The 144,179-nt window shown below is 36.8% G+C and overlaps 2 protein-coding genes and 1 pseudogene across 9 annotated transcripts in view; 2 read left to right on the top strand and 1 right to left on the bottom strand.

The window, feature by feature from the left end:
* Nucleotides 1-13,586, top strand: part of TTC3 (tetratricopeptide repeat domain 3) — a 145,168-nt gene extending 131,582 nt beyond the window's left edge. For 4 of the 7 annotated variants that reach the window (XM_027875434.1, XM_027875435.1, XM_027875436.1 and 1 more), the window contains 7 exons: nt 432-522; nt 970-1,071; nt 3,364-3,776; nt 10,215-10,341; nt 10,526-10,717; nt 11,024-11,116; nt 12,963-13,586. In XM_027875434.1, coding sequence (XP_027731235.1) covers nt 432-522; nt 970-1,071; nt 3,364-3,776; nt 10,215-10,341; nt 10,526-10,717; nt 11,024-11,116; nt 12,963-13,070 — 1,126 coding nt within the window. In that variant the 3' untranslated portion in view covers nt 13,071-13,586. Of the gene's footprint in view, nt 1-431; nt 523-969; nt 1,072-3,363; nt 3,777-10,214; nt 10,342-10,525; nt 10,718-11,023; nt 11,117-12,962 lie in introns of those variants that run through there. The other 3 variants (XM_027875438.1, XM_027875437.1, XM_027875439.1) reach the window with 3 other exon arrangements.
* A 34,002-nt stretch (nt 13,587-47,588) lies between these two features.
* Nucleotides 47,589-100,275, bottom strand: VPS26C (VPS26 endosomal protein sorting factor C). 2 transcript variants are annotated; one of them, XM_027875452.1, is made up of 9 exons: nt 100,105-100,256; nt 95,866-95,905; nt 88,170-88,313; nt 81,766-81,915; nt 77,539-77,619; nt 66,597-66,671; nt 60,253-60,403; nt 51,056-51,208; nt 47,589-48,672 (listed from the first exon to the last, which is right to left on the bottom strand). In XM_027875452.1, the coding sequence occupies exons 3-9, from the start codon at nt 88,242-88,244 to the stop codon at nt 48,590-48,592; spliced, it is 768 nt and encodes a 255-aa protein (XP_027731253.1). In that variant the 5' UTR covers nt 88,245-88,313; nt 95,866-95,905; nt 100,105-100,256; the 3' UTR covers nt 47,589-48,589. The 2 variants fall into 2 exon arrangements, with proteins under 2 accessions (XP_027731253.1, XP_027731252.1); XM_027875451.1 differs by lacking the exon at nt 95,866-95,905 and having other exon boundaries at nt 100,105-100,275.
* A 15,134-nt stretch (nt 100,276-115,409) lies between these two features.
* On the top strand, nt 115,410-131,256 carry LOC114052769 (annotated as a pseudogene).
* The last annotated feature ends 12,923 nt before the right edge of the window (nt 131,257-144,179 follow it).

Below are 144,179 nucleotides of genomic sequence, written 5' to 3'. Positions count from 1 at the left end.
TACCTTCTTAACTTCTCTAGGACACACCTCCTTTTCTCCTTCAACACCGCCACCACCCTACTGCATCACCTCATGCTTGAACTATTACAGTAGCCTTCTAGTTGGTCTCCCTGCCATAAATCTCTCCCCACTGTAGTCTATACTCCAGTCATCTATATAAAGTAAAGGTCTGACCATGACACTGCATTTCCTGGGAAATAAATACAGTAGAACATTTTTCAAGGATACATGGCAACTCTTCTTTTAGAGAGCATTAACAAATTATTTTTTAAGTCTCTAGTGATTGAGGTCTTTAAATTTTGTTAAAATTAGTGTTCCTTTTGGACCAGATTGATCCAACTTATCAATTGAAATTAGTTGCTATGTACGCATATATGTTGTTTCTGAATTTCTAAAATGAATATTAATTCTAAATTTTGAACCTATTTCAGTGGTTCTGTGTCATATCATAATTTGGAATCTGAGATTAATCAGTGGGAGTCATTTATTTCAAAAATAAAACACGAAATTGAAAAAGCAGAGGTAAGCCTTATATAATGTTTTACACGTTTGTAAATTTTTAAAACTTTCTAAAATTTCTCAAGTTGATATTGACAAATTGTGCACATTTAATATTTATTATTAAGACATTTTCTTTGCTTCAAAGATTTTTGTGTTTCATTGAAAGTATTGAAAAAAGGCATAAATTTGTTCATTGTAGTCTTCTAATACCCAGCAACGGAGTCTTACACACAGCGTGTGCAAAAGAAATGTCTCTTGTCTTTAATTGGATTCATGTTATTATTTCATAGCAACGTAAGCGTTTTTTAGTGAAGAGCATACAAGAAATATTGTTTTCCTCTAAGGGTATATGATTTATTATATTCGTTTTTATTGGGATTCCAAGGTATTTTTGTACACAGTAAGGAAAGGAAAAAGAATAACTGACATTTGAAGTCTAAACTGACTCAATTTTTTTGCCACTTGTAGTTTGAGTTTGAAGACCGAATTCAGAAAGTTAAAGCTGGTTCTCAACTTGATAAACTTTCTAAAGTAACAGTTCCTGAATTTCCATTGCCTGAAAATAATTTGGTAAGTATATCCAGAGTGTAATATGGTGGGGTGATGAAGGGGGAGATACAGAAAATGAAGTCTCCAGTTCTGGTTGACAGAGTTCCCAGATGAGAATTTCCTTCATTCTTAAACAAGTTGGTTTAATTCTGCTCCTGTTGAGCTCTTAAAACTGTTTGGGTGACATATATGAAAACTTACTTATGAGGGCAGCATTTTTTTTTCACCACACCCTGAAATGTTCTCCTTTCCTACGAACGTACTATTTTTAACTCCTTCTGATAATTCTTCAGTAGCTGTTGCTACAATCTTTGATCAGCCCTTTCGGGTAATTCCCCATGTTCTGGGATTTAAATATTTGGGTGCAGAGACCAAAGTCAAGAAATCAGAACCTGGGGGGCAGCTAGGTGGCGCAGTGGATAGAGCACCGGCCCTGAAGTCAGGAGGACCTGAGTTAAATCCGACCTCAGACCAAACGCTTGACACGTACTAGCTATGTGACGTTGGGCAAGTCACTTAACCCTAATTGCCTCACCAAAAAAAAAAAAGAAAAAAGAAATCAGAACCTGTTTCCTTATCTGACTGAATAAAAATTAACATATAGGATGCTAGTTTTATTGTTCTAGAATGTAGGATGTTCTTGCCCTCAATTTGAAATATTTCATTTTGCCTGACAAAATGGATTTTTCGTTTTGCCTGACAAAGTGGATTTTGTAATTTGTAATTTCTGGAAAGGGTTAGACCTGAAACGAGCTAAGAAAATACTCCCCCTCCCTTCTTTGGAGAAGTGGGAGCAATATTATTGAGTGTAAATACTCTTAGACAGAGCTGATATGTAGGTTAGTTTTGTTGGACTTTTACACCCACCCCACCCCCTTTTTTTGTTATAAGAAATAGTTTTGTTAAAAGGGAGAGAGAGAGGTATACAAAGGGAAATGTAAGTGATGTAAAAACAAAAGATATCAATATAGATTACTTAAAAGAAAATGCACCTATCTTTTTTGCAGAAGTGGGGGACTGTGGGTGTGGAATATTGTATATACTCTCACACATGGAGATGTGTTGGTTGGTTTTACTGAACCAAAATTACCAAAAATATATTTTTATTTAATCTTTGTTATAAGGGGTGGCTTATGTAGGATAGGTAGATGAGGAGAAGAAGTATATTTTAGCAGTTAAAGTGAAGTAAAAACAAAAGAGAACAATAAAAATAAAGTTGAAAAAAGACAACAAAAGCTTATTAGGTATTTTAAGCCTTTTCTCTGTTTTAAAACTTGTAGAACAGTTGCAGAATAGCATCTAGTGGATTCTGTCAGATATTCATACAATGCCAACTTTTGTTCTGTTACAGACATGTTACATGGACTTAAGCATATAATAGGCACAGACTAAATATTTGTTGAATTCATTGAAAAATAAAAATAAATTAGACCATAGAAGTGTGAAACAAGATATTCTTCAAACGGGGGTTAGAAATTGCTGAAGTAATATTATCCAACCTAGCCAAATGTAGACTTAGTAATTGTTCTTCAGATAGTTCACATACATCGCTACTATATTTGCAGTGCTTTGATTCTCGTAGAGAACTCAATAAATGTTATATTGAAAAAGGAAACTTGTTCCATGAGACATTATTTCCAGGAAACAAACTAGAATATTTTATCTAAAGAAGTTCCATATAGTAGTTGGCACTTGGAAAAATATATGAAAGTTTATAGTTGCCTTAAACTGAGTAAAAAAAATTGGAGTATCATTTATAACTAAATGAAGAGTCACCCTGACAAGGATTGTACATGCGAAAAGGGAACCAATGTAAGTGTTGAATATGATTTTCTTTTTTAAATTTATACTTCTAGCATACTTTATATATTTAATACTACTAGAGACTTCAAAAACAATGAGTAATCCGAAGTCCTAGGAAATTTTATGAATTACTTTAGTCAGCATGATACTGTTTAGATTGCCATTAAAACTAATTCATTGTCCAAAAGAAGGCTAATGCTTCATTGTTATATCTCATATTCCTAAAATTGGTAAAAGAAGAATTATAAAAACTTATAGAATAAATAAAGTGTAGAATTTTAACTGAAATCAGAATCCTAGCCTGGGCTGTATTATAGCCAATAGTTATTTAAAAGAAAATAAAATTTTTGAATGTTTCAGGTGGAAATGTTTAGTTAATTACAATTTGATATGTAAGCTTTCCTTTGTAGTTCTTCATTTTGCTTAAAATACCTATTAGTAGACAGGCTTTTATGTGTTAGAAAAATTAATTTGTCAGTTGATCTGTCTCCTTATAATTTTGTTTCCTAGTTAATTCAAGGCAAGCCTACTCATACTAATGATTCAGCCTTTATGACATGTTCTACACAAGTTCATCCTAAATTATTTTCTGAATTTTCATGTGCTGATGACCAAAGTCCAGTGATTACCCCAACTAACTTATTAACTGGAAACCAACCCCTTGCACTTCAGAACACAAGTCTGCATTCTGTCAGTGACTGCTCAATGGAGATTCCTTCTGTACTTTTACAAGCATCTTATACTGATCCATGTCAGGTCACCCAGCAATCACTGATGGTTAAGAATTCTGAAATGGATATTCAATTGAATCAAAGCTCCAGAGGTGTTGCACAGACATATGCCAGCACTCCAAACCAGCCACAGAAGATGCCTTTCAACAGCGTGATGGAGCATCTGGCAACCATATTCCCAAATTACAGCAGGTATTCATATTAAAAAGGATTTAATTGAATAATTTTCCAGGCATGCCTTAGTTTCCTGATGAGGGTCTACTTCCCTAAAGGGAACTGTTGGTATTCCATTATTCCTTTGCTAAAAAGTTTTACTAAATAAATTGCACCCCGCTTTTTTTATAAAGTATGAAATGAATTTACAGAAAATTTCACATTATTCTAACACAAAACAAACCTATTAAAATACAATATTTAGATGCTAATTGATTTATATTTCGTACTGCCTTAGCTGATTTGCTGAGATTTTGAAAACTCATGGAAGTTGGTGTGATAAAAAGTTTTGTGGTTGAATTAGAATGTTTTTGTGAATATACATCTTAATTAGTGAATGAAGTGCATGCTATTAAAGTTCCCCTGATTTGCTTCTTAGTTAAGGAATACTATATCATAAATAATGTGGCAGTCAGTGGCTACTTACAGCTTGTGAGCTTATGCCTACCTTAAGAGGCATGACTGGTTTTTGCAGAGATGTGTAGTTGGAAAGTTCATCCCTAATTGGACTGCCTTCCAGAGAGATAGATAAATATGGAATAAGCTGGTCTAGAGTGATACTTGAATTAACAAATCTGGAGGGAAAAGAGCATCTTTTTTTTTTTTAACAAAGTCATCCTTATGTTAGGGTAAATAAAACTAATCTCCACAAAAATTGGGTCATTGGGAGTGGTAGCTGATAATGAACTAATGGCATTGTCTTGGGGCAGAGCTCCTGAGGTAGTACTGAGATCAGCCCTGGTCAGAGCCATAATTAGGCCAGGGCAGTAGGACCTTTGTCCAAAGCAGGAAAACCTGGAGGATGGAATAGGATCAGGCTTTTGCTTAGGCAGTAGTGATAACTACCAAGATTCTTCAGGCCTTCCAGAGTCTGTTGCTAAAACAGCCCAACTTCTGATATGACCTGGGATAGAAAAGGAAATTAACCAACCCAAGACTGTGGTCTCTTCCCTCCCCCCAGAGCTGACAGCAGAAGTAGGGCCACCATCATGTGATACATATGGCAGTCTGGGGAGATAGGATAGTGCAGGGACCAGCAGTGACTGGAAAGGTTTCTTCTTTCCCCTACTCACTCTAAACCATTGATAAAAGAGCCCTTCAGGTCACAAGTATGGTAAAGGGAGATTGTGCCTCCATCCCCCTTGAAGAACTGTACCTTCCTAGGGATACCTTTGCATCCCTTATTATGTAGACTTAGTTTTTCTTTCCTTCATAGCTTTGCTTTCCCTGGTGTTTCAATTTTCCTGAGTTATGAAGTTAGACATAAGGTGAAAAGTGGTGGGAACCCTGTGGAGGCTGAGGTCACTTTAACAATCCCAGGTCCTACAGAGATAAAAGGTTGAGCCACCTGAAAGAGGAGGAAATAGCCTCTAAATCTAAGAGTTTTCTACCTCTCAGCCTGGTTTCTTCTGGAAAGGGATGTAGGACACTCAGGGAGGAGCAAGGCAGGAGAGAAAGTTAGTCCCTGATTACCCTACCTTGGGATTTTTTTTTAGTCCTTTAGTTGTTCTCCCAAGCTTCTTACACCTTCCCAGAGAGTTGAGGAGGGAGGCCATTGAGCTTAGTACCTGGAAGTTACTGGGGGGAGGGGGAATTCTCTAGAAGAATCAGTGTCCTACACCCCTAAGGTTGGCAAACCAGATTCAGCAATCTGGCTCAAAGCCTTAGCTGTGGCTGTACACCAACTTTGGGATCTCTTTCTCCTTTGTAAAATGAGGGAGCTGGAAAAGGTGGTCATAAGGTCTCTTCTAGCTTTTAACTGTCTGTGAAATTTGGGGCTCTGTTTGACTGCATCATCCCCCCACCTCAGTCCTCTGGGGCGAGTGAATAGTCTCCCCAGAAGTAGTTTCTGGATACCTTGTCACCTCCATTTTCCTCCAGGGCCAGTATCTGCCCCACCTCTTAACTTAAGGTGCTTTAGTTTGTGCCTTACAAGTTTGAGGTGCCTGCCTAAATGCCCTAAAATTTCCATTGTTCCATTTCCTTATAATTTTGTTTTTCTAGTTAATTCAAGGCTGACTTTCTTGTATTAATGATCCAGTCATTTTTTTTCTAGGGGAGGCTTTACCTCATGGCAGTGGTTCTATGTTTACTGCGTAGGATTCAATTCACCACTCTGGGCCTCTGTTTTGTTTTCTTTTTCTTAACTGTAAAATGAAGGAATGGGATTAGAGGAATCTCCAAGGTCTATGCTAACTCCAAATTCTGTAAGATGATAATTCCCTGAAAAATAGACACCATCTTCCTAAAAGTCTAAATAAGACAAGGGGGCACTACCCATCCTACTTGGAGCTGAGGCTTAGGCAATATAGTACCTCTATTGGGAAGAATGGCGTGGGGAGTAGCAAGGAAATTAGAGACGTTGAACATTCCCCTGTGTCACCTAGGTCTTTTCTGCTTCCGACCACAAAATTTCTAGCAATTATGTGTGTCATTGGAACACATCTTCCTTTTTAAATAGCAGCATTAACATGCAAGAGTCAGTTATGAAGTAATGGATACAGAGCTGACCTCAGGGCAAAGACTCTAACACACACTGTCTGTGTGACTGGGGAAGTCGCTTAACTTCACGTGCCCCCTGCAGCTCTTTAGGAGTACACGCTGCAAAGCAGATAGGCTAATTCTCATTGATTAAAGTTTAAATTAAAGATTTAGAGATAACAGTTTCTTCACTGGAAGGGTCCTTACACAGAAGAAATCTCAGATGCAGTCCAAAAAGTTAACATGCAGCATAACCATGAAAGTACTTAGTAAAAATACCTTCCATTCCACTAAAACATGTTCACATGGTATCTCATTTTCTAAAATGTTTTTTAATAAAGTCTTAATTGTTTCCTATTGAGGAAGTGGCTATCAGGCATCTTAATTGATGTTGATAGTAATATCATCTTTGTTTCATTTTGTCATGGCACCTTTAAATTCCAGTCTTTTATTTCCATATTTTTTAAAAAACTGTTGTTGATTAAGGAACACTTCAATGTCCCTGATAACCTGAAGAATCGCCAAAAATTCCACAAGTCTTTTTACCTTCTTTTCTAGGTGGAAGGAACAGTCTAATTTGAAAATAGATAGCACTTGGCTGTGGCAAGAGTACAAACTTTGGGGGCAGCTAGGTGGCGCAGTGGATAGAAGTCAGGAGGACCTGAGTTCAAATGAGGCCTCAGACCAACGCTTGACAGTTAATAGCTGTGTGACCCTGCGCAAGTCACTTAACCCCAATTGCCTAAAAAAAAAAAAAAAAAAAAAAAAAAAGAGTACAAACTTTGTATACTCTGTGTAATTTGCTGCAAAATTTTTCTCCATGTTTGCTGAAAATGAGATCCTTAATCCTTTGCCATTCTTCCTTGTAGTCCTCTGGGAGAATTATTGTGATAAATTGTTTGGTGGTTTTCAACTCTGGAGTTGTTGCAACTTCTTCTCCCCTTGTAAGAAAGAGTCTTGACAACCACACACAACTTCCTTTCTCTTTTCTTACTAACCTCTGGTATCATCTTACCGACTAGTCTTATTTATCTTGCCTTAACCGTGTGTTCTCCTCTGGACATCTTCAAGTCCTTCCCTCTCAGTTCAAATCTTCCTCTTTCTTTCCTCCCTCCCCTCCCTCTGCCTCTTCTCCCTTCTCTCTCTCTCTCTCTCTCTCTCTCTCTCTTTCACACACACACAGACACACACACACACACACACACACACACACACACACACACGCCACTCTTTACCACTAGCCACTCTCTCCCCTTTTCCTTATCTTGATCTTTCAGTTGAAACCAGTTCAACTTTACCTTGTCCTCATCTCTTGAGTCCCTCGCCCCCTTATCATTTCACTGATTGTGCCCTGTCAAGCCTGGGCCTTGGATCATCGCCAGACCACCTTAACTCCTACACATGTGCAGCTGAACAAAGAGGGAAGGGGGAAAAATCAGACAACGGTTCTGCCTGGGTCCATTGCAGATTTATGTTACACACCCTCAGCTAGGTCCTCCCTGCCTCCCACTTTCCACAGAGGCTCTTCAGACCTTTTCATCCCTCCTCAGACCTCCCCTTCCCCCACCCTCGCAGCTGAGAACTTTGCCTCATACTTAACAGAAAGAATTGAGGCCTTACACCTCGAGCTCCCTCTTCCTCATCTCATATCACTCATATGCCTTCTACCACTATCTCCTCCTTCATCCCTGTGTCACATGAAGAAGTGACCTTACTCTTTACCAAGGCATACCCCTCTCTTTACCCACATGATTCCGTTACATCTCACCTTCTCTAACAGATTGCCCCCTTCATCATCTCTGCTCTTAACTTATTTCCAATCCCTCCCTCTCTTGCGCCTCCTCCTCTACTGCCTATAAGTATGCCCATTTCTCCCCCGTCCTCAAAAAACCTTTTTTGATCCTTCCATCCGCACTAACTCTTGTCTTACATTTCTTCTGCCCTTTCCAGTTAACCTTTTTTAAAACGCCGTCTACAGGAGGAGACTCCCTTTCTCTCCTCTCACTCTCTTCTTACATTCCAGCTTCTGCCTATGAGACCATTCCTTTTCAGTGTCCTCACCTGGATCCGGGCTTCATAAACTTTTTCCACTCTCAACCCCTTCAGTGGATGGGGTCACAACCTCCTTGGGGTTTAAAAGGGGCTCAAGTGGAAGAAGTTTAAGAAGCTTGGATCTAGATCATGGCCTCTGACTATGGGAGTCCCCCAGGGCTCTGTCCTAGACCCTCTGCTCTTCTCCCTCCACATCTTTTGGTTTGATCTCATCAGTTCCCATGGATTTAATTGTCTTCTTCTCTATGCCAGTGATGATGATTCTCAAATCTGCATAGTCTGCACTAACTTCCAGTCTCACATCTGCAGCTACCTTTTAGACACCTTGAACTGAAGGTTACATAGATATCTTAAACTCAACTCATCCAGAAAGGTTGAATTTCCACCTAAGCCCTCCTCTCCTCTCCTTACCTTCCTTATTACCAATGAGGGCAATGCCATCCCTAGTCCCTCCTTTACAACTTAGATGTCATCCTCACCTTCTCACTATCTGTCACCCCCATATCCAGTCTATTGCCAAAACCTATCAATTTCATGTATGGATCGTCTTTCAAATATGCCTCCTTCTTACTCTGATACTACCACCACTCTGGTACTGACCCTTATTATCTCAAGCTTGAACTAACTACTGCAGTGACATGCAGATAGGTCTGTCTTCCTCAAGTCTCCCTCCAACCCGCGACCAATCCTCCATCCAGCCACCAAAGTGATTTTCCTAAAGCACAGATCCAACCATATTACACACTCCTACTTAATAAACTCTAGTGGCTTTCTATTACCTTCAGAATAAAATGCAGAATCCTCTGTTTGGAGTTCAAAGCTCTTCATAACCTAGCGCCTCCCCCACCCCACCCCCACCTTTCTCCTTAACATTTACTCTTTGGTCCAGTGTCACTGGCCTCCTTACTGTCCCAGGAACCAGGCACTCCATCTCTTAGTCCTGGGCATTTTCTCTGGCTGTCCCCCATACCTGGAATGCTTTCCCTCCTAATCTCTGCCTCTTCGCTTCCCTGGCTTCCTTTAAGTCTCAACTAAAATCCACAAGAAACTTTTCCCAAATCCTCTTAATTCTAGTGCCTTCTTTACTTTATTTTTTTAATTTTTCTCTAGCTTATTTTCCAAAGTAATTTGCATGCTGTCTCTCTCATTAGATTGTCAAATCCTTGAGGGCAGAAACTGTCTTGCCTCTTTTTGTATTGAGTGCTTAGCACATAGTAGAAGAACAACTATTTATTGACTGAGTATATACTCTGAAATCTAGACAAACTGGCTTTCTTATTCCTTGTACAAATTACTTCATCTCCTACCTGCATACCTTTGCTATAGTTGACTGCCCCATATCTGAGAATCTATTCCCTCCTGATTTCTGTCTCTCAGAATCCCTACCTTTTCCTCCAGGCCCAGATCAACTGCCACCTACTGACTGTAGTAAGTAGTAGTATTATAGTAAGCTGCATGTATGAGGCTTTTCCTTAATCATCTTGTGTTTATTAAGCATATATTATGTGTCAGACACTATGCTAGGCATTGGGGGAAAGGATATAAACAATGAAACAATCCTTACTCTCAAGAAGTTTGCATTCTAACATGGGAGCCATGTATGTATGTAAGTATGTGCAGAATGAACATGAAGAGGACAAATACACTTGAATAAAAAGTAAATATAAGGTAAAGAGGAAACCACCTGTTGGGAGAATCAAGAAAGGCCTCACCTAGAAGATGGTGCTTAAGCTGCATCGTGAAGGAAGAAAGGGACTCCATGAAGCAGAGGTGAAGAGAAAGTGCAGAATACGTAGCTTTCAAATGTTTGTTGAATGACTATTACCCTTACTGATTCAGAACACTGACAGCTATTCCTCTGTCACCACTTTTTTTCCCTTTCAGTGTTGAGCTTTTGAATTTTATCCAAAAAGTACAAGATGAGGACAGGACCATACATGCAAGTTCTGAGTCTGATGAAATTGTCAGAAGTGTGACAGAACTTATTCTGGATGAGCAGAATAAAAAAACGGTTAGTATTTCAAACAGATACAGTAAGTGGTTCTTATTTTATTTGCATGTATTTTTGTAATATAACTAACACTGCTCCGGTTTAAAATATAAGACGTCATAAACTCTGTGTCGGAAAAAATTTTTTGTAACATTGATGCTTTGTATGGTTTTCTTTTTTTTTTTTTTCCTAATTTTTTTTTTAGGCAGTTCAAGAAAATGATGTGAAGACTGTATCAAGTGCTGCTGCTGAATCTTCTGGTCTTAGACATTCAGCAGAAAATGTATCAGTATCTAGTCCCTCCACAGGCCCAACTTCCCCAACAGCTGCCAGCAAACCCTGGCTAGTTGTTGGAGGACCCTCCAAGTCAAAGTGGCAAAAATCAAATGATTCCCCTGTGAGTCTCACTTTTATTTCCTTGCACGAAACGATATGGTTTTCTAATAAGCAAAAATAGTTCCCTTTGTTTGTTGTTGCTGTTTTTTTGTTGGGGGGTTTTTGTTGGTTTTTAAACAGAATGGCTTCAGCCTAACTATAAACTTTCACTTCTAAGCTTGGTCTATTCAGCCCTTAGAACTGTTATTGAAAAATTAATGTTATTTGTATTAAAACATTTTATTTCATTGAAAACTTGAAAGAAGTTCCTGACAAGAAATGTATGTTATAGTTATTTTTCAATGTTTGAATGTCTTTGTTTCCATAGGCCTCCAGTGATGATCCCTGTATAATATGCTATGAAGATCTAAGCGAGGAACATGTATGTGAGATGGATTGTGGGCACCAGTTTCATAAATGGGTATGATCTCTATTTAATTGAAGAACAACTGTTAGCATTCTAGGTCTCATTTCCTTTAATGGGGGTGATTTTGGGGAGGTGTACATTCATGCATGCATCTCTGCATCTGAGTGTTCTAAATTTTTTAAAAACTAATTTTCATGTTATTTGCACTTGTGTCTTTCAAAAATAGTATTCTTATAAAAAAAGGGTTATAAAGAGGTTTATAAAAACCTCCCAGATAGCAAAATGCTCTGCCTGTGTTCAGGACATTAGGATCTACAGCAGGGATGGCTGATCTGGAACATGGGATTCTAATTAGCCATGTGATCTTCAGGCAAGTCGTGTCAGCTTTCTCAGCCTATTTCCTCAGCTCTAAAGCAAGAGACATGGACCAGAAGCTATTCTGAATTCCTCTTTAGTTCCAAAATTCTATGATTGATAAATTTCACATAGGCCTTGTTAATAAGCTTAGTACTATTACAGGCTTTTTTTAATTAATTTTTCTTCAATCAGCAAAAGTCTGCCTTCTCCCCCTTACCAATGAGAAAGCAAGAAAAATAAAACCCTTTTTATAAACATGCGTAGTCAAACAAAACAAATGCCCACCTTGCCATTATAAATTTTATCAACTTTATAATTAAAAATTAGAGTTAGAAATTAAAATCTATTTGTAAATAGATTTTATATACAAAAAAATGAAAGCATACATTTGTTCTAGTTTATGTAGTAAATTAGATATTGGGCAAAGGGATTAGACTTAGAAAGAATCTTAAAGATTATTTAAGTCCAGCCCCCTCCTTTTATAAATGAAGAAACTGAGACTTAAAAAGGTTAAGTTGCTTGCCCAAGCCACGTATGTAATGAGGGACAAGGCTAGAATTTTAACCCACTCCCTCCAGCATTTGCTGCCTTGTGCCCTTTGTTGTGGAAATTGATGGATCTTGGTTCTTACACTTGATCAGATTGACTGCCCTACATCCAGAGACTTTGTGAACAATAGCACCATCAAGGTTTATGTCATATGTTGTAGTTGATGATTATTAATTAGCATTAATCTAACACCTGTCCTACTAGATTGAAATAGATGGGGTCCCCACTCAATTCTTTTACTTACTTTTTAGAAAAGAAAATACAGTCTTCTTTTTGTCTTCCTTTATACATGGAAATGTTGATATTCATAAGTTTATAATAAAAAACACAAGTAAATACTAGTTAATACTATTATACAGAGACCTGAATAGCAATGAGATAGAAATATGAGAATAGGTTAGAATTCTGAGAGTCCAGAATCTGAAAGGGGCCAGGGTACACCCCAGGCATGAAATGGTTAATCTGCAAGTATCTAAGTGCCCATCTTGTGCTAAGATTAGGGATACAAGTAGGAAGAATGAAACCATTCTTCAGGCAAATCAATTAAGAGTTTGTGGAATCAGGGCCACAGGCCCAGGTGTTTACTTACTGGAAGTTCTGAAACAGGTGCCTCCTTACAAATGGGTTAGATCAGAGAATCATACCCACGTGATAGGGAAAAACTCAGGGGTCAGGCCCTACAAGGAGAATGTGTAGTCAAAGTGAGGCCATGAGTCAGAGATCCAAGAAGCCTTAAAAGTAACTCAGAGTGTCAGCACCTGATAAAGTAACCTAATTCTGAGGCAGAAACTATTCTGGGAACTTCTTGTGTGCTTCCTGCCTGGAGAGTATGGGGAGCATTGGGCCCCTAGGTGACGTGTGAGCTCAGAAGTGACATCAGCTGGTTGGGCTGTGAGGACGCTGTGCCTAAATGTGAATAGAAATGCCCACTCCAACAGAGTTGAGAGAACAATGTTATGGGTGGGTATTTATGGATTTTTCCCCTTATTTTCAGTGTATTGAGCAGTGGCTTAAAGAACAAAGTACATGCCCAACATGCCGTGAATATGTCCTGTTAGCAGAAGAATTTCCTGCACTTTGTGGATCAGGCCGGACTGCTTAAAATTTAACAATGCCTTACTGCTATTCCATTTAGCCAAAAGTTCCCTAAAAATTAATGTTGAACATAAATAACTTTATCGCAAACACAAAATACACATGAGTATGTGAAGCAAGTACATGTATTTGAAGAAAAACTATCATCGTATTACACAATAGTACACAATCACAAAAGGATTACTGCTTAACATATGAATAGTATATAAGATTTTTTTTTTTTTACTGCCAATTTGGACAAGGAATCGATGTCTGCAAATGAAATGTTTGCACATCTGTAAAATGTACTCATGGTCTCTAAGGATTTTTCACTTCTAACATTCTGTGACTCTCTGATCATATCTTTATATGTAGCAAAGTGACTAAATTTAGTGTCAGGGTTTTTATTGGAGAGAGGGAGACACTTCAGGGATTGAAAGGTTCCATTAAGAAATGTATTTTTGATGGGCAGCTACGTGGTGCAGTGGATAGAGCTCTGGCTCTGGAATCAGGAGGATCTGAGTTCAAATCTGGCCCCAGACACTTGACACGTATTAGCTGTGTGACCCTGGGCAAGTCACTTAACCCCAATTGCCCCACCAAAAAGAAAAAAAAAAATGTATTTTGAGTTACAACTTCTAACTTGGCCTGTTAAAGCATCTCATTTTCCCCTTAATAGTTCGGAAAATGTGGTTGTTTGAAAATATGATTATCTGCTTTGTTCCTTTACCATAATCTACATTAAAAGTAAACTTGAGGAAGCCGTGGTTTTATAATCTATACTAAATATTTAAGCATTAGCCTTGATTTTGGATAAAGAATTCCAGTCTTAGCCTCTTTCAGCTATTCCAGGCTTAGCTTTGCTTTTCATTTCATGAGTCTCTTCTAAAATGGTTTTATGCATAAGTTTATAATCTCCCTAATATTCCTTCCCCCTGTATTTTTATTGGAAGTGTATTTTATTCAATATTAGTAAAAATACTTAGTTCTCTAAATTGCATAGACTATATATGTTAATATACAGGCTACCAGAACCCTGAACTTGGAATTCGCTCTTTAATAATAGGAGTAGAATTTCTTCACACACACGTGATTATTTATTAAGTTTATTTTCTATGCTCACCACATTGTGAGGAGAACAAAGGTTGAATAACATCACCTTCATTCTCTTTCCAAATTTGTTCCTAAATATAGACTACATCCCTAAAATAAAATGTCTCTGAAAGGAAATGATTATGGTTGCCCTCATGTTTCACTCAGCTAAGGTATTGGGTGAAGGGAAAAGTTCAGCTTATATTAATATGACATATTAATCCACTTGAAGATTTTACTCCTAAACAACTTTCAAAAATTGGTAAGAAATAAATCTTGAATAGGCAGAAAGTTTAACTACGCTGTCAGTTAATCCTGAATAAATTCCATTTCTCTGAAACTTGAATGGGTTGAAAAAAACATTTTAAATGTGGTCTGCATTGTTTTTGAAATTGGTGGGTTTCTGGGGCAGCTAGGTGGCACAGTGGATAGAGCTCCAGCCTTGGTGTGAGGAGCACTTGAGTTCAAATCTGGTCTCAGATACACAATACACAACACTTACTAGGTGTGTGACCCTGACAAGTCAAAATTACAAGAAAAAAAAAAGAAAGAAAGAAATTGGCATGTTTCTCTTCTAAATATATTTCATAAATTTTCATATTAATGTTTCAACCACTAGGACTCACTTCTTACCTAACTGCTTCTTAGAAAATTGAAAAATTAATGAATTTGCTCAATAAATGCTTATTGAGCACCTATTTTAAAGCTTCTTAGTCCAATGAAATCTTGTAATGTGTTGATTGTTGACCCAATAATCTTTAAAATAAATACCACCTTAACATTTTTGTATTTACTAGTTAATGTTTTACTTCCCTTCTCTGATATTGTAAATCATCTTATCTTCTTGATAACATAATAATGACCCAATCTTAAAATCCTAGGATTCTAGGAGATTGGGCCATTTGTGATACATTAAAGAAGCTTTACAAAAGTAGATTTGTTTTCAGAGGAAGATCTGCACTTCATGTAGGAGGCATTCCGTGACTTGGATTACGTGGATTTAAGAACTACAGTACACCAAAATTTTCCTTCTAAATTCAAGTTTAGTTACATTGTAGGATTTTGAAATTGTTTTTAATGTTCATTTTTATAAAGGACAATAGAAAAAGTACAGCTTTTCTAAGCTAATTTTGCATGGCTTATAGATGTTAAAATAACAATCTTACTGCATCATTCAGTACTCACTTTTTTAAAAAAGCAAAATTTTAGCTATTTTTCATAATCAAACAATCAGGCATCTCCATTCATTAAATATTGAATTTTTATCTACTGAGGTGAAAGTTCTCATGTTTATAGAGAACTTCAGGGTTTGGAAATCAATTTTACATTGTAAAACAACCCTCTGTGGTAGGTGCTCTTATTCTCATTTTACAGAAAAGAAAACTGAGGCTCAGTGAGGACTTGCTGAAATTCACACAATAAGAATATGAGTCAGGATTTGAACTCAGGCCTGCCTGATTCTAAGATTAGCACTGTCTCCACAATACACAACATCTTAAGAATGTCCTTATTCTAACATAGTTCATAATATCTTCAAAGACTAGGCATAATTTTTTTGATCAAATTATTTAAGCTGCAGTATGAGTAACCTGATATGAAGTAGAAATTGGGTCCCAAGGAATGCCTATTGTTGCCATATTCATCAAATAGCTCAAAAATCAATACATACAACTTAAAATTTCTGCAACCAATATTTTATTAAAATATTAAGGCATTGTAACTAGCATCTCAAGCCCTTCTCTAGCATCTTTTGGCCAGTTTCTCCAGATCAGACTAATTCAGTTTTTACTTCAGCTTCTACTCCCTGGTGGGTCTTTCTTCTCTGCCATTTAAATATTATCCCTGCTAGGAGCTTCCCCCTCCACTCAGCTCTGTTCCTGTGAAATTCATCCTATGATATCATCTTTTATAATTCTCAGCTTTTATGTAATTAATTTACAGTATTCCTGAGCTTTTTTTTTTTTAAACACAAAGTGAGTTACTCTACATAAAGAAGTTTATAAAGTGGTTTTTTTTAAAATTCAAACTATTTAAATACAGTATATTAACAGGAAAGAAGACAGGTTATGACTCCTGGCTCCCTTCCTCCTTTGTCAATGGCCCATTGTATCTGGACCAGCTCTAGCCCTGTTCCACTTTCCTCCCCAGCCTTCTCACCAGCTGCCTTACAATACCCTATCCCGGCTTTCTAGTTCTGCAGCTATAATGAAATCAATACTGACCTTGCTGCTAGAAAGTTTATGTTCCGATATTTCTCTATGGCTCCACTGTAACTTTCCCCCTATTAGAATACAAGCTTCTTGTGATATGCCCTAATCAAGTCAATGAGTAAACAGCAAAGGGAAGATACCTTGTAGAGCCCCAGAGCAGGAAGGGATTGAAACTGGGAAAGTGCAAGATCTTGACACAACATTCACCCAAGACATAGGATGGCACAGGGGCTAGAGCACTGGGCCTGTAATCAGGAAGACCTCAGTTCAAATCAGACTTCATTCATTTCTTTGCTTTGTGATCCTGGACAAGTCACTTAACCTCTGTCTGCATCAGTTTCTTCAACTGTAAGAATAATAACAGCACCTACCTCCCATTGTTGCTATGAAGATCCAATGAAATAATATTTGCAAAGCACTTAGCACAGTGCATAGTGCATAGTGCATAGTAGGCACTTAATAAATGCTTGTTTCCTTCCTTCCAAAGTGAGGAAGAGGTTCTACTGAAGAGCATCCCCATGGGAGGAGAGGTGTAATCTGTGTGGGGTTAGTGTCGACCTTAAAAGCACTTGGTGCACGGGAGGACTGCTTCCTCTTGTAGGTCTGTACCTCCCTGGAAAGCATCTTTTCTTAGGAAAAGGGACATCAGAGCTCCCTTGGGGCAGCCAGCAGCCAGAAGGGTGGTAGAACATGGGCCCAGGGAAGAAAGGTTGTGGCAAATGAGAAAAAAAATGACCATGGTGAGGCAGGGGACGGAACTGACCTGCATAATATGACACACAGAGAAATTCATGTCATTGAGCAGTGTTTATATCCTCTTTGCTTTCCTCATGAATTGATGCTGAGTGAGGCAAAAACACACAAAAAAAGGTAAAAGGACAAGATCTACAAAGTCAGTAACAGAAATTGTTTAAAAGAGGAAAACTCAAACTGATGTGGAACACAAAGAAGCTAAAGAAGGAGTAAATAAGTATGCAGACCATGAATAAAAGTGTAAGAGTTCAGAATACAGAGAAAGAGATCAACAAAAAAATTAACTGAATTGCTCAAAGACAAAAATAGCAATACAATAATAGCAATGTTCCTCTCTCAGAGCTGGCCCAATACAATAAGCGAATATAACATCCAATACAACATAAGCAAAAGGGAAATTATAGAATTGAAAAAATTGCTGGAGAAATTAGAGTTGAAGGACTTAATGGTACCTTCTGAATAAGACAACTAAGGAATTTTTTAACATATTTCTTATGATCTAATGGCACTTTTACAAAAATTGACCATATGCTGGGACAGAAATTACAAATAAATATAAAAATGCAGGAATATTAACTTATTCTTTATATACCATAACAGTGAACATCATATTAAGAAAGTACACACACACACACACAGACACGAAAGATCTAAGTGGAGACAACAATATAATCCTAAATAGAGGATCAAGGAATGAGTCAAAGAAGTAATTAATGATTATATGAAAGACAAAGATAATGAGACAACATACCACATTTCTGAGATGCACGTAAAGCATTTCTGGGATGGGGGCTTGGTATAGAGATAAGATACACATATACATATATATATAAATATACACATTATAATGCACAATTTTAAAAAGAGGATTAATGAATTGAATATATATGTCAAAAAATTAGAAACAAACCCAAACAAAGCAAAAGGAAATCTTAAAAATCAGGAGAAATAGATAAATGGGTAAACTGGAAACAGCTACTGCAGAACTGATAAAACTAAAAGCTAGGTTCTTTTAAAAGACTAATAAAGTTGATAAATCTGGCCAACCTGATTAAAAAGAAGAGATTAGAAAATCAAATCAGCAAAATGAATATGGTGAAATCACAACAAAACCTGAAGAAATAAAAAAATTCTGCAAAACCTATTCTGCAGTAGCCAACAAAACTCAGAACACAAAATCAAGAAGTGCCTTCAAAGGTATTAAATAAATGAGTCTCAGAAAAGAAGATAGAAATGGCCATAGAAGAACTTCCAAAGGAAAAAACTCATGGTACTGATGAATTTGCAGAAGAATTCTATCAAATTTTTCAAGAATAATAAATACTACACAATTTTTCTCAGAAACTGAGAAAGAAGACATTCTGCCAGACTCCTTTTATGAGACAAATGTGGTCCCAGTGCCTAAACCAGGGAAAGCTAAAGCAAAGGAAAACCATAGACCAATATCATTGAATGAGTATGATTCAAAAATTATTTTAAAATGTCCTGTTAGACTACCACAATTCATCCAATAAATCATTATGACCAAGTTAGATTAATTTCAAGGAGTCAGGGATGGTTAAATATTAGGAAAACAATCAACATAATCATAATTTTAAAAAAAATCCACAACCACATGATTTTCTCATTAGATGCAGAAAAAAACCTTTAATAAAATACAAGTTATTCATTCTTTAAAAATAATCTAAGTCGCAAAGTATAGCCATAGAGGGACATTTTTTAGCATCATGAAAAATATTTCTCTAAAACCAAAAATGTATCATATGCAATGGTGGTGCACTAGAAACTTTCCCAGTAGATACGCAACAAAGCAAGGATGCTTTCTATCCTCGAATGCTATCAGTAAGATAAAGAAATTCAAGGAATAAAGGTAGGTATGGTTAAGGAAAATAACCAAATAGTTCTGTAAAGAAGAATTGCAGACTATTAACATGAAAGAATACTCCAAATCACTAATAATGAGAGAAATGTAAACCAAAACAACCTTGAGGTTTCAGCTCACACCCTGCAAATTGGAAAGGATGACAAAAGATGCCCCCCCCCAAAAAAAGAGGGGTTGTAGAAAGGCAGGATCAGCAAAATTCATTATTGGTGGAGTTATAAGTTGTACAATCATTCTGGAAAGAAATTTGGAATTATGCAAATAAAGTAGCTAAAATGATCATACTCTCTGACCTAGGGATTCCGTTATTAGACATACAGCTGAAGAAAATTGTTGACAAAAAGAAAGGTTCCATATATATGTATATATACACCAAAATATTTGTAGCTGCACTGTCTGTGGTAGAAAAGAGCTGCAAAGTAAATGTCCATTGCTTAGGGGAAATGACTAAAGAAAGTTGTGGTGCATGAATGTAATAGCATAATACCGTGCTTATGAAAAAAGAATGATAAATACAGAGAAGCATGAAAAAGTTTAAATGAACTGATATAAAATGAGGCAAGCAGAGCAAAGGAAACAATATACACTACAACAGTCAATTCTGCAAAATTGCAAAGAACAGGCTTGATCCCAAAAAAAGAGCTAGAGACATTTGCAGCACAGTAGGGAAAGATCCCCAGGCATGAAATACTGTATATATTTTGTCATTGTATTAATCAGTGTTGCTGATTTTTTTCTCTTCCTCTTTTTCTTTAAAAATTCTTTATTGTGAAGAATGTCATTGAGAGATACAGGCAAAAATCTTGGCAATGTGAAAACAAAAGATATCTCCAAAAAATCTAGTGTTTACCATATAATAAGCACTTTTCCATTCATTTCAAAAGATTGACCTAGAAAATGAGCTAATGCGCTGTTTTTCTCAAATTGAAGATCAGTGTATCCTCATCTCTAGTACTTTCTTTAAAAGAGTGATTAAAATTTCCTCACAGTTGGGAATTAAATTTAGAAATTGTTAAATAGCTTCAAAACAGTCTCTGTTAAAGGAAATACATTGTTAAGTGAACCAGTGGTCTGTTCTGTCCAGTGCTTAATACATAGTAGTTGCTTAATAAATTGATTGAATTTCTTCTCACCTTTCCCTCCTGTTACTTTTAGTGTCAAAGCAAGAACTTAAAATAGTTCTTCTGACTCTCAAGTCCATTTTACTTTTCTCAGTTGTCATTTAGGAATGTCTGTGATTGGCAAAGTTTTACCTCTAAGATTAACATAAGATCTAGTTGAGGATGGCTATGTAAGAGGGGGGTGGGTGTGTGTGTGTGTGTGTGTGTGTGTGTGTGTGTGTGTGTGTGTGTGTCCCATATAGGCACCGTTTTTGCCAAAAGGTGGCTCTTCCCAGAGAGTCATGAATGGATATTTATGGAATCTCATCCACCCCTCTTCAAAGGAGACTTTGATTCTTACTAGGAGGGTACTCTTTCTGTTCTCTCCTCAGAGTGTGGATACCAGACTAGAATTAGATCTATCTACCTCCTCTATTGCTAATCTAGAGGAATGAGTTTTGGGGTTCATACTGCCTTTCTTGTTTGAAGTTCCTTAACAGGTAAGGAGTGTTTCAAAGCTTGTCTCCCACCAAAATGCTAGTTACTCAAAGACCATAATAATGGAGCCCATTTATCCAAACTAATGGTAAACAGAAATCAGAGAAATTATACAGATTAGAATACACCAAACAACACGGAGTAGATGAACTCTTCTATATCTCAGCTGTACCTAAAGAGCTTTCCTGAAGTTTCTAGTGTGGCAAACTGGGCATAAGGACAAGCTCAGTATTCCAGCTTCTCTGTATGTCAGATTCCCAAAATCTTTCTCTCCCTTCGAGAACCTATCCCTGAAGAAAGCCTAGAACCAAATGTGTGCTCTCTCAAAGCCAGAATAACTCTTCTCCAAATTCTCACCACACCTCAGTAGGAGAGTTTTATATAGAGGCCTAGACTTAAAACTCCAGGTTACAACTATAGATAGTCTTCCTTCCTTCAGACTTTACAAACCTGAAAAATAAATGAATGAATGGACATTTATTAAGTATTTATTATGTTCCAAGCATTGTGCGAAACACTAGAATCTGGAACAAATACAAGAAGACAGTTCCTTCTCTGAAGCAAGTTATATTCTAATAGAGGAAGACAACATATATGGGGAAGTGGTAGCCAGGGTGGAGTTTTGTGTTTTGAGAAGTCTATGGGGGGCAGCTAGGTGGCGCAGTGGATAGAGCTCCTGCCTTGGAGTCAGGAGGACCTGAGTTCAAATCCAGTCTCAGACACATAACACTTACTAGCTGTGTGACCCTGGGTAAGTCACTTAGCCCCGGAAGTGTATGGGGTGTTAGGTGGAAGCCTAGGGCAACTGATTAATATATGTTTTCCAAGAGTGATTACTTGATTAATACTCTGTGCAGGAAGTGGAAAGAGAGAAGGAGTTGTCCATAATGGGTACAGCAAGGTGACATGGCAGGAAGATGGCTAGGACATGTTAAGTTTGGGGTCAGGTACTTCTACAAATGACTACTCCTGGCTATTCTACAAATGACACTCCGTCTCTCCACTTCAGGCATTTTCTCTGGCTTACGCCATGCCTGGAATGTTCTGCTCTGACAGCTGACCTCCCTGGCTTCCTTTAAGTCCCAATTAGAATCCCACCCTTTATGGGAAGCCTTCCTTAACCCTCTTAATTCTAGTAAATGGCTCTGTTAATTATTTCCTGTTTAACTTATATGTTGATTTCTTTGTATGTATGTTGGCATGTTGTCTCCCCCGTTAGATTGTAAGCTCCTTGAGGGCCAGGACTATTATCTCTTTTTGTATCAGTGCCCTTACTGGTACCTGGTACATAGTGTGCACTTAATAAATGTTGATTGATTGATTAATTGACTAGATAAAACAACAATAGCTATAATGTATATAGCGTTTTAGTTGTTACTATCCCCATTTTACAAATGAAGGAACAGGCTGTGAGAGGTTAAGGGACTTACCTAAGGTCACACAGCTAATATGTTTCTGAAATAAGATTTGAACTTGGGTCTTTGTAATTCCAAGTCCAGCACACTATCCTACACATCACCCAGGAGCCCAAGGCTCCACCGTGCAAGTTGGAGTGCCAGGTCTGAGGTAGAAAAGAGAGTACAAGAAGATGGATAGAGGGTGAGGATTTTAGGGCTCAATCAATCAACAAGTATTTATTAAGCACATAGCATGTGCCAGCTACTATGCTAAAAGTGCTGGAGACAAAAATGAAATCTGTTCTTACCAAAGTCCATAAAATCAGCAGAAAGTTCTTAGGGTTAATGGTGAATCTAGGGCTTTAAGAAACCTTTATGAAATGATTTACAGACTGTGAGTGTCTTCATGGATTTTAGTGATTTCCTTCAGCACCTCTTGCTTTCTCCTGGGCATTGGTTTCAGTATATCTCCTCCTAGACTCTCCTGGAGAAAGTTCGAAATCCAGCAGACGAATTGACTGATGCCCTGCCAGAGGCCCTAGTGTCCTACTGATTTCACTGCTGAACCACAGCAGCAACTGCATAAACCTTACCTATTATCAGGCTGCCTTTGGTATGCACAAAATGGAAGAAAATGCTTTTTCTGACTCCACTTAGTAGGAAACATAATTCAGAAACAAGTATATTTCAGGAGAAGTGAGTGAGTGACAGGAGTAACTCCAACCTAAATGTTTGTTAATTCTCACTCTCTTTGGGGGGAAAAAAAAGCTTGAAATGAGACTAGCTCTTTATTCTTGTCAACAGATCCTTCAAAATAGGTGGTTGGTTTTTATCAGCATTTCTGCTTCCGAGTTCCTCATAAGAAAACAAAACTATCTCTCCTTCAACATGCACTTTTGTGGAAAAACAAGTATAATTGTTTCCAATAAATAACTTAGAACAAATAACTTAGAAGTTCTGTTTTCTCCTTTCACCCCTTCCTTCCTTCTTACCTTCCTTTTTTCCTTTCTTCCTTCCCTTTTCTCTTTCTCCCTGTCCTGCTTAGGCAGCAACTACTCACCACTCGCTCCCACTGATGATCAACACAGAAGATTTGACCTACTCTATTTCTGACTCGGGCCAGTTTGCCCCTCCTTAGGCAGCATGATGCCAACCTCCCCTAGGGGTTTCGCCTGACTTAATGAAGACCTACCTAATCAACACCCAAGCTCAAGTAATGCAACATGCTCAAGTGATCATGAACCATCACACCTGGCACAAATTCTGTTTTCTAAATTTTTTTATATCTATTTAAAAAGACTTATATGATCATTTTGACTAATTATTACACCCTTCTTCCCATTCCTCTGACCATTCTCTGTTTATTTGATGTGATATAATGGTCTTAATTTACACTGGCCTGCCACTGATTCTAAGAAATCTGTGCCCAAATACAAGCAGTTTCCTGAAGTGCCGCAGCATTCTAACAGCACTAATAGCTAGAGAAATAGAGCGGGTGAATAGTCCATGTTGTTATTGCAGACACTGGCTGTTTCCCCAGCATTAGTATGGCTACAGCTTTGAATGGCACTTTATTGGCCACCTGACCCCTTTTACCTTTTTCCATTTCCAGTTTTCAAACCATCAGTCACACTAAGATGGTGACTCCTCATTGTAAAGCAGAAAAATACATCTTCCTTGTGTGGTACCAGCTAGCATACGAAACTATATGTGACACTGGACTCATCCATCATTCTCTCTCTCATCTTCAATCTCTCCCCTCTGTGTTATCATCTTCCTTCCCTCAAACGTGTTCTATTTCCCTTATCTTTAAAACTCTACAACTGACCTTCTCTGGTTATCATCACACATACCTACGTAGGCCTGTTTGCTGCCATACTCATCTTAAAAGATATCCATTTTCTCACCACCCAGTTGTTTCTCAGCTCCATAAAATATAATTTCCATCCCCTCTACAACCAAAACTCTTCAAAGTTGTTTTGTTTTTTAACAAAAATCAATATTCACTTGGGGCAGCTAGGTGGCATAGTGGAAGGAGCTCTGGCCTTGGTGTCAGGAGGGCCTGAGTTCAAATCCGGCCAGATACCTGACATTAGCTGTGTGACCCTGGGCAAGTCACTTAACCCCCAGTTGCCTCACCAAAAAAAAAATCTATATTCTCCCACCTCCCCACCATTGGGAAAAAAAAAACCTAAACATTTTGTTTTGTAACAAATATGCATGGTCAAGCAAAACAAATTCCCAAATTGAGCATGTCTAAAAAATGTTATTTTATACCCTGAGTATATCACTTCTCTCTAAACAGGTACATAAGCATGCTTAATGTTTTTTAAACTGCTTCTCTTTATCTTGCCCATGCTGGAGATGCAGTGGGCACTCATAGCCCTAATCAGCACAAAAGCTCTGCACTGCTACTTTTCTGACCTGGGCCAATTTGCCCCTCCTGAGTCAGCGTGGTGACCCCCTACTCCTAGAGCCATCACTATATTGGTACCAGACTTAGAGCAAACACTTGATCACCTTTAACCTACTGCAGCTCCGAACTCTGAGATATACAAGCCTCAAGTTCCCTGGTAGCAAGAATTACAGGCATGCACTACCACACCTGCATTGGTAGCATGCTTCATGATCAAACGTCTGAAACCATAAGAGTTGGTTATTACATTGAGTTATCAAGTCTTTGTCTTTACTATATTATTTATTTATTATATAAATTATTCTCCTGATTATTTCCTGTGCAACTATTTATATGTCTTTTATTGCACCATTTATATATTTCATTCATATATATTCGTATGTATTTCATTCACATGTGTGAATGAAATACATAAATGGTACTATATTTTATATAGAACATATGTGTGTTTGTGTGTGTGTGTGTGTATGTTATGGGACAATTGTATTCTGCTCCATTCATAGACCACAGTTTGTTCAATCATTCCCCAATTAATAGTCACCTTCATTTCCAGTTCTTTACTACCACAAAAAGAGTTAAAATAAATATTTTGATACATACAGGTCCTTTCCACCTTTCTTTGATCCCTTTTAAGGCATAAACCTAATAGTGGTATTCCTGGACCAAAGGGCAGGCACAATTTGGTAACTTTGGGGACATAATCTCAAATAGATTTCCAGAACAGCAAGCTCAATTAACAGCTCCACCAAAAGTATATTAATGAACCTTTTCTCCTGCAATCGCATCAACATCTTCCTTTTCCATCAGCTTTGCCAATCGAATGGGTATGAGGATACAACCCAATCTCAGTTGCTTTAATTTGCATTTCCATACAAATTTAGAACATTTTTCAGATAGCTATGAAAAGATTTCTTCCTCTAAAAACTGCCTATTTATATCCTTTTTCCATTTTTTATATTGACCAGTGGTTTTAAGTCTTATAAATTTGAAATAGTCTTTTATATGTCTTGGAAATAAGACCATTATCAGATTTTTTCCCCCTCATTACTTTTTCCCTTATAATTTTAGCTGCATTGGATTTATTTGTACAAAAACTTTGTAATTTTATGTAATCAAAATTATCCATTTTCCTTCTATGATCTTTTATATCTGTTGTTTGGTCATGAACTCTTCCCCTATCTATAGATCTGACAAATAATTTTTTTCATGCTTCTTCAATTTGTTTATGGGGTAAACTTTTATGTCTAATTCATATACCCATTGGGAACTTCTCTTGGTAAACAGTATAGGGTATGACTCAAGACTTATTTTCTGTGCCTGCTTTCCAGTGTTCCCAACAGTTTTTGTCAGATAATGAGTTATTATTCCAATAACTGAAATAGTTAGGTTTTTTCAAATACTAGACTACTGTGCTCTTTTGCTTTTGTTCCTAATCTGATGGACCTCTCTATTTTTTAACCAGTCTCATATTACTTTGATGAATCACTGCTTTGTAATATAGTTTAAGATCTGGTACTATGAAAACTTCATTTCAACTCTTTTTTTACTTGTTATTTCTTGGAGATTCTTGACCTTTCCTTTTTCTAGAAGAATCTTATTTTTTCTAGTTCTATAAAGTGATCCTTTACTAACAAGTAAGTGAATAGTATTTGTATTTAAAATTAAGTGTATTAACAAGTAAGTGAATAGTATATTGTATTACTAACAAGTAAGTGAATAGATAGTATTTGTTGTCATTTTTATTATATGGTCTTAGCCCTACCTATGAGCAATCAATATTTCTCCAATTATTTAGGTCTATCCTTATTTCTATAAGAGTGTTTTTAGTTATGTTTATACAGTTCCTATATATTTTGATAAGTAAATTCCCAAGTGTTGTATATATTCCATAGTTATCCTAAATGGAATTTCTTTTTCTGCTTTTTCTTGATGAGTTTTATAGTAATATACAGGAATGTTATTGATTTATGTGGACTTATTTTATATCCTGTAACTTTGCTGAAGTCATTACTTGTTCCAGTTAATTTTTAGTTTACTCTCTAGGGTTCCCTAACTAAGCCATCAAATTATCCACAAAAAGCAGTAATTTTGTTTCCTTTTTGCCAATGCTTATTCCCTCATTTTCTTTTTCTTGCAATATTGCTAACATTAGCTTTTCTAACACTATATCAAATAATAGTAGTAATCCTAGATATCCTTACTTTTCTTACTGATCTTAATGGAAACACTTTCATTTATTGCCATTGCAAATAATGTTGGCTTTTAATTTTAGATAGATACTAGTTATCATAGCAAGGAAAAAATATATATACATACATATCCTTGCTTTCTAGTGTCAAAAGTTTTTTTCTACATCTACTGATATAATCAGATGATTTTTATTATTATTGATGCAGTCTGTTATGTTGAAAGTTTCCTAATATTGCATTCCTGATATAATTCTAAATATCAAGGAACTACACTCAGCATTGTACAAGATTTAGCAGCTATCATTTAAAAGAACAGAGAACATGGAATCAGAGTATCCAGAAGATGGAGATCTAAACCAATCTAAAACCAATAATAACACCTTACCCCCTCAAAAAAAGAATATCATCCTACAAAGAAAAAAAGTATATCTTCAATGAAATAGAGGACTAGCAAATATTCCTGATGAATGAAAAAAAAAAGAATTAAAAAGGAACTCTGAAATATAAATTCAGAAATCAAGAAAAAATAAAAAGTTGAAGTGAACCACCAGAAGGGACTGTTTACAGTCTAATGGAGAGAGAAGATGTTAAAAAGTTCCTTTTAAAACCCTAATGTCACAAGGGGTCATGAAGATAATCAATTGGTACAGAAGATCTATGACAGTTTTTTTTTTTTAAATATCTTGAAGATGTAAGAAGAAAAGAGAGGGGAAGGATAAATTAAGGAAAGATGGTGGAAAATATAGGGGAACTTAAGACACATAATCAGGTGATACAAGTAGAACTATATACAAACATGGAAGAAGTAGGGGGAAATGCAGATCTCTTGAATTTCACTTTCATTTAAACTATTCGAAAGAGGGCAGAAAGTACACACACACACACACGTGAAATGCATTTAACTCAACAAGGAAAAAAATAAGGATTGGAAAGGGGAATATAAAAGGGAGAGTAGATTCATGAAGGGATCAATGAACAACTATCATAACTATGAATGTGAATGCAATGAACAGAAGAGGTCAGCAGAATGGACAAAAGCAGAATCCAACAGTATGTTGTTTAAATGAAACACACCTGAAAATAAGATTCACACAGGGGTTGTGTAAAATAAGGGGTTGGAGTAAAATCTGTTATGCCTCAGCTGAACACAAAAAAGCAGGAGTAATGATTATGATTTCAGACAATTAAGAAATTTTAAAAAAACTGAAAAAAAGATATAATAAAACTAGAAGCTATTTTTCTTCCCAGGGAAAAACAATAAAATAGTTCAATCATTAGCTAATTTGATTTAAAAGAAGAAAGGAAAATCAAATTAACAGTATAAAAAATGAAAAAAGTATTCACATCAAATGAAGAAGAAATAAAGTATGTTATTAGAAACTTTTGCCCAATTACATGTCAATAGAACTGACAACTTAGGTAAAATAAATGAATATTTACAAAAATATAAAATACTCAGATTAACAGAACAAGAAACAGAAAATTTAAACAACACAATTTGGTATAAATTGAACAAATCATAAATGAACTTCAAAAGAAAAAACCCAGGACTACATGGATTCAAAAGTGAAATCTATGAAATATTTGGAAAACAATATAAATCATTTGCAAAAGGAATCCTACCCAATTCTTTTCATGACACAGATATGGCCTTGACATAACACAAGGACATTCAAAGCAGAAAAAAAAAAAACCTATAGACTAATGTCCCTAATGGACCTAATAGAGGAATAAATGGAACTTTCCTTTAAATGATTAATGTATGTCTAAAACCAAGAGCTACCTTTATTTACAAGAGGTAAATGAATCCTTTCCAGTTAATTCAGTGTGAAACAAGGGTGTCCACTGTCACCACTTCTTCTTGAATTGGTATCCCTAGCAATAAAATAAGAAAAAGAATAGACAGAATTATCTTGGGAAAGAAAAAATTTATCACTTTTTGCAGATGATATGATGGTATATTCAAAGAACTCTAGAGAGTCAACTAAAAAATTGAGTTAAACAATAACTTCATCAAACTTACAGGACATAAAACAAATCCACACAAATAACCAAAATTTCTATATAATTCCAGTAAAACCCAGCAGGCAAAACTAGAAAGAGAAATTGAATTTAAGTAACTACATATTGTGTAAACTACTTGAGAGTCCCCTTCCAAGATAACACATAAGAACTCTATAAACACAGCTACAAACAACTGTTTACAGAAATATAGACCTAAATAATTGGAAAAATATTCATTGTTCATGTGTAAGCTGAGCCAATATAATAAAAATGGCAAAACTACCTAAAGATAAAGAAAGTAAAGGATCCTTTATGTATAAAAATATTTATAGCAGCTCTTTTTGTGTTGGTAAAAACAAACAAAAAAAAATCTAGAAACCAATGGTATGTCCTTGAAGAATGACTGAATAAGTCATAAATATGAACATATGAATGTGAAGGAATACTGCTGTGCTATTGGAAATAAGGAAATAGATTACTTCAAAAAGAAATGGACTTAGATGAACTGATGCAGAGTTGTGCCAAAAAGGATAAATTATACATAACATCAGTACTACAGAAATTAAGAATTTTGAGGACTCTTAGAAATTGATGAAGAATGAAATGTGCAGAACCCAGAAAACAACATATAACAATGACGTTAATAACACTGTCAAATAATTTTGAAAGCTGTAATAATTATGATGAATACAATGATCATTCATGATTCCAGAGGATGTGTGATAAAACATACAGAGATGTGATGAGTGTAGGGTGCAGAATATGATGTATATTTTTGTATACAGCCATCGAGGGAATTTGATCTGCTTAACTGCCTATTTGTTACAAGAAATTTTTTTTTTCTTTTTTTCCCCAATGGGGGTTTGGGGAGGGAAAGAAAATATATTTGATTTTTTTTTCTTAAACAGAGGTGTAGTTACTAAAGATGTGAAATGTTGCATGTACTTTCAGATGAAGTTGCTGTATTATTTGTTGTACTTAACTGTTTTACTTCATTTTAAGAGACCTCTTGTGAAGTGAGTGTTATCTGTAAAAGTTTGTAATGTAAAAATGAAACATCCATAAAACTTCTTTTTCAAGCCTCTATGACTAAAGTCTTGGACATTTTTCTCTTTGGCTGCTCTCTTTTGGTTTGACTCCTGTGTCAACAATGTCTGGTGAGAGAGAATGCTTTAAGGGGTAAGGCCTTTGCCTCTGCATTTGTCCTTTTCTGTTTTAGATGAAGAGATTGGATATTATGACCTTGTGAGTTTCAAAAGATTAGGAGAGTGAGCCTCTGAGCATCCTGGTGTACTGGTACCTATCTGCTCTGCATCTGGATTTTGTAGCCAAACCACAATAAAGGTCATTGCAGATTATGTACCAACATAAGTTGCAGAGTATGAAGAGGTAGAAAAATTCTCTGAAGAACTCAGTAAGAGCTTCCAAGTTAAATCAATACTCAGTGGCAGTATTGAGAATACTTTCTCAAATCCTCAGAAGTGAGAATGGGTTAAAAAAAATAGCAAATAAGGATGAGAAGGATAGAAGCCAAAGATCTGTGGACTGCGTTGCCCTCTCAGCCCTGTTCTTGGCTTCTGGACTTCCAAACCATACTTTCTCATCCTGGAACTCCCCTCAGTGCTTCCTTCTCACTGGGGATCATTCGGTTACCCCTGAAACCTTCGTAACATCTTAACATGGAACATCCCTCTGTAAGACCTGCCTCTTCTCCTGTTGTTGAATTTGTCCTGAGGCCTTCATTGGGGGGGAGGGGGAGAAGAGGCTTAGGTTGGCCTCCATTACCCTCCCAGTCTTGTTTCTGGCTCCTGAACTTCCAAACCATGCTTTCTCATCCTTGAACTTCCCTCAACACCAAGGGTTTCCTCTCCCCATAACATCTAACCACTCCTATGGCTCTCTCAGTGTCAAACATCTAAGACCCGTCTCTTCCTATTGGCAAATTCCTCTGGGAGTCTCTTATTTTGTGTAGGGACTCAGGTCAGTCTTCATTCCCTTCCTGACATCCCTCACCCTCTTTCCTCCCCTACCCTTTTTCAGCTCCCCTTTGTCTCCAATTAGAATGTAAGTTTCTTGAAGGCAGGGACTTTTTGCTTCTATTTGTATCTCTAGTTATTAGTTCAGCACACCTGTCATATAGTGAACACTTAATAAATGGTTGTTTCCTTCTCTTCTTCATACATATATTTGTATATATGCCTCATAGTTACCATCACAGATATTTTGAGAAAAGAATTAGAAGAAACTGAACATGGCAAGCACTGAATTACATCACATAAAAGAAAATGAACCTGATCATATTTTAATGGATAGGAAATGATTAGTAATCCTTTAAAAAAAAAAGGAATGAGGTTAATTTGGTATGATGTATTCTTAATTAAGCCATGCTGCCACTTACTGCATGATCACCACGTCCTTTTCTAAATGTCCAGTGACCATCCTTTTAATAATATATTCTGGAATTTTGCCAGGAATCAAAGTCAACCTCACTAACCTGTAGTTTGTGGACTATTATCTTTCCTACTTTTGAATTTAGGCATAGCATATGCTCTTCTTTGTATCTGATGTTGACCCCCAAAAAATACAATGTGCAAGAAATTCAACTGAGGCAGAACTCTGGGCACATATCAGTTTATCGGGGAGAAGAGTGGTCCCAAATCAATTGGATCCAAGACTCTGTTTTGCTCACTGTCTGTAGAGTTTTGTTATCTTCAAAGGTCACTAATAGGCATTACAAGTTTATGGTTGCTCAGTTCCCAGAAGTGGGGAAATCTTATGATTGGCTAAGGGATTTCTCTTAATCCATCAATTATCAAAGTTTAGTTATTGTCCATCAATTACCAAAGTTTAGTCATCAGGCTTTCCACATGCCATCAATCACAAGCATTTAGTCAGTGTTTAGTTGACAGGACTCTGGGACTTTCCACAAGCAGCTATGAACATTATGTGAAAAAGAACAGAGAAACATAGGGAAACTGGTTTTTTTTTTTTGGAGCACAGTTCCCATAATACATTCATAGGAATGAGGGGCAGTGTTAATACACCAGATCTCTGCCTCTATTTCTAACACAAGTTAATACAGGCCTAACTAACAAAGTATAAATCTGTAAAGTATAAATCTACCCCTTAACCCAAATATAAGTAATATAATCATCAATACATAATGGGTTAAATTTTTTTAAATTAAAAAAAATTTTAAATGGGTTAAATTAATTCTAACCTACATAACTCCTATTCTGACAGCATTAACTAACTCAAACTTAATTCTATCCTACCTGACTCACTAAAGCAATCATTGATACTTAGGAAAACATAATGAATTGAGTAAATACTGACCAAATTGTTAACGGTATCAAAATTATCCTCACAATTCCCCCTTCTATCCAGAAGAGACCTAGGGATTTTTATGGATTGGGGCTGAGAAAGAATAAAGGGTGGTCCTTTATGGTCAAGGCAAAATACCAGAAGAGGCTGTCCCCTGTTGGGGTGTAAGAGTGACAAAAATCCACTAGGGGCAGGCCCCTTTGGTAAGTCTTCCAGGTAATAAATAAAATCATCAAGTAATTTTGTATCCTAGAAACCCACTCCCAATGTCCATTTAATATTCAATTGAGCTCCAGATGTCAGATATCCCTGGTATTCATGTGGTCATGGAGCTTCTCATAGTGTGGCTCCCAGTTGATGGCAACTCTGAGGGTGAGTCTTCCCAGAAGGGCTAGCCACCTGCAGATGATTCTCCAGGTATTTCTGCTATAACACTTTCACAAAACAAATCTTAACACAATTTAGTTCAGATACTCTAATTTTGCTTTGCCAGTAAGTCACATGGTGAAAACTAGCTCAAACCCTATGGCTCTAATCTTATCAACAATATTTACATTTTCCTATATTTTGTGCTGTTCCTATCTGTATCTGAAAACTCATAGTTGATTTAGTTGGAGGGAAAATCTAACTGTATAATGAGGCTTTCTAGCTAAAAAATTCAAAGTAGTCATGTAAGTCATGATTAACAGTGCTTTTTAAATTGACATTGACTCCACCATCATTTATTTCATTCAGACCACACAAGGGAAAAAAACTTCAATTTTATAAGTCAATTGTTATGTTGACATATTTGGGCATATATTCTGAACCTAGGAGTGAAACAAAGGTGCCCATTGTCACCAGTATTATTCAATATTGTATTGGATATCCTAGCAATAGCAATAAGAGAAGAAAAAAGGAACAGAAGGAATCCGAACAGGGAATGAGGTAATAAATCTACCTCTTTTTTCAGATGATACGATGATATTCTTGGAAATCCCAAAGATTCAACTAAAAAGTTAGTTGAAACAATTAATAAATATAGCAAAGTAGGGGGGTGGAGCCAACATGGTGTAGTAAAAGCAGTGACTTGCTTGAGCTCTCCTCCAAGTACCTGTAAAAAATGACTCCAAACAAATTCTGTAGCAGCAGAACCCACAAAAAGAGAGAAACAAATTACCAGCTCAAGATAACCTGGATGGTTGATAGGAAAGGTTAGTTGTGCCAGGCTGGGAGAGGAGCACAGGTCAGCGTGGGCCACACAGGCGAAGATAGAGCAGGTCTCAGGAGACTAAATCACGGGTGGCTGTGGCAATTTTCAAACTTCTCAACACACAAACACCAAAGACAACTTAGAAAGTCAGTAAGAAAGGTCTGTCAGATCTGGGTGAGAGAGGAGTGGTCCTGCCCTAGCCCTAGTGCAGCCCCGGGCCAGTGGCCACAGCGGCAGCAGTTGCTTCTGGGGGTTCTCGACCCACAGACTGTGGCTGATCTGAGGGGGATTGCAGGGATTTCTTTGCTGGCACTGAGGCAAGATTCTCTTGCTTTGCCCATGCTTAGATCTGGGTTGCAGCCCTGGGTGGCAGTCTTGGGACAAGGAGGAGTGCTGGTGAAGCAACGCTTGTGGCAGCAGTGGAGAAGGAATCCTCACAGTTCTAAGGCAGAATAGAGTTCTTGTGGTCACTCATAGAACAGAGCACAGGCCAGGAAAGGAGTAAACACCTCTCCTTTGATCATACCACCTTGGAAGAACTAAAAATTTACAGGTACCTAGAAGCATCTCTGAAAACAGCCACACAAAACTCCTGAAGCTTGGGACAATACACCCTTCACACTGGAAGCAGACCCCTACCTTAAAAAGAGTTAAAAAGTCAAGTAATTGGCTGGGAACATGAGCAAATAGCAGAAAAAAAACTCAAACTATAGAATCTTATTTTGGTGACAAAGAAGAACCAGACAAGACAACAAAGTCAAAGCTCCCACATCCAAAGCCTCGAAGAAAAATACGAATTAGTCTCAGGCCATGGAAGAGATCAAAAAGGATTTTGAAAAGCAAGTAAGAGAAGTAGAGGAAAAATTGGGAAGAGAAATGAGAGTGATGCAAGAAAATCATGAAAAATTAATCAACAGCTTGTTAAAGACCACCAAAAAAAATACTGAAGCAAATAACACCTTAAAAAACAGACCAATCCAAATGGCAAAAGAGGTCCAAAAAGCCAATGAGGAGAAGAATGCCTTAAAAAGCAGAATGGGCCAAATGGAAAAGGAAGTCCAAAAGCTCACTGAAGAAAATAATTCCTTAAAAATTAGAATGGAGCAAATAGAAACTAATGACTCTATGAGAAATCAAGAAATTATAAAACAAAACCAAAAGAATGAAAAAATAGAAGACAACATGAAATATCTCATTGGAAAAATAACTGACCTGGAAAATGGATCCAGGAGAGAGAATTTTAAAATTATTGGTCTATCTGAAAACCACGATCAAAAAAAGAGCCTAGACATCATCTTTCAAGAAATTATCAGGGAAAATTGCCCTGATATTTTAGAACCAGAGGGTAAAATAGAAATTGAAAGAATCCACCTATCACCTCCTGAGAGACGCCAAAAGGAAAACTCCTAGGAATATTATAGCCAAATTCCAGAGTTCCCAGGTCACGGAGAAAATATTGCAAGTAGCCAGAAAGAAAAAATTCAAGTATTGTAGAAACTCAATCAGGATAACACAAGATTTAGCAGCTTCTACATTAAAGGATGGGAGGGCTTGGAATATGATATTCCAGAGGCCAAAGGAGCTAGGATTAAAACCAAGAATCACCTACCCAGCAAAACTGAGTATAATCTTTTGGAGGTGAAATGGACATTCAATGAAATTGAGGATTTTCAAGCATTCTTGATGAAAAGACCAGAGCCAAATAGAAAATTTGACTTTCAAATAACAAGACTCAAGAGAAGCATAAAAAGGTAAACAATAAAGAAAAATCATAAGGGACTTATTAAAGCTGAACTGTTTACATTCCTGTATGTAAAGATGATACTTTTAACTCATAAGACCTTTCTCATTATTGGGGTAGTTGGAGGGAATATATATATTCAGAGGGCACAGGATGAGTTCAATATGATGGGATGATATCTAAAAAATAAAATTAAAGGGTGAGAGAGGATTACACTGGGAGAAGGATAAAGGGAGAGGTAGAATGGGGTAAATTATCTCACATAAAATGGACAAGAAAAAGCTTTTACAGTGGAGGGGAAGAGAGGGAAGGTAAGAGGAAATGAGTGAATCTTAATCTCATCAGATTTGGCTTAAGGAGGGAATAGCATATATACTTGGTGGGGTATGGAAATCTATCTTACCCTACAGGAAAATGGGGGGGAAGGGGGTAAGAGAGCAGGGAGATGATGGAAGGGCAGACTGGGGGAGTCAATCAGAAGCAAACACTTTTGAGGAAAGACAGGGTCAAAGGAGAGAATAGAATAAATGGGGCGGGATAGGATGGAGGTAAATATAGTTAGTCTTTCACAACATGACTGTTGTCAAAGTGTTTTGCATGACTACACATGTATAACCTATAAGTTGCTTGCCTTCTCAATGAAGGAAGAAGGGAGAGAATCTGGAATTCAAAGTGTTAAAAAAAATGTTAAAAATTGTTTTTACATGAAACTGGGAAATAAGAAGGCAAAGGGGTATAGAAACCTATCCTGCCCTACAGGAAAATAGAAGGGGAGGGGGGATAAGGGGGGAGGTGATAGAAGGGAGGACAGATTGAAGGAAGGGATATTCAGAATGCATGCTGTCTTGGGGTGGGGGGAAAGGAGAGATGGGGAGAAAATTTGGAACTCAAAATCTTGTAGAAGTGAATGTTGATAACTAAAAATAAATTAATTAATAAAAAATATAGCAAAGTAGCAGGATATAAAGTAAATTATAACAAACAAAACTCTGCAAGAAGAGATAGTAAAAAATGCAACATATAAAATAATTCCAGTTTAGTATAAAATACCTGGGAGTACACCTGCCAGAACAAACCCAGGAACTACATAAACCAAATTATAAAAATATATATATACAAATAAAATCAGATTTAAATAATTGGAGAGAGATTAATTGTTCATGGGCAGACAAGGCTGATGCAATAAAAATGACACTTTTACCCAAACTAATTTATATATTCCACCCAATCCCAATTAAATTACTAAAAAGTATATATTTTACTGAATTAGAAAAAATAGAAAAAATAATAAAATTTATTTGGAAAAACAAAAATCAAGACTATCAAAGGAAATAATGGGGAAAAAAAGTGTAAAGGAAGGAGGTTTAGCAGTACCAGATAAATATTATAAGGCAGTAATTATCAAAATTATTTGGTACTGGCTAAGAAATAGAAAGATCAATGGAACAGAGTAGACATACAATTTATAGCAGCAAATAAAACATAATAACTATTTCACAAGTGTAAAGACTTAAGATTTTGGGATAAGAATTCGTTATTTGGTAAAAAATTGTTGTGAAAACTGGAAAGCAATATGGCAGAAACTGAGCATGTACCAATATCTTATATTATTTACCAAGATAAGGTCAAAATGGATACATGAAGAAGATATAAAGAGAGATTTTACAAGAAAATTAGAAAAATGTGGAACATATTACTTATTAGACTAATGGATAGATGAACAATTTATGAATAAACAAGAGATAGCAAAATTAAGTGTAAAATGGATAATTCCAATTATTTTAAATTAAAAAGGTCTTGTATAAATAGAATAAATATAGCCAAGATTAGAAGGAAAGCAGAAAATTGGGCAAAAAGAAATTTATAGGCAGTTTATGAGATAAAGATCTCATCTAAAATATATAAAGAACTTTGTCAAATCTACAAGAATATGAGTCATTCCCCAATTGATAAATGGTCAAAGGATATGAACAGGCAATTTACCGATGAAAAAATCAAAACAAAGTGCTCTAAATCATTATTGATTAGAGAAATGCAGATTAAAACAACCTTGAGATATCATTTTACACCTACCAGATTGGCTAAAATGATAGAAGGGGAAAGTGACAAATGTGGGAGGGGATATAGAAAAATTGGGATACTAATTCATTGTTGGTGGAATTGTAAAATGGTCCAGCCATTTTGGAGAGCAATCTGGAATTATGCCCAAAGAGTTATTAAATTATACCCTTTGCCCCAGCAATTGGTCTATTTACGAAGATTAAGGAAAAGGGATAAGAACTTTTATATTATAAAATGTTTATATCAGCTCTCTTTGTGTTGGGAAAAAAAAACTGGAAATCTCAGGGATGCCTTTCAATTGGGGAACGGCTGAACAAGTTGTGGTATGTGATTGTGATGGATACTACTACTGTGCTGTAAGAAATGATGAGCTCAATGCTCTTAGAAAAACATAGAAAGACTTGCATGAATTAGTGAAGAGTGAAATGAAAAAAACCAAGAGAACATTGTATACAGTAATAGCAATATTGTTTTAAGAACGACTTTTAGCAAATAAATTATTTTGTTTATTATAAATACCCAAATTAACTATAAAGGACATGTGAAGAAAGACGCTATCTGCATCCAGAGAAAGAACTGATAAATAGAAGTATGTATAGAATACTTTTACATACATATAGATAGATATACCTATTTGTGTCTAATGGTAGCCATCTCTAGGGTGGGGGTAAGCAGAGGGGGAAAAAGAAAAAAAGAAATTTACATGATAATTTGTAGGTTTGAAAAGAATAGCAAGTTACGCACAGTTGATTAGGAGTTTCATGTACAATCTTTTTTATTGTACTATGTTATGGACATGCTGTTTTATTCCATGAATTTAAAAAAACATTTAAAAAGAAATCAATCTTAGTCTCTAATTCCCCAACACAACAAACATCCTATTTAACATTAAAAGTAATATGTTAGAAGTTGTGGCATATGAATGTAATGGAATGCTATATAAGAAATGAGGAGCAGGTTGATTTCAGAAAAACCTGGAAAGATTTACATGAAATGATGCAAAGAGAAATGAGGAGAACTAAGAGAGCATTATGCACAGTAACAGCAGCACTGCACAATGACCAACTGTGAATGACCTAGCTCTTCCCAGCAATACGGTGATCCAAGACAATTCCAAAGGACTCATGATGGAAAATACCATTCACATCCAGAGAAAGAAATGATGGAGTCTGAATGCAGATTCTATATTTACCTTCTTTATTTTATTTTATTTTTTTGTGGTTTTACTTTTGGTCTGTTTCTTCTTTCACAACATGACTAATATGGAATTATGTTTTACATGACTGCACACATATAGCCTATATCAAATTGCTTAGCGTTTTATGGAGGGGCGAGGGGAGAGGGAGAAAAATTTGGAACTGAAAATTTTTTTAAGTGAATGTTAAAAATTATCTTTACATGTAATTAGAAAAAATAAAATACTATTTAAGAGATTAAAAAAGTAATGTGTTGGAGAATTAAAATATAAATTTCAGTTGTGGAATTATTGAAACTCACAGGAGTTTTATTCTAATTTCTCCACTATTTTCCTAAGTTATTCTTAACATGACACTTTTCTGCATTTTACTGAAACTCTGTTGAATGGAGTTCATGATTAATAAGACAGTTCTTAAAATTCAAACTACAACTTTTAAAGTTGCTTTAAAGTTCCTCTTTTATAAAGTAACTTGATAGATATGGCTATGCCAATTTTGTTTTCATCAAGATTTTTAAAGTTTTCTTCTTATCTAAATAATTTCTATAGGCTGATACCCTAAAAACTCATCAAAGTATTCATAAACACATTCAAATTATAATTTTAGAAACCTTCAGCAAAGAAATTAATTACTTTTCTTTTTCACAAATTTAGTCCCTCATTAGTTTTCATATCTATCTTTCACCTTAGCAATCTCCAACGTGGCCAGTGGTTGGAAATATAAAGAAAGAAGTGAGACTTGCCTTTATATGATGATTTTTGAAAGTTTTTCACTCTTTTATAGCCTTCTTCTAACTGAAGAAGCTAGGTCGAATTATCAGGACATAAAACAAAATAGAAGCTTGGGAATATCTGCCAACATGGATTAGCACAAGAAAGGGATAAAATAGCATAGATAAAACAGACACTTTCAACTCTCCCACCCCCTTTACAGGAATACCACTATTAGTTTTGTTTTGTTCTTAATGCTTCAATTAAACATTAATTTTATATTTCCTCACATAGTATCCCAGTGCCTGTTTTTTTCTTTTTTTCTTTCTTACTTAGTATTTTACTTTTCCCCAGTTATATACAAAAACTATTTTAACATTCATTCTTAAAATTTTGAGTTCAAAATTCTCTCCTTTCTTCCCTCCCCACCCCTTGAGAAGGCAAGCAGTTCAATGTAGGTTATACATGTGTGGTCATACAAAACATTTCCAGAATAGACATGTTGTGAAAGAAAACATAGACAAAAAAAAAAACTCAAGAAAAATAAAGTTTAAAAGGTATGTTTCAATCTGTATTTAGACACCATCAGTTCTTTCTCTGGGGATGGATAGCATTTTTCATCCTAAGTCCTTCAGACTTGTCTTGGATCAGTGTATTGCTAAGAATAGTTGTCATTCACAGTTGGTCATCTCACAGTATTACTGTTACTTTGTACCCAGTACATTTCACTTTGCATTCGCTAATGTAAGTCTTTCCAGGTTTTTCTGAGAGCATCCTGCTCATCATTTCTTATAGCACAATAGTATTCCATTGCATTCATATACCACAACTTGTTTAGCCATTCTCCAATTGATGGGCATCCCCTCAATTTCCAATTCTTTGCCACCACAGAAAGAGCTGCTATAAATATTTTTGTACATATATGTCCTTTTTCTTTTCTTTCTTTTTTTTTTTATCTCTTTTGGAATACAGACCTAGTAGTGGTATTGCTAGGTCAAAGGGTATGTATGCATGGGTAAACCACTATTAGTGAAGGTAGAATAGGATAGAGGGCAAAAGGGGAGGGTGTGGTGAAGACACAATCATCAGAAGTGGGCCAATGAGGAAGGGAGGTCTAACGCAGTTTTCCAGCAATACCAATAATTTGTTTGGTCTATATGGGGTTCAGGAAAAAGCCTTAATTTTCTGAGGGTAGAATAACCAGAAATTCCAAATATTTGCTAAAACAAATTTGGGTAGAGAGTTTCCCCTTTCCCCGTGATCTTAGAAATTTGTCCAAAGGGGATTCTGTAAGAATGCTGGTGCTCAACCCCATTCTCTTCCTGGACATCCCTAGCAAAGAGTTTTGGTCCAGTAACTCTTGTAAAAATTTCTCCAAGGACACTCTGCGTCTAGAAATTTGTGAATGTCAGAAATGGTCTGAGAACTTCCACTGCTGAAAACGTCTGACTATACTTCACTGTAGGTCCTTCCTTTCCTATAGCTAGTGCTCAGTTATTCAGGGATTTGTTCTTAATGTAATTTTCTCAATTTTAGTCAGTAAGTCTAATGTTCAGTGTTGTTGGTTTTCATCCTTACCAGTTATAGTATTTTTCTCTGGTCCTCAAGCTATTTTCTATGGAAGAAATGTTACACCACTTCCTTTTTTTTTTTTTTTTAATTTATTTATTTATTTTAGGCATTTGGGGTTAAGTGACTTACCCAAGGTCACACAGCTAGTACATGTCAAGTGTTTGGTCTGAGGTTGGATTTGAACTCGGGTCCTCCTGACTTCAGGGCTGGTGCTCTATCCACTGCGCCACCTAGCTGCCCCTACACCACTTCTAAGAGAGAGAAAAGCTCTTAATTGCAGAAAAGAAAGCCCTTCCACCTAATCTAAAAGCGTAATCTAGTTTACACTAGCACCTCTCCCATTTGTCTAAGGAACTGTTAACTCTACATAAGACAAAAACCTTCCCTCAGACTTAATGAGGCTCTCCCTTTCAAAAGACACTAGAACTGCTTTGGGGTTTAATTTGATGGTTTCTGGGAATTCTCCATGTTTTTATGTAGAGAGAGACCCAAACTGAGATATTCCTAATTGAAAAACAGGTTTCGATTTGGAAAAATAGGTTTCAGATCAATTGAAAATCAGTTTTACATTGAAAAACCTTACTTTATGCTTAAAAACGCTAAGAAAAGTGTTAACTAAAGAAATACGTGAAGTTCTGTCAAGAGCCCTAGTTGGCTAGCCTCCCAGACCTCGCTGACTAGAGGATGCTCAGTTCAGCTGACGGGAAGGGAAAGTTGCAAAACCAACCCTGTTGGTTTTTTTTTTTTAAACAGTGACAGGAAAATTAATTTTAATATTGTTCATATCAAATGTAATATCCCTTTCTCTATCAAAAGAACATCCTGATAGTAAGAGAAGCCCCGCCTTATAAAGAATCCTAGGAATATCTTTGCAGAGTTTGATTTATTTCAGGACTTGACACCCTCTTTTCAAATAAAGAGAAAAACATGCAGTTTGTGCACATTTTAAAATTTACTGCCAATTTTATCAGTTTTTGTTATTAAATCATTTCAGTCATGTCCGACTCTTTGTGACCCCATTTGGGGTTTTCTTAGCAAAGATACTGGAGTGGTTTGCCGTTTCCTTCTCCAGCACATTTTAAGATGAGGAAACTGAGGCAAATTGGGTTAAGTGACTTGCTCAGGGTCACAAAGCCAGTGCCTGAGACCAGATTTGAATTCACGAAGATGAGTCTTTCTGACTTCAGGCCCAGCACTCTATCCACTACACCATCTTTATCAGTTTTAATTTTTCCCAAATTTTAAAATTCATCTGACTGCCCTAAAGCCTATCTAACTAAAAGTGTCTAGCATAGAAACATTAAATTTTATTTTAAAAATGCCTTCTAGTCCCTTTTGCAAACCCAATTAAGCACTCATTTCAAAATGAAAGTAAAAAGACCATGAATTTACAAATGAAGGCAGACTCACCAAATGCATTTTGGAGAAACTCACTTGTAGCTTGGAGAATTTGTGTGTGGAGATCGAGTAGCAGTCCAGCCTCTCAGGGCCATCTTCCTCAGGAGAGCCAGCAGCGAAAAGATTCTTCTAGGGGGCACTCCTTTTTGAGTCCCTCAAGGGAGGGCAGCAAAAGAAGGCTGAGACCTGCACGTTGAGTCCCATCTGAATGGTCACCAACAATATGGACCCCAGTGCAACAAAAGTAACTGAGGAAAAGCTCCCAGCACATATCAATTAATTAGGGAGAAGAGTGCTCCCCAATTAATTAGATCCAAGACTCAGCAGTCATGGACCCCTTTGCTCACTCTCGGTAAAGTTTTATTGATCTTCAAAGGTCACGAATAGGCATTACAAGTTCATGATTGGTCAGTTCCCGGATGTGGGGAAGTCTTATGATTGGCTAAGGGAAATGTCTGTCACTACCAGTTTAGTCATCAGGTTTTCCACATGCCATCAATCACAAGTGTTTAGTCAGTGTTTAGTCGATAGGACTCTGGAACTTTCCACAAGCAGTTATGAACATCAGGTGAAAAAGGACAGAGAAACATAGGGAAACTTTTTCTGGAGCACAGTTCCCATAGTACATTCATAGGAATGAAGCGGAAGTGATAATACAATAAATACATCTCTGCCTCTGTTTCTAACACAAGTTAAATATATGCCTAACCAACAAAGTATAAATCTAGAAAGTACATTTATGTACATCGTGACTTTCTCCATTGCTATTTCAAAATATCGTGGGTCATCATAAGAAATTAAATGGGAATTTTTTGGTAGTTTTGCAGGACCCACAGATGACACACAAAGGCCAGCAGATAACTCAGAAAAAGTTTAGAAACCCAGAAATATATAAAATATTGTATTGTATAATATCAACATATTTTATCTTTTAATACCATAAATATATCCAAATTTTACAATAAGGTACTATAAATAATCCCATAAAGGAAAAAGAAAAAATTAATACTTCTCTGATTCAAAGAGAGGGGTGGAATATTTTGTGTGGATTTTCCAGATTGTGGGGGCACCATGCCCCTAGCCTTCCACAATGTGGAAGGGACAACTGTATAAATCTATCCCCTAACCCAAATATAAGTAATATAATCATCAACACATAATGGATTAATTAATTCTAAACAAATGACTCCCATTCTGACAACATTAACTAACTCAAACTTAATTCTATCCTACCTGACCCACTAAAGCAATCATTGATACATAGTAAAACACAATAAACTAAGTTAATACTGATCAAATTGAGTAGGGGTATCAAAATTATCCTCACACTGAGGAACTTCTCTAATTCTTCATCACAGAAAAATCAGGTTACCAGAGCTCATTAAAGATAGTTGGTTGTTCTCATACTATTTTTGTTGTTGTTTTATCCCTTCAAGTCCAAAGATCATTTTCTTTTGCAGAGAAAACAAGGAAAATAAGAGTTAAGGAGTCATTCATTGTGTGTAAACAATCTGCCCCCACTTAAGTTGGGCTATTTTTTCCTTAAAAGGTTTTGTGACCTTCCTTGAGACTTGATTGGCTCATGGAACTAAAGGATAGCTGATGTCACTTCCTCATCACCTAAGTACAAAGCATCCATGAGGAGCTCTAAGGAGCTGGAGCTGGTAGGTCAAGGTGGGGAATTTAGGCAACAGGCTCAAAGTGTCCTAAATAGCTATGTTTGTTGAATATACTTATCCAGTTCTGGCTAAATAAATCTCTTTTTCTTAACCGTTGAATGGCATATGAGTGTTTCATTTTCTTCCAACATTGAACCTAAACTACCACATGTGTGGGATAGTGACCTAAAAAAAACTCTTAGAGGTATCTCAAGGTAGGAACAGAAAGTTTATTTCAATTCTCGAGAATTGGATGTCCTCTCACCAGGATGCTTCTGATGAAAGGAGACAAATTACAGAAGCAGAAAGCCAGATTAAATAGCAGAAACAGGGAAAATTCCCCCTCCCACCAACTATCCAATATTTGGCTTACAATCTATGCACGAAAATCTATTCCCAGAGACAGAGAACAAAGAAACAATATACATATCCATCACCTTAGTTTGCTGCAAAAATGAACAATTCAGAATGTGCGATCAAGCTAGACACTGCTGTGAGAAGGTCACCATGACCAAATGCGGGGGTACAGGGGGGGTTTCAGACTTGGCAATCTTTACCTACTGATGTCAGACTGTGAGAAAAAGGGAACTGTAGAAATCTATACTTATCCTACACTGTCTCCTGAACTTACCTCCAAGTTCAGGATAATCTTATCCCAAACCTTAATTACACTGAGAAGTCTTCACAGGGGCATCCCACTCACACAGAGCTGGACTAAGTCAAGCTCGGCCAGAATATTTGGGATACTTTTTCAGGATTGGAACGTGATGAACTTGTTGAAGTGGGGGATGGACAGTCCAGAGGAAGGTGAGCCCTAACTTTTCTCTCCTGCCTTTTGTGGCTGAACTTAAAAAGGCCATCTATAATAGGTACCATTATTTCCACTCCTCTTATTCTTTTCTTAACTCTCCACAGTCTGACTTCTGACCTCAATCAAAACTGCTTTCCTCAAATCTTGGATTTTAGAAAAAAATTAAAAACATTAAATAAAAATTAAAAATCAAAAACATTTCCCTTTCTACGCCTTCCTTTATTCCTTTGCTTGGGGAATCCTAGATATGGAACACTACCTATACTTCTTTTTGGATCCATTTTGCTGATTTTTTCTCTTCATCTTTTTCTTTTTTAAAAGAAATTTCTTTGCTATGTGGGATGGCTCTTTGGAAGAGGGAGAGAGAAGACCTTATGGGGAAATTTAGGTTATTTAAAAACAAAATATATCAACAAAATTTATTTTAAAACATTTTTTCCCTTTCTTTGGCAATTTTCAAGCTGTTGAGAGGTACCTCTTAAAATGGCAATATTTAGTCACAGCGAGATAACTTCCAGGGCAGAGAGAAAAGATAAAGAACCATGCAAGAAGAAATTTCCAACGTATCGAGGAATCTGTTACCCTTAAATAAACTTCATGAATCTCTGACACGTGGGATGGCCAAGCTGAGTTGAAGAAAGCTACCAAAACACCATAACAGAATTTCTGCAACTGGAATTGGGAACTTACGTGGGATAAAAACATGAGCTGCAAGGGTGTTTTTTTTTCTAATAATTTTTTAAAATTTATTTTTAATTTGCAACATTCACTTCCACAAGATTTTGAGTTCCAAATTTTCTCCCCATCTCACCCCTCCCCCACCCCAAGATGGCATGCATTCTGAATATCCCTTCCCCTAATCTTCCCTCCCTTTTATCTCTTCCCCCCACTTCTCTTATCCCCTTCCCCTTCTCTTATCCCCTTCCCCTTCTATTTCCTGTAAGGCAGGATAAATTTCTATACCCCATTGCCTATATTTCTTATTTCCCAGTTGCATGTGAAAACAATTTTTTTTAACATGTGTTTTTAAAATTTTGGGTTCCAATGCATGGGTGTTTTGAGCAGCATAACAGAAAACCACTTCAGGGTTTTATCAGTGATGGTAACAGCAAAATGAGGATAATATGAAGAGTGAGATAATCCCTCAAATTTTTTCACCCTCCCTCCAGCCCACCTAAGCTTCCTCCTATTTCTTCTTGCACCACCCCCAGTCTTTTTTGTTTCAATATTTCTTGTTTTAATAGTCACTGATTCTAATCTAATTCTGAAAGTCTATTACCTGAATAAGGCTTTGCACTTCCTATACTAAGATGCTGATTCTTCTTCCAATTCTTTCCTCTAGAGCTTTAATTTCCTTTCCCATTCTTTCTTCTACAGATTTCCTTTCTTTTGTACTTTCATTTTAAAACTCTTGCTTAATTTGTTCTAGGTCAGTATAGTTTCTGGCAAATCTAAAATTTCCTCTGAGGATTTGCTTGGTGTTATTCTATTCATTTGAGTTAGTCTTGAGCATCCCCAGTTACATAATATTTATTTTTGGCATTTTCTTCTATTTACTCATTTTCTAGCTTGATTTCCCTAAATGGTCATTTGTGTTCAAGCCAGACTGTGTACACTTCCGGAAAAAATGGTGGGGTCTTCTTTAGTACAATAATCTGTATTATCCAGCATCTGGGTAGTAAGCATTATGTTCTACAAGAACCTCAGTAGCTGATCCTGCCAATGTATTGCACCAGGGTGGTCTCATTATTGCTCTCCTAGCCTGAGGCCAGAAGGCTTCTGAGCCCTATTTTGGGTCACGGTGACACAGCTTCAGGCTCATGTGTCCTTGGCTAGACTCTCTGGTCTGAGTTCCCATCTCTCTCCCCAGTACATAGTTGTGGGCTCTACATTTACCTGTTTTGCCCCTGGTCCTTGAGCTAGGAGACAGCTGCATTCCCAGGCCATTTTTCTGACTACCTTTTGTGGCAACCTGGGCTGGCAAAATTTACTTATTGCAGTTTCTTCTCATATTTTATCATTTTTCAGTCTGGCATTCTTTTTACCCTTGCTCTAATAGTTGTAAGAACTGGGCTGTTCCGCTCACTCTGCACCCCCACTCCCTTCTTTCATGGCCTTGTGTTTAAATACAATCTTGAATATAGCAGCACAAGGCTTTATGAAAATGTGCAAGGCTTGTTTATACTGGAAACCCCTGATATCAGGCAGTTATTTACTCACTCTAGTTTTTCCCATTTTATAAATACTTTGAAACTATAATGATATCATGTAAAATAATTATAGAATGGAATGAAAACAATTTCATATAAATGTATATGTGTCTATATATGTATATATATTCATATACATTATTGAGTGAGAAAATCATTGTGGAGAAGGGGCCTGCTTTCCTCATTACAACCAGCAGCAACTGTCACCAACAGGCAGGTGAGGATATGAACCCTGAGATGGCAGGACTCCCACCACCCCCTAAGACAGGGATGGGGAAACTGCAGCCTCGAGACCACATGCGGCCTTCTAGGTCCATAGGTGCAGCCTTTTGACTCAGTCCAAGTTTTACAGAACAAATCCTTTTATTAAGGGGATTTATTTTGTGAAGTTTGGATTCAAACGGCTGAACTTCAGGACCTAGAGGGCCACATGTGGCCTCAAGGCTATAGGTTTCCCACACCTGCCTAAAACTAACAGTCCTGTTTCCAGGAAAGTTCTCACAGCTATTACCTGGGGTGGGGATGAGGGGTGGCTCCTGTGGAAAAGGGACCAGCCATCCCCACCAACTGCCAACCAACTGCCACTCCCAGGACAGGTAAGACAGCTTAGCTGAAGCATCAAGGTACCTTGAAGAAGAGACAAGAGGCAGTATGTGCCAGGTTAAACCACCACCACCACCACCTTGACCATCACCTTCCCTCAGTTCCTGATACAGGTTCCCAAGAACCTTGGGAACAGCAATTTTTCCAGCCCAATGTCTGCAACCATCCTGTGAAGCAAGCTCTGGGAAGATGCAGCCTGGAACTACTCCTACCAGTGCTCTTATCACTACTGAACACCCAGAGAGGAAAGTTCTTTTCACCAAAGACTTTGGCCCCATCAAATGGTTTGACATCAGAAACTGATATGGATGTTATTAGTGGAACTGTATTGAAGAAAAAGGCATTACCATCTGCTTTGCCACTGCCCTCTAAGGACTACAGGACTTTTCCATCTGACTTTTAGCTGAAATCTTCTACATGTGCTGTCTCCTCCATCAGAAGGTGAGCTCCTGGAGAGAAGGGACCATCGTGCTTTTGTATTTGTATCCACAGCACTAAGCCACAGTAAAAAAAAAAATTTTTGAGCATATGAAGGGCAGTCTGGCCTCTTTATTTAAGAGATCTTTGAGAAAACAAGACATTGAAAAGGTTGACAAAAGTATCAACATATATTTACAACTTCCCGGAGCACCTAATAAATGCTTCATTTATTCTATTTGGCCAATATACTACTTTTTTTACCCTTAAAAATATATTTTTTAAGGGTAAAAAAAAGGAGGGGTCTGAATCTGTGATATCATTTTTGTAGGTCTCCTGATGTGGAATCTGTTTTAAGCAATGAAAATTAGCTAATGTATAATTTCAGGGGGTTGGCTGGGACCTTGAGAGGTGAAGTGACTTGCTTGGGGTCACAGAGGCAGTTAGTCTATGGCAGAGTCAAGGCCAGGATGCAATGACCACCCTCTAGCGACTCCGAGATGCCTTTATTAAGCACTTTGCCAGCATTAATTCTAGTTCTTCTCAGCTCCCTTATGTATTTTGAGCTACAAACTCTGTCCCCAGAGTTATACAGTAGTTCTTGGTGGCAATTCTGGGAGATCTTTAGGACAGGAACAAGGACTGTTTGTCCTTTGATTTGTATCTTCTCTGCAATTTATAGACCTAGAGAGTTACTTAGAACACTGAGAGATCTTACAATTTCCTTTTTTCCATTAATTTTTAGCAATGTTAACATCATTATTACAAAACTCTTCATTGTAATGCTCAGAGAAGAAAAATTAGGTCAAAGTACAAAATACATTTTTTTTCTGCTACGTAATCTTATTAATCAACATTAAGAAAATCCTTGAACATCAAAGAAAATAAAGCCCTGAACCCAGTGACTAAAAACGCCATATGCTAGAGAAATAGCAGCCAAAAGGAAAACAATACATAATGATAATTACAATTTCTGTGGCATTAAGTTCATTCTGATCAGAATAATAAAGAAAAACAAGTGTATATTTGAAACTTGTACTCCAAGTAAAAGTCTATCAACTCTTCGAAATTCCCCTTGATCTTTTCATTTCCCCAAATTTTTCTCCTCCTTCTTTAAATTCTGCAGAGTTTCAGTGGGAAATTCTCTGTGATGAGGTGATCATCATGAAGCAGGACCACAATATTAACTTCAAATTCTATAAAAAAGGAGAAAATTTAAATACTTGTATATTTACTATCATTCGTTTATAAAAACAAAATATAAATTCTTTGTCAGAATCAGCTGGCTTTAAACAGAAGACCTGACTAATGTGACAGTGTAGTCGGTGTTATTTTCTTGTTTTTGTGTTTAATCTATCATACTCTAGCTTAATCTTCCAATAAAAACAAAACGCCTATTTTCTATTATTCTTTTTAAATGCCTTCTGCATAAATTTCTATCTCATTTAAGAGATATTACATTTCAAAAAGTATACTCCCTCATCTTTTGCCTTTACTCTAACAAAAGAAATTATTTTGGAGTCACTGGATTCACTTGCATTTTTTTTTTCTAATTCTATTTTGTCTTCTGAACAATAATGAGCCATTTATTTCTGCTTCACTCTCTTTACAACTAGCTTGCAATGGTCCGAGTGGAAATCTGAAACCTCACATTTGCAAATCACAAAAAGCAATTTCAGTAGCACTACACAATGTAATTTTTCTTCCCTAGAAAATACATTTATATATGTAAACAACTTTCACTTAGGCCCTCTTCTTTTTACTTTAAGCAAATGGAGAGCTTCACTAGGCTCTTTAGCTGCACCAGTTAAAACCTTTCAAATTACAGTGAAATAACATGTAGAAAATGAACACATATCTGCTTCTTACATAACAAATAGAAGAGGGGAATTAGAATCATAAAAATATAAAAGAAATGGATAATACAATTAAATATGCCTGGCGGCCTTGGAAAATTTCTGATCATTTCAATGTTTGAAGCAGGAATTAACCTGTTTCTATTTTAAGTGAAAATACACTCACAGGCCCCCCAGTATGGAATATGCTGAATCTTCTAAGGTCCCTCCCTTCTTCAACTTGAGCTGATGTTCCCCATTCTCCTCAGTCTACTTCACCTCTAATCAGAGCCCAGTTTACTTCCTTCCTTTCTGTTTCAGCAGAAGCAGTGTTGCTTAGACTAATAAAATCAGTAGTTTTCCCCTAAACATGACATTAAACCTAATTATAATTCTATATTGTCTAATTATGTTTCTCTGACCAAAACCCAAACTAAACCAAAATAAAACTCACCAACCTGATTAAACAACAGATAATTTTTGGGGTGGGAGGAATTTACAAATTCTACAACATGAAAACCTATTATAATGCATATGCAAAAATATGTGAGAATAAAAGAAACTAAGAAATTGCTTCAAAACTTTAAATTGTGGTCTTGCTTCAAGGAAATTCAACTTTGAGTTCACTTTTTGTTGGCACTCAAACAGTAAACCTACTTTATCTTCATCAACTAAAGATACTGCCATGACTTCACTACATTATGCTCTATTTATACAGCTCTTTTTAAAGTGAAAAATCATGGCATAATTAATGAATGAGACATTCTGATTAGATATATTTTGACAATGCATATAAAATTATGACATTAATGAAAACATATTGGATTGGCTGTCTCAAAGAATAAACTACCATTAATTGCTCAGTGAAAATAGAAGTAAGAACAATACAGTAAAATTTTCTTGTGACAGATTTAACTATGCTTTCTGCTTGGCATAAAAAGTCTGATTCCTAAGAATGAAAGAAAAACACCATTCCTTGCAAATTTTCAGTCTGTATGGCATGTCAGTTAAAATCTAAATCATCAATTATATCTTACTACCATACTATCTCTTTGTCCAATTAAGTTATTAAATGTCAACTATGTATAAAGTGTCACACTAAATGGCTAGCAACATAAAGGTAGAAATTCTAGTAACTTGAGGTTATGGATATATTAATACTGAAGCTTGAGAATTTTCTTGCCCACAGTAAGCTAATAAGATTTCGGTGAGGACACAGAATCAAAGAGCACGAATGAGGTTTAACAAATGACAACTCAAGTATTGCCATGGTCTGCATGAAATATGTGAAAACAAAGAAAAACCTTCAGAATTTTGAGCAGATCCTCTATGGAGGACTGATGGCAGGATATGGAAAATAGCTAAAGAAGGCAAAGATAAATGTGACTTACAGCAGTGGAAGGAATGACAATGAGATCATGGATCCACTGAAGAAAGAGTAACAGAGATTTTTTAAATGTAAAAAGCTAATGATGATGATGATACTACGGTATCTACCGTGTGTATCTTTGATCACAATAACCTCACTTTCTTTTAAAAAAAAATTCACACAAAGGGGCAGCTAGGTGGTTCAGTGGATAGAGCACTGGCCCTGGAGTCAGGAGGACCTGAGTTCAAATCCAGCCTCAGACACATGACGCTTACTAGCTGTGTGAACCTGGCAAGTCACTTAACCCCAATTGCCTCACCAAAAAAAAAAAAAAAAAAATTCACACAAGCTTTGAAGTGATAGACGCAAACTTACCAACTTTGAAATTGGTAGTTTCAAGGGTAGGGCAAGTGAAAAGTCTAGGGAATATCATATATATGGGAACAGAAAGGCTCCTGCAAACATCACCATCAGCAATTTGAATATTCTGAATCTCTGTGGCATCTCTGGCATATCCTTCTGCACAACCTTGAGAAAGAAGAAAATAACTTAAAATTAAAACAAAAATCCCATTTTTCTCTCTTTCCCAAAATTCATGGACAAATTTTTTTAACAGAGTTCTTTTCTCTTTTTTTTGCACCCTCCCACCTTATCTTACTTTTTTCTAATTACACATAAGGACAATTTTTAATGTTCATTTTTTTTAAACTTTGAGTTCCAAATTTTTCCCTTCCTCCTTTATCTCCCCCCTCTCTGAGACAGTAAGCAATGTGATACAGGTTATATATATGCAGTGATATAAACATATTTCCATATTAGACATGTTGTGAAAAAAGAAAAAAAAACAAATAACAAAGTAAAAATAATATGATTTTAAATGCTTCAAACTCCATCAGTTTTTTCTCTGGAGGTAGATAACATTTTCCATCATGAGTCCTTTGGAATTGTCTTGGACCATTGTATTGCTGAGAAGAGCTAAGTAATTCATAGTTGATCATCAGTGTTCTACTGGTTCTGCTCACTTTACTTTGCATCATTTCACATAACTCTTTCCAAGTTTTTCTGAAATCAGCCTGCTCATCATTTCTTATAGCACTGCATTACATTCATATACCACAACCTGTTCAGCCATTACCCAATTGATGGGCACCCCCTCCCTCAATTTCCAATTCTTTCCCACCACAAAAAGAGTTGCTATAAATATTGTTGTACATGTGGGTCCTTTCCCCATTTTTATGTTCTTTTTGGGATATAGATCTAGAAGTGGTATGTTGAAGGGTCGAAGGGTATGCACAGTTTTATAGCCCTTTGGGCATAGTTCCAAATTGCTCTCCAGAATGATTAGATCAGTTCATAATTCTACCAGCAATGCATTAGTGTTCCAATTTTCCCACATCTTCTAAAACATTTATCATTTTCCTGTTTTGTTATATTAGCTAATCTGATAGGTGTGATGTGCTGGTATCTCAGAGTCATTTTAATTTATATTTTTCTAATCAATAGTGATTTAGGACATTTTTTCACAGGGCTATAGATAGCTTTAATTTCTTCATCTAAAAACTGCCTGTTCATATCCTTTGACCATTTATCAATTGGGGAATGACTTGTATTCTTATAAATTTGACTCAGTTCTCTATATATTTTAGAAATGAGGCCTTTATCAAAGATGTTGGCTATAAAATTTTTTTCTCATCTTTCTGCTTCCCTTCTATTCTTGGTTGCTTTGGCTTTGTTTGTGCAAAAACTTTTAAATTTAATGTAATCAAAATTAGTCATTTTGCATTTTATAATGTTCTCTATCTCGTTTGGTCATAAATTCTTCCCTTCTTCATATATCTGATAGTAAGCTATTCCTTACTCCCCTAATGTGCTTACAGTATCACCCTTTATGTCTAAATCATGTACCCATTTTGACCTTATTTTGGTATGCACTGTAAGATGTTGGTCTATACCTACTTCTGCCATAATGTTTTCCAATTTTCCTAGCAGTTTTTGTCACATAATGAGTTCTTATCCCAGAAGCTGGCGATTTGGGTTTATTAAACCCTAAGTTACTATGGTCATTTACTACTGTGTACTGAATGACCTAATCTATTCCATTGATCCACCACTCTATTTCTTAGCCAGTACCAGATAGTTTTGATGATTACCATTTTATAATGTAGTTTGAAATCTGATACAGCAAGAAAAACCTTTCTTTGCATTATTTTTTCATTAATTCCCTTGATAGTCTTAACCTTTTGTTCTTCCACATAAATTTCATTATTTTTTCTAGCTCTATCAAATATTTTTTGGCAGTTTGATTGGTAAGACACTGAATAAGTAATTTAGGCAGAATTGTCATTTTTATTATATTGGCTCGACCTACCCATGAGCAACTGATATTTTTCCAATTGTTCAGATCTGATTTTATTTGTGTGAAAAGTGCTTTGTGGGGCAGCTAGGTGGCATAGTGGATACAGCACCAGCCCTGGAGTCAGGAGGACCTGAGTTCAAATCTGGCCTCAGACACCTGACACTTACTAGCTGTGTGACCCTGGGCAAGTCACTTAACCCCACTGCCTAGCCCAAGGGGGAAAAAAAAGACAAAAAAAGTAAAGTGTTTTATAATTGTGTTCATATAGTTCCTGGGTTTGTCTTGGCAGGTAGACTCCCAAGTATATCATATTGTCTACAGTATTTTAAATAAAATTTCTCTATCTCTTGCTGCTGGGCTTTGTTGGCAACATATAGAAATGCTAGGGGCAGCTAGGTGGCACGGTGGATAGAGCATTCAAATCCAGCCTCAGACCAAACACTTGACACTTACTAGCTGTGTGACCCTGGGCAAGTCACTTAACCCCAATTGCCTTAAAAAAAAAAATGCTGATGGTTTATGTGGGTTTATTTTATATCTTACAACTTTGCTAAAGTCATTAATTATTTCAAGTAGTTTTTAAGTTAATTTCCTAAGTATACTATCATATCATCTGCAAAGAGTGATAGTTTTGTTTCCTCATGGCCCATTCTAGCTCCTTCAATTTCTTTTTCTTCTCTTATTACCAGAGCTAATATTTCTAGAACAATATTGAATAATAGTGGTGATAATGGGCACCCTTACTTCACCCCTGATCTTACTGGGAAGGCTTTTAGCTTAACCCCATTACAAATAATGCTTGCTGATAGTTTTAGATAGATATTACTCATCATTTAATGCCACTGACTCCTATGTGTTTTGACTAGAAATGGAAGCTGTATTTTGTCAAAAGCCTTTTCTATATCTATTAAGATAATCATACGATTTCTGTTGGTTTCGTTACTGATATGGTCAATTATGCTAATAGCTTTCCTAATATTGAACCAGCTCTGCATTCCTGGTATAAATCCCAACTGGTCATAATGTACTATCCTGCTGATAAATTGCTGTAATCTCTTTGCTAGTATTTTATCTAAAATTTTTGCGTCGATATTCATTAGGGAAATTGGTCTGTATTTTTCTTTCTCTGTTTTTGCTCTTCCTGGTCTAGGTACATCAGCACCATTTTTATGTCAAAAGGAATACAGCAGGATTCCACATATATTTTTTGAAATTGCATATATGGTATTAGAATTAATTGTTCTTTAAATGGTAGAATACACTTGTAAATCCATCCGGCCCTGGGGATTTTTTCTTAGGGAGTTCATTGATAATTTATTCAATTTCTTTTTCTAAAATAGGGTTAAGTATTTTATTTCCTCTTCTGTTAATCTGGACAATTTACATTTTCATAAGCATTTATCAATTTTGTTTAAATGTCAGGTTTATTGGCATACAATTGGGTAAAATATTTCCTAATAATTACTTTAATTTCCTCTTTATTGGTGGTGAATTCACCCTTTTCATTTTTGATACTGGAAATTTTGTTTCCTTTTTATTTAATCAAATTAACCAATGCTTTATCTATCATACTTTTTTTTAATAAAATCAGCTCCTAGTTTTATTTACTAGCTCAAGAGTTTTCTTAATTTCAATTTTACTAATTTCACCTTTGGTTTTCAGGATTTCTCATTTGGTACTTAACTGTGGATTTTTAATTTGTTCTTTGTTTTAGTTTTGGTTTTTTTTTTTTTTAGTTGCATGCCCAATTCACTGATCTGCTCTTTCTCTACTTTAATGATGTAAAAGTTTGGATGAATAAAATTTCCCCCAAGTAATGCTTTGGCTGCCTCCCGTAAATTTTGGTATGTCTCATTGTTGTCATTCTCTTTAAAGAAATTAGTTATTCTTTCTATGATTTATTCTTTGACCCATTTATTCTTTAGGATTAGATTAGTTTCCAATTAATTTTTAAACTATCTTTCAACTGCCCTTCACTGAATGTAATTTTTATTGCATAATGATTTGAAAAGGATGCATTTAATATTTCTGCCTTTCTGCATTTGAAGTTGTTATGCCCTAATACATAGTCAATTTTTGTGTAGGTGCGATATACTGCGGAGAAAAAGGTATAATCTTTTCTATCCCTATTCAATTTTCTCCATCAGTCTGTCATATCTAACTTTTCTAAAATTCTATTCACCTCCTTAACTTCTTTCTTGTTTATTTTGTGGTTAGATTTATCTAGTTCTGAGAGAGGACAGTTGAGGTCCCCTACTAGTATAGTTTTACTGTCTATTTCTTCCCATAACTCACTTAACTTCTCTTTTAACAATTTCAATTCCATATACCACTTGGTGCATATATGTTTAGTATTGATATTACTTCACTGTCTATGGTACCTAAAAGGTACCATAGATGCAAGATGTAGTTTCTTTCCTTGTCTCTTAATTAGATCAACTTTTGCTTTTGAGTTGTCTGAGATCATGATTGCTATCCCTGCTTTTTTTTTTATGTCAGCTGAAGTCTGTGTGTGTCTTTCTGCTTTACTCTGTGGGTCTCTTTCTGCTTCAAGTGTGTTCCTTATAAACAACATACTATAGGATTTTGGCTTTTCATCCACTCTGCTATCTGCTTCCCTTTTATGGTTGAGTTCATCCCATTCACATTCACAGTTATGATTACTGTGTGCTTCTATCCATCATATTTTGCCTCTTCTCTCCTTCTCCTCTCCTTCTGCCCGTTCTCTCCTTACCAGCGTTTTGCTTCTGTCCACCACCTCCCCCAATCTGCCCTTCCTTCTGCTAGTTCCTCACCACCACCTGTGCTTAACCTCCTCACCTCCTATTCTCTGTAGGGTAAGACAGATTTCTATACCCAACTGATTATGTATGTTATTCTCTCTTCAAGCCAATTCCAAATGACATTAAGGTTCAAGCAATACCCACAGTGCCACCTGCCAACTTTCCATCCTCCCTCCATGTTTCACACCTTTTCATGTGAGATAATTTACTCTATTCTTCTTCTTCTTTTCTGCTCCTAGTGGAGTCCTCTTTCTCACCCCCCCCCTTTTTTGGGATATCATCTCCTCAAAGTCACTTCATACCCATACTCTCTATCTATGTATACTCCTTCTAATTGTACTAATAGTTCACAAAAATTACAAGTATCATCCCACGCAGGGAGGTAAACAGTTTAGCCTTATTGAATCCCTTATGTTTTCTCATTTCTTTTTACCTTTTTATGCTTCTCTCAAGTCCTAAAATTTTAAATCAATTTTTTTTGTTCAGTTTTGATCTTTTTCATCAGGAAAGCTTCAAAACCTTCTATTTCCCTGAATGACCATTTTTCCCCCCAAAGGATTATGCTCAGTCTCCCTCAGTAGGTGATTTTTGGTCATAATCCTAGCTCTTTGGCCTTCTGGAATATCATATTCCATTTCCTCTTATCCTTTAATGTTGAAGCTAAATCCTGTGTAATCCTGACTGTGTCTCCAAGCTATCTGAATTGTTTCTTTCTGGCTGCTAGCAATATTTTCTCCTTGACATGGGAGTTCAGGAATTTGGCTATAATGTTCCTGGGAGTTTTCATTTTGGGATTTCTTTCAGAAGGTTATTGGTGGATTTTTTTCAATGTCTATTTTACACTCTAGTTCTAGGATATCAGGGCAATTTTCTTCGATAATTTCTTGAAGTATGATGTCCAGATCCTTTTTTTGCATCATGGCTTTTAGGCAGTCCAATAATTCTTAAATTATCTCTCCTGAATCTATTTTCCAGGTTAGTTGTTTTTCCAATGAGATATTTCACATTTTTCTTCTGTTGTTTTTTTTCATTCTCTTGATTTTCTTTGATTCTTGATGTCTCATGGAGTCATTAGCTTCTATTTGTCCAAATCTAGAAGTTAAGGAGTTTTTTTTTCAATTAGCTTTTTTACCTCCTTTTGCATTTGGCCAATTCTACTTCTTAGGGAGTTCTTTTCTTCAGTAAATTTTTGTACATCTTTTTCCACTTTTTGTGCTTCTTTTATCAAGCTGTTAACTCTTTTTTCATGATTCCATTGCATCATTCTCATTTCTTTCTTAATTTTTTTTGTACACCTCTCTGATTTTTAAATTTCTTTTTGAGCTCTTCCAAGAGTTCTTTTTGGGCCTGAGACCAATTCACATTTTTCTTTGAGGCTTTGCATATAGATATTTTTGACACTGTTGTCCTCTTTCTGAGTTTGTGTCTTGATCTTACCTGTCGCCAAAATAACTTTCTATGGTCAGTTTCTTTATTTGTTCTTTGCTTATCTTTTCCAGCCTATTTCGTTACTTTTAAAGTGAGCTCTGCTCCTGGAGTGGAAGGGGCACTGGCCCAAGCTTTTTGCACTTGGGCTGCAGGCCCTGGCTGCTTGCCTGGTGTTACACTGAGGCCCACAGGAAGCCTGGTGCTCTGCTGTGTCTGGGGATGGGGAGGCGTCTTGTGGCTGACCTGGTGCTGCACTGAGGTCAGCAGGGTGTTGTTTTGGTACCTGGCAGGGGGTTGGTTTTGCACCAGGGCCACAAGGAAGCCTGGTTGATTACCTGATGATGTGCTGGGACTCAGTTTGGGGGGGGCGGGGTTTGCTGCTATGCTGGGACACATGGTGGGGGATGGGGGAGACTGGTGCTTCACCTGGGCTGCAAGGGTGGGTGGGTAAGGCTTGCCACTAGCTTACTGCTGCAACAGGCTGTGTGGCCTGAGTCACTGACCTTCACAGGGCCTCTCGCTAGCTGGCTGAGACAGGGCCTGATGCCGGCCTGCCAGGTTAGTGCCTGCACTGGGCTGCATTCTCCTTCTAGCTGAGACAGACCTTTCCTACCTACCTTCCAAGTTGTCTCCAGCTAGAAAATTGTCTCACCCCGTTTTTTTGTTGTTTCTGCTGTTCCAGAATTTGTTTTGAGGTGCTATTTTATAGTTGTTTGGAGGTAAATATGGGAGAGTTCAGGCAATTTCCTGCTTACTCTGCTATCTTGGTTCCCAGAATACAGTTCTTTTCTTAAAGCCAAAAAACCAAGTCTATTTTCCTCAGACGTTGTTTGATGTTGAGTTGTTTCAGTCGTGTGTGCCCCTTCGTGACATCACTTAGTGCTTTCTTGGGAAAAACACTGAAGTGAGTAGTTTGCCATTTCTTTCTCTAGCTCATTTTACAGATGAGAAAACTGAGGCAAACAGAATTAAGTGACTTGTCCAGGGTCACACAGCTAGTGTCTTAGGCCAGATTTGCACTCAGGTCTTCCTGATTCCAGGCCCATGTTCCATCCATTGTGCCACCTAGCCACCCCCTCAAACATATAATTTTTTAAATGATGTTTTATTCATGTCATTGTTTTTGCAGTCATTTTAATATCTACTATCATCTCCCATTGCATCATCCCTTATGGCAAGGAAAAATCTATTAAAAATATCTTATAGATCACACAAATGGGAAAAGGACCTACATGTACAAAAATATTCATAGCAGCTCTTTTTGTGGTGGCAAAGAATTGGAAATTGAGAGGATGCCCATCAATCGGGGAATGGCTGAGCAAGTTGTGGTATATGAATGTGATGGAATACTATTGTGCTATAAGAAATGATGAACAGGCTGACTTCAGAAAAACCTGGAAAGACTTGTATGGTCTGATGCTGAGTGAAGTGAGCAGAACCAGGAAAAAGTTGTACACAATAACAGACACGCTGTGCCATGATTAATATTGATAAACTTAACCCTTCCTGACAATACAAGGATCTAAGACATTTCCAGAGGCCTTGTGATGGAAAATGCTATCCACACCTAAAGAAAGAACTATGGAAGCCGAATTGTTATTTTTTTTTCTCTTCTGTTGAGTTTTGTTTCCTCTTTCTGATGGTTCCTCCTATTGGTTTTAATCTTTACTTACAACATCACTAATGTGAAAATGTGTTTAATATGAATGTAAATGTATAGCCTAAATCAAATTGTGCACCGTCTTGCGGAGGGTGGTGGGGAGGAAGGGGGGAGAAAAATTTTAAACTCAAAAGCATATGGAAGTGATTACTGATAAATCAAAATAAATTAATAATAAAAAAAGAAAAAAAATAAAGGAGACAATAATAAAAAAAAATCTCTTATAGTGACTCTTTACAGTATTCTGTACTAGTTGTCTTTTGTCACTTGCCATTGAGGGGTAATGTATGCTCTCTATGGCCTTTATGGAAAACATGTAAATCTGAATAAAGTAGTGTCAGCAAAGAAAAGGAAATTATTTACGAAAACACTTCATGGCAAGAACATGAATGAAACTTTTTGTCACTTTTAACTGTTCAAACTTATAAAGTTTTAAGTATTTTATAGGTAATGTCTAGAGAAAATGAAAATTCACCTAACTTATGAACTCAGCCCCATTTTATGCTTTATTCTTTTCTTTTTAAAAATGCATTTTTATTTATTTTTATACCATCTATATTGTTATATGTTTATTTTTGTACATGTTATGTTATGTATGTTTTATGCATGTGTGTGTGTGTAGACACAGAGCTCTCCTTTTGAAAGAGAGATCTTTTAAAATGAAGAGTTGAAAAACAGAAAAAAAAAGTTCAAAAAAACTATCAATAAGCCTGAAATGAAATACAATATTAAATGGACCCATATCTTCCCACTTCTGCAAAAAACAGGGTGAGATGCCTTGTCCTATCTCTTCTTTGGAACCAAGCTTGGTCACTGGAATTTCACATCATTCAGTTTTGACTGTTTTGTTACTGTCATTTCATTTTCATTGTTAAAGCCCTTGTGTACATTGCTTTCGTGGCTCTGCTTACTTCACTTTGCATCAGTTCATAAAAGTCCTCTTCCAGTGCTTCTCCACATACATCACATTCATCATTTTTTATAACATAATGATATTCCCTTCTAAACAAAGGGCACCTAATTTAAAAATTTGTTTCTTTGCTACTACAAATGCTACTAGTAGCATTCTTTGCTACTACAAAAAATGCTGCTACAAACATTTCGATGTACATAGGGCCTATCTTTGTGGCATAAGCTTAGCAGAGGTATTTCTGCAAAGGGTATGGGCATTTCAGTCACCTTCTTAGCACAATTCCTAACTGTTTTCCTGAATGGTTGGACCAATTCAGAACTCCACAAATAGTGCTACAGGGCTATCCTCTAACTTTTTACATACATGCCATATTAGCCTTTAAATACAGAAGAGTAACAAGAAGCAGCACTCAATAGGAATGAAGTGACTTACCACAGGTTTCCACTCGTACCAACTGCAACTCTATGTTTTTAATGGCAGCTTCTGAGTACTCAACCACCAGCTCCCCTGTTAGTGGCTGTGTAATAACACAGTTGGTTGAGTTGAGATGTCCTCTGATGAGGAATTTGGGGAGGGAAGCTCTCTAAGGGAAAAAGAAAGTAAGTTAAAAATGGAGAAAATATAATGAGAAACTCTTCATTTGATGTAAGTGCCTTGATCTTCTTTAAAAGGAACTTGAAGGTCTTCTGGCCAATGTGGCTGCTTAAACAGCAGCAGAATGCCCAGCTCACACATACCTCTTTTCCCCCCAAACCTACAATTTACAACAGACAGAAAAATCAAGGAAACCACAGGACCTATAATACCCCACAACTGCATGAAAAAATTACCTAGAGTCCCACAAACAATAGAAAAAGGGGCTATTTGATGAAACCAATGGCCAACATTAACAAAAAGAAAAATCCTATAACCTCCCACTGTTACCAGAAATGGGTCAAAGATACATGTTGACTTAAAGACTCTTTGTCCAGAATAACACAATAACAGTAATAGAGGAGGCCCCCAGAGAAAACCTAAAAAATCGAAAAGCCCAGGGTAGGTACATGGAAGCTCCAGATAATAGTGATCAGAGACATGGGACAACATAGGCACCTAAAGTCTCCAAGATTCCTAGCATCTGTCCAAAGACGCCATAGAAGTCCTGTATAGTACAGTATTCCGATCCTCAAAGATCTAAAAGGCCCTAACTCTGGGAGGTCTTTTAGACTAAAAAGTCTAAGATTAGAATTAATGGAAGTCAACAACAACAACAACAAAAAAGATTAGAAAATAAAAATGTTGAAATAGAAGAAAATCTATCTTAAAAATAACTGACATATAACAGGTTGAGAGATAATTTAAAAATTATTGTTCAAACCTCATTCTCTATTTCTGCATGCTCCATTATTCCCATCCCCCTAAACCCAACCCACCACCCCACTGACATACTATTCTAGAGTTACCCACCTCTTCACTGTGCTCTCTAGAATGCCTGTTCCATCAGCAACAAACTTAATTTCATCAATTTTTTTCACATTTATTTATTTATTTTTAATTTATGGAATAAAACAAGCACTTCCAAAAAAAAATGATTGCACACAAAACTGCAAATCTATCATGTACAGCTTGCTATTCCTTTTAAATAAATAAAAGCCATCATGTAAATTTCTTTTTTTCCTTTTTTTCTCTCCCTAGTTCCCCTCCCCCAGAAATGGTTACCATTAGACACAAATTTGTATATATATGTAAAATTATTCTATACATACTTCTATTTATCAGTTCTTTCTCTGGATGCAAATAGCATCTTTCTTCATATGACCTTATAGTTTATTTGGATATTTATAATAATCAAAATGCATATTTGCTCAATGTCATTCTTAAAACAATATTGCTGTTACTGCACACAATGTTCTCTTGGTCCTACTCATTTCACTCTTCATTATTTCGTGCAAGTCTTTCCAGGTTTTTCTAAGATCACTGAGCTCATCATTTCTTATAGCACAGTAGTATTCCATCACAATCATATACCACAACTTGTCCAGCCATTCCCCAATTGATGAGCATCTCTGCAATTTTCAGTTCTTTGCTATCACAAAGACAGCTGCTGTAAATACTTTAGAATATACAGAGTTTTTTTTTTCCTTCTTCCTTTATCATCCTTGCCTTTTTTTTCTTTTTAAAATTTATTTTATTTTCAATTCATGGAACAAAACAACCATTTTCATAACACAGTAAAATTAAAAAAGATGATTGCATATGAAACTGCAAATCTACCATGCACAACTTCCTATTCCTTTCAAACATACAACAAAATTGTCAAGTAAATTTCTCTGGATGTAGACAATGTCCTTTATTTTTAATTTGTATATTTATAATAGTCAGAATGACTTAGTCACCAATGTGAATCAATTTAATTTTTCTTAATTTCTTGATGCTTTACCATTAGGAAAAGAACCAACATAATCAACTGTATTAAAAGTAAAAACATCCAAAACCTGATTATCTTAATAGATGCAGAAAAACCCTTTGACAAAGTACAACATTCATTATGCTAAAAATTCTATGAAGTACAGTCATAGAGAGAGCTTTTTAAAACATCATCATTAAATATCTATCCAAAACCAAGAATAAGAATAATATGCAATGAAGTTGTTTTCCCAATAAATACAGGAGTAAAAACCAGTTGTTTTTCCAATAAATGCAAGCATAAAAAAAAGCAAGGATGCTTATTCTCCCTGACGTTATTTGACATAGCTCTAGAAATAGCAATAAGAAAAGAAAAAGAAATTAAAGGCATTATGAAAGACAAAGTGGAGATAAAACTATCTCTATTTACTTGATTAAATGATGGTTTATTTAGTAAATCCTAGGGAATCAGTAAAGATACTAACTGAAACCACAGCTTCAGAAAATTTGCAGACTACAAAACAAACTCACAAAAATCAACATTTCTATATCTATTTAACAAAACATTCCTATACAACAAAATCCAAGGTAATAATAGAAAGGCAAATCTCATTCCAAATTACTACAAAACACATAAAATATTGTAGGTTAATCTACCAAAGTACACAAAATGCCTGTACAGTTCAATTGCAAAGTGCTCCTTGAAGGAATACCAAGTGCTCATGCTCGTGGCTAGACTATACTGCCAAAGTTATTAATTTACAATTTTAATTCTATAAAAACTGAAGGAGTATAGTATTATAAAGTATCAATGGGATGCTTTACCAAACTTAATATAATAACAAAATGCATTTGGAGAAATGAAAGATTTAGAATTTTAAGGGGAACAATGAAAAAGCAGTAGGAAAAAAAGTGATTAGCTTTTCAAGACTTCAAATTTTATTATAAAGTAAGAGTCTAACTATTTCATAGATCAATGGAACAGACTAGAAACAAGAGAATTCAATAACAGTGTTAGATAAACTGGAAAACATGAATTATTAAGGAAAGTACTGCCTATTTGATAAAAAAAAATGCTAGGTAAATTGGAAAGCAGTTTAGACCAACATCTTATACAATATAGAAATCAAAAGACCCCTGAGGTTTCACTTCACACTCATCAAACTGGCAAAGACGACAAAATATGGGAATATTTAACGTTGAAGGGATTGTAGGAAGATGGTAATATATTTTGTAAAGCAATAAAAAATTATCCAAATGTAGTCGTTAAAATGCCCAGATCCCTTGAACCAGTAACTGGGCATATAGCCTAAGAAGGTCATAGATAAGAAGAAAATCCCCACGTACATAAAAATATTTATAGCAGCAATTTTTTTGGCATCAAGGAACTACAAATAAAGTCAATGCTCAATGAATGGGAAATGAGTAAAATCAATATAATGGAATATTATTGTGTTGCAAGAAATTATGAATGTGGTGAATATAGAGAAGTAAAGAAAGATTTGATGCTAAATGAAACAGAGCCAAGAAAACAATCCACATACAATAATGTACAATATGTACTACTATAATATGTAATAATGTAAATAACCACAAAAAAATCAAACTGGATGCTGTGAAATTATAGAAAATAAGCATGCACTCAGAGAAGAGATAAGAAACGACAGCCTATACCACTCCACTCCCATTACAGAGGTAGTGGGTTCATGAGTCTGGAAATTTGCACATAATTTTACATACTTTTGAGATATAGATTAATTTTGCAAATTATTTTCTTTGCCTCTCTTTTTTTAATTTAGAAAATATTCTTTGTTATACTGAACGGCTCTTGCAGAGAGGGAAAAGACACTGGGAGAAATTCAGGTGATCAAAAAAAAATTCAGGTGATTTTAAAAAAAGATAGCAATAAAAATTTATTTTAACATATTAACAAAAGTTACTGACAACTCAGTTAAAACTAAATTCTTGTGATTACTACATATTCTACTATCAGAATCTAACAATTTATAATAATAAAAGGAAAACTTTTTCAGAAAATAAAGATCAACATTTTTCTGGAAGACAGATTTTTTTGAGGATCTTGCATAATTCTGTTGCATCTTGCGAAATGGAGAGTTTATAGTTTCAATATCTTTAATTCACAATTATTTGGTTATATGAGGTCTTTGTACTTCTGTAAAGATGATTTGCTAAAGCTTTAAACTGGTATTTGATCAGTTTTTAGCTATGAGGAAATCACTGACAATTCTAGGAGATAAGATCAGGCTCTTTTGAAGAATATATCCAGTGCATGAAATGCACTTAAAATAACTTTCTGGCTTCCATTTTTTCTGCCTGCCTTGTTTTCTTTTTCTTTTTTTTTAATTTAAATATTTATTTATTTATTTATTTATTGATAGTTTTCAAGATTCACTTTTATAAGATTTTGCATTCTAAATTTTTCTCCCTCCCTCCCCAAGACAGCATGCAATCTGATATAGGCTATACATGTACAATCATATTAAATATTTCCACATTAATATTTAATATTATTAATATTTCCACATTAGTCATGTTATGAAAGAAGAATCAGGACAAAAGGGAAAAACCATGAGAAAGGGGAAAAAAGAGAGACAGAAAATAGTATGCTTTGATCTGCATTCAGACTCCATAGTTCTTTCTCTGGATATGTATAGCATTTTCCATCATGAGTCTTTTGGAATTGTGTTAGATCATTCCACTGCTGAAAAGAGCTAAGTCTATCAAAGCTGGTCATTGCACAATGTTGCTGTTACTGTGTACAATATTCTCCCAGTTCTGTTCATTTCACTCTGCATCAATTCATGTAAGTCTTTGCAGGTTTTTCTGAAATCCACCTGCTCATCATTTCTTATGGAACAATAGTATTCCATTACATTCATATACCACAACTTGTTCAGTCATTCCCCAACTGATGGGCATCCCCTCAATTTCCAATTCTTGGCCTGCACAAAAAGAGCGGCTATAAATATTTTTGTACATATGGATCCTTTTCCCCTGACTGCCTTGTTTTCCAAAACTAGACTGACAACACAATGAAAATCATCATTGAGGAGAACAGTTCCAAAAGCAAAATGTAACAGCTATCCATTCATTCATTATAATCAATATAAGCCACTTTATTTCCATCACGATGGAAATAAAGGTAGACTGAGGAAGCAAAGATCCGAGCATGATCAATTTATTAGCTAGGCTTTCTGTTGTTGTTTAATTGGTTTTCAGCCATTCTGAGGTTTTCCTGGAAAAGAAATTGGAGTGGTTTGCCACTTCCTTCTTCAGCTCATTTTACAGATGAGGAACTAAGGTAAACAAGGTTAACTGACCTGCCCAGGGTCACACAGTATCTGAGTATCTGAGACTGGACTTGAATTCAGGTCCTCCTAATCCCATGATGGGCCCTCTAATCCACTGTGCCACCTAGCTGTGGACTGTTTTATACTGCTTAACTATGTTTTTTGTTGCATTGCTGTTGTTCAGTAGAGACCCCATTTGGGGTTTTCTTGGCAAAGATACTGGAGTGATTTGCCATTTCCTTTTCTAGCTCATTTTACAGATGAGGAAACTGGGGCAAACAGGGTTTAAGTGACTTGCCCAAGGTCACACAGCTAATAAGTTTATGAGGCCAGATTTGAACTCACCAAGATAAGTCTTCTGACTCCAGGCCCAGTTATTCACTGTACCATCTAGCCACCCCATTAGCTAGGCTAGTAGTAGCCAATAAATTGGGTCAATGAGTCCTCAGCAGTCAAAGACCCCTAGTGAGGGCTGTTCAACAAGAAGACAGCAAAAACTTAAGTAACACAGGTGTGACTTCTTATGACTGGCTAGAAAGTCAAAACCTCTGACGTTGGCTTGACATTATATCATTTGGAACTTCTCTTCTGAAACCTCCTTAACCATAAACAAGACATGTGATTTGAAGAATCTGGGTGTGGCTATAACTACTCTGACTGAATCAGGTAGACATTTAGGTTAAGTAAGTTTCTCCAGAATGTGGGTGAGAGGTGAAGTTACAAGAGAGGAGCACAAGTAAAAAGTCAAGGGTAGAGATACAAATCATGAGACAAAGGTGGAGGTACAAATCAGATACAAGTCACAAGAACAGAATTGTGACCCAAATGACTTGAGGTTACCTGAGTAAACTTGCAAAGGTAAGAAAAAGCAAGAGGGAATATTAAATCTAGCACGATCAAGTCTTGACAAAATAGTATTAAAAATCAATTTTCAACTTCATAGTTTGTAGTATCGAACAATTACTGAAATCACTGTCATAAAGAAATAGAATTAATTTTTTCTGATACCTTGATATGGCACACAAAGGAAGACATTTCAGTTAGTCAAATTCATAGCAATGTAATTAAAAAACCACTTACTTCTTTAACATTCTGCAAGGTTTCAGGTGTGATTGTAAAATCCACAGGACTTGGAGTTGATTTGCCCTTCTGAGGCTAAAATTGGAAAGTAAAAGCCAATGTTAGTTTAAGACATAAAGAATTCTGTAAGTAGTAGTCTTCTTTCTATAAATACAAACTCTACAAATAATCTTAATATTATTGTGAATGTATCTATTTTGAATTTATTCCTTAAAGTCGCATATACACAAATCTAAACCTATTTTTTAAAAGAAATCTCACCTTTACAATTATATTCGCAATAACTGTGCCCAAACTACCAATTAGAGCTTCCAAATCTGAGTTTGCACATAAAACCCAAGTGCAGTGTATAATTATAATTAGAAGAAAAATAGCTCAAGTAACTTTCATAGCCATAGTTAGGAAATATATTCTTAGCCAAAAAGAAAAGGAATAGGGACAATTACAAAAGATAAAATAGACAATTTTGTTTACATGAAACAGAACTGTTTCTGAACAAATTAATTCTTTTAAGTAAAGATGGGAAATAATAGAATGGAAAAAAAAATTTGTATCAATTTCTTACATAAGGGTTTGTTATCCAAGCTGTGTAAACAACACACACATAGTTTTATTATTTTAATATTTCTTATCTTATTAAATTGTTCATAATACGACTTGGCTTCTATTTCATCTATTCTGAGGGAATTGAGGTGATTAGGACAGCAAGTAGTTAATTTATGGGAATTGAGAGAACCTCACTGACTCTATCTTGTGACTCAGTTCTGGAGCTAGCTCAGTTCCCTTTCTAATCAATTATGGGTCTTGTCCAAATTCTGTCTTATGAGATAACTTTATTCAACTGTGGAAATTGGTAGAAAACCTTATTGCATTGTTTAAACCTAGCCCTGCATGGCTGGGAAACTGGACCATCTCTACCTGCTATTTAGAGACCCTAAACCACGGGCTCAGGTTATGCTGACCAGAAATCCACTCAGATCCAAAGAGTGGTGCAAGAAGTTTTCTCATAATTGCTACCCCTATGATATCCAGGTTCCTCCCTTACAACCATCACTCAGTAACCCCTTCTCTCCTTTGGGTTCACGCAATCCAACCAATCAAAATCCTGGTAGCTGTTTTCTACGTACCTCCAAGACGTTCCTCTCCCTTCTCAAGGAGTTCAGGCCCTAGCACAAAATCTTTCTCTTCTCCTCAATTGCTGGCCTCATACAGGGGACTTCCACATACATACTGATACTCCCTCAAACACCTTAATCCCCAGTTTCTCAACCAACTCATTTCCCATGATCTTCTACTCTACAGCACTTCAGTCATGGACAAAGCTGGTCATATCCTGGATCCTGCCATCCCTCACAAATACACCACCTCCATGTACAGAACTCGGAAATCCCCTTTGATTGTTCAGTCATTTAGACGTGTCCGATTCTTCACGACCCCATAGACCATAACAGCATTCCAGCCCTTCTCTCCTCTACTATCTACTGAAATCTGTCCAAACTCATGTTCATTCCTTCCATGACACTATCTATCCATCTCATCCTCTGCCATCCTCTTCTTCTGCCTTCAATCTTTCCCAGCATCAGGGTCTTTTCCAATGAAGAGTCTGAATTAATTTTTTTAAGTATTGACTGACTTGATCTCCTTGCTGTCCGAGGAATTCTCAAGTCTACTATAAATACCCAAATTAACTACTAAGGAGATATGAAGGAAGACACTATCTCCATCCAGAGAAAGAAGTGATAAATAGCAATATGTATACCGTGATTGTACATATATATAAATATTTGTGTCTAATAATAAGCCATCTCCATGGTAGGGTGGGGGGAAGAGAAAGAGAAAAAAAAAGAAATTTACATGTTAACTTTATTATATATTTAAAATGAATAGCAAGTTGTACATAATAGATTTGCAGATTTTGACCAAGATGTCATCCTGGACTCCTCACTATCTCTCACCCTGACATATCAACTCTGTTGCCAAGGTGTGTCAATTTCACCTTTGCAACATTTCTGGAATTCACTCCCATTTCTCCTCTGATATTTTCACCACCATGGTGAAAGGCCCTCAATCTCATGCTTGGACTATTCCAACAGTCTGCTACTGGGTCAAGGGTCTTTCCCCCCTTCAATCCATTTTCCATTCAGTGCAGGTCCAACCATGATACTTCCCCTACTCAATAAACTCTATCATCTCCAGTAGCAAATACAAAACCATCTATTTGGCATTCAAAGCTTTCATAACTTAACCCCCTCCTATCTTTCCAGTCTTCTTATAGCTTACTCCCCACCACAAACTCTTCAATTCGCTGACACTGACCTCCCTGAATAAGACACTTCATCTCTCAGTTCCTGGCATTTTCTCTGTCTCTTCTCCACACCTGGAATGCTCTCCTTTCTCATCTCTGCCTCCTGGCTTCCCTAACTTCCTTTAAGTCCCAACTAAAATCTCATCTTTTCCAGGAAGCCTTTCCCAACCCCTCTTAATTCTAGTGCCTTCCCTCTTTTAATTATTTCCTATTTTTCCTACATCTAGCTTGTTCATATATATTTGTTTGCTCATTCTCTTTTTCATTAGATTGTAAGCTCCTTGAAAGCAAAGACTATATTTTGCCTCTTTTTCTATTCTCAGCATTTAGTACACTGCCTAGCACACAGCAGGTGCTTAGTAAATGTTTATTAACTAACTGGCAGTAGATGACCACTGCAATGAGAAGCAAGAAAGACCACAATTCAAATTCAGCCTCACACACTTACTAGTTTTGTTACTCTGGGCAAGTCACTTAGTTAATCTCTGTTTGCCTCAAGTTTCTCATCTGTAAAATGGGGATAACAGTACCCACCATCTAGGGTTGTTGTGGAGAAAAAATGAGATAATGATGATGATGCTGATGATAACAGTCATAATAGTAGCTAACATTTACATAACTCCTCTTATGCGCCAGGCATTGTCCTAAGCACTTTATAATTACTATCTCATTTAATCCTTACAATAAAACTTTGAGATGGGTGCTATTAATTATCCCTATTTTACAGATGATGAAACTGATGCAAACAGAAGGTAAATGACTTGTCCAGGGTCATACAGTCAATTAGTGTCTGAAGCTGGATTTGAACTCAGGTTTCCTGACTCCAGGCATGGTGTTCTATCTACTTTGCTGCTTTGCAAACCTTAAAGCACCATATCTATCTATCTATTTAGATATACATAGATAAATAGATATGCTAGTTATTATTGTTATTATCTTGACAGGCTGAATTGAGTTGAATTTAATAAGATGAAATTTAAAAAGGATAAATATAAATTTTTACATGTGGGTTCAGTTTTATATTTGGTTTAACTTTGTGAAGTAAAATCAGCTTCACATGTACTAGATAGGGGAGATATGGCTAGTTAGCAGTGTGAATGGGATATGAAATTTTAATGGATGATAAGCTCAACTTGAGTTAATAGTGCAATATGCAGCCAAAATCTAACACAATCTTAAAAAGGTATGTGGCATTAGGAAGGAGGCAAGCTGGCAGTTTTACCATACTCTGGCCTAATCAGACCACATAGGGGTTTATCTGTGTTTGGTTTTGCTGCCACATCTTAGGAAGAACACTAAGAAGCTAGAGGAAACCAGACTGGTGAATGCATAACAATCACGTTAACATAAAGATCAGTTGAAGGAAATGGAAGCCTAGAGAAAAGAAGTTTTATGTGTAGTACACAGGTAGGACATAAAAGTTATCTTCAAGCATTTAAAGGGCAGTTATATGGAAGAAGGTTTAGACTTTGATGTGCATGGTCATATTGGGCAAAACTAGGAACAAATGATTGGGAAATACGGAGGAAAAAATTTCAGCTTGACATAAAAAGAAAAAAGTCTCATAATACCCATATGCTCAGAATGCTTTTTTTAAAATAAGAGTTGGGAGAAGCGCTGAGAAACACTCCAGCAAAACCCTGCAGTTCACAACAGACCTAAGAATGAGAAGAGTCAGCTTAAATTCAATAAGAGTGCCAGAAAAAGTAGCTGCAGCACAGGGGAGTCTCCTGGTAAGACTGGAAACACCAAGTAGCCTGTAGTGCTGTGTCCAGAAACAGAAAAAAGTGAACACATCAAAGTGCACAGATCCTCCTGAAAAAAATCTCAGGGTAGAAGTAACAGGTCAATGGATAGCAAGCAGTGCTGCGCAGCAGCTCTCAGACCAAGCCACGCCAAGCCAGGGGATCTTTGGCATCTGATGCTCAGTGCTGAAAGGCAGAAAGTCCCTAAAGATACATGGACCTCAAAGATCTTGGGGACACTAAATTTAGGACCAAAAGCACCTCACTCCAAATCTCAGCAGTAGGTATATCCTGGCCTTGGTACAAAGCCATAATTCAGGAACTAAAGATGCAGAGATGAGTTCTTTGATTTCAAAGAAAATACTAATCAGTATTAAAACTTATCACAAATTTAGAGATCTCTATAAAGGAGAGAATAACTAACAACGGTAGGCAGAGACTCAAAGAAAAAATGGATTTTCAAGGACAACATGAATATCTAGAAGAAATGAAGAGATTTTTAAAAATAAAATGCTATGGAGGAAAGAATTAGAAAAATAAATAATTTAGAAAAGAGAATAGGAAATCTTACCCTTGAAATGGAGTCCCTGAAAACTAGAATAGACTAAAAAGAAATCAGAGGCACCATGAAACAGCAAAAAAAATTAGAACAAAATGAAAATACTGGGAAAAAATGGAAGAAAATATAAGTTATTTGGTGTCAAATACAAATGATCTGGAAAACAGGTCAAAGAGAGATTTTTAAGAATCAACTAACACCCTAAAAACTTTGATTTTTAAAGTTTTAAAAAGCCAAAACACTACGTGTCAAGAAATCATCAATGAAATATGCCTAGAACCAGAAGACAAAGTGAAGATAGAATCTATTAATCATCTCCTAAAAGAAACTCTACAAGAAAAAGTTCTGGGAATATCAGAAAGAAAATCCTTAGCTCTCACTTCAAAGAAAAAAATACTCTAGGCACTCAGAAAGAAATAATTCATGTAATAATAAACAGTCAGGATTACACAATACCTAGCAGGCTTCTATTATTAATAAAGATCTTAGAATACACGTTTTCAAAAGGATACCAGAATAACTTAGTCTGAGAAACAGATTATAATCCTATAAGGGGGAAAAAGTGGACTTTTATTGGTATAGAGAACTTTCAAGAATTTCTGGTGTAAAGAACAGAGCTAAGTGGACCTCTAAAATACAGATGCTCCAGAGAAACCTAGAAAAGGTAAATCTATTTGAGCAACTGGAAGGGGCTATATGATGATGTAGAACATTCTAATAGAAGGAGGAAAAAAAACAAGTGTCCTTTCAGAACCATAATGACTTCAAAGGGTATTACTGAGGGAGTTAAGTAAGAAAAATATAGGTCCTGGTGACTGACTGTTCCTATTTGGGCAGGAGGGGGTTTAAAGATGGAAAAGAAAAGTTTGGGTAAAAACGGGAATACACTAGTATAGAAAAAAAAGAGTATAATTTGCTATTTTTTTATAATTGGAGTGAGTAGGCATTAGATAAACCTCTACAGAGAATGGGATAGAGAAAACAGGCATTAGATAAACCTCATTCTTACCAAAAACAGATAAAGGAGGATTTCTTTCTTTCTCTCTCTCTCTCTCTCTCTCTCTCTCACACACACACACACACACACACACACACACACACAAACAAAATCTCATGTGGAAATACATCAAACAGAACAGGAAAACAAGAGATCATGTGGAAAGGATAGATGATACAGTAAGAGAATAGTCACAAGCAAAACAAACTTCCTGATCCTGAAAGGGGAACAGAGAAGAGGACAGGAGGGTGAGGGAAGAGAAAGAACTAAGAGTATGCTTTAGATTGGCTCTTGAACAACAGGGGAATGGGCGAACAAATTGTGATATATACATGTAAGGGATTATTATTGTGCCATAAGAAATGATTAAAGACTATTTCAGAGAATCCTAGTTAGCATGAACTGAAGCACAGTGAAGTGAGCAGAACCAGGAAAATAATTTATTCAAGGAGAACACTGTAAAGACATAAAAAGATTTAAGAACTCTGATCAAAGCATTAACCAATCATGTTTCTGGAGGATCTATGATAAGGCAAGTTGCCCACCTCCTGAGAGAGAGGGGATATGCACACTAGGTGGAAAAAGAGGCATACAATTTAGGACATTATGGCCGCTGTATGGATCTGTTTTGCTTGATGATGCTCATTTGTTATAAGGGATTTTTCCTCCCCTTTCGTTCTCTTGGTTAATAAGAGGGGTAGGGTCAGGGAAAGTGATGTTATCAACAGTGATTTCCCTCAAAAGAGGGACATTGCAATATATTTTCAACCACCCAGAAGAGAGGAAGTTCAAAAGTAAAGAGGACAGTTTTGAAAGTAGCATGTGCAATTTGCTGTTTGTGAAGAAAAGAAAGTTCTGAAAGAAAAACAATTTTGAAATTGTGTATAGAATTTATCATATGCTTTTTAAATTTTGAAATTATGTGTAGAACTTGTGTGCTTTTTAAAAAAGCAAGCTAGTATGAAATAGATTCATAGTTTCACATAAAATCTGTTCTGCTATATATAGAAATTTATTTTTTGGTGTTTAAGTTTAGATGTGTATACAGAAAGGCTCTTTTTTTTGGTGTTAAAGTTCAGAATTTAAAAATTAAACTAAAAAAAAAACTCCAGTACTCAGAGAATAAAAAAAAAAGTACAATTAGGAATCAATAAACATGTTGGGCATTGAACAACATTTTTAACAAAAGAAACTGACTTATGATCTCTGACTTGTGACCACCTCTGCTGTATTACTAAATTTCAGAAAAGCTTCAGCCATTTCAGTTCATCCCCTCCTCTCTGACCACCTCATAATCCTCCACCTCTTCCTTGACAAACTCCTTATTTCTGAGGACATATTCTCTCTTCAACCTCCCATTATGGAACTATGAACTGCAGCTCACCCTAACATTTAGACTAGGGGGTAAAGTGTGTTAGGAATGATTTCCTAACTCCTCCTTCATTTGCCCCAGGCAGGTTAGGCTTGTGTTCTATTAGGCTTCACAGCTTGAGTTAGAGCAAGGACATTCGGTATGATTATTTTTTTTTCTTTTTGCTTTTTGGTGAGGCAATCAGGGTTAAGTGACTTGCCCAGGGTCACACAGCTAGTAAGTGTCATGTGTCTGAGACTGGATTTGAACTCATATCCTCCTGACTTCAAGGCCAGAGCTCTATAAACTGCACTCGGTATGAGTATTGACAGGAAATGGTTACTCAGGAAGCTCCACCCATTGGTGGAAAGCTTTTCAAGGTCTTCTAAAGCAGAGGTGTCAAACTCATGGCCCCCCAAACTCTTGAATGAGCCTGAACCAGATTAAAAGGTAACTGGGAAGGGGCAGCTAGGTGGTGTAGTGGATAGAGCACTGGCCCTGAAGTCAGGAAGACCTGAGTTCAAATCCAGCCTCAAACACATAACACTCACTTAATCCCAACTGCCTCACCCCCCCCAAAAAAAAGTTGTTGGTCAATTTTGGGGGCAAGCTAGGTGGCGTAGAGGATAAAGCCACCGGTCCTGGATTCAGGAGGACCTGAGTTCAAATCTGGCCTCAGACATATAACACTTACTAGCTGTGTGACCCTGGGCAAGTCACTTAACCCCATTGCCTAGCCCCCCCCCCCCAAAAAAAGTAACTGGGAAACATTTTTTAAAAATTAGTAAAAATACAATAGAATATAGATAATGTTAGTTTATGGTTTTCTAAGTCTATATGCAACCCACAACTATCTGTTTCTATTTGAGCTTGACACCACTAGTTTAAAGGACCTTCCACTACCTATGGGCAGTGAGGTGGCGCAGTGGATAGAGTTCTAGGCTTGGAGTCAGAAAGATTCATCTTCCTGAATTTAAATCTGGACTCAGACACGTAGGAGCTATGTGACCCCGAGCAAGGCACTTAACCCTGTTTGCCTCAGTTTCCTCATATTTAAAATGAGCTGGAGAAGGAATGACAAAGCATTCCAGTATCTTTGTCAAGAAAACTATAAATGGGGTCATGAAGAATTGACCACAAGTGAAAAGGTCTTAACAACAACAACAAACCACTACTTAACTGATTTTAGGGCTGTTATCCCTCAATTCTGACTTCAGGTGTTCAAGAAACTTCATACAGACAACACTAAAAAAAGGAAGAGATAAACTAAAATAGAAACATAACAAAAATAAAACAATTTTAACAGTTCCCTGAAAGTGTGACTGAATCTGGGAGGGTCCTAGGAATGACCTAGTCCTGGGACTAAATGATCAGGTCCATGTGGTGAGCGCTGCCAAATTTTTACAATTCACAGTGGATCTTTCAATAAAAAAAAAAAGGTGATTCTCTAGTAGGATTGGCACCAGGAACATAACGGCTACAGTAAAGACGATGAAATTTCCTGCACAATCACAAATCAGGAAAAATTGTGATCTCATAACATTCCTAGGGTAGGGAGAAAAGAAATACAAAATTTTTGCTTTAGAAGAATACTCTGAGGGCCTGTCCCCCTTTCTTCTGTGGAGGTTCACCAAGGATGAAGATAAGAAAAAAAAGAAAGAGTGGCTGCTGCAAGGGAGTTGGCCTGGAAGGGAACTAAGGAGTCAAAGGAGTGGATGTCATAGTGAGGATAAAAAACAAGATTTAGTAAGAGAAGGCAGAGGGAAAGGTGAAAAGCCAATAGAATAGGGTCAGATAAGGGGGCTTGGGAATGTTAAGATCAAGGGTATGATCATCTTTGTGAGTAGCATAAGTAGAATGGAGGTTACCGAGAGAACATAGAAAAACAAGCAATGGCAGCTCAGGACAGAACCTTGCGTTAACACCTATAATCAGAGTACATGACATAGTTGACGATCTAGCAAAAGAAAGCAAGAAGTTAGTGTCTACTGGATGACTGACTCTTTTAGATACTTCTTTCCATTCATCTACCCGTTTCACTCACTCCTACTTGAGTTTTTTTTTAACCTTCCATCATTAAAGTGGCTTTCATTAAACTAACAAGATGATTCCAGATGTTATTCTAGAATAACATACTATCTCTATGAAAAAATTGTTTTTCTTTGCAACGATGTTTCATCATCTACATGTATAGTTCGCCACTTATATGCTAATAGTATTTAGAGGTAATGAATTTTTCACATGACCTAAAAATGTCAAATTTTCAGTGGTTCTGCTTCTTGCCATTGTGTCCTCAAGCTGTCTCATATGAGGCACGCAGATTCAAACTCAATACTAACTTTCCTCAGGAATCTAACTCCTTGAACCACAGTTTTTTTGCATAAAATCTGGGCAAGGGGGGGCAGCTAGGTGGCGCATTGGATAGAGCACTGGCCCTAGAGTCAGGAGGACCTGAGTTCAGATCCGGACTCAGACACTTGATACTTACTAGCTGTGTGACCCTGGGCAAGTCACTTAACCCCACTGCATAGCCAAAAAAAAAAAAAATCTGGGCCAGGAGAAGTAAAGTTTGGCAAGAACTGAATTTGAAGTTTATGAATCTGGCTGCAAATGAGGAATTTGCTACCCCCAGGCAAAACTAAAAAGTGGTTGCTGTTCATCTTTATTTTCATCCATTTTTTTCCAGCCTATTCTTCTTTCCTCCCACACATTCTCCTCTTCCCTACAGGCAGCACCTGTCAAATACTTCAAGGCATGTTTCCATTTTTTTTTCCCTGCTTTTTAGGCAATTGGGGTTAAGTGACTTGCCCAGGGTCACACAGCTAGTAAGTGTCAAGTGTCTGGTCTGAGGCCGGATTTGAACTCAGTTCCTCCTGACTTTAGGGCCGGTGCTTTATCCACTGCACCACCTAGCTGCCCCCGGCATGTTTCCATTTAAATACAAAACTTGAGAAGACTGAAAAATCTTTAAAACACCCTTCTCCAAAATGACTGCTGAATGCCCCTCAAAATCTTATTTTATGAGTGGCTGCTGATTGACAAGGCCCTATCACCTGTAGTGAGAGAGATGTTATACTGGTATTTTTTATTTCTTTTATAATGTAAGAAAAATCAAGCTATACTAGAAAATATTGTAGCTTTGCAATGCAAAAGACGACCTAGGAGAGATAAATTGGCTATAAACTTACATACAAATGAAATCTAGTGTTGTATAAACAACTTCTCTTGATTTCCTTTCTTATCAGTCCTAGTTTTGGGGAGTGTCTGAGTTGAACCTGATAGTACAGCAATCCGTGCTAACACTCCCTAATATTAAGAACAGCCCCAAGTGTTCTACGAGCTAGTCTAGGCAGAAGATAAGCTCCTTGAGGACAGGGACTTTTTTGTATTGTTTGTAACCTGAATATCCAGCATGGCAACCTGCACAAATAGGCACTTAAAAGTGGTGGTGGAATTGACTGATCTAACCATAAATATATTCTAGAATCAATGCAAGAAGGGCAAGGGTCATATCAGTCTCTGAGTGTCTCAGCTTGGCATATACAAAGTAGATTATAGATGCATCTTTCATTACTATAAAACATGACATGTAGCCCCTCTAACCCAGTAAGATATAAGCTCCTTGGGGACAGTATTTTTATTTCTTTTTCCTTATATCTTTAGCACTTCCATCACAAAGTCCTAACTCTAATGTCCTACTGTAGGATAGAGGCAGAAGTATTCAAATATCCCCATGCCTTAAATACTTAAGTACTTGTGTCTTAAATACAGCGGACAAGAACCAGCTCCATGAATTCATCAGGAATTCATCATGAGGAAATTCTAACAATGCAGGTCAGTATCTTTTCTGGTCTTTTTTTATTCACGACACCATGATGCTTCCCACAGAGTGAATACTTTAAAAAGTATTGAACTGAATGACTATAATAAGAAAGTTTCTACCTTCAAATATTAAAATGGAGATACTACCCAGATCATATCTTACAGTAGAATGAATGATGAATTCACATATCTTTGTCAAGTCCTTGGCCAAAAGAGAGCGTCTCAGGTCACACCGGAGGGTATACTGTAGGAAACAAAATTGGAAGAAAAATGTTGCTTCAGTAAAATTTATTTTCAATTTCACTATGCCTGTTTATGGCAATTTTTATTTGAAATTTTATACAAATTTTTGTAAGTTTGTTTTTTCCTTAATAGTTTTACATCTACTAACAAAATAATTTAAACACATTTAACAGAATCCCAATATATAACTACAATAATTTATTATTTGTTTAGCCCACGTTCTTTCTACCTTCTTTGTCCATTTTGTTTTAAATATATCAGAAGTCAATTTAGATATTTTTCTGCTAATTCAGCTCTCTTTCCTTCACGTTATTTGATAAAAAAAGCCCTCTATATTTCTTCATATTCTTCATGTTAATTATTTTCAAAAGAATTATATCTCATTAAACTTCATGGTACTGTGTAAAGAGTGTTGGATTTGGAATCAAAGGACCTGGGTTTAAATCTCAGCTCTGTCACTACCTACATCACCTTGGGAAAGTGAAAAGCATTCTCTGAGGGGGAGATGGAGAAGTCTAGAGTCAGGAGAAAAGCTAGAATAGTGAAGAAACAGATATAGCTGACTTGGACCCTTCCTCAAAATGGAGGTACCAGGAGAAACTCACAATTAGAAGACAGGACCTGAGGAGTAAAGGAATCTTCCAGAGTGAGAAGGCTGCAGGGGAAGGATGAAAAGTGCAGACAGATGGACTTAGATGACTTGTAAGGTTCCTTCTAGCTCTAAATCTATAATCATGACATATACCACATTTTGTTTAGACATTTTCCTTCCATTAGACTGTTGTTCCTAGTTTTTTACTATTATATATAAGCAGCTATAAATACTTGGACAGTTTTCAGTTGGTATTTTTTGACAATCCTCTTAAGATGCATTCCCCAAAGAGGAACACTGACTGGGTCAAAGGGCATGATTATTTTCAGATAACTTATCAGATAATGCCAGATTATTTTCTAAAAATATCACACCAATTTTTAGAATCACCCACAAATTTTGTTATTTTTGACATTTGGCAGTGTGGTAGTATCTTAGTTTTGCCCTGATGTCCACCTCTTTGGATATTAAAGAGGTTTAACTTTGGGGAAAGGCGTAATTATTTATAATTCAAGATAAACATTAAATATAACAACATGAAATTGATTCCAGTTAATAAATTATATAAAAGTCAAGGAGAACAAGTTTCCACACTGACCACGTCCAAAAATAATACACGTCTCATTTTGCACTCTATCCTTCACTCCTCTATCAATAGATGAGTAGTACAATTCATCATTTGTCCTCAGGAATGATAGTTGGTCACTATGTCTCTCAACTCCTGTGTCTGAATTTCAGAGTTTCTACACAGCTATGGTCTTTTCATCAGGAATAATTAGAATTCCCCTATTTCATTTTTCCCCTATAGCATTCAGTTTTGCTGAGAAGGTCTCTGCTCCTTTATCGTTGTGGCTGGTAAAATATGTATTTGATTTGATTTTTTAGTTCTGACTGTCATTCATCAGTACTTGACTTCTTCCATTCTGGCTACGTGCAGTAATTTTACTTTGACCTGGAAGCTCTTAACTTAGACAATGATGCTCCTGGGAGTTTTCATTTTGGGGTTTCATTCAGGAGGTGAAGGTAGATTCTTTCTAATTCCAATTTGCCCTATGGTTCTAAGAGATCTGGGAAGTATTCTTTTAAAGATTTCTTGAAACATAATGGTGAGGCTCTGTTTCTGTTTTGGGTAATTCCATGATTCTCAAATTTTTTATCCTCAATTTGCTTTCTAGGTTTTAGCTATGAGATATCTTTACATTTTCTTCAATTTTTTTCAGTATTTTTGACTTTGTTTTAATATTTATGTCTCATGCTTAGCCATTCTCAGCAATACAATGATCCAACACAACTCACAACGAAAAATGCTATCCATATCCAAAGAAAGAAGTGATGGAGGCTGAATGCAGATCAAAGCATACTATTTTTCACCTTTTTTTTTCTTTTTTTTTCTCCTTTTGGTCTGTTTCTTCTTTCACTACATGACAAATATGGAAATATGTTTTACATGATTATATATATATATAACCTATATCAAATTGCTTACTATCTTAGGGAGGGGGGAGGTGAGGGAGAGAGGAAGAAAATTTGGAATCCAAAATTTTTTAAATGAATGTTAAAAAGTCTTTACATGTGACTGGGGGGAAAAATAAAACTTTTTTTTTTAAATTATGTCTCGGGGAATCATTGGCTTCTATTGATCCAACTGTAATGTTCAAGGACTTAATTGCTTGGACAAAGGTTTTTATCTCCTGTGCCAAACTGCTAATTCCTTTTCCAAATATTTTTTCCATAGCTCTCATTTCTTTTCCTCAAGCATTCTCATTGCATTTTTCAAAACATTTTTAGATTTTTTTTTTAAACTCCTGCTTCATTTCTTATAGGAATTCTAGTTCTTGCCGTGTTGTTTTCTGAGGCTTTGCTTGTAGATGTTTAGGAGTCATTCTCTTCTGGGTTTGTGTTTTGAGCTTCTCTGCTACTATAATAGCTCTTTCTTTTTTTTGTCTGTTTATTCTTTTTTTTTTTTTTTTGAAACTGGGTCTCCCTGCCTGGCTTGTTTTTTTTAGTTTGTTTGTTTTTGGTGAAGCAATTGAGGTTAACTGACTTGCTCAGGGTCACAAAGCTAGTGTCAAGTGTCTGAAGCCAGATTTGAACTTGGGTCCTCCTGACTCCAGGGCCGGTGCTATATCCACTGTGCCACCTAGCTGCCCGTTTGCTTATTCTTTCAGCCTACTTTCTGACTTGCGATTTGATGCTGGGGTTAGGCTCTGCAGCACTTCTGAAGGGAAGGTCTGGACTGGTCCTGCTGCTGCTTTCTTTGGATATTTAGTAGTGTGTTACTCTAGGCTCTCAGAAGGGCTCAGGCCCTTCAAGCCTTTGGATCACAGAGCGCTTTTTGCATTCCCAAAGTTGTCTGATCCAGCCGCAAAGTATGATTGAACTCCTTGGTCTAAACAAGCTTTGTAAGTTCCTGATATTGGTTTGGATCTGAGTAAACAGCAAAATGCTGCTGGACTCAGGCCCTATCAGCTAGCTGGGAAGCTCTGAGTGTTTGGAGTGACAGAACCGTAGATTCCCCTTTGATGTGAAATTTCTGCACTACTTATTGATTCCTCAGCAGGCTTCAGATGAGGCCAGAAGTTGGAAATGAGACACTGCTCTGCTCCTAGAGGGCAAGGCAGGAGGGATCCAAGTCACACTGGCACTGCTTACTTCTGAACTTGCTCCTTTCTAGGTAAATTGTCCTAAGCTCCCTACCCAGGAACAGCACCTCAGGCACAGGTCCCCTTCTTAGTCTACACTGTCTCCGTGACTTAGAACTGGGTAGTGAGTGCTAAAACTGCTACTCAGTCCCTGTCTGTGTACCCTGCAAGTACAGCCCTGATATGAATCTGGGACCTCCTCTTACACTGGTAGCACAGACTGTCTCTGGCCTCTAGAGTCTTCCATGTGCAGTGTGCTCATAGCCAGACCCCATGCCCAGTGTCTGCAGACCTCTCAGTCTGTCTCTCTATGCTGACCTGGACTAGATAAATAACTCACTGTTTTTCTGGATTTCTCCATCAAGCTTCAGCCTGGTGCTTTTTCTAGATCTATTTTAAGGAGTTGTGAAGGGAAGCTTGCTGTATTGCTTCCTGTTAATCCACCATTCATTATACCTCCATGTCACTCATTTTTAAGATTTACTCAATAAAGAGCACAAACTTAAATTAGAGCAGTAACCTTTAGCTCCCAAGAACACACATGTTTAAGCATGAGAAAATTATGTAAAGCGCAGGTGCCTCTGTTCCAAAGTAACAAAAAAAAACTAACGCAGAGCATCAGAGGAGATAAAAAATTGGTTGTTGGCAAAAGGAAAAAACCAACAGGGAATCAGATGCCAGAAATGAAGAAGAAATCTTTTTAAAAGTATGTAGTATAGCTTCAAATATTTACATTAACAGTGAATAGCTACATTTTGAAATTAAACAATAAAATGAGAAATTAATTTTTTATATACATTAAGAAACAGGGGAAAGAAAACATAGAACCAATTGATGTATTAAATTAATTTTCCCAACTGTTTTTCAGAAGAAAAACTGTGAATCAACTATTTAAAAATAAAGAAAATCTCACCTGAATGTTGACAAATACACCATGATAAGTCTCATACAAAACTTTGTTGCCCTTCACATGCAGAGGAAACTCAAAAGGAATTTCCGTTTTGCCACTGGGAAATTTTCCTGGCTTCACAATTTCTATTGAACTGGAAATAACTTGGATAGGCTGCAAAACAAGTCAATTTAATCATTGTATCAACATTTTCTTTATTTTAAAATAAAAAAGAACTTTGAAATGGTCAATTTACAAAAGGTTCATTAAAAATTCCAGTGTCCCCCTAACACTCAGAGAATATGATCAAGTCTTTGATGAATGTCTGGTCAATTCAATTCTATAAACCTAGATAGGATGAAGGAACAAGCACAAAGGGGTTCCTCTCACTTTTTCTTCTATTTCAAGCTAGCTGTTGAACATTGTCTCTGTTTTTCTCTGAAACAGCTTATGTTATAATAGAAAAAGATACAATAGTTGGATTTGGTCCTACAGTCTCTGACTTGAAGTCTTTGGCACACTGGTACCACAATAGGAGTCAAGCAAATAAAGCTTTCAGAATGGCACTACCCAGCAGCTATCATGTGCAATTTGATCTGCTACTTCCAGAAAGGACAGAGGCAATCAGCAGGTGTAACTACATTTAAATGCACAAAGTATTTATTGGAGGTTGGGAGTGAGAAAACAAGTTTTCATTTACCACTAGTTTAAAAAAAGAAGTCTACAAATTCTTGTGAGTTATGTTTCTAAGATCCTGAGTTCAAATCCAGCCTCAGACATTTATTAGCTGTGTGACCCTAGACAAGTCGTTTAACCTCTGTCTGCTTCACTTTCCTCAAATGTAAAATGGGGATAATAACAGCACCTACCTCACAGGGTTACTGCGGCGAAGCCAAATGAGATCATTTTTGTAAAGTGTTTAGGACAGTGTCTGGCACATATTAGGCGCTCTATAAATGCTCATTCCCTTCCTTTCCCCAAAGAATACAGTCACAGGGAGTACTGATGTGGTAACAAAGTGTTAACACCTAGTTATCTTTTTAATCAAGTATGAGTATCTATCTCTGATTAAGTCGAAACTGGCAATAAGATTGGTTGCACTAAAAACTGGATGTGTCTTTGGGGACTTTACACCACGGACAGAGCTGTTGGAGAATTCTAAGTAGCCAGAGATTGTAAAATCATAGAGTCAGAGCTGAAAAGGCCCTTACAGGCCATCAGGAACTCCCTCATTTTACAGATAAGGAAACCAGGGAACAAAATGGTTAAGTCACTTGCCCAAGATCACAAAACTACGCAGAATTCACCTAAGGCAGAATTTAAATATATGTCTTCCTGAGTCCTGCTGTTAAGTCAACAATCTGCCTCTAAGAGATGCCAAGCTGAGAGCAAAGAAGCCAGCTTTCCACCTCCTGGGAAAAGCAGAGAGAAAATGCTGCCTCCAACAGAATAAAGCACCCCATCCAGCAGTCAGTTTAAGAGAGTTTGAGGAAGACCTGAGGTTTCAGAGACATGCCACAGCCAAGCACAGACAGAGACACACACTTGCTTCAAGGACCATGACCGTGGCAGCAAAGAAGAGTTGGCCATGGACTCACAGGAACTGCATTCCCCTGCTGGAGTAGATGCTGGGAGACCAACGGAGCAACTTGTTTCGCTGAGGCACTACGCCCAGTAGGGAGCACTATAAGGACTTCATAGGCAAGAAAGGACTTTGAGGAAGTATCAAAGGAGTGAATTGGCCTTGGCCACATGTTCTTTACGTATGTGATTCACTACTACCATATAATAAAAATTCAGAAAAGACCATTAGATTTGGTAATTAAGCAGGTCCTCTGATTTTAAATTCCTCTTTTGTAACCTTTTCTTCACAGGTACCACCAAAAACTCTACACTTAAATTAACTTTTGAACAATAATTCTTAAAAGCATTTACTTCACTCTTTAAAGTTTTTTTATAATGATCAATAAAAGTAAACTGGAAGAGTACATTAAAAATGTACAATGAACCTCATTCTAAATTCACATAGATGGGAATGGAGGTGCATATTGGACAAGAGCAGGCTGCAACACACAATGACTCTGAAAGAGAACAGGAACAAAAGGATGATATCAAGGAACTGTGATGTGAGCCAAGATGGTGGAATAAAGGCTGGGACTCACCTGAGCTCTCCCCCAAACCCCTCCAAATACCTTTAAAAAATGGCTCTAAACAAATTCTAGAGCAGCAGAACCCACAAAATGATGGAGTGAAACAAATTTCCAGCCCAAGACAACTTGGAAGGTTGGCAGGAAAGGTCTACTGTACCATGACGAGAGAGGAGCACAGTCCAGCATGTAGACTAGGGTGCAACAAACCCAGAGTAGGCCTCAAGGTGACTAAATCACTGGCAGCAGTGATAGTTTCTAGACTTCTCAGCCCACAGATACCAAAGACAACTTAGAAGGTTAGCAGGAAAGATCTGTCGCACCTAGGTGACAGCATAGCTCAGTCCAGTGCAAGCCACACCTGCACAGCCCCAGCCTCAGCAAACCAGGAGCAGGCCTTGGGAGTAGCAGCAGTGGTAGCCACAGTGGCTGCTTCTGGATCTCTCAGCCCACTGATGGTAAGGGGTTCAAACAACTGATCAGAAGGAGATTACAGGGGTCTTTCTGCTAGCACTGAGGCAGAACTCTGTTGCTTTGCCCATACTTGGATCTGGATCGCAGCCCTGGGTGGCAGTGCTGGGGTGAGAAGGAGCACTAGCATAAGCAGAGCTTGTGGCTACAGTAGAAGAGGACCTTCCTCACAGTTCCAAAGCAGAAAAGGGTGCTTGCGGCCATTCACAGACTACAGCACAGGCCAAGAGAGGAGTAAACACCTTTCTTTTGATCATACCACCTTGTAAAAACTAAAAACTTACAGGTCCCTGGAATTATCTCTGAAAACAGCTACACAAAATCCCTAAAGTTTAGGACAGTGTGCTCTCCACCATGGAAGCAGAGTCCTTAATAATGAGTTGAAAGTTAAGTAATAGGCTAGGAAAATGAGCAAACAACAGAAAAAATTCTGACTATAGACAGTTACTATGGTGACAAAGAAGATCAAAACATACAACCAGAAGAAGACAACAAAGTCAAAGCTCCTACATATCCAAAGCCTCCAAGAAAAATATGAATTGGTCTCAGGCCATGGAAGAGCTCAAAAAGGATTTTGAAAATCAAGTAAGAGGTAGAGAAAAAAATGGGAAGAGAAATAAGAGTGATACGAGAAAATAATGAAAAATGAGCTAACAGCTTGGTAAAGGAGACACACACACACACACACATACACACCCCCCCCACACACACACCTTAAGAAAATAATACCTTAAAAAACAGAATATTCCAAATGGTAAAAGAGGCCCAAAAAAGTCAATGAGGAGAAAAATGCCATAAAAAACAATACTGGCCAAATGGAAAAGGAAGTCTAAAACCTCAATGAAGAAAATAATTTCTTAAAAATTAGAATGGAACAAATGCAAGCTAATGACTATGAGAAATCAAGAAACAATCAAACAAAACCAAAAGAATGAAAAAATAGAAAACAATGTGAAATATCTAACTGGAAAAACAACTGACCTGGAAAATAGATCCAGAAGAGAGAATTTAAAATTATTAGACTATCTGAAAGCCATGATCAAAAAAAAGAGCCTAGATATCATCTTTCAAGGAAAACTGCCCTATTATTCTAGAACCAGAGGGTAAAATAGAAATTGAAAGAATCCACCAATCACCTCCTGAAAGTGATCACAAAATGAAAACTGTTGGGAATATTACAGCCAAACTCCAGAACTCCCAGATCAAGAAGAAAATATTGCAAGCAGCCAGAAAGAAACAATTCAAGTATCATGGAGCCACAGTCAAGATAACACAAGATTTAGTAGCTTCTACATTAAAGGATGGGAGAGCTTGGAATATGATATTCTGGAGGGCAAAACAGCTAGGATTACAACCAAGAAATCACCTACGTAGCAAAACCAAATATAATCCTTCAGTGGAAAAAATGGATATTCAATGAGATAGAGGACTTTCAAGCATTCTTGATGAAAAATCCAGAGCTGAATAGAAAAATCTGACTTTCAGATACAAGACTCAAGAGAAGCATAAAAAGGTAAACAGGAAAGGGAAATCATAAGCATCTTAATAAGGTAAAACTGTTTACATTCCTACACGGGAAGATGATATTTGTAACTCATAAGATCTTTCTCATTATTAGAGTAGTTAGAAAGAGTAAATATAGACAGAGGGCACAGGTGTGAATTGACTATAAAGGGATGATATCTAAAAAATAAAATTAAGGGGTAAGAGAGGAATGTACTGGGAGAAAGAGAAAGGGAGAGGTAGAATGGGGTAAATTATCTCACATAAAAGAGGTAAGAAAAAGCTTTTACAGTAAAGGGGAAGAGGGGAGAGATGAGGAGTGAGTGAACCTTACTCCCATCAGAACTGTCTCAAAGAGGGAATAACATAAACACTCAATTGGGTACAGAAATCTATCTTACCCTACAGAAAAGTAGGAGAGGAAGGGGATAAGTGAAGGGGTGGGAAAGTGATAGAAGGGAGAGGAGATGGGGGAGGGGGTAGGCAGAAGCAAAACAGTTTTGAGAAGGGACAGGGTGAAAGGAGAGAGAGACTAGAATAAACGGGGGGGGGGGGGAGCAGAAAGGATGGAGTGAAAAATAGTTAGCAACAGTAACTGTGGAAAAAATTTTGAAGCAAGTTTCTCTGATAAAGGCCTCATTTCTCAAACATAGAACACCAAGTCAAATTTCTAAAAATAAGAGCCATTCTCAAATTGAATGATCAAAAGATATAATCAGTTTTCAGATGAAGTAATGAAAGCTATCTATAGCCATATGAAAAAGTACTCTAACTCACTACTGACTGGAGAAATGCAAATAAAATAATTCTGAGGTACTACCTCATACCTATCAGACTGGCTAACAGGACAGAAAAGGAGAATAAGTATTGGAGGCGATGTGGGAAAAATGAGACACTAATGCACTGTTGGTGGAGTTGTGAACTAATTCAACCATTCTGTAGAACAATTTGGAACTATGCTCAAAGGGCTACAAAACCATGCACATCCTTTGACCTAGCAATGCCATTTCTAGGTCTGTATCCCAAAAGAGATAAAAAACAAAGAAGAAAAAGACCTATATGGACAAAAATATTTATAAGAGCTATTTTCTGGGGGCAAAGAAATAAAAGTTGAGGGGAAGTCCATCAACTGGAGAATGGCTGAACAAGCTGTGGTATGTGATTATAATGGAATACTATTGTACTATAAAAAATGATGAGCAGAATGCTCTCAGAATAACCTGGAAAGACTTGCATGGGCTGACACAAAGTAAAATGTACTGTGTACAAAATAACAGCAATATTGTAAGATGATCAGCTATGAATGACTTAGCTATTCTCAGCAATGCAACGATCCAAGACAACTCCGAAGGACTTATGATGAAAAGTGCATCCCCAGAGAAAGAACTGATGGTATCTGGATACAGATTGAAGCACACTTTTTAAAACTTTATTTTTCTTGAGCTTTTTTTTGGTCTATGTTTTCTTTCACAACATGACTACTATGGATATGTTTTGCATGAGTACATATGTATAACTTATATCAGACTGCTTGCCTTCTCAATGAGAGGGGGTAAGGAGAGAGGAAGAGAATTTGTTTTAAAAATAAATGTTAAAAATTGTTTTTACGTTTAACTAAAAATAAAATACTAAATAAAAACCAAAAAAAATTTTTTTTTAAAACTTCCTGCTTTTTACCCTTAAGTAGCTTACAATCTAGGAGGAAAGATGAAATATAAGACAAATTTTGGTGATTTAGAAGAAGAGTATGGCACTAGAAGGAAGTAATAAAATAATGAAGTGGAATTTTGATAAGTAGAGTTTGAGGGAAAGGACCCTTCGTGGAGATAACAGCTTCAGTAAAGGTCTATATAGAAACAGGAAGTAGTGTTTAGAGATCAATTAATAGTTCAATGAATGGGCTAGGTGAAGGAGAATATGTTGTTCAGTCATGTCCAACTTTTCTTGACCTTGTGGACCATATTGTCCATGGGATTTTCTTAGCAAAGACAGTGTAGTGGTTTGCCATTTCCTTCTCCAGTGGATTAAGGCAAATGGATTAGGTGACTTTGCCAGGGTCACACGGCTGGTAAGTGTCAAAAGCCAGATTTTAACTTGTCTTCCTGAGTCTAGACCCAACGCTCTATCCACTGAGCCACCTAGCTACCTCTGAAGGTAGAAACTGTAGGATTAAATCAAGTTTCTGTTTATGAAAGTCCCCCACAATAATGGGAAATGACTATACTCTTCTACTTGTAGTATCAAGAAACCACTGTGATTTTTTTTTTTAAACATCAGCCCAGTCATTCAAAATGTAAGCATTCTTACCTTAACAGAGTTACAGAAAGCTTCAAACATACCAACACTTTTGGCACTGAGCTGCAAGTTCACCAGTCCTTCCATTGTTAATAAAATTCCCTGGTGCTGTACTGGATCTTTGCTAGATATAACGACCACACCAGAGAGCACTTCCTACAAAGAGAAAAAAAAGAGTCACAATGTAAATTAACTGGGCTTGTTCACCTTGACTCACTTTTGCCAAGAATAAAGTTCTAAAAATAAGTCCAACCTATCCACACACCTTTTCATAGGACTGAAGAACCCCAACAAATGTTTGTTATTACAGCAACAACAAAGATTCTGGTGACATGTTAAATTTCACGACTTCAAATGAAGTAATTTATATTAAGTAATTTATGTATTAGCATTCATAGGGATCTTTTAAGTTGAAGGAAAACCACAGTCAGACCCAATGGAGTTATTTGGGTTTTTTTGTTTTGTTTTTTTCTCTATTAATTTATTTATTTTTACTTTTCAATATTCACTTCCACAAGATTTTGAGTTCCAAATTTTCTCCCCATCTCATTCCTCCCCCCACCCCAAGATGGCGTGCATTCTGAATACCCCTTCCCTTAATCTGCCCTCCCTTCTATCTCCCCTCCCCCCTTCTCTTATCCCCTTCCCCTTCTATTTTCCTGTAGGGCAGGATAGATTTCTATGACCCAGTGGAGTTATTTGTTAGTTACTAATAAGGACAGAAATGACCTGTGATTTTTTTTGGTACAAGGAAACTTCCCTATACAATGCAGGTTGGCACCTTCTTTCCAATTTAGTCTTAGGGTAAGGGTATTTTATAACCTTTTTTAGGTCATGGACTCCTTTGCAGGCCTATGAAACCTAAAAACCCCTTCTCAGAATGAGATTTTTAAATACATAAAAGAAAATACCTAGGATTTCAAAAGAAACCAATTATGTCTAAATACAGTTATCAAAATATTTTTTTAAAAGTTCAAGAGTAGTGTGACCCTGGGCAAGTCACTAGCAAAAAAAAAAGTTCAAGAGTCCAGTTTTAAGAACCCTTGTCTTAGATAACTGCCTAAAATACAAAGAGGTTAAGTGAATACAGCCAGGATATGACAGAGACAGTTCTTAAACTCAGGTCTTCCTGGTTCTGAAGCCTGCTCTTTATCCACTACTCCACGTTAACTTTTCCCAATTACATAAGCAAAAAATTTGGTGAAGCCTCTCAGTAAAATAAGCTTCATAAAAAGTACTCAACATTGTTAATAAAATACAAAGGTTATCATAAAACCTATATGAAAAATTTCCAAAAATTCCCAGATTTCCAGATGTATAATTAAGGCTCGATGTCTATCTAAAAGCAAGATTTCAGATGGTCCTTCAATCATTTAAGATTTTACTACAGACTATTTATTTTTTTTTAGGCAAGTGGGGTTAAATGACTTGCCCAGGGTCACATGGCTAGTAAGTGTCAAGTGTTTGGTCTGAGGCTGGATTTGAACACAGGTCCTCCTGACTTCAGGGCCGGTGCTCTATCCACTTCGCCACCTAGCTGCCCCTACTATAGACAATTTACCTAAGAATACTTAACAATAATATCACCTTCTTTACTGGATGGTACTTCTTAACTTGGAGGATCTAGATGGCAAAGTGGATAAGTGTCAGACCTGGAGTCAGGAAGACTCATCTTTCCAAATTCAAATCTGGCCTCAGACACTCACTAGTTATGTGACTCTGGCCAAGTCACTTAACCCTGTTTGCCTCAGTCCCTTATCTGTAAAATAAGCTGGAGAAGGAAATGGTAAACCCTCTTTGCCAAGAAAACCCCAAAAGGGATGATGAAGAGTTGGACACAACTGAAACCAAAGAACAACAGAACAACTTCTTAACTTCCTTTCCATTATCCTTACACCAATTTTGAAGGTCCTTAAAATCAGTAGAGTTTGTATGGTATTTTAAAAAATATTTCTAAAAATAACATGACTCCTCCTGGAAAATTACTCCCCCCCCAATACACATACGTCAGTTCTGCTACAAAGCTTCTTTTGAAAAACACAAATTTGTTCCAAAACAATTGATGTTTTAGAGAATGATTTAAACAACACAAATTTTCCATTTGCTTATTCTTGATTTCGTCTTCAAGAAATAGTTAGAATGCAGAAAACTGCCACAACCATCCACACCTCGTTTACAACTTTCCCTCTAATTTCAGATAATCCTTCCACTAGTTCATAATAACTCACAAGCTACAACCCTGCCCACATCCACAAGCAAACCATATCTTTTTTAAAGTAAAGTATCAGATGTTGTGTATCTTCTAGTGTAATAGGAACTCTGAGTGGAGGAAAGATGGTCCTTCCCTATGCATTCCACCTCCCCACCCCCTGACTTTCCACCACGTGCTAGGACACCTCTTACCCAACAAGCTGAGGAAGGCCTAGAAAATTCCTAGTTTCGTTCTATTAAATAATTTCAATCCTCTTCCCCATCAAACCTTTAACCATCCCTGCTCATGTAACAAGGAACAAAATTAACAGATTTGAGTCCTAATCTAAGTGAAAGTAAAGCAAATGCGTGCTACAGAAGATACATGGTGCTAACAGAACAGGAGAACAAATTGTATGATGGCCACTCACAATTTGTAATGTAAAGGAAAACAATACTGAAAGACTTCACCGCTCAAGGAGTTGTACAACTCATGCAGCAATCTATCATTATCAGAGGACTTTTCAACAGAGAGGTGATAGACTATATGTACCATGAGGCTGATACGCTGCACTTATTTGTCACAAAGAAGAATTCTATCTGGGAAAAGGGGAGTCAACGAGAAGTGGCAAATGTTAAAAAAAAAAAACAAACTACTAATAAAATTAAACAACTAAAAAAGTAACAAACATGAAGCTTATAACGCCTTTTTTTTTTAATAGCCAGGTAAGGTGGTACACAACTATGGTCCCTGCCCTGGGGAGGCTGAAGCTGGTGGAACACCCGAGTTCAGTAGTTCTGACTTGTAGCAGGTCTAAAGCCAATCTGGTGTCCACACTAAGTCTGACATCAACATTGTGAGCCCTGGGAACAAGTTACTAGAATCACTGAGGAAAGGTGAATCAGCACAGTTCAGAAACTGAATACATTAAAACTTATGCTGATAAAAGGTTCAGGACAATGAATGGCTGTTTGTGAAAACTGTGATTGTTTAAAATATATTATTTGATGCGGTCCTAATGGTGGCCTAAATGATTCTAATGCTTATGAAATATATAGGTAATAGCACCGTTTTATACTTTTCCATTGTTTTGACCCAAGCTAACCCTGTGTCAAACAGTCATTAATCGCTTGTCAATTGTACTTAACTCGAGAGCCGCTCCTTTCCTGATGGCCTTAAGATAATCAACTCAAACCCTCACCCAATTTGTGGTCTCCCTACTCCCACGCCATCCAAGCCCAGTATAGATAGATAACTCCAAGAAACATCTGGGTCTGATTAGGAATGCCCTCTTCCACATCTTGCATTGATTATCTGTTCTCAACCAAGCCCATTTTTAGGATATAAAACTTTTCTGCTTGGTCCCCTATTTTGAGCCTGTACTTCCCCAAGATGACTCCCTCTCCCTAGAATTGGGTGAGTTTCTTTGCATACAGGAGGGACAAATCTCTGTCTGTATTGCCATAGCATGTGAGTGTGTGTATGTGTGTGTGTGTGTGTGTGTGTGTGTGTGTGTGTATGTGTTTCTTCTGCCTACTTGCTGTACCACATAATAAAACTCATGTTTGTACTAGCTTCCCAAGTACCAATTTCCTGTGAATCTCCAACCCTGGTCTTTCCTTTAATTCCAGTGGTGAGGCCAAATAAAGCAATTAGGGTTTCTGGAAAAAGAGACTGGGTTTCTGGAAAACAGGAAGGAGAATTAGTAGTTTGGGGTTGAGCATATGGGAAGGAATTAAGAGATTGGAAAACAGTATTTTGAATGCTCTGCCAGTGTTTGGAGAGTCATTAGTATAATATTAGGGGCACTGTACATAACTGAAGGGGTACTTCCCTTTTGTATAATGGGCTGTTTCACATAATGCAACAAGCAGAGATCCTTGGGTTCCTGAATTAGAAGGAATGTGTGCTGCCTTCTAATCAAAGCCAAAGTTATTCTGTAAAAAAAAAAAAAAAAAAAAAAAAAAAAAAAAAAAAAAAAAACGGCCTGAATTAGATGACAGTTTAAAGGAAAGTGCAGAGTTTGCTGCTTTTGTTGCTACTTCCCTCGTTGTAAGAGAACCCAGTCAACAAGGTTTCTGACCGCTAACCCCTGGCACAAGGCTTTCCAGGTTTGGTTGTCTTCTTTCTTTCTTTCTTTTTTTGGCAGTTCAACTTTTTATTTTAACAAAATCAGAATATGGGCAACACAAGCAGTGCCAACATCTAAACTAATAAAATAAGCAATTACTAAACCTAAGTAACTTGAAGTTCAATTTTTACATTCAGCAAGTTTAAATTCATTCTTGCATATACCTGTGTCAACTCCTCTGTTCTATTAAGAGATGTAAATCCCCTAAAGAGCTATGCTGGAATCTGCAAGCAACCTCATGCCACCAAGATAAGCAAGGTAGGAAGAAGAATGTTACAATTCCTTCAATAAGAAGGGTGGTTAAGAATAATCCTTTTAAAGATTCCCCTAATCCCAATCCCAACCTCGATGAGATGACTGAGGACTCCTTGAAGAATACCTACTTCCAGGGTCTACTCCAAACCATTCTGGTGACAACTCAAAGAACAATCACCAAGGCAGATACTGATAGCCTTTCTGAACATCAGGAGAAAAGGAGGTCCCTAGCTTGCCCTGAGCTCTAGCCTCTGCTCAAAGACCTAATGTAGAAGCCAAAGAGGTTATGACATTGGCTAAACAGACAATACCCCACTGGAGATGGCCTTTAAGCCATCCCCTGCTGAGTTCTGTCAAATTGCTGGCATTTGCCCATGTCACTGTACTCCTAAAAAATCCCCAGACACTGCAGAGATCTTTGCAAAACTGACACATTTGGGCCAAGGAGGGAGCAGCTCCTGTGCTGCCCTTCAATGGACTTTGATGGCTTGGAGAGACACTCAGCCCATCCTGCTCTCTTTGACCGCCTGCTCTGAAACCACCTGACAGACCCTCTAAGAGAAATGTTCTCTGCTGTGGGGATTAGGGATGATTTTGTGGCTAACCCACAATACTGAGGAGTGATAGTATGGGTAAATGCACTACAACAAATTCAGAGGTGGGTCTCCCTCCTGGTTCCCCAAGCATAGGTTGTCACACCTGATAGTCGTCTCCCTTCTTCCATTATAGACAAAGATGTTAAGAGGTGTCAGGACAAATCCAAAGCCCTCACACTAACAGCAGGCTGCATTCACTGGCAAGTAGTCTGGCTCTTCCTCCCTGAGAGAGTTGCTGACCCTCCTCGGTACAAACTTAGACAGGAGACAAAGGGACTGCACCAGCAACTAAGGATTTATCACACGTGGGCATTATTATCCCCACAGCATCCCCATTCAACTCTCCTATCTGGCCCAGCTAGAAAGGGAGAACGATGACCAGCACTATCTCACAACAGATTACCAGAGTCATAACAAGGATGCTTCCCTATCAAGCCTCTTCTGCCTAACATCTCAGAGACTCCTGAAAGTCTACAGAATGCTGGGTGTGAATGGCTTGGTGTCACCGGTCCTGCTAACACGTTTAATTTGGTTCCTATCTCCCCTGAAAGTCAGTCTCAGTTTGCCTTTATTTTTGAAGAATCATCATTCATGTTCACATGCCTGCCCATGGGAAAAACAGCAGTCGCAGACTGGGGCAATCATTCTGTGGCCAAAAGCAGTCAGTTTCCCACCCACAGACCACTGGACAGTCGCTTCCAGACACCAGCAGAGGCAGAACTTAGTCCTGATTGGTTCATTTTTTTTCATTTTTCCATTCTAGAACTGCAGTGAAAGACAGGACTACCATACAGGAGGGGCCATAGCACAAAATCAAAATACAAAAACTAAGTAGCAGGTAAGAGTAAACAGCTCACTCCTACTGCAATAAAGAAAGACTAGGGGTTAAGAGAATTCCAAAAAAGAATCTAAGAGGAAATAACTCTGAAATAATCACAGGTAGAACCTCAGAAAATAGAATGACTGGTCACAACAACTCTAAGACTGGACTGAAAAAATGAAGGAACTGCTGAAACAAGAGATTAAAAAAATAAAATTAGTATTTTTGGAAAGAGAATGGCTTAGAGCAAAAACCAGACAACTTATTCAGTTAAGTGACAGCCTGAAAAAAAGAATCAATCAAAAGGAACTCAATGATTCAATGAGATAATAAGAAATAAATCAGAAGACTCTTCTTGGGGCAAAGCCAATACGGCAAATTAGGGGCAGCTACCTAGCTCAACTCTTCCCAATATTCCCAATTTTAAACATTCCCAACATAACAATTTTAAAATAACATCTCAAATCAAATGTTGGCGTGGCAGAGTCAACAAAAGGTTGGAGTAAGACACTATTGATTAAAGAAATACAAATTAAAACAATTCTGAGGTATCACTTCATTCCTATCAGAAATGACAACTGCTAGAGGGGATAAGGAAAAATAAGTACACTCATAAACTGTTGGTGGATTTGTAAACTGATCTAACCATTCTGGAGAACAATTTGAAACCATGCCCAAAGTGCTATATAACTCTGCGTAACCTTAGACTCAGCTACTGGTTCTACTACCACCCACTACTAGGTCTTTATCCCAAAAAGATCAAAGAAAATGGAAAGGGACCTACATGTACAAAAATATTTATAGCAGCTCTTTCTGTGGCGGCAAAGAATGGGAAATCAAGGGGATGCTTGATTAGGGGTTGGCTGAACAAGTTGTGGCACATGATTGTGATGGACTACTACTGTGTTATAAGAAATGATGAGGGGGGCTGGTTTCAGAAAAACATGGGAAGACCTATATGAACTGATGCAAAGTAAAGTGAAAAGAACTAGTAGATCATTGTGTACAGTAACAAAAATGGTGCAATGATGATCAACTGTGAAAGACTTAGCTACTCTGATCAATACAATGATCCAAGATAATTCCAGAGGACTCATTATGAAAAAAATGAGTTCTCTCTCTTCAGAGAGACAACTGGTGAATATAAATTAAAGTATAATTTCCTTACTTTATTTTTCTTGTTTTAAGAAAAATATGGCTAACATGGAAATGTTTTGCATGATTTCACATGTATAATTAATATTATATTGCTTGCCTTCTTAGTGGGTGGAGGATTGGTGGGGAAAAGGGAGAGAATTTGAAACTCATAATTTAAAAAGAAAAGAATGCTAAAAATAAACAAATAATAAATCAAAATGTTTAAAAACAACTCTTTTCTCTTGCATTTGAAATACAAAGGCAGGAGACAAGAGAAACTTTCAAAGGTAGAAATACTGAAGAACTTAAAGGAGCTCTTGATCAAATGAAGCAACTAAGTGGCAGAGTGTAAAGAACAGACTTGACTGGAAAACAGTCTGACAGAAAGTAGGTACAGACCAAACACCTCATACCATATACCAACACAAGCTCCAAACAGGTACATGATTTAGACGTGAAGGGTGACATCATAAGTAAATCAGATGGACAGCTAGGTGGCGCAGTGGATAGAGCACCAGCCTTGAAGTCAGGAGGACCTGAGTTCAAATCCAGCCTCAGACCAAACACTTGACACTTACTAGCTGTGTGACCCTGGACAAGTCACTTAACCCCAATTGCCTAAAAAAAAGAACAAAAGTAAATTAGAAGACAGAAGGAGATTCACAGGAGATAAAATGTATAATTTTAATCATATAAAATTAAAATTTTGTTTTTGTATAAACAATACCAATGCAGCGTGCATTTAGGGTTAGGGTTTCAGAGAAATCTAGAAAGACATGAACTGGAACAGAGCCCAAGAACAATTTATACAGTTACAACAACGTTGTAAAGAGAAAAAACTTTGAATGAAGCATGCTATCCACCTCCTGATAAAGGGAATTACCTGATAAACTCAAGATTCAGAATGAGACGTAGTTTTAGACATGATCAATGCAGAAATTTGTTTTGCTTGACTATGTATATTTATTACAAAGGATTTGTTTTTCTATTTGTTTAGTAGGGGTAGGTGAGGAGGGAAAATAAATGCTTGTTAACCAAAAAATAAAATAAAAGTTTAATACAAAAATAGAATTGTTCCTAAAACTGGTAAGGGTTCCATAAAGACAATTCACAGCAATCCCTTGCTGCCAACTTCTCAGTTATTTGGACTCTTTGCTGGGCAAGTTTAGCCTGACTGACACTGATCTCAACAGACTAAAAGCCAGAGATTGCTAGTCAAAGACTGCCTGACCCAGGCAATGGTTTAGAAATAGACATATCAAGTGAAAAAGATTCTCTGTACTGCACCCCCAAACTAAGTTCAAATGATGGTAGAGGATAGAACCCAGAAGGAACACCATTTACATATAGTAATTTAGCCAAAGTCTCCTAGTGTACAGATACACACTTCAGAACATAGTACCACTGCTAGCCAACCTAGCTGCTCTACCAGCAAAGCGTTAGGTAAACAAGACCGTAACGCTGCTGATAAAGACTGTGATCATACACACATTCAATCAATACAGGTATAGGGACAGATAGAATCCCTTAATAAAAGTATTTGTTCTGTAAAACTTGGACTCAGGCAAAAGGCTGCACCCGAGGACCTAGAGGGTCACATGGGGCCTCAAGGCCACAGGTTCCCCATCCGTGATATTGGTATTATGCCTGTACTGTAGCTAGATTCATTTGTTAATTGTTTAGATTTACTGTTAGCTATGTATATGTAACAGCATATTTTGCTATTGTGTAGACCTACCGATAACTGCTTTATTTATATTTGCTGTTATACATATTTGCTTTGGTTTTGAAATGATACACTGATGTGATTTTGTGTATGTCATGTGTTCCTTTTTTTTTTGTTTTGTTTTTGTTTTTAGGCAATTGGGGTTAAGTGACTTGCCCAGGGTCACACAGCTAGTAAGTGTCAAGTGTTTGGTCTGAGGCTGGATTTAAACTCAGGTCCTCCTGACTTCAGGGCCAGTATTCTATCCACTGCGCCACCTAGCTGCCCCTATGTCATGTGTTCTTCAAGTTATTTAGACCTATAGACAGCAACGCTGCCTGAATAGTGATGCTTTGCACTAAACTTTGTCTGTATTGTTGATGTTTATTTGCTGTGAATGACTCTCTACAATGATTACTTAGGATGCTGGGCTAATTATCTTTGTTCTGTGATGGTAAGACAGTCAGTCACCAGATCTGGACAAACTAAATCCTAGGATGCTGAAAGAAATGGCAGGTGTGATTGTTGAGCTGTGTTAATGATTTATAAAAGATCCTGGAAGACTCAAGAGAGTCATGTCACAGGCCTAGAGATAAGCGAAAATTGTTTCAATTTTCAAAAAATGTAGGAGGGTGAACCCACAAACTACAGGCCCCTGAGCTTAACTTCCATTCCAGAAAAAAAAAATTTCACAATATATTACTAAAGGAATTGTTTGTGAGCACTCAGAAAAGAGAGATCATTAAAAATCAGCATAGCTTCATCAAGGATAGATCATGCCACTCAACCTCATTTCCTTTTCTGACAGGATAAATGGAATGGTGGATAAGTAGAATGCCATATTTAAACTTGACAAAGTTTTTCATGTAGTCCATTCTATATGGACAAGACAGAGATGGAGATTAGATGAGATAATTGATCTTAGTGGCAAGAAGATGAGAAATAAGAGATAAGTCATGAGTTGATGTCAACTTAGAGGCTGTGTTATTTATCATTGCTTTGAATTAATCAATTCAACAACAAGTAATTTATTAAACACTTACTATGTGCCAGGCAATGCACTAGGTACTGGAGATACAAAAGACAAAATATATAACAGTCTTTGCCCAGAAGAAGCTATTGGGAAACGAGCGCCACAGGGAACAGTGCATGTGTCGGGGTGTGGGTATATGAAGTAAATAGAAAATATATACAAAATAGAGAAAAAGTAATTGAGGAAGGTACTAGCAGCTGGGAGGAATCAGAAAAGGTCAAATGGAGGAGGTGGCACTTGTGGTAAGCTTTGAAAGAAGCTTAGAGTTATGAGTCTGAAGAAAGAATGAAGTGAATTCTACACATGAGAGTTAGCTTGTACAAAGGCACAGTGATGGAATGTTTTCTGTGAGTACATGGAATTGTAAGATCTTAAGCTGGAAGGGACCTCAGGGTCCATCTACTCCAACATCCACATTTTACAGATGAGGAATTTGAAGGCAACATAGAAGCAATTTGCCCAAGTTCACATAGAGAACAATCATCAGAAGCAGTGTAGGCCAGTTTAAATGATGCTAAGTCAATGAACACCACAATTTTGTGGTGTCTTTGCAGAGATTTTCTAATGCTGCTATTTTTTAAGAAATATCACCCACAGTACAGGTTAGGTTATTTCAGGTGCTCAAAGTCAAGAGACATTTTCAAGTGGTTTTTGGAGCTCTTTAACCATAGACAGCTGATTCAAAATGAATTTCTTGGGGCAGCTAGGTGGCGGAGTGGATACAGCACCAGCCCTGGAGTCAGGAGGGCCTGAGTTCAAATGTGACCTCAGACACATAACACTTACTAGCTGTGTGACCCTGGGCAAGTCACTTAACCCCATTGCCTAGCCAAAAAAAAACAAAACCCAAAATGAACTTCTCGGCATAACTAAAATCACAACACTTTTTAGAAATGACAAGTTATGAGACTCACCTCACTTAAGAATTTTACCCCTAATAAGAGTGACTGAAAAATAATTGTGTTATTTTAATTCATATTCCTTTACTCTGCATGAAAACATTAGATCTTACATACTCAGTTAAACTCACAACCCCGAGTTCTGTGGTAGCAAGAAAGTATGTGTTTCTTTCAGTCAATCTCAAAGAGTTATGGATGTTATACAGCTGTTATATTTCATTAGTCTCTTAATATTTAGCTTTTCTTTATGTCCTTGACTAGAGTATACGCCAAGGGCATCTCAATATAGCAACTTCAGTTTTAAAATCTAATAATTAGTTTTGCAGCTACAATGATTAATTGTAGTCTATTTCAATTTTAATCAACACAATGGTTATCAGTAGCTGAATCTAACTTCTATCTACTTGACTATTTCAACTGAAACATATTTCATATAATGAGTGGGAAGGCACCAAAAGACTCCTACCATGGAAAAGTATACTTTTCATTTTTTTAGAATTTAGCATATAATGGGATTTTTCTCTATTGTGTTATTCAACAACAGACACTGCTACCTTCCTTTATGAGTAGTGTTAAGAACCTATCCTAAATTACAACTAACCAGATGAATATTTCTGCTTTTCAAGGTAAAACTTCCCGCTAGTTTCCAATTAAGTTTTCTGCTCCCCAAACATGGAAACTGAAAACATTACCATGAATTTTTATGTTATTTGCTCCCTTCCTAGATAGCTCCAGCCTAGAACACTCCAGAAGGCCGCTAGGGGCGCAGTGGGTAGGGTGCTGGGCCCGGAGTCAGGAAGGCTCATCTTCCCGAGTTCAAATCTGGCTTCAGACACCAGCTAGCTGTGTGATCCTGGGCAAGTCATTTAGCCCTGTTTCCTCATCTATAAAATAAACTGGAGTAGAAAACAGCAAACCACTGGAAAAGAAAACCCTAAATGGGGTCACGATAAGTCGGACACGGCTGAAATAACTGAAAAACAACACGACTACCTGAGAATTGTTATTCTCTCCCAAACTAGGGATAGATTTCTTGACCAATTAACACCCAGACAGGACTCCCGTCCCACTACGCTGCCACAACAGCGCAGGGATGGCCCACGGCAGTGAATCCAGCTCTCTTCTGCAGCCCGAGCGTGACTTCCACACCTCCCCTCTGAGGGGACAAACCCCCACTTACCCCGGCGTAATACACTTTGTTGGCTCTTTTGATCTTGATGTCCAGCACTGTCCCCATGGTTAGGCCGCAGAGCACCCACGGCCACTTCCTACTCCTGCAGCCTCCTCTCCTCACTCTCTCGTCCTCTCCTTCCCAGCAGCCATGGAGTCACGTGACAGCATCTCGGGTCACGGGACAGACTCCACTACCCTTCCTCTTTCTCTTCCCCTTCTTCATGGCGTGCCTCTCGGCCTCCGGCCCTTACACCAAGCGGTCCTGCGCGCGCCTCCTCGCCCCGCCGCGAAGGGAGCCTCGGCCGGGTCCAGCGGCCCGGGCGTGGAGCTAGAGGACCGGGCGCGCGCTTCCCCCGTCGCCACAGCAACGAGAGAAGCCCTGGCTCCGGAAATAGGGGGAGAGGGCGGGCAGTCGAGGCAGCCCCGCCTTCCTTCCCTCTTCCGGGTCTAGAGAGGAAAGAGACAGGAGGAACCGATGGGGACTTGGTTAAGAGGGGCGCCCTCTGGTGTGTGATGCGAGCACTCAGGAAGACACCTGGCCCCAGGTGGCTCCAAGTGTTCCAAATGGCTGCAGCCGCTGCACTGTGTGGCTCCCCCACTCCCCTCCCCCCCGCCCCGCCCATTTCAGACTGCGCGCCTGTGCGTAAGTCTCTTTGCAACGCTGTAAGTTATTGTACAAGGTTCCTTCCGGTTTCAATTTATCCATAACTTTCTTAATACCGTAGAAATTTGATGGCTCCATACATAGACAGATGAATGTAGTTTGGGCTACTTTTAAATCATCTTGTATGTGTATAAAATACGAGTCAAGTTATATACATTATCAAATAGTGTGTGTTCTAAAGGACAAATAAATGTGGCCTATTAACTTGTAAATAAACATTTAAGCCAATTAGGTGGTATAGTGGGCAGACTTAAAATCACGAAGATCTGAGTTCAAATTCCGACACTTTTAAAATTCTAGCTATTATTACTTGTTATCATTGTTACTATTACTATTATTGAATGCTACTTAAGTTAATTTTATGTGTATTTTGATGAATTGAAAAGCAAAGAAACCATCTTTAACTTGTGATGATCAAGCAATCAATGTGCTACACAATAAGGGTTAAAAAACAAATAAGGAACAGTTCCTGCTTACCCTGGACCAGCAGAAACAATATGTACACATATAAGTAGACAAAAAATATATACAAAATATGAGATAATGGGAGAGACTAGATTGTTGGAGGAGGGGGTATGTGGAGAACTGAAAGGTTGTATGAGAGAAATGTAGGAGGTAGTTCTTGATGACTTTTAAAAGAAGCTTTTTGGTGATGATCAGTCCTTTTAGTAGAGTCCTAATCCGGGGTCTTCTTGGCAAAGATACTAAAGTGGTTTGCCATTTCCTTCTCCAGCTCGTTTTATGGTCGAGGAACAACAGGGTTAAGTGACTTGACCCTGGACAAGTGTCTGAAGCTGCATTTGAATTCACGAAGATGAGTTTTTCTGATTCCAAGCCCAGTTCTCTATCCACCATACCACCTAGATCTCTTAAAAGAGGACAGGCATTCTAAAAGGAAATGAGGTGAAGTTCACGAATAGGAGACAGTTTGTGCAAAGACGTGGAGATGGAGCATCCCGTATGAGGCAGGGCAAACAAGCCAGTTTGTAATTTGTAATTTCGATCATAGTAGAGTGAGTGAAGAGGAATGACATGTAAATGAGGCTGGAAAGGTAGACTGGAGCCAGGTTGTAAAGGGCTTTAAAAATCAAATTGAGAAGTTTGTAATCCATCCTAGAAGTGAATATATAACTAATTGAGAGGTATGACAAAAATGTTTATTTCCATAAAATTGAAACAACCGCTAGGAAAGTAACTTACTTTTAGGAGTCAGTAAGTAGGACAAAGGTTAGTTAGGCGTTGCTTAGAGTGTACATGCTTAATAGGCTCATGAATACTAAGACACAGGGCTAAGACACCATTTTCTGAACATACAATGTATGTAGAAAGAGGGAGGGCATGTCAAGAAAGTGGTTGTGTAATAGGCATGCCAGAAAGTTGTACACTCTGGAGAGCTCAGCCAATGAGGAAACAGAGGAGGGACGTGGGAGCAGGGATTAGAGATAAATAATGATCTTTTGCTTTGGTGTGTCTGTTCCATAGTACACCCGCTTTTTCACCTGCATAATAAACTGAGCTTTTAACTATGCAGAAGTGCTAAATTACATGTAAGGCTAGATCCCTTTAGTTTACCAATTTGTTAAACAAATTTCTATAAGGGATAGCCTGGTTAGTATAGTGTGTCTATTGAGACAAGAAAAAGAAAAGGAGGGGCAGGAATTAGAGAAAGGTCACACTGCAAGATCCCAGCCCTAGCCTTTCTCTAGGTGTCCCCATCAACAATTTTAGAAGTGAGTGATTGCTCCAAGTTTAATTGGATCCCCAAATTAAAGTTTGTAGATGATGTTCAATTTAAATCTGGGGAACTATCTTTGCCCACCCAATATTTGACATTAGGGCAATGTGTTCAAAAATGTGTTCAAAAAATAAATTTTTGTCCTTTAAGACACTCTTTGATCAAGATTTCTCTATAGTGGCCTTAAATACAATCATTTTAGAATTTTAGCAATATATGATTAAAATGTATATTACCATTGTGAAAGCTTTGTATATGAAATTTAGGTAAGAATTGAAAAATACAACTCTCTTGGGTTATGAATTACAGAGTTCATTCACTCTCTCCAAATTCTGAAAAGTGAAGAGTAAGTAAGCAGAAAAGACACACTTCCTTAATTTGGAAAACTGCTTTGAGTTGATCTCTGTAGGCAATATAACAGATGTCTATTGTTAATAGGGTAGTCAAGCATTTTTAAAGCTGTTAGTGGGGTTGGAAGAAGCTGGAATCCGTGTGTTTCAACAGGACATATAGCCACTACAACCCTCCTTAAAGTTTTTGTAATTACTAAAAACATCTTAATGATTTTCTCTTTAAAAGCAGGTTTGTCCCACAAGTTCTTCTGGGACTAGAATAGGCAATACAGTGGAGCTCTTTTGATTGCTGAGAGAACATCTGAATTATAACTAGTTAAACAACAGGTTATAATTGTGATAGGTAAATTAATGAAGAAAATCACCTGAGTTGAAATTAACTATTTACCTTGAGAAAGTTTAACAACAGTATGTGCTAAAATTGCAAAGGAAATATTCAGTAGAATGAATACAATTTGAGATATGGTTGAAATGTAAAGGAAAGTTGGGTAGTCTGAGTAATGGGTTTGGAAGACTTGGAAAGAAAAATAATAAAGGCTTGAGGGAAAATATGGAAGAGATATAAGGAGGTTTGGGTTTTCAAACCAAAAGAAGTTGTATAAAAAAGATTGAAGAGAAGGTTTTAAGTATGTTGAGAGGATTTGAGGAAGTTTGATGTTAAATAGAAAGATTGAAAGATATAGAAGTAATGTAAAATTTGCAGCTTGATATGTAAGCCAATAGAGAAAGTTATAGAGGCTTAGGAGAAATTTGTTAAGCAATGTGTTCCTAAGTATGATAATTGGAGTAGATTACTGTCGCCTTTAAAATCTTTGGCAGTAGATTAGCTGGAAATAGTGAATACAATAATATGAAATGCTTGGAATAAATAGCCCTTGTATAAAATATAATACTAAATAATTGAAATTATTAATTGAGATTCTGTATGATATCATTTGGAAAATAGATCCAGGTGAAATTGAATTTATTCTGGTCTCATTTTAAGTGAAATGTGTCCCTCCTAGAATTTATTATACTATATGAATCAGGAAACTTGTTAGCTGTATGGTTTAGAGGGAAATATAATTTTTTAAAATTTTTATTCATTTTATGTATAGGTAGATCCCATATCAAATTGCACACCTTCTTGGGGAGGGGGGAGGAAAAGTGGGGGAAAAAGTTAAAAACTCAAAATCTTATGGAAGTAAATGTTGAAAACAAAAAATAAATTAATTATAAAAAATAAAATTTTTATTCATTTTAAACTTAAATACAAAACAAGAAAAGAAAAGAACATTTCCATATACACAGCAGAACATAAGAGAGGATTCAATATAAAACAATAAATTTCCATTTCACAAAAACCTATGTAATAAATCCTACACATTGTTTTCAAAGCAAGCCAGCGTTTCTGTGCTTCCTTCTAGGTTTTCTTTTGTTCTCTGCTGTGTACTTTTTATTTTTATTTTCTTCCTCCTCCCCTCCCCCTAGAGAAGGCTACAGTTAAATGTGAAAATATATGTGTGTGTGTGTATATATATGTATATATATATACACACACACACACATGCAACATATCTATAAACACATACATGTATACACATATGTAAGAACCTATTGTTCTTATTTCTATTTGTCAGTTCTTTCTCTGGGATTGGATAGCATCTTCCTTCATAGGTCCAAGTCTTTCTATGTTTTTCTAAATCAGCCCCCTCATCATATCTTATATCACAGCAGTATTCCATCACAATCATATCCTATCTGAGAGATTGTCTATGAAAGTTTTCCCCCCAATTTTCTGCTTCCCTTCTAATCTTGGCTACATTGGTTTTATTTATACAAAAAAAACAATAAGGTGTACAAAACTGGAAATATGAAAGGAAAATCTTTAAATGCCTAACAGGATTTTATATTTGTCCTTAGAGGTGATAGGGAGCCACTTCACCTTGTCCATTCTCAAAAGTGTTTTGCTTCTGACTTTTACCTCCCCCAATTTTCCCTCCCTTCTATCAGCCCCACCCCCCTTCTCTTATCCCCTTTCCCTTCTACTCTCCTGTATGGTAAGATAGATTTCTATATCCAACTGAGTGTGTATGTTATTCCACCTTTGAGCCAATTCTGATGAAAGCAAGGTTCAGTGCTTCCTCCCCCCACTACACTCCTATCTTCCCCTCCACTTTTTTGCTCCTCTTTTATGTCAGATAATTTATCCCATTTGACTTCTCCCTTTGCCTTTCTCCCAGTGCATTCCTCTTTATCAACCTTTAATTTTATTTTTTTAGATAATTATCAAATCATATTTAACTCACCTGTGCCCTCTAGGTGTAGTCCTTCTAACTGCCCTAATAATAAGAAAGTTTTTAGGAGTTACAAGTATCCTTTTCCCATGTAGGAATGTAAACAGTTAACCTTATTGAATCCCTTATGATTTCTGTTTCCTGTTTACCTTTTTATGCTTCTCTTGAGTCTTGTATCCGAAAATCAAATTTTTTGTTCAGCTCTGGTCTTTCATCAGGAATGCCTGAAAGTCCTCTATTTCACTGAATAGTCCATTTTTTCCACCTGAAGGATTATACTCAGTTTTGCTGGGTAGGTGATTCTTGGTTGTAATCCTAGCTCTTTTGCCTTTTTGGAATATCATATTCCAAGCCTTCCCATCCTTTAATATAGAAACTGTTAAATCTTATATTATCCTGATTATAGTTCCTTAATATTTGAATTGTTGTTTGTTTTTCTGGATGCTTGCAATATTTTCTACTTGACCTAGGAGTTCTGGAGTTTGGCTATAATATTCTTGGAAGTTTTCATTTTGAGTATCTCTTTAAGGAAGGGATAAGAGAATTGTTTCCAATTCTATTTCACCCTCTGGTTCTACAATATCAGGGAAGCTTTCCTTAATAATTTCTTGAAAGATCATATCTAGGCTCTTTTTTTTTGATAATGTATTTCAGGTAGTCTAATAATTCTTAAATTATCTCTGCTGAATCTGTTTTCCAGGTTGGTTGTTTTTCTAATGAGATATTTCGTATTTTCTATGTTTTCATTCTTTTGGTTTTGTTTTATTATTTCTTTATATCTCATAAAGTCATTAGCTTCCACTTGCCAAATTCTAATTTTAAGGAATTATTTTCTTCAGTGAGCTTTTGTACCTCCTTTTCCATTTGGCCAATTCTACTTTTTAATGAGTTCTTCTCTTCAGTAAACTTTTGTACCTCTTTTTCCATTTGGCCAATTCTGCTTTTCAAGATATTCTTCTCTTCATTGGACTTTTATGCCTCTTTTACCATTTGTCCCATTCTGGCTTTTAAGGCATTATTTTCTTCTATATTTTTTTGTGTGCTTCCTTTAGCAAGCTATTGACTCTTTCTCAACTCTCTTCCCAATTCTTCCTCTGCCTCTCTTGATTTTTAAAATCCTTTTTGAGCTCTTCCATGGTCTGAGACCAATTCATATTTTTCTTTGAAGCTTTTGATGTAGCATTTTTGACTTTGTTGTCTTCTTCTGAGTTTGTGCATTGATCGTCCCTGTCACTATAGTAACTTTCTATGGTCAGGCTCTTTTGTTGTTGTTGCTTGCTCATTTTCCAGCCTATTTCTTGACTTTTAGCTCTATGCTAAAGTGGGGCTCTGCTTCTCAAGTGGAGCAGATACTGTCCCAAGTTTCAGGTATTTTGTGTAACTGTTTTCAGAGATAATTCTGGGGACCTGTAAGTTTTTGGTTCTTTCAAGGTGGTATGATCTAGTGAGAGGTGGTATGATCTACTCTCCTGGCCTGTGAGTGACCACAAGCACTCTTTTCTTCCCTGGAACAGTGACCGGGGTCCCAGCTCCATGTGGCTATAAGCTCTGGGACTGAGAACTAGGATTATGACCCAGAATCAAGTATGGCCAATACAGTAGAGTCCTGCCTCTGGTACCAGCAAAGGGATCCCCATAATCTCCTTCTGGCCAGTTGTCTGAACACCTTACCATCTGTGGGCTGAAAGGTCCAGAAACTGCCACTGCTTCCACTGATTGAGTCATCTCCAAAGCCTACTGCTGGTTGGCTGGGCCCCTGCTGCTCTAGATTGCCCCTCCACTCTTACCTCAATGCAAGAGACCTTTTCCGATGACCTTCTAAGTTGTTGTGAGCTGTAAAATTATTTCACCCCATCCTTTTGTTGGGTTTTGCTGCTCCAGAATTTGCTTTGAGGCATTATTTAAAGTTTTTCAAAGGGGTTTGGGGGAAAGCTCAGGTGAGTCCCTGCCTTTTCTCTGCCATCCTGGCCCTACCTCCCCACTCCTGATTAAATGTTTTTCACGTAATTAAATAGCTTGTAAGTGTTGGAGGCAGGATCTGAATACAAGTCTTCCTAATTTGTAGTATGATGCAAAGAGTGCTGACTATGGAGTCATTGATTCAGGTTCAAATCCTAGCTTTGTTATTCCCTACCTATGTAAACTTGAGCAAGTTATTTAATCTCTCTAGGCCTCAGTTTTCTCAGCTGTAAAATGAGACAGGTAGGACTAGATGACATTTAAGGTTCCTTCCAGCTCAAATCTATGACCCTGTGACTCTACCACTCCATCTGGTATATCATGCTGCTCTTCTATAGTCCATTCCCAAAGAACAAATGAATGACTAAATCTAAAATTTCTAAACCAGATTTTGATTCATTTTCAGAAGAGTTCCAGGAATGGAAACGCTATATCTTCTACTGGTAGTCCATTATCTGATGATCAGTCCAATTAATCCTTAAATACTAAAACCTTAAAACTTACTACTGGGGCAGCTAGGTGGCATAGTGGATAGAACACCAGCCCTGAAGTCAGAAGGACCTGAGTTCAAATCTGGTCTCAGACCAAACACTTGACGCTTACTAGCTGTGTGACCTTGGGCAAGTCACTTAACCCCAATTGCCTAAAACAAACAAACAAACAAACTTATTACTGAAACATACTTAAAGCCTAAATTTCCATAAAGCCTGAATTTCCATAGTGGTCTTTGAAGAAAATTAAAGTATTACTACTTTGATTCTTAAAGTTACCTATCTATGTCCTTGAGTTGAGTTCAGGAATTTTGCTTTCCCCCTGAATTAGTTAAAAGTCGTAATTAAAAGAAAAGGTGTTATCTCTCATGCTGGTAGCCTCTGGGATGCTTCCAGGCATCTGTTTGTTAGCTTTAAGCCCTACAAGTTAACTTGGTGCCATCCTTAAAAAATATCTTGTCTCCCTTTGCCTGTCCTTGTGTAATTATGGGAGTTTTTAATCTCTTCCAAAGAGACAGCAAGTCTGGTAGTTTTGATCCCCTAGGAAAGATTAAAGGATGTAGATGAGTCCCATAAAACAATTTACATTCCTTAATTGATAGAGAGGGGCACTGGTTAGCCTCATATGAATGCCAGCCCACCTTTCTTGGTATAACCAACTGTAATAATTCTGCTTCAATCCTACAACCTATCACTTTTTCTCCAAGCCCACCTATACCCCTTCTTTGTCGTGTGTCAATAAAGAGGGTTCCCTCCTTGTCAGTGGAGTCACTACTTTTACTAAGGTTGGCAGTCTGACTTACTTGGTTAAGTTATACATGTCCCTGTTAATAAATTGATTTTGTTCAGCGCTCTGTAACTTGGTTTACTTCATTAATTTTATTTGCCACAATTTGGTGGGGTTTGTACAAGATTGGCAGAGAGAGGATTGTCCCCAAAACCCTGTGGGGAACCCCCCCCATTTCTGTGTGTTCCCTAGTGAGATTTTTCCACCTGGAAGGGGTGGGGAACTTCTCCTGGAGAATTGTAAATGGAGATCTGGCTCTCCTCTCAACCTCAAATTTCACAATTTTTAATTCCAAGCTAGAAGGTAGCCATTCCACTGGGGAAAAGTAACAACTTTTGTCTGTGTATGTCTGTCTTGGGATGCTGTCTGTGTTTAGTTTGATAATTTTAATGATAATTGACAATATAAAACCTGGAAAAATCCTCAAGGGACAAGCCCTTGAAGATATTTTTTTTTTCTCAAGAAAGACCCTAGATTGAGGTTGGGGGAGGGAAGGGGATCAGAGAGTGTGTACCAATTAATGCTCTTCACAGCCTATGAAAAGTTGGGGAAGCCTTGTCTTCCTAGTTGGATAGGGGATCACTAAAACATAGAGTAAATTAGCTTAAGTCGCAGTAGTCTGGTCTCTGGCAACATCTTGTGGCCAAACTGGGAGTAGCAACATACTTGTCTTTTCTTAATGTTTATTTGTAAGTTTAATTATTGATATTTAGTATTTGCTATATGACAACATCCATTTAATTCAGGCCACACAACATACAGCCCGAGGACCACTTGCAAACTGCCAAAGGATTTCTGGTGGCCCGTGAAAAAATGTAGGGTTGCCACTGTGCACTCTCCTGTTTGTCATGTGGCCCCCTCCAACCCACCATCATCAGTCTGTCTCTGGTCAACCCTATCTGCAGCCGGAACCCACCGACAAGTTGTGCAGATCTGCTTTAATTCATTTAAGAAGAGAAATAGTATCCAAGTTTTGCTCCAATACTGTCCTCTATTAGCTTACAAACTGGGACCGCAGACAAAAGGACTGAACCTCCTGAGAGCTGCACCTATGCTGACGGAGTGTGATACTGTGAACTCAGTTGTAGAAAAACAAGGGTCAATAGGAGAAACCTGAATCCTCCCAGGAAGGATACACTTATAACTAAAAGCCTCAAAGAATCTTTTCCTTAGCCATTGTCTGACCACCTGTTCAGGCACTAAAACTGGTTACCAGTTTGAATAACATGAACTGTCTGGGGGACTTCTGGTAGGGATTCCTCAACCCTTATTGAAGGTAAACTGAAGACCAGGCAGGCCTGTGACTAGACTACTCAGTTGACCCACATGGCCTCTTGAGGAAGAATTCCTAAAACTATTAAAACCTTAGAAAGCCATTCTCAGACACCTTATATCTGTTAGCCACTCAACTATCTTAATTGGAAACTGGACCAGTAAAAGATCTTTTTAATTTCTCCAGACTAAAAAGGTACCTTCCCTGACAAGGAGAAGTAAAATTCAGCCATAAAGGAGAAGCAGAGACTTCTACTTTAGTAGAACTAAAACTAACTCAAACTAACACCAGAGATGAATCCTATATTTATTGTCCTAGTTGGGATTCGTGGAAGACACTCCACAGAAGTCCATCAGTCCTGTGTATCTCTACATCTTTGTGTGTAGTGTCTCAAATTTTTCTTTAACCAAGATCTAAGCTGAGGATTTTTTTTTCTACGTCTCAAGAATGATAGTCTCTCTCTGCCTCCTGACTCTAGCCAAGTTAAAAAGTAGACAAGAAACACAGATAAGAAGGAGTCTACAGGGAATCTGAGTCTGCAGGGAATTTATGGCATCATAAACCAATTAGAGACTAATCAGAGACTAAAATGTAATTTGTCTACTGAGAATTTCCAAATTGTGTTTTGAATGCTTTTATAAATGCTAAAATATCTAAGTGAGTGTTGAGGAAACATTCTGTAGAAATTTGTTTTAAGGAAAAATAAGAAATAGGAAATAAACAGATCTGAAGTAAGTACTGAATTTCTTTCTCTAGGTGCTTCCCTACCCCCTCCCAAAAAAAAGATATTGATGTTCTAGGCAGTATTTAGGTTTAGATCCACTCAGACCACTTGATGCAGAAATTATCAGCCTTGATTTTGTTCATCAATCCCTGGCAGAGATCTAATGGTATTGTATTCTGCACTAATTGGCACAAGAAGGGCATAGGGGAAACAAGACCACCCAGAAAGACAATTAGTCTTCTAATTTATTTCATGTTAGACTTTATAAGAGTGCTAAAAAGTATTTTTACAAGCACTGCCCAAGGTGGCATGAGAAATGCTTTTCCCAGGATGGCATGAGAAAATTTTTTTTTTATGTTTTCACCCAATATTTGACATCAGGACAGTATATTTAGAGATTTCGTCATTGGATTTATGTGTAAAATGTAATTGGATCAAGAATGCTCTACATTGATCTTGTGTGTGATTACTATAGAGTGTCAAAAACTAAGGGTTGAAATTATTTAATTCGCATTCAGTTGGATATCTGATTGGTAGTATTATGTTTTTAGTTACAATAAAAAGATTATTTTATCAGGTATACTATTAGATTATGAACTGAGGAGTTAAAGATTGTGATCAAATTGTTCAAACCCTGTTGACAATTTAATAGGGTATAAGAGGGTGATGCCATTATATTATCGTAAATTCTTAATCAAATATTGTAAAATTATAATTTGTTGTCCAAAATGTTGTAAGCCTGCCAGATATTCAATTGGATGTATTTTAAAACAGATAATTACTTCCTTCAGTACAGCAAGTAAAATCTCATTGTTAACTTAGCAAGGTCTGTGGCTTTCCATTGGCTATATAGGGGGATTACTGTGCAGAAGAGTTTGTTTGTTGAAGATTTAATTGTTATCAAGCATTATTTGATCAGGGTCCAGCCAGGTGGCACAGAGGATAGGATGTTATGCCTGGGAAAATTGAGATTCAAGCGTTACCAATGGTGATTAAAAATTGAGATTTGATTTGGTAAAAATCTGTCCTAAGAACTAGATTGTAATATAGTCTCATATTAGCTCATTTATTTGAATGATTTTCTTGAAGAGATATTCAACTAAATTGATCTCATCTGACTGTTAGCAAATTTGTTTATGTTTTAAATCATGTTTATGTTGTGAAACTTGTTAACATTAACACTTAAAAAAATTAAGATACTATTGGGCTACAAATTTGGCTAATGTTTGAAAGCTGTTAAAAATTCCATTGGGATTATAATAATAGTTTCCCTCTTGAGGGCTTGGGGACGAAGGAGTGGAATTATGGGGAGGTGGCTTGCTTTCTAATGTGGAGGAGGTGAAACTGTGTCTGGATAATTACCCAAACTGGTCAGAAAGAGAAAGTCAGGTGAAGTCTTGAAAAGGGCAAAGATTTAGTATCTTACTTCCTCCAATGGCACTTCCAAAGAACGGGATGTCTTTCCTGACAGGACAAATTTTGGTATAAATGCAAAAGAGAAATGACCTTCATTTCAAATGCCCATAACCAGTGATGAGGATCAGTGACTGTGCTGGAAGCATCATCTTAACCTTTTTGTTTTTCTCATAGCCCCTTTGGCAGTCTGGTGAAGGCTTCCCAGAAAAATGCATTTAAATGCATAAAATAAAATGCATAAGATTTCAAAGGACACCACTTATATTGAAATAGTTATTAATTTTTTTTCAAAGTTCACAGACCCCAGGTTAAGAGCCCCTGATCTCTACCATAGCTGTGATGTTCCTATCATTGATCCTGTTCATTGTCACAATTTGAAATTGGGAAGCCAACTGTGGACTGGAAGGATTTGGCACCACCCACCAAATGGGCCAAATCCTTAAGATCTTGGATTCAGTCCTTCCAAAGGGAAAAGGCAAAGATGTCTAGTTGTTGTTCTTTTTCATTTTTGATAATGCTTCCATGAGGGTATCACATTGCTTGTTGTCTTTTTTGCTATCTTTCTCTTTGTTTTTCTTCTATCTATACTATGCTCCTCCTCCAATGCTACCTATGCCAAACATCTCACATTTCCAAAATCAGAGTTGTCTTTAAAGGTCATTTAAGCAGTGTAGGTACTCTAAAAAAGGAGTTCATCACCAATGAAGAGAAAATTAAAGTAATTATTAGGAGTTTTTTTGCCCAATTATTTACCAATAAATCTGACAATCTAAGTGAAATGGATGAATATTTAGGGAAAAAAAAACATAAATTGCCCAGATTAACAGGAGAGGAAATAGAATACTTAAATAACCCCATCTTAGAAAAAGAAATTGAACAAGCCATTTTTTTCCCCAGGACCAGATGGATTCACTACCAAACATTTGTTGTTGTTATGGAGTTGTTTCAGTCATGTCTGACTCTCCATGAGTCCATTAGGGGTTTTCTTGGCAGAGACACTGGTGTGGTTTGCCATTTCCTACTCCAACTCTTTTTATGGATGAGGAAACTGAGGCAGACAAGATTAAGTTACTTGCCCAGGGTCACAGAGCTAGATAGTGTCTGAGGCCAGATTTGAATTCAAGTCCTCCTAACTCCAGGCTCAGCACTTTATCCATTGCACCACCTACCTGCTCCAAACATTTAAAGTAATTCCAATACTATATAAACTATTTGGAAAATAGGCAAAGAAGGAGTCCTACCAAATTCCTTTTACAACACAAATATGCTGTTCATACCTAAACTAAGAAGAGTGAAAACAGAAAAAGAAAACTACAGACCAATTTTCCTAATGAATATTGATGCAAAAATTTTAAATAAAATACTAGGAAGGAGATTACATCATTGTATCACAAAGATCATACAGTATGACCAGGTAGGATTTATACCAGGAATATAGGAAAGCTAACAACATAATTGACCGTTATCAGTGACAAAGCCAACAGAAATTTTATGGTTATCTCAATAGAAGCAGAAAAAAAAAACCTTTTGACAAAATACAAGACTTACTCCTATTAAAAACACTTGAGAACATAGGTATTAGTGGAATTTTCCTTTAAATGTTAAGAGGCAACTACCTAAAACTATCATTAAGGAAAATTGCCCTAATGTACTAGAATGAGAGAGTAAAATTAAAATAGAAAAAAAAATCCATTGATCATCACCTGAAAGAGATCCCAAGATGAAAACTTACAGGAATATTATAGACTAGTTTTGAAGTTCCCAGGTTAAGGAGAAAATATTACAAGCAACAAGAAAAAAAATTAAATACTGCAGAGCAGCAATCAAAATAACACAAGACCTAGCAGTTTCTAGATTAAAAGACCACAGAGCTTGGAACATTATATTTCAAAGAGCAAAAAAGCTAGGGATGCAACCAAAAATAACTTTCCCAGCAAAGCTGAATATAATCCTGAATGGAGAAAAATGGACTTTTAATGAACTGAAAGACTTTCAGGTGTTTGTGACGAAAGACCAGAACTCAATAGAAAATTTGACATATAAGATCAAGAAGAAACATAAGATGAACATTAAAGACCAATTATAAGGGACTCAATAGGATTGTTTACTTCTTATATGGGAAAATGTTATCTATACTCTTAAAATTATTATTATTTGAGTAGTTTGAAAGATCATACATTGATAAAAGGCTTGCAGTTGAGTTGACTATGATGGGATTATTCTAAAAAATTAAAATTGGGTAGGGAGAGGTAAAATAGAGTAATTAAATAAATGAGGTAAGAATGGAAGAATTGTCACAGTGGAAGCAGATAGGAGAGGAGGGCAAGTAGTGCTGGAATCTTACTTACATCATAACTAGATTAAAGAAGAAATAACATATGCATCTGTATGGACACAAAAGTCCTCTAAATTTATAAATAAATAGGAGGGTGAGAGGATAGGATAAGGAAGGGTCTTATGGGGGTGAAGGGAGAGAATAAAGGAGCGACTCTCGGTGGGTAGATTAAGGAATAGAAGGGCAAAGTAGTGGATAGAAGTAAATTAGATGCATAGAGTAAATAGGGCAAGAAGGATAAATAGTGAAGAAAAATAGGATGAAGGGAAATATACAACTAATAATTATAACTTTGAATGTGAATGGTATGAACTCACCCATAAAACATAGATGGATAGCAGAATGGATCAAAAATTAGAATCTATCAACATGTTGTTTATAAGAAACAGTTAAAAACAAGAGATGCACAGAGTTAAAATAAAAGGACCAGAGTAGAATTGATCATGATTCAACTGATGTAAAAAAACCACAGGTAGCAATCATGATCTCAGACAAAGTTAAAGGTAAAATAGATTTAATTAAAAGATGATAAACAGGGAAACTATACTATGTGTCATCAATATTGTTCAATATTGTTTTAGAAATGGTAGTAATAGCAATAAGAAAAGAAAAAGAAATTGAAGGAATCAGAATGGGAAATGAGGTAATAAACTATCTCTTTTTGCAGATGATATGATGACATATTTGGAAAATCCTAAAAATTCAACTAAAAATTAGTTGAAACAATAATTTTAGCAAAGTAGTAGAATATAAATAAACCCACATAAATCATCAGCTTTTTTATACATCACCAACAAAATCCTGCAAGAAGAGATAGTAACAGTTACCTCATTTAAAATAAATGTAGACAGTGTAAAATACCTGAGAAACATACCTGCTAAAACAGACCCAGAAACTACATGAACATAATTATGAAATACTCTATATACAAATAAAGTCAGATTTAAATAATGGGAGAAATATTAATTGTTCATGAGTAGGCAAAACCAATATAATAAAAATGACAATTTTATCTAACTAATCTATTTAAATATTCAATGCCATCTCAATTAAATTATCAAAAATATTTTACTGAGAAAAAATAACAACAAAATTTATTTGGAAGAACAAAAAGTCAAAAATTTCAAAGAAAGTAATGAAAAAATGTAAAGGAAAGAGGTTTAGCAGTACCAGATCTTCAATTATATTATACAGCAGTCATTATCAAAACTATCTGTACTAAGAAATAGGTAGATCAGAGTTAGTCCAAGTGCAGCTACCGAGTGTAGAGGTTGTTTGATAGGAACTTGGGCACTAGTAATGCTAGTAACATGGCTGAGCCTGACAGAAGAGCAGATTGCAGAGGCAAAGAAGCCCTTTCACTATTTCAGCAGGATGGAGATGGTACAACAAAGGAATTGGGAACTGTAATGAGGTCACTTGGGCAAAACACCACAGAAGCTGAATCACAGAATATGATTAACGAAGTAGATGCCGATGGTAATGGCACAATTGTCTTTCCAGAATTTCTGACTATGATTACAAGAAAAATGAAAGACACAGACAGTGAAGAAGAAATTAGAGAAGCATTCCATGTGTTTGACAAGGATGGCAACGGTTATATTAGTGCAGCAGAACTTCGCCATGTGAAGACAAATCTTGGAGAGAAGTTAACAAAGAGGTTGAGGAAATGATCAGGGAAGCAGATATCAATGGTGATGGTCAAGTAAACCATGAAGAGTATACAAATGATGACAGCAAAGTGGAAACATTGTACAGAATGTGTTAAATTTCTTTTTTTTGGTGAGGCAATCAGGGTTAAGTGACTTGCCCAGGGTCACACGGGTAGTAAGTGTCAAGTGTCTGAGGCTGAATTTAAACTCAGGTCCTCCTGACTCCAAGGCCGGAATTCTATCCACTGCACCTCCTAGCTGCCCCACGTGTTAAATTTCTTGTACAAAAATTGTTCATTTGCCTTTTCTTTGTTTGTAACTTAAATATAAAAGGTTGTTCCCCCTACTGTCAAAAGGATATGCATGTATAGTAATTAGGACTTCATTTCTCCATGATTTTCTTCCCCTTATCTACTGTCATTGTCCTAAAACTTTATTGTGGAAAATTGATCAAGTAAAATATGTTGCATGTGGCTTACTCTGGATATGTCTAATCCCTTCTGCACATCTGAACTTATATGGAGTTGGTCAAATGAAGGAACATCTGGGTTATGCCTTTCTTTTTTTTAAAGAAATAATTTTCTTTAGGAGCTGTCAACATGTTGTTGAAGTGTGGAGTGGTAACTCTCCGTGGACTATGGACAGTCAACAATACGTACTTTTTAAGTACATAAGTACATATTGCACTATTGCAAAACAGGTGTATTATCCAGGTACTCGTACACTATTTTTTTGTACTGCTGGTCCTGTACCAGAAAACATTTTTTTCTATTGTTACTTGCTTTTTAAACTTTGTTTAGCCGCTTATTTAAAAAAAAAAAATCTGCTTATGGCACAATTTGCCCCAAATCCATTCCAAGTTGTATATTTGTTTTCCAATAAAAATAATGACAATTAAAAAAAAGAAATAGGTTGATCAGGGGAACAGAGTAGACATAAAATACACAGTAGTACATAGTTATAGTAACCTTGTGTTTGACAAATGTAAAGATTTAAATTTTTTGGATAAGAATTCATTATTAGTTAAAAAATTGTTGGGAAATCCGGAAAACAGTCTGGCAGAAATTAGGCATAGACCAATACCTTAAATCATTTACCAAGACAAGGCCAAAATAGATATATAACCTAGATATAAAAGAAAATATTACAAGAAAATTAGAAGAACATGAAACACATTACCTATCAGACTTATGGATAGGAGAAAAATTTACTAATAAATGAGACAGAGAGCATTGTGAGGGGTAAAATGGATAATTTCAATTACACAAAACTTAAAAGTTTTTGTACAAATAAAACCAATGTAGCCAAGATTAGAAGGAAAGCAGAAAATTGGAAAAAAGAATTCTTGTAGTCTCTCAGATAAAGATCTCATTTCTCAAATATATGAAGAACTTGGTCAAATTTATAAGAATACAAGTCATTCTCCAATTGATAAATGGCCAAAGTATATGAACAGGCAGTTTTTTGATGAAGAAATCAAAACTATGTATAGTCATATAAAAATGCTTTAAATCATTATTGATTAGAGAAATGCCAATTAAAACAACTATGAGATATTATTTTATACCTATCAGATTGTCTAAAATGATAATTGCCCTTTAATTGGGGAAGCGCTAAACAAGTTGTGGAATATGATTATGATGGAATACTACTGTGAAATGATGAGCAGGTTAATTTTAGAAAAACATGGAAAGACTTGCATGAAATAGTGAAAAGTGAAATGAGCCATACCAAGAGAATGTTGTACATAGTAACAGAAATTTTTTCCTAAAAACAACTTTGAATGACTAATTCATCTCAAGTATCATAAATATTCAAACAAACTACACAGGACCTATGAAGGAAGATGCTATCCACCTCCAGAGAAAGAACTGATAAATAGAAGGATATATAGTATGGTGTTTTATATATTTATACATACACACACACACACACACACGTGTGTGTGTGTGTGTGTGTGTATACAAATATTTGTGTTTAATTGTAGCCTTCTCTAGGGCAGGATGGCGAGGGAGAGAGAAAAAAAGTGCACAGCAGATAATAAAAGAAAACTTAGAAGGAAGCACAGAAAAACAGGGTAGCTTCGAAAAAAATATGTAATATTTATTACATAGATTTTTTAAAAAAAAAGATGAATAGGCTGAAATGCAAATTCATGATTTTATATCTTATAGGGATGAGATCTGAACCCCTAAAAGGAAAAGACCATGTCTTTGGGATCTGGACCCCAAAAAGGAAAAGCCCTAGACTTTCCCACATGGCCTGAGGCTATAATCCTATCAACTGGTCTTTCATTATCATCGTCACCCAATCTCCCAATTCTCTGTTACCCTTAACCTAGCCTAGCCCTCCATTGTCTTACCTTCCTATGGTCCCTTACCCCCGCCTCCCACTTCCCACCGTTAATCTTATCTAGACTCCATTCTCCCTTGGCCACATGGTCCAGATCCATGGAATTCTGTTACCTCACAGTCACACCAATTTACTGGCCACTTCCATCCAGATCCTCCCTAGACACCACCTCACATTCACCCCAGACTACTTGGTGACTCCTAGATCCTTCCCACAGTCTTTCTGTATGTAAGGTCCATTTGGCTTCCATTAGGGTGCTCAGATTCTTAAAATCTGGCCCTCTTGCATTAGTGATACAAATGCTTACATTCCTTAAGAGTCTGGCCAATATGGCGGATCTTTAATAAACCTTGTCTTTTGCTGAAAGAAGGCTTGGGTCAAATTCATTTGGGCAGGACTCATGTGATTTTGGGGTCCGAGCACCCCTAAACCTCAACATTTCAAGTTCTCTATTTTGTGCTGTGTACATGGAAATTTTCTCTCTCTCTTTTTGTCTTTTTGTACTTCAGTTCAAGATGAATAATTTTTTTTAAATAATCAGTAGATCCTCATGAATGAAAAATAAGGCTCAAGATGCCTCTGTTCTACTCCTTCCTCACCCCACAAAAAAAGAGAGAGACTAGGTTGCTGGTTATAAAAGGTGGAGCTGGACTCAGGATACGGTGAATCAGTGAGCTTTAAGAATAGATCCTCCAGATCGTCTGAGATGCAGATGAGGTCAGGGTTTAGTGTCCAACTTGGGAAAAGTTGGGGAAACCTCAGAACAGAGGATATAAACAGAATACATCCTCTGTTTCTCAGAGCATATAAAATGTCTGTGTCTCAGGAAAAGTTGACCTTTGTATCTCAACCACTAGAAAAAACTAAACGTGCAAATTCTTAGACAAAATATTTGGGCTAAAGTTTTTCTAAAGTATGCTTTAATCTAAGTTAAGAATGTACTTAATGGATTTTTTGGTTGCGTAAATGAAATGTTTGTTTTTGTCTTTTCTCTGAGGCTACATTGATATTGTGGAAAATTGATTGGGGATGTTGCTTCTGCATATCACTCACGGGGGTGAAGGCCTATGTGACAGCATTGGAGTCAGTTTAAATTAGGAGGGAGGTGGAAGTAGAACAAAGGAAGCCATAAAGTAGAATTGGTGGATGAATAGACTAACCCTGTTCAGAGGTTAGGTATAGATTAACATATCTGCATCCCCAAGGGGTGTGGGCATACCCAAATAAGAGCCAGGCTCTCCAGATTGTAAGTGGGAGATTAGGGGCAGAGACTCAGGTACTTCAGGCAGGCTGTAACCTCTATAGAGGTCCCCAGCCAATGAGGAAACAGGGGAGGGAAAATCAAATAGGGAATAGAGAATAAAAAGGCGTGTGTCTGTCAGCACAGGTGCACTCACATGTGGGACGCCCGGCCTTCCCAGGCCATTAATAAAATTTCTTCCCAGTTCAAACAATGGCTTTGTGGAATTCGTAGTAAAGCTAACTTATCATGCAGCTATGAAATGCTTGCCCCTTGTAAGGAAAGCTGTGGTATCATACTAAAAAGCAGAGACATCACTTTGCCAACAAAGATCTGTTGGTCAAAGCTATAGTTTTTTCCAGTGGTAATGTATGGCTGTAAGGAAACTATAAGGATTATAAGGAAAGCTGTGTGCCATAGATTCCATGCTTTCAAATTATGGTCTGGAGGATCCTTTGGACAGAAAGGAGATCAAATCAGTCAATACTTAAAGAAATTAATTGACTGGTAGGTCACATACTGAAGATGAAACTTGAATTGTTTGGCCACATAATAAGAAGACAGGACTCATTGGAAAAGACCCTGATTCTGGGAAAGATTGAAAGCAAAGGGAAAAGAGCACAACAGAGGATGAGATGGATATGACTGGGTGATGGGAACTGGACCCCTAAAAGGAAAAGACAATGTTTTTGAAAGTAGCCAAGTCCCTCAATTTTCCCACACTCTTCAGCAACACAGATCACAGGTGCCTTAGTCCAAGGCAACTAGCCCACCACAGCCCACCTAGATCATCTAATGAGCTTACTTGACATTTCTTTCAAGGTTGCTTTTGGCCCTCCCCAGACTACTTGCATATATGGACCACTCCTTAATCCCATCCAGATCCTTTCATTGCCCTTTTTGTATATAAGCATCAATCTTACCTCCAGTAAATTGCAGATTCATTAGGAAACTAGCCTGCTCCTGTTGGCTTTACAATAACCCTTGTCACCTTGATTGAAAGAAGGTTTGAGTGTGTGAATTCATTCCAGGCAGACTCATCCTGTACCCTGACATTTAGGATTCCCAGCAACCTTAAACCACATCAGATAGGTACAAACATGAACTTGGACAGACTTTAGAAGATAGTGGAGGAGAGAAGGTCCTGGTGTGCTGTGGTGCATGGGGTCACAAAGAGTCAGACATGACTGAAGGACTGTTCTACATTAAGGGACCAGAAGGCTTGGAACATGATATTCCGGAGGGCAAAGGAGATAAGATTACAGCCAAGAATCACCTACCCAACAAAACTGAGTATAATCCTTCAGGGGAAAAAATGGACATTCAGTGAAATGGAGGACTTTCAAACATTCTTGATGAAAAGTCCAGAGCTAAATAGAAAATTCGACTTTCAAATACAAGACTCAAGAGGAGCATGAAGAGGTAAACAGGAAAGAGAAATCATAAGGGACTTATTCAGGTTGAACTGTTTACATTCCTACATGGAAAGATGATATTTGTAACTCATGAGACCTTTGTCAGTATTTGGGTAGTTGGAGGGAAAAAAATTGTATGTATAGATGGATTGATAGATAGAGGGCACAGGATGAGTTGAAGATGAATGGGTGATATCTGGAGAATAAAATTAAGGGATGAGAAAAGATTATACTTGGAGAAGGAAAAGGGGAGAGGTAGAAGGGAGTAAATTATCTCACATAAAACAGACAAGAAAAAGGCTTTTACAGTGGAGGGGAAGAGGGGGCAGGTCAGAGGGAATAGGTGAATCTTATTCTCATTGGATTTGGCTTAAGGAGGGAATAACATACACACTCAATTGGGTATGGAAAGCTATCTTACCCTACCCTACCCTCCCTACCCTAAAGAAAATAGGTGGGAAGGAGATAAGGGGGGGGAGAATAATAGAGGGGAGGGCAGACTGGGGGAGGGAGTAATCAGAAGCAAACACTTCTGAGGAGGGACAGGGTCAAAAGAGAGTGTAGAATAAAGGGGGGGGCAGGATAGGATGAAGGGAAATATAGTTAGTTTTTCACAACATGACTACTATGGAAGTGTTTTACATGACTGCACATGTATAACCTGTATTGAGTTGCTTGCTTTCTCAATGAGTGTGGGTGGGGAGGGAGGAAGGGAGAAAATTTGGAACCCAAAGTTTTAAAAACAAATGTTAAAAAATTGTTTTCACATGCAACTGGGAAATAAGATATAGAGGCAATGGGGTATAGAAATCTATCCTGCCCTGCAGGAAAATAGAAGAGGAAGGGGATAAGAGAAAGGAGGAGAGAGAAGGTAGGGCAGATTAGGGGAAAGAGTATTCAGAATGCACACTGTTTTGGGGTTGGGGGAGGGACAAGATGGGGAGAAAATTTGGAACTCAAAATCTTGTGGATGTGAATGTTGAAAACTAAAAATAAATAAATTAATGAATCTTAAAAAAAAATGACTGAAGGACTGAACAACAACATGTTGATATCAGTTCAGAAGAAAGGTGCTCAGTTAATAGAACTGAAGTCAGTTTGCATTTCCCAGTGACTCCAAAAAAGGGGGAGAGGGAATAAAGATAAAAAAAGGAACCTCTAGTAGCTTTTCCAGAGTTTCCAGCAGCCCAATCTCATCTGGTATTTAAGTATCTCACTGTGTATGTATTGTTTTCTTAACTTTTCTTCCCAACTTGATAAGAAAACAATTTGTTTACATTGCCTGGAGGAAAGAAACTGCCACAGGAAAAAAAGGTAAGTAAAATACTTTTGAGGGGAAAAAAGGCAAATAACTTGGAAAAAAGGGCAACCCTTTCTGGCAAGGGTCTAAGGATATTCTAACAATGCTTCTTAAATTGTGGGATCGCGTAACTGAATGGGGGGAGTCACAAAAAATTTGGCAATAGTAAAAGGTTTCTGACTGTGCAATGACCAAAAATTAATTCAAAATCAAATGCGTGATGAATCTAAGGTGTTTCTGGCAGCGCTTGCCTTTGCCATCTCGTATGACTTCACTGCAGTCTTGCTTCTGAACACACATGCACACTTTGCACTGCATGTGCTGTCATGCCACACAACACCAACAGATGCTGCCAGAAACACCTTGGCCCAGATTCGAGACTATTTTATGTTATGAATTGCACTGTACATACCAAATTTTCTGCTCTTATAGAAACATAATAGTTTAATTACAGAAAATAAAGACTTTTAATATTTTCCTACTGTTATTCCTCAGCATGTAAGTATCAAATTAATACCTTTTGGGATTGTATTGTATTGGAATGTTTGATTTTGGGGGGGGGTGTCAAGGCAATTGGGGTTAAATGACTTGCCCAGAGTCACACAGCTAGTAAGTATTACGTATCTGAGGCCGAATTTGAACTCAGGTCCTCCTGACTCCAGGACCAGTGCTCTATCCACTGTGCCACCTAGCTGCTCAAATGTTTGATTTTAAAAATTGCTGTTATATCCTTTTACAGAAACCTAAGTGTTCAATTGCAGCAAGTAAAGACAAAAGCCCTTTAATAATATTTCTCCACCATCATCGCTGTATGTGTATATGTGTGAACATCAATTTTTTAAATTAAGCACAAACAAATGTAATTTCATACACTAAAATTAGTATTTATTTGAGAAATTATTAGCAATATTTATTTATATTTTAGGACAGAAATATTTTTTGGTTATAGATAAGTGGCTATATTTAAACAGAAGAGGTAAAAATACTGATGACAATGTGGCAGTCTTCACTACCAGGTTGTAGTATACCTAAATTGATAAGAAAAAGAAAATATGTCAAATCATTTTTGCAATATGATTTACTTCTAATAATGATGATGGTGTGGAAAAACCTCTTTACTTAATGTGTAATGAAGTTTTGGCTGCAGAGAGCATGAAACTAGCCGATCTAAAATGACATCTTAATACCAAGCATGCAGTATACTGCAATAAACCAAAGGAATATTTTGAAGGACTTTTAAAATCTTCAAATAAAGAAAAATAATATTTTGAGAAATTTGTTACTGTCAATGAAAAGTATTTACTTGCATCTTACAAAACTTATTTAATTGCAAAAACTAAAAAGCCCTATGCAATAGGGGAAGATCTTGTGTTACCTGCTGCTATTAAAATGTCAGAAATAGTTCATGGGAAAAAGTATGGGGATGAAATTAACAAAATTCCTTTATCAAATGATAACTGTTTCTAAAAGAATTTCTGAAATTAGTAATGACCAATTCCAGCAGCTTATTACCAGGCTTAAGGGCAGCCCAAAGTTTGCAATTCATAGATGAAATAACTGATATTTCTAACATGGCACAATTCTTACTTTGTGTAAAATATGTGTATGAAGAAAGCATACATGAGGAAGCATTGTTTTTTCACCCTTTGGAAGGGTACACAAGAGGGGAACATGTATATCTTAAAATTGATGAATTTTTCACAAATGAAGGTTTACAGTGGAAAAATTGCATTGGAATCTGTACAGACAGTGCGAGAGCAATGATGGGTGAGACTGTTGGATTTGTAGCAAAAGTTAAAGCTGGTAGCCATGATCATATCACTTTTACTCACTGCATGGTCCATCAGGAGACCTCATAGCCAAAAAAGATCGCCAGAGTTAGATGGTGTACTTTGCGAAACTGTCAAAATCAGTAACTTGATTAAAAACTGTGCCCTTAACAGTCATTTGTTTTCAAACCTTTGGAAAGACATCAACTCTGATTACAAAAGCTTATTACTACATGCAGAGGTAAGATGGTTCTCAAGAGGGTGATGTTTAACCAGATTATTGAAATTGAAAGATGAAGTTGTTATATTTGTGACTTTATAATGACTTATGGCTTTCAAAATTTGTTTGTCAGATAGTTCTGAAAAACTCAATGATTAAAAAAAACTCAATGATTTAAACATGTCACTTCAAGGAAAAAATTGTAACATATTTATGTTAAAAGATAAAATTGAGGAGGCAGCTAGGTGGCGCAGTGGATAGAGCACTAGCCCTGGATTCAGGAGGACCTGAGTTCAAATCTGGCCTCAGACCAAACACTTGACACTTACTAGCTGTGTGACCCTGGGCAAGTCACTTAACCCCAATTGCCTAAAAATAAAAAAAGATAAAATTGAAAATTTCACTAAAAAAGTTAACATATGGAAGAATAGGGTGGAAAATGGTTCTTTAGAAATGTTTACAGCTACAGATGATTTTATAATTGAAAATAATCTTCTCAAAGATTTAATTGTAAGAGTTATAATTGATCATATGAAGTGCCTGGAGACACAGTTTCAGAAATACTTCCCTTCAAATTTTGATTCTAAAAAATTAAGTTGGGTTCATAAACCATACTCACTTGAAATAAAAAACATCAGTCATCTGCCATTAAAAGTTCAAGAAGAATTTGCCAAGTTGTCAAGTGACACAGGTTTAAAACTTGAGTTTCCTAAAAAAAATCGTTAAATGAATTTTGACTTGGGATTAGGACAACAATTTCTGAAATGTCCCTAAACATACTTTTGCTTTTGTACTACATATTTATGCAAAGTGGCATTCTCAGCACTGATGATTATAAAATCAAAATATTGATCAACTGTGAAAAACGGTGAAGATGCTCTACATCCTGCTCTATCAAATATGCTGCCAAGATTTAATTCTTTATGTAAAAATAAATAAGCACATCCATTTCATTAGTATACAAATTTGCTTTCATCTTTAATAAATGATAAAATTATATGTATACCAAAGAATTATTTTAAAATAAATTTCTTTATGATCTATAATCACTAAATGTTTGATTTGTATATCTATTTTATATACCTAAATACCCAGGGTCATGTAAAAATTTCTCGGGCTAAAAGGGGTTGTGAGCGAAAAAGTTTAAGAAGCCCTGTTCTAGATGACCTTTCTTATAAATGTCTCATAGATATGTTTTAATGGATAATCCTAATCTTGCAAATGGGAGAAATTTATCAGAGGAAGTACTAGGTTTGGGGGGGGGGGGAAGGAAAAAGATAGCAAAAATAAAACTAAAATACAACAAAAAAAAATAATGACTCTCAAAGAATTGGCCAAGAAATATGTAAAAGAAAAAAGAAGGGAAATCTCAGGCTTTTCTGCACCTCCCTTCTTTCAAAAGGACTGAGTCTGAGATATCCACAATCTGGTCCTTGTAATGGATGATGCCAAATCGTTGCATTTCAAAGGAATTGATCTATTGATATGAGGAAGTAACAAAGAGCAGAAGAAGCACCAGTAACATCAAGACCACCTTAATTATAAGGACACCTCAGGAAGAGTCACAGATTCTTCTCTTATAAGGTCATGACAGTGAACAAGAGCCACACCAGGAACACCAAAGCCACAGGAGAAATGATGACAACTCTGGCACAATTTTTCATCACATGTTAGGGTCATTTATAGAAGTGACTAAAAGGTCAGAAACCTCTTGCATGTGGAATCTAAATCAAGACTGAGGCTTTCCCTATACTTCCACTCACTCATATTGCCTGGCTCACTCTCTTAGACCTCCTCCTCCTTGGGAAACACATCAGGGTGTTTATGTAAGGGTAATTATATCAAATATTTGAACTCTTAAAGGTTTCTGGAGGGGCTGCCCCCCTCTTCCATAAGGGATAAATAAACATTGTCCCTCACTTTCATTCAGGGATTCAGAATTACCAAGTCAGCTAGAGGATCTCGCTTATTCTAAGTAAATACACATTCACCATAGTTATATAGCTACAGTTTTACTTCATCTATATTGTTAGAAAGCAAAGCACTTCCCAATAATACCACCCCTTGGTTGCCTAAGCCCTTTCTGGAACAAAATAGTCATCTGACCCATCTCAAAAGAAAGGGAGCCTGTCAACTGAGGGGGACATGATGCATTTCTTCAGGGTATAGGGATCCCTCTGAGGGTGCAAGGATCAGTAGGTCCAAATGACTTTACACTGGAGAAGGAATATGGAAAGGCTGGAGCGGGTCAGCCAGAATTATGTCTAAAAATAGTCTATTCTTATCAGACTGGATCTAAGAAACCATTGGACTAAAAAAACCCTTCTCTTCCTAGGGTGATATTGATTTGTCACAGACATGGCTTCTGAGAGGTTGTTCACCAGACCTTAATAGGGAGATGCATGACAATGCAGTTCATTTTTACCACCTTATATCAGGAGATCAATTCCTTTGAAATGCAAAGATTTGGGATTACTCATCACAGGGACCAGATTGTTGATATCTCAGACTTAGTCCTTTTGAAGGAAGAGAGGTGTAGAAAAGCCTGGGATTATTTTTTTTTCTTTTTCGCATTTCTTGGCCAATTCTTTGAGAGTCATTTTGGTGTTGTTGCACAACAGTTTTGTTAGTAATATCTACTTCATTTTTAGTTAGGAGGATAAAATATCATCCCATGCCTAGCATAACATGGCATCACTACCCAAACATCCAGCTGGGCAATGAACCCATTCTCCAATCTGTTGGGGGTTTTTTTGTTGTTTTTTTGGTTTTTTTTCTTTAAATAGGATGTCTCTGATGGATGCTGACATGACCCACAAATAACTATAGGCAGCGGAAGGCACCAGCAAAATTCTTTCATTGATCTTAACCCCAAAGGGCCTTTGATTCTCCAGTCCTGTTCTCTCAAATCCTGAGACCCATGACCATCACCCAGGAGTCGGTAGATGAAGACCTTCTTTTCCCCATCCCTCAAGGGTGTTTTACATGCCAGGTATGCTGGAGCTCTGCTCAGACCTCTGGGAGGGCTTGCCAGGCCCCCCATTCCATGGGTTATCCCCTTTCACCAAATCAATGATTGCTGAAGTCCATTTGCATATACCTCTTTGGTAGATGATAGAGTGATTGGTAAAACAGGCAAATGTCATTACTCAGGAACCAGGGCCTTATAGGGGGAGACACATTGGACTAACAGAAGAGGAGGCTCGCAGGGCCAGGACTGGACCCCTCAGTCACTGGCATAGTCATCATCTATTTGCGAAGGGCACTAACACTGTAGGTATTTGATACATTTTGAATGTACCATTTCCACTTAACAATAGATGCCTCCTGTGCTCTACCCATTTGTTAGAGAGTTTATCCTGTGTTACCCAAAACTTAATAGGCAGTTATAGACAAAGGGTGATTGTATGAACCTGCCTCATCTGTTCAATAACAACTAGGGCCCAGTAAGATGTGAATAACTGTTTTTTAAAATTTATTTAGTATTTAATTTTTCCCCAGTTACGTGTAAAAACAATTTTATAACATTTGTTTTTAAAACTTTGAGTTCCAAATTCTCTCCTCCTCTCCCTCCTCACCCCCTCCCATTGAGAAGGCAAGCAATTCCATGTATATTATATATGTGTGGTCATGAAAAACATATCCATAGTAGTCATATTATGAAAGAAAACAGACCAAAAAAATCAAGAAAAATAAAGTGGAAAAAAAAACCCAAAAGTTGCTTCAATCTGTACTCAGACACCATCAGTTCTTTCTCTGGGGATGGATAGCATTTTTCATCCTAAGTCCTTCAGAGTTGTCATGAATCATTGTATTACTGAGAATAGCTAAGTCATTCACAGCTAATCATCTTACAATATTGCTGTTACTTTGTTATTCCATCATAATTACATACCACAACTTATTCAGCCATTCCCCAAATAATGAGTATCACCTCAATTTCTAATTCTTTACCCCCGAAAACAGCTGCTGTAAATATTTTTGTACATATAGATCCTTTTCCTTTTTGTTTTTTAACTCTTTTGGGATACAGACCTCATAGTGGTATTGCTAGGTCAAAGGGTATGCATGGTTTTATAACCCTGTGGGCATAGTTCCAAATTGATCTACAGAACAGTTTAATCAATTCAAAGCTCCAACAATAGTACATTAATGTCTCATTTTTCCCCCATCCCCCTCAACATTTGTCATTTAACTTTTCTGCCCTATTATCTACTCTAATAGGTATGAGGTAGTACCTCAGAATTGTTTTAACTTGCATTTCTCCAATCAATAGTGAGTTAGAATATTTTTTCATATGACTATAGATAGTTTTAATTACTTCATCTGAAAACTGATTATATCTTTTGATCATTTATCAATTGGGGAATGGCTCTTATTTTTATAAATTTGACACAATTTTCTTTCTGTTAGAGAAATGAAGTCTTCATCAGAGAAACTTGCTTCAAATTTTTTTTCACAGTTACTATTGCTAACTGTATTTCCCTCCATCCTATTCCCCCTACCCCAGTTTATTTTATTCTCTCTCTCCTTTCACCCTGTCCCTCCTTAAAAGTGTTTTGCTTCTGATTGCACCTTCCCCCAATCTTCTTCTGTCACTCCCCCCCTTCTCTTATCCCTTCCCTTTCTATTTTCCTGTAGGGTAAGATAGATTTCTATACCCCATTGCCTGTGTATCTTATTTCTCAGTTACATGTAGAGACAATTTTTAACTTTCATTTTTAAAACTTTGAGTTCCAAATTCTCTCCCTTTCTCCCTCCCCACCTACCCTCTTTAAGAAGGCAAGCAATTTAATATAGGTTATATATGTGAAGTCATGCAATATACTTCCATAATAGTCATGTTGTGAAAGACTAACTATATTACCCTCCATCCTATCCCACCTCCTGTTTATTCTGTTCTCTCATTTCACCCTGTCCCTCCTCAAAAGTGTTTGCTTCTGATTATCCTCTCCCCCAATCTGCCCTTCCTTCTCTCACCTCCCCTCATCCCCTTCTTCCCTATTTTCCTGTAGGGTAGGATAGATTTCCCTACCCAATTAAGTGTGTGTTATTCCTTCCTTAAGTCAATTCCAATGACAGTAAGGTTCACTCTTTCCCTCTCACCTCTCCCTTCTTCCCCTTCATTGTAAAAGCTTTTTCTTGCCTCTTTTATGTGAGATAATTTACTCCATTCTACCCTTCCCTTTCTTCTTCTCCCAGTATGTTCCTCTCTCACCTCTTAATTTTATTTTTTAAGATATCATCCCTTCATATTCAACTCACCCTGTGCCCTTTATATATATTCCCTCCAATTACCCTAATAACGAGAAGGGTCTCATGAGTTACAAATATTTTTCCATGTAGGAATGTAAACAGTTCAACTTTAATAAGTCCCTTATGATTTCTCTTTCCCATTTACCTTTTCATGCTTCTCTTGAGTCTTGTACTTGAAAGTAAAATTTTCTATTCAACTCTGGTCTTTTCTCAAGAATACATTAAATTCCTCTATCTCATTGAATATCAATCAATCAATTTTTCCCTTCATTGATTACACTCAGTTTTGCTGGGTAGGTGATTCTTGGTTTTAATCCTAGCTCCTTTGCCCTCTGGAATATTATATTCTAAGCCCTCTGATCCCTTAATGTAGAAGCTGCTGAATCTTGTGTTATCCTGATTGTGCTTCCACAATACTTGAATTGTTTCTTTCTGGTTGTTTACAATATTTTCTCCTTGCCCTGGGAACTCTGGTATTTTGCTATAATATTCCTGGGATTTTTCATTTTAGCATCTTTTTTGGGAGGTGATCAGTGGATTATTTCAATTTCTATTTTACCCTCTGGTAGGGCAGTTTTTCTTGATAATTTCTTGAAAGATGATGTCTAGGCCTATTTTTTGATCATGGCTTTCAGGTAGTCCAATAATTTTTAAATTATGTCTCCTGGATCTATTTTCAGGTCAGTTGTTTTTCCAATGGGATATTTCACATCATCTTTGTTTTATTCTTTTGGTTTTGTTTTATAATTTCTTGATTTCTCATAGTGCCATTAGCTTCCATTTGCTCCCTTCTAATTTTTTTGGGTTTTTTTGGTGAGGCAATTGAGGTTACGTGACTTGCCCAGAGTCACACAGTTAGTGAGTGTTGTGTCTGAGGCCAGATTTGAACTCAGGTCCTCCTGATTCCAGGGCCAGTGCTCTATCCACTCTCCCTTCTAATTTTTAAGGAATTATTTTCTTCAGTGAGTTTTTGGACTTCCTTTTCCATTTGGTCAATTCTGCTTTTTAAGTTATTCTTTTAATTGGCTTTTTTGGACCTCTTTTGCCATTTGGTCTAGTCTTTTTTTAAGGTGTTATTTCTTCAGTATTTTTGGGGGTCTCCTTTAGCAAACTGTTTCATTATTTTCTTGCATCATTTTCATTTCTTTTCCCAATTTTTCCTCTATCTCTCTTACTTGATTTTCAAAATCCTTTTTGAGTTCTTCCATGGCCTGAGACCAATTCATATTTTTCTTGGAGGCTTTGGATGTAGGAGCTTTGGCTTTGGTATCTTCTTCTGAACATGTGTTCTGATCTTCCTTGTCACCATAGTAAGTTTCTGTAGTCTGAGTTTTTTTCCATTGTTTGCTCATTTTCCCAGACAATTACTTGACTTTTTAACTCTTTGTTAAGGTAGGGTTCTGCTTCCATGGTGGAGGGCATACTGTCCCAAGCTTCAGGGGTTTTGTGCAGCTGTTTTCAGAGATACTTCTAGGGACCTATAAGTTTTCAGTTCTTCCAAGGTGGTATGATCAAAGGAGAGGTATTTATTCCTCCCCTGGCCTGTGCTGTGGTCTGTGAGTGACTACAAGCACTATTTTCTGCCCTGGAACTATGAAGAGTTCTACTGCAACTGTGAAGAGTTCTACTGTGGCCACAAGCTCTGCTATGTTAGTGTTCCTCCTCACCCCAGGACTGCCACCCAGGATTGTGACCCAGATCCAAGTATAGGCAAAGCAACAGAGTCCTGCCTCAATGCCAGAAAAGACACCCCTGTAATCTCCTTCTAATCGGTTGTTTGATCCCCTTAGTGTCTGTGGGCTGAGAGCTCCAGAAGCAGCCACTGCTACAGCCACTACTCCCACCCCTGCCACCACCACGGCCCAGGGCCATGCTGGGGCTGGGGCTGGACTGTGCTCCTCCCTCACCCATGTCCAACAGACCTTTCCTACTGACCTTCTAAGTTGTCTTTGCCATTTGTGAGCTGAGAAGCCACTACAGCTACTAGTAATTCTGTCCTCTGAGGCCTGCTCTGGGTTTGCTGGCACCCTGTCTGTGCTGGCATGGCCTGTGCTCGACTGTGCTCCTCTCTCAACCTAGTGCAACAGACCTTTCCTGCTGATCTTCCAGGTTGTCTTGGGCTGGAAATTTTTTTCACTCTGTCTTTTTGTGAGTTCTGCTGCTCTAGAATTTGTTTAGAGTCAGGTTTTACAGGTATGAGGGGTTTGGGAGAGAGCTCAGGTAAGTCCCTGCCTTTCTTTATTCTGACATCTTGGGTCCACCCCCAAACAACTGCTTTTTTAAAAGTCTTATAGTGAGTGGCAGCTGTATATGAAATTAGAGCTTCAGTAGCCTAACAAGTTATGTATTCTGGCACTCTTTGGTGTCTACCAAAGGCTCCACTTGGCTTGGTCTTTGTGGACAGAGACTTCCAGAAACATGGGCCCTATAAAGTCAAAAGGCCCAAGGGGAGAGACTGCTCGATAGCCTGTTAGATCTTGCAGGACTTCTAATGATAGGAATAAGAATAATAGCTAGCATTTATATAGTGCTTTATGGTTTGCAAAGCGCTTTAAAATTTCATTTCATTTTATGCTCACAACCTTGTGAGGTTATTATTATCTCCATTTTATGGAGTAGGAAACTGAAGCAGACAAAGGTTAAGTGGTTTTGCTAGCTAGTGGCTTCACACAGCTAGTAAGTATCTGAGTCAGGATTTGAACTCTGATCTTCCTGACTTGAAGTTTAGAGATCTATTCACCTTGCCACCTGGTTGCCTCATATTTATGAGCAAAAAAAGAACCTGGGTATCATATTTCAAAAAACCATTAAATAAAATCACCCAGACACATTAGAAAAGGAAAGCAATGTGAAAGTAGAAAGAATTCACTAATCACTTCCTAAAAGAAGCCCCAAATGAAAATTCCAAGGAATGTCATTATCAAAATCCAGAACTTCTAGGTAAAAGGAAAAAATAATGCAAGGAGCCAGAAAGAAAGAATTTAAAAATCAAGGAACCATAAAGAGTATTGCACAAGATTTGGCAGTTCTTACTATGAAGGAGCAGAGAACACAGAATAAAATTCCAAAAGGTAAAAAAACAAAGTCTAAAACCAAGAATAACTTACCAAGCAAAACTAAGTATAACCCTAAAAGGGAGAAAAAATGGATCTTCAAAAAATAAAGGATTTTCAAACATTCTTGATGAAAATACCAGAGCTAAAAAGGAACTTTGAAACACAAAAATGAGAATCAAGTTAAAAGCTAAAAGGTGAATACAAGTGAACGATCAAGAGAAACTTTATAAAGATGAGCAGATTACTTTCTAATGGAAAGTGGACTGATAAAATATTTATTTCAAAATTCTAATGTCATAAGGATCCATGAAAATAGTCAAATGAAACAGAAAATCTATAAATAGTTTTGTCATGTTTGATGATATTGTAAGAAAAAAAGAAAAGGAAGGGCATTATTTCATTATGAGAAAATGACAAAAAGCATGAGGGACCTTGTTATCACATATAATTGGAGTGCACAGATAGAAATATATACAAACATGAAGGCAGCTAGGTGGCACAGTGGATAGGGTTTCGGCCTTGAAGTCAGGAGGACCTGAGATCAAATCCAGCCTCAGACCCTTGATGCTTACTAGCTGTGTGACCCTGGGCAAGTCACTTAACCCCAATTGCCTCACCAAAAAGCAAATATATACATATACATATACATACATACATATTATATGTATATGTGTACATATATGTATATATATATGTATATATACACAAACATGAAAGAATTGGGGGAAATGGGAGTTACTTGAACTTCACTTCCATCTAAACTGAATTAAAGAGGGCAGAACACACACACATACACACACACACACACACACACACACACACACAAGAATATTTTAACTCCAGGGATATAGATAAGAATAGGAAAAGGGTAAAGAGATATATAAGACGAAGAGAAGATTCAGAGGGAGATTAATAATAAGGAAAATACACCCAAAGCTTGGGGAGGGGATAATGAAAAGGAGACGAGATGAAAGAAAAAAATAAGGAAGGAAGGAAGGAAAAGGAATGAGGATGGAAGGAAGGGAAGGAAGGAAAAAAGGGAGGAGGGAAGGAAGGAGAAAAAGAAGGAACGAATTGTGGAATATATATAAGGTGTTGACTTAAGCCTAATTTCTCCCAGACCGATTTCCATTTTTCCCAGAAGTTTTATCAAAGAAGTTTATTCATAAGGAATTTATGTTTTCTAGTTTATCAAACACTAGGTAGTTGAGTTCCATTGTTTCCGATTCTCCTTGGTCTAGTCAGTTCCATTCACTTCTCTATTATTAAATTAATATGATGTGGTTTTGATGAGTGTGGTTTTATAAAATAGTTTGTGATCTAGAAGAATGATTCTCTTTTTATTTCTACTTCTTCTCATCATTTCCCTTGATATTCTAGATCTTTTATTTTCCAAATGAATTTTGTTATTATTTTACTATTTTATCTATTATCCCCTAGGTTATTAGATTGGTATAGCATTAAAAGTGCAAAATAACTTTTATAATACTGTTATTTTTATTATATTGGCATGAGCACAGAATTTTCCTTAGCTATTTAAGTTTTTTTCTGTCTTTGAGGAGCATATTGTCATTGAATCTATATAAATTTTTGTGTGCTTTGGTAGGTTGATCTCCAAATATTTTATGCATATTGTGGTTATTTGGAATGGGGTTTTCCTTTCTATTACTGTTTTGGGGGTTTTGTTATTACTATACAGAAATGGTATTGATTTTTTAGGGTTTATTTTGTAGCCTTTAACTTTGATGAAGCTATTGTCTCTTTTAGTATCTTTGATGATTTCCTAGGATTTTCTAAGTATACTATCATATCATTAGCAAATAGAGATAGCTTTATTTCCTCTTTACTTACTTCATGCCTTTAATTTTTTTCTCTTGTTTCATTGCTGTTAACATTTTCAGAACCATATTAAATGATAGTGGGGAGAGTGGGTATACTTGCTTTCCTTTCATATTTATTGGAAAAGGTTCTACTGTATCCCCATTGCATGTGATGCTTGCATTTAGTTTTAAAGATATCCTTTTGGGGCAGGTAGGTGTCACAGTGGATAGAGCTCCAGACTTGGAGTCAGGAGGACCTGAGTTCAAATCCGGCCTCAGACACTTGATACTTACTAGCTGTGTGACCCTGGGCAAGTCACTTGACCCCAATTGCCTCACCAAAAAGCAAAATAGATGCTTTTTATGACATTAAAAAATGCTTGTCTCTATGTATACTTCGTAGTGTTTGGGTTTTTTTGCATAAAAAAGTATTATATAATGTCAAAGGCTTTTTCTGCATCTGTTGAGATGATCATATGGTTGGGGTGTTTTTATTTTTAATGTGATTATGTTAATTGTTTTCCTAATGTTGATCCTCTTTGTATCACTAGTATAAATCTTTCTTGATTTCTTGGATAATGAGTGATTTCTCGGATAAATGACTATAGTCTGACAGGATTTTGTTTAAAATTTTTGAGCCAATGTTCATTAATGACACTGGCCTATAATTATTTTTCTGTGTTTTATCTTTCCATGGTTTAGGCATTAGGAGTATTTTTTTTTTCACAAAAGGATTCTAGTAGAATGTTTTCTTTCTTAATTTTTGGGAATAATTTTTGGGAATAATAAAAGTACCCATTGTTCTTTAAAAGTTTGATGAATTTTTTTGTGAATTCATCAGGACTAGGAGTTGCTTTTTTTTTTTCTTTAGTAATTTCGTTACAATTAAATCTATTTCCTTTTCAGTTCAGTTTTAGTTTGGGGCATTTAAAAATCCCTATCTGGTCTTCTGATAGTTTGGATATTTTATATTTTTGAAGGTATTATTGTATTTTTTGGGTGTTTTCAATTTTGTTATCATGTAACTGTTCTTAATATTCTATTCCTTCTGGTTTTATTGTGATTTTATTTTGATCATTTGCTATATTATTGATTTAATTATTTTTGCCCTCTTCTTTTTAATCAGATAAGCTGAAATCTTATCAATTTTCTTAGTCTTTTCAAAATACCACCTTTTACTTTTAGTTATCATTTCTTTTTTTGTTTCCAATTTATCAATGCTTCCTCTAATATTTAGTATCTCCTCCTTTGTGCTTATCTTAGATTTGTTTATTTGTTGGTTTCCTATTTTTTAAAATATATGTTCAGTTCAATAGTTCTCTTTTTTCTATTTTGTTAATGTATGTTTGTAGGAATATGATTTTCCCCCTGAAGTCTGCTTCAGCTGCATCTAAGAAATTTTAGTATGTTGTTTCATCATTATAATTTCCTTTCTCATAATTATTAATTGTTTCTATGATTTGTTCTTTCACCTACTCATTATTTATTGTTCATTTTTTGTTATTCATTGTTATGTCTCCATTTGGGTCTGTTTCTTTTGTTTGTGATCCTTGAACCGATTACTATTTTTATTATGTTATGGTCTGTAAAAGATGTATTTACTATTTCTGCCTTTTTACATTTCTTTGCAATATCTCTGTGCCCTAATTTGTAGTCAATTTTTGTAAAAATTCTATGTGGTGCTGAGAAATACACACACACACACACACATACACACACACACACACATACACATTCTTTTGTATCCCATTTAGAAGATGCCACAAGTCTTTTAATTTTAGTTTCTCTAACAGTTTGTTCAGTTCCATATTTTCCATTTTGTTTGTTTTTCTGTTAGTTATATAAAGCTGAGAGAGGGATATTGAAGTCTCCTGTTACTATTGTATTACTATCTATATTTTCTGGTAGCTCAGATAATGTTTTCTTTATGAATTTGGATGCTAAGGCATTTAGAGCATTTAATTTTACTACTGATATTGGTTTGTTGTCTATGGTTTCTTTTACTGTAATGCAGTTTGTCCCTTTAATTTTCTTTTCTTTTTTCTTTATCAGATAGCATGATTGTAATTACTGCTTTTTTGGAATCATTTGATGCAGAGTAAATTTTTCCCATTCCCTCGTTTTTATTTTGTGTATGTCTTTGTTTTTTAAATGTATTTCTTTTAACCAATAGATTGTCCAACTGTGTTTTCATCTGTTGCTTTTTCAATTTATTGGATTGTTTAATCCAATCACATTTAAAGTTATGACAGTTTGGTTTATATTTTTCTCTATTTGTTTCTAATATTGAGGCTTTTTTTCCCAAGTAATAATTTTCCCCTTTTCTTCTGTAAATGCAGTACAATGCTCTTTCAGTTACTTTAGGTTAATATTTTTTAAGGGGACCCTACTCCCATTGTCTCTCTTTCCCCCATCTCTGATCCTTTCCTGTTGTTTGTTACTCCTTTCCCTTTGGGGTTTTTACTGGTTCCATCAGTGAAACCCCATCCCACTACTAAAGCAAGAACTCCTTCTTTTCCCACTCTTTTTTGATCCTTTTCCCCTTCCTCACTTATTGCCCCACAGGCTCTTTTCTTTCTGAGACCACAGGAGTCACCATCTCTTCATTGCTAGTCTTCAAATTGACTCAGGCAAATCACCTACTTTCCTTTATGGTCCTCTCTACTCTTTTTTAGGACTCTCCCATTTTGTAAGGTAGTCTCACAAAAAAACATTGATTCACCTGTAGGCAGGATGTCACCAGGTTCTGTCTAGAATGCCTCAGGCCTGCCTTTTCACTTTTACCTCCACCTGACTTTCTCCTTTACTCCTGTCTCTTTGTGTACATTTAGAAAGAAGTGTCTTATTTGTCTCTCTGCTGTCACTCTTTTGCTATTGATATCCCTGTCTGCTGCATTTATTGACCCCTCCTGTGTTTTTGTTGTCTAGGGGTATTCAAGAAGCAAACAACCTCTTCACTTCTAGTTTTATAAATTTTTTATTTTATTTATTTTATTTTTGATTTATCATTTTTATTTTTGAATAAATTTTTTATTATTAATTAATATAATTAATAAATATTTTATTATCAAATGTCCTTTTTTTCTCATTTATGGTTAAACTCAGATTTGAAGGGTATATCACCCTGGACTGTATCCTGAGTTTTATTGCTCTCAGGACTTATTATTCCATTCCCTCTTGCATTTTCTGGTTGGTGCAGATAAATCTCATATTATTTGAATTTCCTTTCCTTTTGTATTTGATTGTCTTTCTCTTGATTGCTTGCAGAACTTGTTTCTGAATTTAGTTGTTAAATTTAACCACTATGTATCTTGGAGTTTGCAGCGTTGGGTTTTTTTCCTGGAGATCTATGAATTTTTTCAACTGGCATTTCATTTTCTGTGTTCAGAAATTCTGAGCCGTTTTCTTATATTATTTTTTGCATTGTGGTGTTCATGTTTTTGTTTTATCATGCTCTTCTGGGCGAGCTATGACCCTTAAGTTATCTTAATTTTTCCTATCTTTGAGATCAATATATTTTGCTTGTATGGACAGCATGCTATTCTTTTCATGTTATTGCTTTTTGTTTCTCTTCTTTCTTGTTCATTCACTTCACTTCTCTCTATTTCCATTCCCAATCTATTGTTCTCCTTTTTATCTCTTTGTTGAGACTTGCACATTCAAGTTTTTCTGTTGTGCCCATTATTTTTGTTGTGCAGGCCATAAATTTTCCTTTTATAATTATCATTTCTCTTTTGACCCATTCAGGAATAGTGTGTTATGGTTCCACAGTCTCCCTACATTCCATAGGGTCTTTTGTCTCATCAAGCATTGTATCATATTCTTTTTTTGGAGTATTGATTCATAGATGCCTGAACTCATTTGCTAGATCTGTACACAAGATTTCTTTCTGTAAATATTCTCCCTGTTGATTTATCGACTTATGCTCAAGGTAAGTTTCCTTCTTGCTGAGACCCCTTATTTTTCCCTATTATTTGCTTTCTGACTCCTTTCCCTCCTTTAAGCCTAAATCTCAAAGGTTCTCAGCTTCGTCCTATGCTAGACAATAGTTCAATAGCCTAGGTCTCAGCCATAGGTGACTTTTGGGTTCACAGAACTGGTCCCAGGTAGGTGTTGAACTCTCTTCCTCAGGCTTAGTGGAATGAGGAACAGTCCCCCTTCCCTAACCTCCCCCTACCCCAACTAGTATCCTGTTTCAGTGTCCTGTCCTGCTTCCTCAGTTCCTAAATTGTCTAGCCCAGCATCAACAGTTCAAAGCATTGTCACAATGGTGTTACATGGTTGATTTCTATGTAGGGGTGTGTGTGTGTGTGTGTGGAGGGGGGATTGAGCTGTGTTTCAAGCCCAGGCATGCATCATGCCCCTTTCCGTCTGTTGTGCTCTCCTTCAGAGAACTTTTGTAGCATAGGCTCTGCTGGCCTCAGCACTGGTTGGTTGTCCCCATCCTAGTAGCCTTTTCCCCCTCGACCACTGCTGCTATACTGTCTGTCTGTTATAGCTGGGCAAACTTCTGCAGCCTACAATCAGGATCTCCATGGCATTGGAAAGAAAGGCCGGAGAACAGTGAGTACAGTTGGGTTTTGCTGTAAGCCTCAGGTTTTGTTGCAATCTCATGTGTTGGGTCCTTGGATCAGCTAATGCATCTTCACAGCTGGTAGCATGCTGGCAGTCACTGGGGGAGGGAGTGCTGAGTGAGCTGAGGGTTGACATCAGGTTGTGGGGTTTTTTACAAATATTCTTTTGAAATACCTGTGTCCTAGACCTAGACTATCGAGACAATTGAGGTTGCTTTGTCTATAAAATTTCCATTTTTGTAGAGATTTGAGAGGTCATGGGGATCAGGATAAAATGTCTAGTCCATTTTGTTGGTCATATGAATCAGAAGTCTCTAATACAAACAAAATGTTTGCAAAATAAAATTTGTAAAAAGTTAAAACAACATATCACAGATGATACACCATGACCATAATGGAGGTATACCAGGAATGCAGGGTTGGTTTAATACCAGTAAAACTATAAACTTAATTAATCATATGAATAACAAAATCAACAAAAAAAATATATCTTTACTAATAGTTTCAGATATAGTTTTTACCAAAATACAATGTCCATTTCTATTAAAAAACACTAGAAACATAGGAATAAATAGTCCTTTCCTTCAAATGATAAATAGTATATGTCTGTGAGGATTGACCTGTTTACTAGCCCTAGCTGACAGCAGTGACTACATGTTTGACTACTGATTGACCTACCTATCTATTGGGAAGATCCTTTATACTCAATAACTGGCTTGATCAGCCACATTTAGGATTAAGAATTTAACTCAGAGTTAGGGCTAGATTGCAAGGTTAGCAAATTATCAGTTTAACAATCATCTAATCCATACATGCAAGGTTAGCAAGCTTTCCAAATCATAGTGTCCTTGAAGTTGAGGGGGAGGGAAGGGTCATAGTCCAGACTAGGGGCTGATTGACTGACCCCCTCCTACTCAGTCACTGTGAATCTGCCCACCAGCAACAATCAAATAAAAAGGCAGAGACCCAGAAGACATGGGTTCTTAATAAGGGTACTCATCCCCCAGTACACTTGAGTCCCCATTTCTTTGTGTGCCTGTGGGACTGCAAGGTGAGGGAGCCACCCTCTTGTATGCTTCTTAGTAACAAGATGATCTCGTGATCCTTTGAGTGCTTTATATATTTACTGTCAGTTCCATCTTATGCACAATCCCCTCACGATATAGAAAACCAAAGTTACTTTTTTATGTAACAGAGATAAATCATCATCCTTTAAAAAAATTAAAGGTGAAACAAAGATGCCTATTGCAAACATTTGTATTTGACATAGTACTATAAATATTTTCTATAGCAATAAAACAATAAAAAGAAATTAAGAGAATAAGTGAAAAAGAAGCAAAATTATCAAATTTGCAGATGATATTGGTGATGGACCTAAAGAAGCTAGAAAGTCAGTCAACTAAAAAATTAATTGAAACAAAATCCAGCAAAATTGAAGTATATAAAATGAATTCATACAAATCGTCAGTTTTTCTGTGTGATACCAGTAAAGCCCAACAGGAAAAACTAGAAAGAGAAGTTTTATCTAAAATAACTACATAAAATATAAAATACTTGAGAGCCTACCTACTAAGATACACACAAGAACTATATAAATGCAACTACAAAGCACTCTTTATAGAAACAGAGACCTAAATAATTCTAAAAATATTAATTGCTCATGAGGATAAATATGATAAAAATACTACCTAAATTAATTTACTTATTCAGTGCTGTACTAATCAAACTACAAAAGAATTACTTTATAAAACTAGAAAAAGGGTAATAAAATTTATATAGAAGCAGAAAAAAAAAGTCAGTAATCCCAAGGGAATTAATGAAAAAGGTGGAGATGAAGGGGGCCTCATAGTACATAGATCTCAGACTTTACTACAAGGCAGCAATTCTCAAAAAATTTAGTACTAGTTAAAAACAGATCAATCAGTAGAACACATTAAGTATACAACATATAGAGGCAAATGCATCTACTAGCATAGACTAAAATTATTATTTTATTGTTATTTTCAGTTACAAATTCCATTCTTCCCTCTGCACTTTCTCCAACCCATTCAGATCGTAAGAAATACAATACCCATTATACATATAAAGTAATGAAAAACATATTTCTGCATTAACCATATTCTGGGGAAAAAAGCAAAAAAAACAAAACAAAGAAAGGAGAAAAATGCTTCAATCTGTATTCTGACTCTATCAGTTCTATATCTGCATGTGGATAGCATTTCTCATCATGGGTACTTTGAAGTTGTGGCAGACCATTTTATTGATCAGTTACTAAGTCTTCACAGTTGATCATTATAATATTACTGCTATTGTATACACTATTCTTCTGGTTCTGCTCACTTCATTTTCCATCAGTTCATATAAGTCCTGCAAAGTTTTTTTTAAGCCAATCCCTTCATCATTTCTTATAGCACAATAATATTCCACCACATTCTTATACCATAAGTTATTCAACCATTCTCCAATTGGTAGGTATCCTCTCAGGTTCCAATTCTTTGCCACCACAAAAAGAGCTGCTATGAATATACATATGAATCCTTTTCCTTTTTCCTTGATCTCCTTGAGGAATAGATCAAGTAACAGTATTGTTGGGTCAAAGGGTATGCAAAATTTTATAGTCCTTTGGGTATACTTCCAAATTATTCTCCAGATTCTTACAGTTGGGAGAGTTCACAATAATAGCAGGTAGATTGAGGCATGTTTTCTTCAAGCAAGATAACAGTTTATCAGCAGGGCATGAACCTGTTAATAAAGTAGGTGAAGTGGTTATCTTAGGTCAAAAGACCCTGAAGAGGAGGTACAGCTCCTTTTTATAAGCCTAGAACAAAGAACAAAACAGATAGAGGAAAAAATAATAAAATTGGTAATAGGGTTGGCAGCATCATTGGGATGAGGACAATATGATTGGTTACATTAAGAAAAGTGGGCCAACACTCAGGTGGGGCTAGCAACCTCCTTCTCTGTCTTAGACCCATCTGTATCCTGAGGCTATTGAGAGTGGACCAGGGATAGAAGGTTCTTTGGTTCCCGACAGTGAGATAAGACCCCTTTTTAATTGACAAGGATGGAAAAGATAGCCATTATATCTTGTGAGAATGTACCAGGTTAGCTTGTAGGCCTTCAAAAATAGCACACAGATGTCATGGATTTTTTTCAGAGCTGAAGATATAAGGAATAACAAGTTTCCTTGGCATAAAATGATTTGTAGGTAGTGCTTCCCTTATAATTAAAATGTTTTATGAGAGCATAGAACCTCTAAACTTAGTTCAGAGTTTTTCTCTGATTAGAAGTGATTGATAAGAAAACAAAACTTTTGCATCTAACTCTAGGGAGGAAGACGGAACTTTTGAACTCATGAGCTTTTTCACGCAGAGACAGAGAAAAGGGTGTAGGTTATATAAAATACAGACTAAAAGTTACAGAATGGAATCAACTACACAGTGGAATCAAATATAAAATACAAAATCAATATTTGGTTTTCTCACAACTATCATGAATTTCATTTGACTGATGAACTTGGGTAAAGTACTGACATCTTTTAGTCCATGATAATGCATTGGAGAATGGAAACTCTTCATCATATTCCTTGCTTTGCTTGGACCATGAGTCTGAGATGGGACCAAATACCCACTCCAGCCATTCTTTTTCACTGGCTATGAGTATGTTTAGGGTCAGGATTCCATCCTGTTCTTGACCAAAGATCTAGGGGGAAAAGGGAGGAGAGACAAGAAATTGGAAGTTGGAAGTCAGTTTCTCTGTACAGGAATATTTGGCCTAGTTTCCAATTCACTTTATTCTATGTGCTATAAAACTATGTGATCACAGTATATGAAGCATCTGAATCTATGAATGCATTAGGAAATTACTTGAAAGAGTGGGATTCAGTACAGGGTGAGGGATCTGAGCTAGGAATAGAAAGCAATTTTTTTTTAATCTTTTGAGATATATTCCATTATATTCCCTAGATCCAATTGTGATTAACCCAGAGAGGGAGAGTTTAGTCAAAGTTGCACACTTGATTGGGGTGGTGGGGCAGGTGTGGGTGGGGGAGCCACCCAAGCATTTAGAGGCTGAATTCCCTCTGTTGGCCTATAAAGATGCTCCAAACTCATCAGAAAGGACTATTACCTAGAGCTTGTTTCAGAGTAACTGACAAGGTTTGGGCTGGTGGTTCAAGTAGCACTTCACCTGGTAGATAATTCAGATATTGCACTTAGCTAATGAAACCCTTCTTGGATAATTACAGAGTGACTACTCTTTTCCAATAGGTTTAAGGAAGGCAGCAGTTGAGCCAAAAAACCAAATGGTCCCATGTAGGGACAGTGGTTACAAAGGGTAATTATTGTTGGGCATAAATATTATCTATGTTGAATATTCTTACGAGGAACTACGTTGCATCAAGACCACCTTTGAAACAGCTATTCACAGAATCATGGAAGCATGGATTTGAAAGGGACCTAAGAGGACCTCTAGTCCAACTCAGCTGAATAAGAATCTCCTCTAGAACATAACCAATGAGTTGTCTCCCAGCCTTCACTTAAAGACCTTTAGAGATTGGGAACCCATCCCACCTGAGTCTATTCCACTTTTAGATACTTCTAATTGTTAGGAAGTTTTTCCTTACACTATGCCTAAATCTGCTTCTTTTCAACTTCCACTAATTGTTCCTATTTTGCCTTGTGGAGCAAGTAGAAAATGTTTAATCTCTCTTCTATGCACCAGTCCTTCCAATAGTTTAGAACATGTATTAGGTCCTCCCTAAATCTTTTAGTTTCCATGTTAAACATCATTATTTCTTTCAATTGATCCTATCTACTTCATAGGGCAGTCATGAAGAAACTCCTTTGCAAACCTTATACAAGCATTATACAAATATAGGTTATTATTGTAATAATCAAACAATTAAAATAACCAATCCATATGCATTTATTAAGCATTTTTATGTGCCAGGCACTGTGTTAGGCACTGGAAATACAAAGACAAAAATAAACCAGTTTCTGCTCTCAATATTATATTAGGGACAACAGAAACATAAATAAGCATATGCAGAATATATACAAAATAAAATACAAGGTGATTTTGGGAAGGGAGTCACTAGAATCTGGGTGATCAGGAAAGGCTTCATTTAGAAAGTATTGCTTGAGCTGAGTTTTGAAGGATAGAAGGACCTCTAAGAAGCAGAAGGCACATTCTGAGTATGGGAGATAGACAGTAAAAAGGCACAGGACTGGGAGAGGGAATAATGTATATGAGGAACAACAAGAAGGCCAATTTGGCTGTACCATAGAATATGGGAAGGGGAGTAGCGAATAATAAGGCTAGAAAGGTAGGTTGGAGCCAGGTTTAGAAGGGCTTTAAATGATTGTTATTTGGTATTAATTCAAGGCCCTTCAACATTGTGGTGACTCTGCTCTG

This window comes from Vombatus ursinus, unplaced genomic scaffold (assembly GCF_900497805.2).
Source record: "Vombatus ursinus unplaced genomic scaffold, bare-nosed wombat genome assembly UNPS02014809.1, whole genome shotgun sequence".
Taxonomy (NCBI): domain Eukaryota; kingdom Metazoa; phylum Chordata; class Mammalia; order Diprotodontia; family Vombatidae; genus Vombatus; species Vombatus ursinus.
The sequence above is the reverse complement of the archived record's forward strand: the minus strand, read 5'-3'. Positions and strand labels throughout refer to the sequence as shown.

Bases quoted from the DNA above. Each gene is read 5' to 3' on its own strand.
- VPS26C (XM_027875451.1), bottom strand. From the start codon at position 100,161: ATGGGGACAGTGCTGGACATCAAGATCAAAAGAGCCAACAAAGTGTAT. The intron at 88,314-100,104 runs GTAAGTGGGGGT...TTCTCTTTGTAG, and splicing joins ACAAAGTGTATTACGCCGGG to GAAGTGCTCTCTGGTGTGGT. The intron at 51,209-60,252 runs GTAAGTCACTTC...TTCTTTCTCAAG, and splicing joins GGTACGAGTGGAAACCTGTG to GTTGTGCAGAAGGATATGCC.